The 123933-nt window shown below is 56.7% G+C and overlaps 2 protein-coding genes and 1 pseudogene across 11 annotated transcripts; 1 reads left to right on the top strand and 2 right to left on the bottom strand.

Moving 5' to 3' along the window:
• Positions 1-5325: 5325 nt before the first annotated feature.
• Positions 5326-82960, bottom strand: ARHGAP23 (Rho GTPase activating protein 23). 6 transcript variants are annotated; one of them, XM_045835990.1, is made up of 24 exons: positions 82852-82960; positions 49453-49614; positions 46676-46703; positions 45455-45550; positions 45175-45253; positions 44959-45013; positions 40714-41878; positions 39088-39243; positions 38765-38879; positions 38528-38585; positions 37108-37251; positions 32154-32468; positions 30837-30898; positions 30456-30586; positions 29721-29842; positions 29197-29352; positions 26007-26085; positions 22229-22302; positions 21867-21956; positions 21135-21260; positions 14172-14213; positions 13519-13615; positions 11374-11405; positions 5326-8075 (listed from the first exon to the last, which is right to left on the bottom strand). In XM_045835990.1, the coding sequence occupies exons 1-24, from the start codon at positions 82858-82860 to the stop codon at positions 7038-7040; spliced, it is 4431 nt and encodes a 1476-aa protein (XP_045691946.1). In that variant the 5' UTR covers positions 82861-82960; the 3' UTR covers positions 5326-7037. The 6 variants fall into 6 exon arrangements, with proteins under 6 accessions (XP_045691946.1, XP_045691945.1, XP_045691947.1 ...); XM_045835989.1 differs by lacking the exon at positions 82852-82960 and adding an exon at positions 74540-74643; XM_045835991.1 differs by lacking the exon at positions 82852-82960 and adding an exon at positions 53086-53638 and having other exon boundaries at positions 32154-32222.
• On the top strand, positions 24739-25175 carry LOC123816796 (annotated as a pseudogene).
• A 9175-nt stretch (positions 82961-92135) lies between the features above and the next one.
• SOCS7 (suppressor of cytokine signaling 7) lies at positions 92136-123409 on the bottom strand. Of its 5 annotated transcripts, none has more exons than XM_045837384.1 (12): positions 122262-123409; positions 115621-115685; positions 113211-113315; positions 112649-112750; positions 111647-111777; positions 110959-111127; positions 107596-107724; positions 101280-101415; positions 100717-100866; positions 97505-97865; positions 93468-94879; positions 92136-93333 (listed from the first exon to the last, which is right to left on the bottom strand). In XM_045837384.1, exons 1-9 carry the CDS (start codon positions 123221-123223, stop codon positions 100746-100748), a joined length of 1920 nt encoding a protein of 639 aa, XP_045693340.1. In that variant the 5' UTR covers positions 123224-123409; the 3' UTR covers positions 92136-93333; positions 93468-94879; positions 97505-97865; positions 100717-100745. The 5 variants fall into 5 exon arrangements, with proteins under 5 accessions (XP_045693340.1, XP_045693341.1, XP_045693339.1 ...); XM_045837385.1 differs by having other exon boundaries at positions 94675-94879; XM_045837383.1 differs by having other exon boundaries at positions 92136-94879.
• Between the last annotated feature and the right edge of the window lie 524 nt (positions 123410-123933).

The following is a 123933-nucleotide window of genomic DNA, read 5'->3' as shown; positions in this document are numbered from 1 at the left end:
ATCCCCGGGGAGCAGGGTTCCTGTTTGGAGCACAAAGCGGGGTAAGCACAGGGGAGGGGCTGGGGTTCCTCTCCCTTAGTAAGCACAGAAAGAAGGAGCCACGGAAGGGGCGGCGCCTCCTAGACCCCGGGACCTAGTGGGAAGGCCCTCTCTTCTCTTCGGGAGAGCCCGGGGGAGCTGTGGAGGGTTGGGGGAGGGAGGGAAAATTGGGTTGTGTTTCTTCATTTCTCTCTTCTTTTTGTTTTGTTTTGCTTTTGTTGGTTCATCCTTGTTTTCTAGCTTTGAATCATTTTTGTACAAAGGCAAGTAAGCCTTTTTGAAAAAGAACAAAAGAAGAGGAAAAAAAATCCCTCCTGAAAAAAAAAATACCCTGGAAAACAGAAAAAAAAAAAAAAAGGACCTCATAAATGATGCAATTACTTCTAATTGCAGGCAACTCTTTACATTTAAGTGAAGTGTCTTAACATTTTATATTGTTTTAAAAATATATTTACATATTATATATATAATATACGTAATATAAATATATATAAATATTTAAAAAAGAAAAAAAAAGAAAACCACTCTCTCCCTGGCCGCTGTTTTGGCGGGGGAGGGGGGCTGGAGGGCGGGCACACCGGCCTGGCTTCTGTGGTCCAGTGACAAGGTTTGGTTTGATTCGGCTGTACAGAGACCCTCTGACTTGGGAGGGGAGGGGGGAGTGGTGCCCCCTCCTCCCTCCACTCCATTCCTCTCTGCTTGCTACTCTCACTTGCTCCCGCCCTCAGCCCTGTGACCTGAATGTGTGTCCCACCGTCATTGTCTTGAGTTGAATGTCCCTTTGTGGGGGGAGAGGGAAGCGGGGGGAGTGCCCATCCGCGAGGGGGCAGACGGAGGGAACCCTGGGCCCACCCCACCTGCTCACGTGGAGCCCGGTGGGATTCGCAGAACCTTCTTTCACTTTGGCTCCTGCACATTACGGGTTGAGAGGCGTTTGTGTGGAACTGTGTGCAGCCTGTGAGTGTGTGTGTGTGTGTGTGTGTGTGTGTGCTCGTGCGCGCGCGCGGGCGCACCGGCACAAGTCCGCTCACCCACGTGCGGGGAGAAGCATGTGTCTGCATGGGTGTGACCTTCCGCAGTCGTGCTCAGGGAGGGGTGTGCACGTCGGTGTGTGTAACCCGCGTGGGCATCAGCACGTGCCCACCTGCACATTGGCTTTGCGTGTGAGAACGCATGGAATGTGCGTATGCAGATGTGTGTCGCTTCGGGAGACTTGAGTGTGTGGGCCACATACGTGTGGACGTAGGGGTGCCTGTGACCTGCGCATGAGTGTGCAAATGCGTGTAGACCCAGGTGTGTGGACATGCCTCTGGGTGTGTTCCATCGTCCCTGCACCACTTACTCCGGCCGCCCTCCCGAGCCCCCGTCCCCACGGCCCTCGCAAAGCCCGCAGCACGTCAATGCCCCCCCAGCTGCATGCGCCTCGCTGCTCTGTCCATCAGTGTGTGCTTGACCAAGAGAAAGCCGAACCGTCTGGGGGGCCCCTTGTACCTGGTCCCCCCAGCCCCCGCCCACTGTGCTGTGTAACTCGCATGGGGCTTTCTTTCCTGCCCCTTCCACAATATGCTGTTTCCCCAGGAGCCTTAGGCTCTGAGAGGGGTCCCAGGCGGGGCCCCCCGGGGCGAGCCCTGGCTCCACACCCCGCCCGGTCCACCCCGTAGGGCCCGTGTTGGTGTAGCAGTGATGGCTTCTGTGGATATTCTGTGACCTCTGTCAGTGTAATTTGACAATTTCTAAATGGAAAAGGGTTGCTGTGTTTTCTCTGTCTCTCTCTTTTTTAATGTCCTTTTTCTTCTCCCCACTTCCCTGCTCTCTTTCCTTTTTGGTTTTTCTAGCCAAGTGTTTGGGGCTTAAATAAAACTTGTTTCTTTTTCCTCTCCTGGATCTCTTTCCTCTAGTCTGCTGTCTCATTATTTCTCAGCTGCACCTTGGAAGGTGCTGGGATGGATGGGGCAGGGGATGGGGGTCCTAGGCAGCCAACTGCCCGGCAGCTTACCAGGCAAGGCTCGGGGCAGGAGGGGCAGAAACCCCCATGGGGCCTCTGCTGCCCCCAAGGGCCCTGCAAACCAACATCATCAGGATGCTGGAGAGGAACCTCACTAACTGGTGACCCCCATGAGTGAGGTCGCTACTGGGCATTACTTAACGCCTGCGAGGGACAAAGCCAAAGACCTTAGGTGTGTGGCTCAGAGCCACACAAGCAGGACGAGGCAGTCAGCTCTGGCTGGCCCCAACCCCAGTGCTTCCCCCCCAAACCAAGTAGGGTCTGATGACCTCCGGGAATCCGCAGGGTTGGGTCTCCACCTCCCGCCCTTTGGGGGGGATGACCCTCTGTGGTGTCTGTTCATCCTTTCAAGGGCAGCAGCTGTCAAGCCTTTTTACAAAAACTGGAGCTCATGGTAAAAAATGCATTTGTTCATCTCAACAGCTTCGACCTGTGCACACATAAACACCCACATATGTAGTGAAACAGCGTTTCTGCAGTGCCCTCTGGTTTTCTCTCTTAAATTCTAAACACGTGAGTCACACCCCGCTACACTGATTTCGTGACTTTCCAGTGGGTCAACACCCGCAGTTTGGGACGTACTGTCTGCGGGTCTAGTTCCGGCCCCCACCATGTTGCATTGCTGCTCTCTCCTCCTCCGGGGCCTCCTGGCTCCACTGACCCCATGGTCTCCTCCGAAACTGAAAGACCCCTGGAGGAGATTTCTACTTGGTTCCGATTGGGCAGGGCCCTGGGCCCTGACCCTGCAGCCAGCAAGCTGCCCGAACCCTTCCAGGTCACCACATCAGCGTCCAGCCTGCCCCACCACTGAGTGGGCCGGATGTCCTGATGGGGCTTTTTAGGCTTTCCTGGAATTCTGAAGGCTCTGTCATTGTTCCAGCATGTTCTAACGGTCCCTGAGGCTGCCTTTCTAGGTGCTCTCTTGCTTGGCTGAGGCCTGGGGTGCTACTGGGTTTCCTCCACCTTCGCCCCAAACACCAGCCCTTCTATCCTGGGAGGTGATGGCAGGGACCTGAGTCTGCCACAGGCAAGGGGGCCTACAGCCACTGTGGTCGTGAGTAGGGGAGACCGTCTCCAAGAGGGCGACCAAGCCCTGGGGTCACATGTGAGTGGAGACTTGAAGAATAAGCGTCTACATGGAAGCTGGTGGCTGAGTGTCCCAAGCAGAAGGGCCCTCAGTGAAAAGTCATTTGTGGCCTCTGGGAAATGAGTGAAACCCGGGGAGAACGTTGGGGGAAAGAGGGCACACCCCGAGCTCAGAGTGGTGGGTGGAAGCCCTGTCGCGGGAGGTGTTGTGGAGTGGGGAGGGGTGGGGGCATTCAGTAAGAAAGGTGGGTTTCGTGGAGCTGTGGGAAGCATTTGGAAGGTTTCAAGTAGAAGAATGACACGGTCTGACACTGTTTCAGAAGTTAGCTCTGGGCACCGTGGAGAAGAGATGAGCCAGGGTGAGGCGTGAACGCAGACCCAGCCTTTGAGGGCCGGTCACCGGTCGCCGCCCAACTCAAAGCGAACGAGAGAGCTTTGTTTGTGGACACTTGCAACACTTATCACCAGCACTCGCTGAGCCTTTGTTTGGTCCTCACCACACGGCTGTAGGTGTGATCACCTTCGTTTTACTGATGGGGAAGGTGGACTGAGCAAAGTCGGGGTCTGACTGACCTCAGGCAGGCCCCGGAGCTGGACCCTGAATGATGGCAGGAAAGGGAGAGGCTTTACTGCCGGACCCCTGGGAGACCCCCGGCCTCTCTCCTGCACGGTCTGCACATCTCACCACAATGCCTTGTAAGCCTGTCAACATGGTTTTGTAATTACCACTTTATGCAGTTGCCTTTTAAAGACAAAAAAAGAAGGGAATTACAAATAAAAATGTTTACACTGCCTTTCACACTCCCTATGTAGTGCTTCTTACTGGTGTTCTTTCTTTCTCCGTGTGGATCCAAGTTGCCGCCTCGTGTACATTCATTTCAGCTCGTTGCCTCCCTTTCGTATTTCTTTGTTTTTAAGATTTTATTTATTTTAGAGAGATGGGGAAGGGAGAAAGAGAGGGGGTGAAACATCAGTGTGTGGTTGCCTCTAGCACACTCCATGCTGGAGATATGCCCTGCCAACCAGGCGTGGGCTCTGGCTGGGAATCAAACCGGCAATGCTTTGGTTCACAGGCCTGTGCTCAATCCACTGAGCCACACCAGCCAGGGCCTTTCGTATTTCTTACAGGGCAGGTCTACTGACAACAAATTCTGTTTTTCTTTATTGGAGACGTCTTCATTTCACCTTTATTTTTGAAGGAGAGTGGAAGGGGAGCACGGGGTTTTGATTCATTCTCTCATCCAAAGCCTAGCACGGCCCACGGAAGGTGGCCCCTTGGGCGGGTATGTCTTGTCTCCGGGCTTGGATTGGTCCTGCCCCCACCCCTCAGTAACTGTGTGACCCCGGACAAGCAGTGTCACCTCTCTGTGCCTTAGTCTCCTTACATGTAAAACGGAGATGACAGTGGTGTGGGATTCCAGAATGCTGGAAGAGGACTCACCACCTGGCAAGCCCTCGGGGCGGAGGTGCGCCCCCGGCAACACTAGCTCCTAATTAGCGCACCTGCCAACAAAAACCACCTTGGGGGCCCAGGTGGGGGAAGGAGGGGCGTTCAGCAGGTGACTCTCGTCCCAGCTCCTGGGCCCCTCCTTGGTTTTCTTCGATGACTGACACCTGCTTTTCCTGTAGACGGATACGAGGCTCATCAAGGGTGGCCTGGAAGCTGGCGGGCGAAACCACAGCGCCGAGATGGGGGAGACCTGTCCCGTGTTGCACATTTGTGCACATGAATAAGAACAGGCAAACCCTCTAATGTCCTCTGGGGACACGGTCAGGGCCCAGGGTGCTTATGACGACAGCCGGCTAGAGTGGGTCAGTGGCCAGGCCTCGCCCACGCCTCCTGTCTTCTGGCCAGCACCCCTGGACCGTGCTGAAGGTCCAGGCAGGCCTGGGAAGGACAGTGCCAGTGGACCTGCCTGGCCCCTGTGGGAATACGGAGCAAGTGCATGGAAGCTTTCCGTGCAACGGGGGTCGCCTGCCCTCCCATCCTGTGTCTTCTTGTGCCCACGTCACTGCCCATACCAGTCTCCCAGGGCAGGACCCCTGTGACAGTACCAGGAGGGAGAGCTTTGCCTCCCCCCGGTCCAGCCCCAGCTGCCCTCCTTTCGTGGGCCAGAGACCTCATGCCTCCCCCGCCTCAACCCCACCCTGGCCCTCTCCTCCCTCCAGAACAAGTGAGACATCTGACTCGTGCCTCAAGGAAGACCATTTATTTCCAAGATATAGACTATACTTTTAAGACAGGACTTTTCAGAAGCAGGGTATCTTAGTCGTCGCCTAGAGAGGTGTGCCCAAGACACAGTGGAAGGAGACATGCTGACGTGGGGTCGGAGGCTTTTGCAACACTGTTACAACACTTTAAATGAGCAAAACATCTTTAAAAATCCTTATAAATTCTTTATAATATGTTACACATTTAGAGACAATATTTACAATAAAAGGGAGGGGAAAGGAGAAATCTACTTTACAGCAAATCTTTGCATAAATCAAGAGGACCGACAGACGTGGCAGGAGGACTCACAGCCCTGCGTGGGCGTCCCTGGAATGAGTGAGGGCGAGCGTGGGAGGCCTGGAGACAGGTCTATTTACAATGGGGGGAGGCGAGGGGCCGGGTTTTGCCCTTCCTGAAGGAATAGCCCAGCTCAGACCCCATAAATCAGTGTGTGTGTGTGTGTGTGAGAGAGAGAGAGAGGGGCAGGCTGAGACCAAGGATGCTTTCCTGCTCCCCCCTTACCCACAGAGCACAGAAGGTGTGTGTGTGGGGGGGCGGTGTGCCTGAGTTGTGGAAGAAGCCGGCACACCTGCAAGAACAAAGAGTGTGAAGGGAGGTCTAGTTGGGGGGCGGGGACACTGGACCCTCCCTAAACTGTCGGGGGGATGGGCAGCTCCCGTAGTCAAAGCGCAGCGGGGAGGGAGGGTGATTTAGAGCAGGGGTCTCCAACCCCTGGACCGCCTGGTACTGGAGCCGGTCCGTGGCCTGTTAGGCACGGGACCGGGACCGCAGAACAGGAGGTTCTGAGGTTCTGAGCGGCGGGCAAGCTAGCCAAGTTTTTGGTTACCCCCTGAGCTCCGCCTCCTGTCTCCTCCCCTGCACCGCCCCGCCAACCCGATCGGTGGAAAAATTTTCTTCCATGAAACCGGTCCCTTGTGCCAAAAAGGTTGGGGACCGCTGATTTCGAGTTTGCCAAAAGGTTGATAGGGGAGGGAACCTGGTGAAAGGCTCAGCCCCGCCTCTGTGGAGTGGCCCCAACCCCCACTCTCTGGCTTTGAAAATCAGCAGGAGGGAAGGATCCCTGTGTGCGCCACAGGCCCGGAGCCCTGGTGGGCGCGGTGGGGGGGGGGGTGGAGAGACAAAGGAAGCAGGGGTGGCAGAGGTTGCTACTGGAAACACATTTGCACAGTGACTACACACACTTGCATACACAGCCCCCCTCCCGCGGACACCACCACTCTACCTCCTCTCCCTAGACATACAAACGAAATCCCCACACCCGTTAGCTAGGAGCGAGGCGCTAATGGGGGTGGGGGCAGAGGAAGGAAGCGAAGAACCAGCATCACGCAGTGTCTTTCCTTTAGTCTGAGACTAGGGGGTTCCCTATCCACACCCCATAGCCAACAGGGTCTTTAAGTGCAGACACAGAAGGGCCCAGGAGGGCCCACTCGGTCATCTACCCAGGGGACACAGACCCCCAGCAGCCTCTCCCCTCTCCTTACCACTAGTCCCCTCCCTCCCATTCACATTCTGCCCACCCCCTATCAATTCCAGCACATAAACTGGAGACATGGCCTCGGCGCCCAACGCGCCAGGAGCAGCAGGCGAGGGGGTGCAAGCCAGAGGAGATGGCTGTTTCCCAAGGGACTCTGAGTGGGAGGCGAGTGGCGCGAGGAGGGGAAGGAAAGGGGCTGGTCACAGACACTGATGGAGGCGGGAGGCTGCAGAGCGACGCGGGGGCTGGCTCTGCAGGGCCCCGGGGTCCCCGGGCGCAGGCGGCAGTGAGGCTGCAGAAGACGGAGCCCGCGCCTTGGTGGACTCCAGGCTGCTGAGACCAGAGTCCTTGTTGTCACTGTGCTGCGCCCGAGGGCCCGGCGGATCCGGGGTGCTCCCTCCGCTCAGCTCCTTCCACTCGTTGAAGTTGAGGTCGGTCAGAGGGCTCTGTACCACCACAGTGTGGCGGCGCCAGCTGCTCCGGCGCCGCCGCGTCTCGGGTGACAGCGGCCGACGAAGCCGTACTGCCAGCATGTCGTCTGCGGTGCCGCGCAGGCGCAGCCGCAGAGCCTCGAGGCGCGAGGGCCGTGCGCCCAGCGCTGCCACCGCCGGGGCCACTGGGGGGCGCAGCGACTCCTGGCTGCTGGACGAGGCCGAGCCGGAGGGCTCCGCGGCGGCGCGGGGACCGCCGCGCCCCGCGCCCTCGCCGTCCTGGCGGTTCCGGGCCAGGCGGCGCCGCGCTAGTGTGTCGCAGGGTATCAGGTGGTGCGAGGTGAAGGAGGGCCGGCGCGCCAGGCGCCCCCCGGGCCCCGCGCCTCCCTCCGTGTCCGTCTCCACGTGGCTCAGCTCACTGCGCTCGTCGTCTGCCTCGTCCCCAGCGCCCGCCCGCCTGCTGCCGGCGCCAGAGCACACACTGCGGTCCATGGTGGACAGCGTGGAGTAGCCCGAGACGATGGAGCGCGTGTCCGCGGCCGGCCGCTCCTCCCGCGCCGGGGGGCTGAGACGCCCGGAGGCTTCTGGGGCGGGGGCGCCCGGCAGCTGCCCCTCTGGCTGGTCCTGGGAACCCGGCACCGTTGTCACCGCTCCGGGCTTGTGTGCCTCCTGCTCCGAGTCGTCGTCCGTGCTGCTGCCCAGCCCCCGGGCCTCCCGCCGCTTCTTCCTCTTGCGGTTGACAGCCGAGATGAAGGAGATCGCCAGCATCTCCCGGGTGTACGGCTCTTTCTTGGGGGCGCACGTGCCCTGGGCAGAGACAGGTCAGTATTCAGGAGGCGTCCAGACTAGCGCCAGCGCTGCCCACTCACCCAGCCCCAGTCAGGAGGGCCTGAACGCCCTCCACATGCCCACCCGGACCCCCCACACTGTGGCACCCAGTCTCAACAGGTCCCAGCCCAGCCCCAGCGCCGCTACCAGCATCATAAACCGTTTCTCCCGGACCGCTGTCCAAGCTGGAGTGTCACTGTACCTCCAGAGACTAACCCTGCTGCCTTCCTCCCTGCCCTGGAGCGTCCTCCGCAGCCCTTCCGGCCTTAATCCAGACTCTCAGCTCTTTCCTGCGAGCCAAGGGCTGGTCTAGCACCTCTGCGCCTCTCCAGGCCTCTGCCCCCTCTCTTCTCTCTCTCTCTATGGTGCCTGGGAAACAACACTTCCTGAACATCCTGCTTCCGGCCGCCCCACCTCACCCCAACTCTGTTTGAGCTCCAGAACTTTTTCCAACTTAGAATCAGTGTCTACCACGGTGTCTGCAGGGACCCGAAACTCACCTATCTGGAACCACATACGCTCCCTACCCTGATCCAAACCACTTCCTTAAAGTGATCTCTGAGCCCTCCCTCTCCCCTTCTCTCCATTCTCCTGAAATGACTCCCAAAGCCAGCTCATCCTCATCATCCTCCACTGAGGCTCTTGCTCCGACTTTTCGAAGTCTTTCCTCTCTTAATAGGATCCCTGCCTCCACCCCAGGCACCCCAGTCCCTCCTCCTCTGGAGCCATCAATCCTTCTACGGGAAGGCTGGACTCCCCGAACCCCACCCCCACCACGGCGGGGGCTCAGGGCCCTTCACAACCCATTCCCAGTTTGCCCAGCCTAGTGCTCTCCCTGTCCTGACCCTGACCCTGACCCAAACCAACCTTCGCTCTGGCAGTGCTGACCTACCGACCCTTCCCTCAACGGGACTTGCACTTTAACACTGGCAGACAGTTCCCCTCCCTGCTCCCCTCACAGCTACCCTGTTTGCTAGCTAGATGAGTTCTTACTCCTCCTACCCGGCCCAGCTCAAACACGGCACCCTCTGTGCAGCAACCTCTCGAGGGTGCAGCAACCTCGCAGCCTTTCCTTTGGCTGAGCTGGTAAATCACTTCTCTGTCCCATAGCCCTTTGAAGACGCATTTACACCAGCTCGTCTCCCATCAGAAGAGCTTTGCTTCCACATTGTCTATATCAAACTCTGAATTCTCTGAGAGCAAGTAAGGTCTGTGGCTTGTGTGTGCGTCCATGACTCCTAGCACATAGTAAGTGCTCAATAAACATTTGGTGAATGAACAAATGGGTGAGTGGAGTTCCCTCAACATAGGAAGCCCTGTAGAGGCAGATGCTGGGACTGGCCCCCCTGCTGGGCTGGAATGACCTGCCCTTGGACACCTCCTCACGGGCCACCTCCTGTTTCAGCCACAGTTTAAGGACAAATGGAGACACACAGGTCCCTGCTGTGGCCACTGCATCCCGTGCACTCTCTCTCACATCAGTTAGTTCTAAGGAAGCCAGAGCACATCAGGACTTCAGGATTCACAGGCACGTGGTCCTAGGTCATGGCTGCCCACACTGTATGACTCCAGAAGGCACCCCTGGACTTCTGCGACATGGCAGCACTGCTGTGACCAGTCTGAAGCTCGTGGTGGCTAGTGCTGCCTTCTGTCCTGGCCACGCTCTCTGAGAGCCTTGAGAGGCCCTAACGACCATCTGACCAAATGACCCTCTCATCCCAACTAGTTACAGAAGTAATAGGTCAGAATGGCCACTTCCAGTGAATGCAGAGGTCAGTAGGTTCACACAAAGGCCAAGGGGCCAGTGCAGCAGAGGCTTTGGGAAATGGGGGGGCTAACAGGTGCAGTGGGCAGAAGGCACGAAGAACTAGATTCAGGTCACTGTAATGAACTTGCTCCCTGCCACAGAAGTCTTGTGATGGAGTGAGCTCCCCATCACCACAGGTATGCAGGCAGAGGCTTTATGGAGAAGTTACGGGGGACCTGTGCTGATTAGGGCAGGCTCCCTTCTCTCCAGGGCATTCATCAGGCACAGCGGGCTCGCTGGGACCTGGCCAAGGCTTAGAGACCCAGGCAGAAATGAGCACACTTTAAGCAGCAATATTTAAATGATTTCGCTGACCACTATAGACAGAATTGTGCCCCGTCCCTCAAATCCATATATTAAAGCCCTAACCCCCAATGTAATTACCGTATTTTCCGGACTATAAGATGCAGCCCCCCCCCCCCCAATTTGGGAGGAATAATGGTTGTTAATGCTGCTGTTGAGTTCTGTTTACATTTACATTGGTGAAATATTATGTTATTTATGTTATTAAATATTTTATCACATTTTTTACTTCAAAATTTTTTTCCTATTTTCCTCCTCTAAAATCTAGGTGCGTCATATGGTCCGGAAAATATGGGATTTAGAAGAGGCCACGAGGGTGGGGACCTTATGGTGCTATCAGTAAGGAAAGACATCGCAGAGCCCTCCCCCCCGCCCCCCTGGGCCATCTGAGGACATGGGGAGAAGGCAGCCATCCAGAGAGGCTCTCGCCAGGCACTGACCATGCCGACCCCTCCATCTGGGATCCAGCCTCCAGAGCCGTGAGAAAACAGAGTTCTGTTGCCTAAGCCGCCCGGTCTGCGGTATTTTGTAATGTAGCCCGAGCGGAGGCACGCCCCTGCCCACGGCGGGCGTGCTCGCCCGACAGGTTCTGGCTCGGAGGGCAGGCGGGCGCGGGCGAGAGGCTGGCTGTGAGATCCGGCTCGAAGAACCAGCTTTGGTTTTTATTGATTTTTCTCAATTGTTTTCAGTTGCATTGATTTCTGCTCTTATCTTGATTATTTCCTTCCTTCTACTGGCTTTGGGCTCTCCGAAGCCCTTAAACAGTTCTGTGGGACACAAGTCCTGTTCACTCCATGTGTGGGGATAAGTACTGGCCACCACTTACAGATGAGGCAGCTGAGGGCCAGAAAGAGGTTGAGTAACTTGCCCAGTGCCCCAGAGCTACCAAGTGGCGGAGCCAGAACTCAGACCCAGGACCATCTTTGCTTCTGACCGGTGAGCAACACTGCCTCCCAAGCTGGTCCACCCTTCACTGCACCGGAGGCCTCACTGCCAAGGCCAGCGCCCCCTCAGTTTATCGTGGACGTCAGTGTGTCCTGCCCTCCTTCCCCGTGACCATGAACCCTCCTCAGGGTCCAGCTGCAATTCGGCCAATCCCCTTGGCCAGCAAGTGAAGTGAGCTGGCTCCTACGGGGATAAAGCCTTCAGCATTGCCTTGGGGCTTACCTTGGACTTGGTTGAACTACAGGTCGTGGAATCTGTTGGTGAAAACAGAAAGGCAAATGAAAGCTGGATGGGGCAAGAGCAGGCTGAGACTTGTGAACACATTCCCCTCTCCTCCGAGGCTCCAGAGGCCAGGGAGTTCGGAAACCCGAGGTCTCCCTGGGCCCTGGGGGCACCGTGGGCCTCTGAGGACATTTCCTGTGGGACGGGGAGGGGCCAGAGAATGATGTCAGCCACCACTTCCGTGGGAGGCAGGAAGTGACGTCAGGCAGCCAGCCGCCGAACCCTCATTTGCCCAGAGATACGGGCAAGGGGGGCTTTTGGGGGGGGCCTAGTTCCTCTCCCCCCTCCTGTCCCTGTTAACTCTGGGCACTAGATAAAACGGCCAGTATCGGGTGCAGTCCACAAACCACAACAGTGAGACACGGCAAATCACAGATGCTCTGGAGAAATGGAGACCACAGTGCATAGACGGGGGCGGGGGAGGGGTCCCACCACATTCACCCTCACCCCCCACTGTCAGGGCGGGAGGAGGAAGAGGGCCACGTGGATGGATGAGTGATGGAGTGCGGGGCAGGCATGGAGTAGGCGGACACAGGAGGGGCCTGAGGACTGGAGCCTTAACAGGTTCCGCCTCCAGACTTGAGGTCCGTCCACCCGTGTGGGGCGAGGCCCTAGTCCATAACCAGAGGTATGAAGGAGAGTAAAACCGTTATCACCTCAGCTGGACTTGGGTCCCACTCCCTTCATGTCACTGAGGTGGGAAAGGAACCAGAAACAAGTCCTGCCAGTGTCTTCTCCAGACCTGGGGGTCCGAGGACCTCCCGGGTCCACGGGGCAGTGGGCAGGTGCGGTTAATCCACACTCGCTGGCAAGCAAGTTAGATGTCTCAGTCCCAGCCCGCCCCGCACGGTGAGAAGAGCAGACGTGCTGACCACACGGCGACACATCACTACAGGGGCAGGGGGCGGCGGCGGGTGATTAGAAGAGACAGGGGGGCTCCCCTCTGCCATTCCCGCCCCGCACCCTCCGGGCCCCTCCCCGGCCTGCCTCTGCCACGAGGGGCGCTGTGATGTGCCTCCATCAGAGACAGGACCCGTCAAACTACTAAGAGCAGGTCACCCACGGGGTGGGAGGAGTTAGTGGCCTGAGCCAAGAAGGGACCGGGCGTTTCTTGGTCTCTGGGTTACTCTGCTATGAGAAGGCCAGAGGCCTGGACATAGGCTGATTGGCTGGGGGATCTGGTTTCAGAAGCAGAAAGAGCCAGTCTTCAAAGGTAACTGAGGTGGGAGCTACAGCTACAGCAGCTCCTGAAAAGTGATGTCACTGGTGCCCAGAAAGGCTGGGTCCTGCTACCGGCCGAGCCTCCCCGTGCCCGGAGAGTCGGAACCAGCTGGCTCTGCACAGAGAGAAGGCTGCAGGGGCGGACCTGCAGGAGGGCAGCCATGCAGTGCCCAACCTTCTCGGCAAGGGGACAGGGTCTGGCCCTGGCCAGTCGCCTCCTTCCTCCAGAGAAGGGGCTCTCCGATGGGATGGGGTGGGGGAGGTGCTAACAGTCTTGGGCAGCTGGCATGCCAGGGAGAGGCCCTCACAGCACAGACGTCTCTGCTTGCCCCACACGCCTGCCCAGGCCTCTTCTAACCACCCGCCACGGTTAGTGACCGAGGACGCGACGCCACACTGTACCCTTTAAATCTCCAACAGGTCCGCTGGAGGAGCGGGAGGGGAGGGGGAGAGAAGGAGCAGGGTCCAGGGCCAGGGGGGAGAGCACAGGGAGAAGAGGGAGGAGGGGTGGAGGGGTGCGAGGAGAAAAGGAAGACAAATTAAAAAGAGGAACATGCCCAGAAGGACACAGCCCATGAGAAATAAAAAAGCTCAGGGAAGAAACCAGGAGGGCGAACAAGCTTCTACCCAGCCCTGGGGCGGGGGCAGCTGAGCAGATGGGAATGTGGGCACAGGCAAGCTGGACCCGCCCAGAGGGGGAGAAGGCCCGGCCACAGCCCCTTCTCCATGGTGGGGCAGGGAAAGGCCCCCCTGGGGCGGGCGGAGGCGCAGGGAAGCTGGGCATCTGGCCCGGCATCTGGGACCCTCAGGAGTGCAGAGCCCACCCATACGTACCCCCACCCCTTCCCAGGACCCTGCACTCACCTGAGCCCGGGTCGCCAGGGGGCACTGTCCTGCCAATGTTGGGCAGGAGATACTCAATGTTGGGCACGGACTGAGGCTCCTTGTCATCCACGGGGGTCTGCAAACAGAGCGGGGGTCAGCCGGCGTGCCCTCGGACGGCTGGACTATGATGGAGCCTGCAGAATGGGGCGCCCAGAAGACAGGGCACGTGTCTCCTCCCTCATGGGGCCCGGGGCTCACGGGGCGGTGACTGCTGCCCTTGTCAGTTGGGCACGTTTGGGGGCAGGTGCTCTGTGTCTCTCTTGCACCTTCCCGACTCCTTGATCGAACCCCCAAGTCCCGAGCTGCTCCCACAGCTGAAGGCCAGAGCTGTGTCCCCCAGCAGACCACACCTTCCTGAAGCCCATGTCCTCCACAGGACGGGACAGTGGGGGCTGCCTTTGCTGCTGGGCTCCACTGCCTGAGAGGAGGCCTCGGTCTCCCTGCGTAGACCGGGAACCATGAAGGATGCGTCTCCGTCAGCGTGGAGGCTCCTGAGGGGAGGGGCTCTCCTTCCTCCATCAGACTGGAGGTGTACCTTCCCCTGCTTGAGTCTTGCTTCTCCACGCCCCCCAACTTGGGGTGAGGGCCCCCCTCAGACCAGACCCCGCCCGCCTGCCCTCTGCACCACTTACTCGCTCTCCCTTGTCCTCGTCATCACTGAAGAACCAGTCTGACTGCAGAGGAGACAAAAGGAAGTGATGACGTCAGTGTGGGAAGGGGCCGAGGGGAGACAGGGAGGCACGTGGTCCCACCTGCTCAGTCCAGAGGACCACGCAGGCGCCGGCTGGAATGGAACGGGAGGGGTGCCAAGGGACCAGGCCCCCCCCCCGCCTTCCTGACAAGCCCCAGGCTGGCCTAGGTGCCCAGAGGTCTCAGAGGGAGGTTGATGGACCCTGGAACCCGACCCCACGGACGACAAGAAACCCTCGAGGAAAGAAGAGACTGTGCCCCAGTATGGGAGGGAGACGCAGCCGCCAGAGCTGCACGCACGCCACACCGGCCCGGGCTCCATGCCTGCACCAGGGGCGGCACACTCCGCCCAGAAAAGGGAAGCGCCTGGGAGGGGGTGTTAGGACAAGGCACAGGCAGGCCAGAGGTTTCTCATGAATGCCAAACAGGATAGAAATTAAGAGTCAAAAACGCCACTCTTAAATATATTTTGTGAACTTTGAGAATCTTGAAGAGAAAACTAAAAGTTTTCTAAAAAACAAAAACAGACTGCTTACGAACGAACAAGCACCAGCTACAACTAGAACTTTCAGCAGCAACAGACCCGATAAGAGGAGGGAGTGATTACTTCAACATATTGCTGGACCACAAATGCAGGAATTTTGAACCTAGAATTTTATACCCTGTTAAACTCTCATTAAAGTTTGAGTGTGAAATAGAGCTGTTCTGAGATATCTGAAGGCACTGCACAAAGACTCTCTTAACTGAGCACACGAGCAAGTAAAGAAATGAATCCAGGGCCGAGCAATAAGCTTCGAGAAGGATGGATGGGAGAGCGGAATGGTCCATTGTTATCAACCAAGAACGGCGCATACACACCCGCACAGGGCAGCCACGACGACCCGGAACTCACACTCAGAGGGAGAAACCAGGGCCAGGCGAGAGGACACTGAGGCGCTGGGCCTTAGGTGTGCTGGGAAGATGTGGATGCTAGTAAGCTTCAGAAACTGATAGTGAAAACGAAACATAAGCACGGGTTTTATAATTGTATAATTATACATAAGTCTGGGTTTTATAAATGGTATGATTTTCATGTTAAAAAAAATAAAAATCAGTACAGCCAAAGCCAGGTAAGACAGACCAAAATAAACGAATGAAATGAAACGGCCCCGGCCAGTGTCGCTCGGTTGGTTGGGCATCATCCTGCAAACTGAAAGGTCGCCTGTTGGATTCCCGGTCAGGGCACGTGCCTGGGTTGCAGGTTTGGTGCCTGGTCAAGGAGTGTTTGGAAGGCAATCGATGGATGTTTTTCTCTCTCTCTCTGTCTCTCTCCCCTTTCCCCTCTCTCTAAAATAAAAATTAATAAATAAATAATAATAATAAAATGAAACAAAAATGTGGTAAATATTAAAAGAAAAGACATGACATTTAGGGTAACAGAAATAAGTCCTAAAAATACAAAATTTACAATAAAGTATATGAGCTAAGCTCATTGACTGAAAGTTAAAACACACAGAGACTATTACATACCATTAAGGATACGCATCTACTTAAAAATAAGTACAGGAGGTGGGCTGGAAGGACACACACTAACCTGTAGAGTTAATACATACGGGAGGGGAGGCCGGTGGGCTCAGGAATGAAGGCGGAAAACATTCTGACCACGTGCCACGAACCTCAGTTATTATTAATCGTAGCCAGGCATTGACTTACTCAAACAAGAGGCACAGAAGAAAAACAAGAGGGAGACAAGAGCAGGAAGAGAGAGAGAGGTTAAGAAAGACCTGGAGTCGGTCATCTTGGGCTCAACTTCATCTCAGGAGAGTGACCTCTCTGAAACTGTTTACCTCATCTGTAAAATGGGCGCAATAATAGCAGCGTCTACACCTAGAACTGTGGTGAGAACGAAAATGGAATACCGTGTGGCTGTTACCAAAAACATAAGAAAGAACAAGTGTTGGTGAGGACGCAGAGAACAGGGAACCCTTGTGCCTCGCTGGCAGGGATGCAAATTGGGGAGACCACTATGGAAAACAGCACGGAGGTTCCTCAAGCAATTAAAAATAGGACCACCGTGTGGCCCAGCCATTCCACTTCTGGGTATTTGAAGAAAACAAAAACACTAACTCAAAGCGATAGGTGCACCCCCGTGTTCCCTGTGGCGTTACTCACAATAGCCTAGGCGCCTGTAGGTGGGGGAATCGGTGAAGAAAATGAAACAGAACACGGGGCCCAGCACAAATAACGCCCCTTCTTTATTACACAATCATAAGCGTGTAATTCCGTAACGTAATGATATCACACTCAAGCACACCATATGCATTTCAGGTGAAATGTTCAAATTAAAACTGTAAATTATTGCACCCATATTATCACCCTGCCAACCACACTCAAACGGGCCTCAGTTCTGCCCGACCCTGTCCTGTCCAGCCATCAAAAAGAAGGAAACCTTGCCACCTGGGACAACAGATTTGAGAGCATCATGCCAAGTGAAATAAGTCAGAGAAAGGCAAATACTGGATGATCACACTTAAGTGTGGAATAAAAATCATGGCAAAAAAACCCAAACCCGAGTTCATAGACACGGAGAACGCACCGCTGGTAGCCGAGGGAGAAGGGACCGGCGGGGGGTGCGACAGGCGGAGGCAGTCCGAGGGAACAACCCTGCAGTTGTAAACTGGTCCCAGGAACGGGACGCACAGCACGGCAGCTACAGTGACAACACCGCATTGTGTGCTTGAGAGCCGCTTAGAGATTACACATGGAAGTCCGCATTGCAAGAAAACGAGCGTGCAGGAGCGTGCGGGAGTGTTCGGCGCGGACCTCAGCTGGGCTCCCTGTGCCGATCGCTGCACGTTATACGCGAGTACTCAATCATTGTGCTGGAGACCCACCACAGCTCGATTTTTTTAAAAAGTGACCCAAAAATGAAATACTGTATGCAAAATGCATTGTTAGTGCACAATAAATAGCTATTATTAAATATAATATGTAAATTATTATAAATATGTAAAGACATAAAAGTCATTAAAAAGAACAGCTGTTATTATTAAAAGTGCTGTCCCGAGATAGAGGCTGACCAGAGGGAGCCCTAGAAAGCCAGCCTTTGACCGGGGTTGAGCGTACCCGAACCCGCTCCGGGGACCCGGAAGTCTACAGAGGCTTCCAGGCGGCCCACGTTTCTCTGCAGGAGCTCACGCTCACGCTCGTGCGTGCCGCCCCGCTTCTGCACCTGCAGTTCCCTCTGCCCGGGGCGGGGGGCACTCTCTCCCCCTTCTCTGCCTGGCTAAAGGCCTCATGGACTGTTAAGACCTTTCGAGAACTCCCTGGCTGCCAACGCAGCCCTGTGCCCAGGCCCTTACTCATGCGGGGCTTCCCTGGGCGCAGCCCAGAGCATGAAGAAGGGACGTGGCTTCAGAGCTGGTGAGTTCCATCCATCTCAGTGTCCCCAGGACCTGCACGTCTCAGGTATGGAATGATGACAGTGGTGACAGCTAACTTTCACATAACCCGCACGAGCTGCCAGGCACCACTTTAAGTGCTTTACAGATACTAACTCACGCAGCCCTCACCACAACCCTGAGAGGCAGGTACTGTTGTCATTATCTCCACTTTACAGATGAGGAAACCGAGGAATGAAGACAGTCATACCTCGCCCGAGGCCACACAGAATATACGGAGCAGAGCTGGGGCTCAACCTCAGGCAGGCTGACTTCGCAGCCAGTGCCCTCACCTGATTCACCAGTGGTGTGCGACCGGGGTAGGGGAGGGGTGGGATTTGGTCCCCCTACGGGGCATGTGGCAAAGTGTGGAAATGTTTTCCATAGTTGCAAACTGGAGGAACACCCCACCACCTAGTCAGAGATGCTGCTAAACCCACTATGTCAGACAGGGCAGCTGTCTACGGCGAGGAATGATCTGACCCCAAAGGTCACCAGTGCCAAGGCTGAAAAATGCCCGTGTACACAGAGTAGGTATCGCCGTGTTTGCTGAGTAACTGAACAGATGCCCTGGCAAGGTCTTTGAGCCCCAGTTGGCTTAGTAAACACGTAGGAGCTGGTTGGTGACTGGCCACCAAGAGCCGAACGCCTGGGTTTGCTCATCTCTGCTCTGATGCCGTCTTGCTGTGGGACCCTGGGCAAGGGGCTGTGCTCTCCACATCCCGGTGTCCGCCCTCTTTGCTGGGTGAGGGCAGGTCTGCTGCCTTAAGGCCACTTCCAGCTCTGTTGTCCCCGTGTTCCTCACATGACAGGAGTCCCAGGTGGGACCGGCCGGCCGGGTGATGGCCATGTCTAGAACTCCCAGCAGGAGGTCATGTCACCCACTCCCATGTCACCTAACTCCAACCGTCCTCTGACTGGCCAGGCCTCAGAGCCGGAGCAGCTCTGCACAGGGGCAACCCCAGCCTGGACCCAGGACTACACGGATCCTGACTACATGGACCCTGACTACACAGACCCAGGACTACACAGACCCAGGACTACACAGACCCCTGACTACATGGACCATGACTACATGGACCATGACTACATGGACCAGGACTACATGGGCCCCTGACTACATGGACCATGACTACATGGACCAGGATTACATGGACCCATGACTACATGGACCAGGACTACATGGACCAGGACTACATGGGCCCCTGACTACATGGACCATGACTACATGGACCATGACTACATGTACCCATGACTACATGGACCAGGACTACACAGACCCCTGACTACATGGACCATGACTACATGGACCAGGATTACATGGACCCATGACTACATGGACCATGACAACATGGACCCAGGACTACATGGACCATGACTACATGGACCCAGGACTACATGGACCATGACTACATGGGCCCAGAACTACACGGACCCAGGACTACATGGGCCAGGTCTACATGGACCCAGGACTACATGGACCATGACTACATGGGCCCAGAACTACACGGACCCAGGACTACACGGGCCAGGTCTACACAGACCCCCAGCTATACAGTCTTGGGCTGGACGGAGCCCTGTACACCTGTGGGGGCTGGGCGGCCACAGGCCTGCAGAAGGGGCAGCTCATTCCCTCAACAACCATCCAGGGCTGATCATGTCCAAGTGCCAAGGAGGCAGAAACTGAAGGGTCATCAGCTTGGCTTCCAGGAATGGGCCCCTGGGTGGAAACACCCAGACGGGCGTAGCCTCAGTAGCAATTCATCAGCCCGCCCACCCACTCATCCGGCAGACACTGAGCACTCACCATGCGCCCGGCACTAGGCTCAGTGTGGGGAGTGCGCCTGTGAAGGGGACAGACATGCCCACCCCCCCACCCTGCCCGGAGGAGGGGCTGCCGTTGGCTGGGGACTCCCCTCGGGGCTCTGGGGGAGAGTAAGTAGACACACTTCAGGCTGCCTTTCTCCCTGGAAGCTGTTGGTTCCGACACCCCAGCTGACCACAGGCCTCTAGTTTCTAGGCACTTCTCCGGGAGAGTTTCTTTCCATGGAACCAGTCTCCCCCGCATCCCTACCACTGCCCCACCTGCCCACCCAGCACACACGATGGAGGCTCCGGGGGCCTCCCTGCTGGGTTGGAGGACTGAATCTTCCCAACGGAGATACGCTTCCCCGGATCAAGGCCTCATCAGGATCCCTGACACTGCCTGGTGGCCCGGCCTCCCTGACAGCTCTGGAATGGGTGTCCGGGCTTGTCGTCCCAATTTTAATGTGAGAACGGGCCACGCCGCTCCCTCTTATGGGTCAGAGTCCTCACTGCGCAGTGAAGGAAAGTCACAAACAGGCGAGGCAAGTCAGCAAGACCAAAGTGGGCCCCCCGGCCCTGCTTCACTGACCCCGGCCAGCCTCCCTCGCTCCAGGACAGACCTAGGAATCTGCCCTCCCGGGAGGTGGGGAGGGAGGCACAGGCTCTGGTCGGACAGATCCAGGTTCAAGTCCTGGGGCTGCCATTCATTGGCTGTGTGGCCTTGGGCGAGTCACCTTGCTCTCCCAGCCCTGTCTGCCTTTTGCCTGGCCAGCAGAGTTCAGTCCAGTGTCCTCATCTGTAAGGTGATCTAGTTTCCCTCCCCTAAAGTCCGTATGAGGTGGGGGAGGCTGAGGCCCCTTCCCTTCCTCTGACTGGCTGCCCATGGTATTTCTCCTGGCAGGAGGGGATCTGGTTCCGCCCTCTGTGGGCTGCACCACAGGCCACACCAACCTTTGGAAATAGGTTAAGTCCTCATTAAAATAATAATAATAATAATAATAATAATAATAATAATAATTTAAAAATCCTTGAGCCCCCAGAAGGGGGCACTACTGCCCTGGGTTTGGCTCTGGAAGACAAAGGCCTCCTGCGCCCTCTGTTGGCCACCCTCCGTTCTCATTCCTTCACGCACAAGAAGAATCCTCAGCAACACAGGCCTCCGCTGCCTCCAAGCAGCCAAGAGAAGGGAGGTGACCAGCCCACGATACACTGAGCACAGTGCAGGATCCTGTCGCAGACCATGTCTTTCCCTGCCCCATCCGCTTCTGCCCTACCCCGGGCATCACCACGTCCTCCCTGAAGCCTCAGTGGGCCCGCTCCCTAGGGCAGAGGCTCCGCCCTCGCACCTGTCTGCCGGGTTCTGCCAGGACGCCTCTCCCAGGGGCCCCTGCACTCATGCCTCGGCTCTGCAGCCCAGCAGCACCTCCCCGACCTTCCTCCTCCCTCTAACTCTCACACACGGTCCGTGGAAGCTCAGAGGCCTCCAGTCTCTCCTACTGGGGACTCAGGGAATCCCGGAATAGCGGGGATTCTAGGATCCATTCCTGGTCGGCCTTGAAGGGCAGTCACCATCCCAGTGGCATTTTCTTGAGCCGCCTCACCCTTCCCTGTGCACACCCACCCAGGCGAGCAGGAGCGAGGTGCCCGGGGGGACACCACCCAGCCCGGGCAGCTACTCACATGCTGGATCAGCGTCTCCACGATCTTGTACCGGTCAGGCATGTGGGTCACCATGTCCGCCATGTTGTCCTCAGAGGTCCTCACCAGCGTCGGCCCAAAGACCAGGGCCAGGTTCCGGGGCTCCATCTGGGCAGCGAGGGGAGCGGGCCAGTGTCAGTGACCATGTGAGCCTGACTCCAGGCCCCCCAGGTCTCCCTCACTCTGGGCCCCTGGGGCCCCTGTCCCGACCTCATCCTGAGCCGTCCCTGGCTTAGGGGCTGAACACCTCCTTGCATGGGCACGGAGACACCAGGTGAGTAGAGCAGAAGCCAGATTTCAGCCCCACTCACCCCCAGGCCCGACAGCCGTGGGAAGTGCCCAGCCTGCACGCACCTTCTGTGCTAGTGATGGGAGGTTCTGGGGTCGGGGCCACCGGAAGTTCTGAGGGTGTTTCAGGACAGGGAGAAACCCTACAGCTCCCCTCATTTTCCCCACTGCAAAACCAGAAGATGTGAGAAGTCTGATGTGGGAAATGCAGTGCAAGAAATTCCATGTAAATTGGAGGATAGATTTTCAGGAGCCACAGGGGAGCCGTGGCTCTGGGCCCCTGGAAGACCCTCAGAAACGTAAGAGACGGCTTCCAGGGAGAAGCGCCGCCCAGGAGAGTGTCTGACCCAGAGGAGCTCAGAACATCCTGGGGAGGACCCAGGCATGCTTCCTTCGCCCCCACGCCACGCTGGAGCCCTCACCCACCTTGTTTTTCTCCGAGTGGTCAGCGATGGTCTTCAGATGGCTCACGAGGAACTTCAGGGTTTCATAGTAGTGTCCCGGGAGGTCCCGGATCTGGGCAGGGGAGAGAAGGGGCATGGGGCCGGGCTGTCATGGCTTCCCCTGTCCCTCCTGCCCCAGAGGGGCTCTCACTGCCATATCTAAGGGGCTCTGGAATCTGCCCTCCAACTGCCCCCCTTGTAGAGATGGAGAAGCTGAGGCCTGCAGTGGGGGAGGGCTTCCCAAGGTCACAGAGGGGACTGGTGGCGCTGGACCCTGGGCCCCCAGGGATAGAGGGGCTCTCCCCACCCAGTCCGGCTTCTGCCTGACAGCACCCCCTCCCTCACCAGCTTCCGCAGCGTCTTCATTCGCTCCCTCGAGTCTTCAATGCGATTGGCTTCGATGAAGTCGTTGTATTTATCTGAAACATACCAAAGAACCTTCAGGGAAGTGGGAGGCAGTCCCTTCTTCCACCCTTGGGCTGAGCAGTTCTGGGCTGGAGGTCAAGGAGGCCTACGCTGTTCCAGTTTTGAAGGGCTCCGTGGTCTTGCATTCATGGGACCAAACCCACCCGAGTTGCACTCGGGTGTGTGTGCACCTCACCTGGGGCAGCCAAGGTGCACACACGTGGGAAGAAAGGAGGCCTGAGCTGCACGTGAATACTGGAAAAGGGGGTCCCTACACCTGTCTCCAGGACAAGGACTCCACAGGGTCAGACGAGAAAGTTACTTAGAAAGAGGGAAGGGCCTTCTGGTCTCCATACAACGTGCCCCACCTGGGTGGGATGCCCCCAACTCCCTGCAGAAGTCCATGGGGGACTTTTACAATGGAACATGGTCAGTTTGCTCTGAGACCCATCTGGAGGAGTGAAGGCACAAGGGCAGCCAACGGTACGTGTTTTAGGGAGAATGGCGGGGGAGGGTTCGCCCTGCCCGGCACAGAAACACACAGCGGCAGCGCAGCCACAGCAGGGGGGCTGGCGGGGAAGGCTGAACAAGGACGGGGACAGAAAGGAGGGGCCAGAAAGGAGGGGACGGGCCACGGGGATCTGTACTGTGTGACAGGGCAGTCCTTCAAAACAGCTCAGAGGGGTGGTGGCGTCGATAAATGTCCCTGGGACAATTAGCTACCTTAATGGGGACAGATCTATATCTAGCTCACATAACGCACATTTAACTGCATTACAGAGTCACACATAAAAGTTATTAAAGCATTGGAAAATTAGAAAATGGTTTCATCATCGTCATCAAGCCTTCTTAACCATGAGAGGCGGAACCTGTGAAAGATGAACAGCTTCGACGACACTTAAAGTAATTGTTTTCAGTTTCTCTACTGAAAAGTTCAAAGGCAAATGGCAGGCCAGAGCAAATATTTGAAAAAACCAACAAAAGATTGACATCTGTAATATACAAGAGCTCGTCTTCTACAAATCAGTGTGGGAAAAGGCGGACAGCCCAACCCGACAGAAAAACGGGCGCATAGTCTGAACAGGCAAGTACGGGGGAAATAGAACGGACCAATAAACAAATGAAAAGATAGTTCATCTCTCCCTAGTAGTGAGGGAAATGAAAATGAAAACAATAAAGAGATGCCATTTCCCCTACCCAATTAGTAAACGTTTAAAATATTAATAACATCCAGAGTTGATGGTGGGGGGCCGTGCACAAGGGCCCACTTCTCGCAGTGCCACCTGACATTAGCCTTCAGAAATGTTTGCCAGGGAAGGGATTGCGATGTGCAAATTGCCAGTTATAAAAGCAGGCACGGGGTGTAAATTATAGCACAGGGAATATAGTCAATAATGTTGTGAAACTAGGTATGGTGTCAGCTGGGCACTAGACTTTGGAGGGTGATCATTTCCTAAGTTATATAGGTGTCTAATCACTATGTTGTACAGCAGAAAGTAATATAATCTTGAAGTCAACTGTAATTAAAAATAAAAAACTATTTTTAAAAATGTTTATCAGGACTTTGACCTAGCAAGTCTACATCTAGAAATCTCCCTCGAGGACACTGATCCACATGTGCGGGGGTACCCGCAAGCAGAGTCATTGCGACACATTTTGTACAGCAAAACTGTAAAGGCAACCTACATATCCACCAATAGCAGAGTGATCAGACAAATTATAGTCTATACAGACTACAAAATACTATGTGGTTGATTTAAAAGAATGGGCCCTGGCTGGTGTGGCTCAGTGGACTGAGCACCAGCCTGAAAACCAAAGGGTCACTGGTTGGATTCCCAGTCAGGGCATATGCCTAGGTTGTGGGCCAGGTCCCCAGTAAGGGGCACTTGAGAGGCAACCACATAGTAATGTTTCCCTCTCTTTCTCCCTCCCTTCCCCTCTCTAAAAATAAATAAAATCTTTGAGGAAGAAGGAGAAGGAGACGAATGGGCCCTGGCTGGTGTGGCTGAGTGACAGCCTACAAACCAAAGGGTCACGAGTTCGATTCTTGGTTGGGGCACATGCCTGGGTTGTAAGTCAAGTCCCCAGTAGGGGGCATGCAAGAGACAACCACACAGTAATGTTTCCCTCTCTTTCTCCCTCCCTTCCCCTCTCTCTGAAAATAAATAAATAAATAAATATCTTTAAAAAATATATTTAGCCCTGGCTGGTATGGCTCAGTGGACTGAGCGCCAGCCTATGAACCAAGGGGTCACCAGTTCGATTCCCAGTCAGGGCACATGCCTGGGTTGCGGGCCATATCCCCAGTAGGGGGCACACGAGAAGCAACCACACAGTGACGTTTCTCTCCCTCTCTTTCTCCATCCTTTCCTCCTCTCTAAAAATAAATAAATAAAATATTTTTAAAAATTATCTAAAAGAAGAGTGGTTCTTTCCCCGCCACCGTGGAGATGTTCGGAGGCTTGGGTGCATTCAAGATTCAGCTGCACCCATCACCCGCCGCCGTGACTGAGGGAGGCATTGCTGCTGGAAGCGTCATGGACATTAACACTGTTTTACCAGAGGTGAGGAAGACCACTCCCACCCACAACGGGCTCATGCACAGAGTTCGGGAAGCTACCAAAGCCTCAGACAAGCACCGAGCCCTCCTTCATGTGCTTGCATCCAACTGTGATGAGGGTCAAGTTGGTGGAGGCCCTGAGCTCCAAACCGACCTAAGTAAGGCGACAACAGCCAGAAATGAAGGGACTGGCTGGGCCTCTGTAACATCGACAGGAAAGGAAAACCCTGTAAAGTGATTGGTTGCAGTTGTGTGGTGGTGAAGGACTATGGCGAAAAGTCTCAGGCCAAGGATGTCATCGAGGAGGACTTCCAATGTAAGAAATGAACAAAATAAACTTGGCTTTTGTTTTTATGAATGAATGAATGAATGAATGAATGAATGAGGCGGAGGTGGAGCTCTTTGTACTGACACGAATGAATCTCAAAACGACAAGCTTCCTTTTGCGCAGAACTGCCCAGCCCGCGGCGTGCAGCACCGCGATCGCGCTGGCTCCTGAGAGCCGGCTGGGTACGTCTCCTCCCAGCTCCACGTTGCTGGCAGTGTCTCGGAAGCTTGCCATCCGCCACGGTGGGAGTGTTTATACCACGGAAATTAGGAAACACGACAGGTCAAGACTCTTTTTTTTTCCAGAGAGCCGGAGTTTAAACATCCGCCAGCACAGCACTGACTGCGCATGCGTCTCTTCTGTGTGCGTCAGCGGGTCTGGGAGGAAACCTGCTGACGAGCAGCCCCGCAAAAGGTCACAGCTGGGCTCCGGAGCCAGCTACCTGGGGCCCAGTCTGGGCTCCGGCGCTCACCACCTGTAAGACCTTGGGCGAGTCCTTTAACCTGTCTGCGTTTCGCTTTCCCCATTTGCGAAGTGGAGATCGCAGTACCCACCTCCTGGAGTTGGAGGGAGGAGTGGTGCTTGGCACATAGGAAATGCGCCAAGAGTGTGAGAGTGTTAGCATAACCTTGGGAGATGGACTAGGAGAATGGCAGGGATCTTTGTGTTTATTTGTATCTGTACTATCCAAGAGTTTTACAAGCATGTGTTTCCTTTGTATTAAAACAAAACAAACAAACAAAAAAACAAAATAAAACCAACACACCCAGCTTAAAAAGTGGTCAGGATGTCCCTCCTCCTCCCATCCTCCACGTCCACCCCCTACTCACCATCGGTGAAAAGAGGTTCAGGTAGCTTTCGGAAGAAGGACTTGAGCAGGCTGCTGATCACATTGAGGTCTTGCCAGCGCTGGAGAGGGTGCAAAGATGTCAGGCCACAGGGAGGCCCAGCCCAGGTGCCGAAACCCCCGTGCCTCCAGGTCCAGGGCCAGCCCAGCCCGGCCCAGCCCGGCCCAGCCCGGGGGCCCATGCCTCCGTGCTAGTCCAGCCCTAGAGCCCAGCCCAGGCCCTCCCTGGGACCCACTCACACCCAGCTCTGCCCAGGGATCTCTGAGCTAAGAAGACTCAGCAGGGGCAGCGGAACAGAGTCCCCAGCTAGGTCCTAGCCCCCTGCCCACCTGGCCCCAGTCCCTCCCTGCTCCAGCCAGCCCACTGAGCTCCAACGTTTGTCCACCCACAGAAAGTGCCAGGTGCCTTCTCTGGTACCTGCGAGGGTCAGAAGTGAGCAAAACCCACCCCCTCACGAGCCTGCCCACTGGACCACCTTTATGTGGACTCAGGGCCAGCTCCTGCTTCCCAGTGCTCCCCACTGAGCAAAGAGTTGTCCTTGACACCTCTCTCCTTATTTCTGACACATAAAAAGTCTAAGTCAGTAGTTCTCCATCAGGGCGTTTCTGCCCCCCAGGGACATTGGGCCTCTGGAACCATTTCGTTTTTCACAACTAGGGGGGGTGCTACTGGCATCTGGCGGATAGAGGCCAAGGATGTTGTTAATGTTCCTCCAATTACCAGGACAACCTCCTACAACAAAGAATTATTCTGTCCAAGGTGCCACAGTTGAGAAAACCCTGGTCTAAATCAAGGGGTGCTGAATACTTGAACAATAGGGTCATTTCCCGTTCTTTCCACCAGGGGGCACCATCACCCAGCACAAAGGCTAGAGAAACAACCCTGATGAGAACTCAGAGGAACTCAGAGAATAAGACACACAACCTGACGATTTACACAGCACAAAGACACACAGCACAATAATATACAAAATGATTACAATGAATCGACAGCTTAATGCCCAACCACCCCGCAAGTACTAAGCTCCCACAGCCTGAAGAGGAGTTTGATTCACCCCACACACAAAGCTTAACTTCTGGCACTTATACCATGCCCCCCCCCCAACAAATGACACCACTGACATCTAAGGCAAAACCACACACCCAAAACGCCCCACACGCCACCACTGCTAGGCCCTCTTCCCCCTGGCCAAGGCCCCGCTGATGTGCGTCAGCGCATGCCCACCTCTACCCAGTGCGGTGCTGCCCACCTGCCCCTGTTGCCTCCTGGCCCTGATGCGTGAGCCTTCTCACGTTCCAGCCGCCAAACCCAAGGCCTTGCTCTTGTTTCTTGACTCCTCCTGTGTGCAAGGATCGACCCCTCTGCCCCGGTCTCACCGGCACTCCCTCTGCTTCTGCCCACGAGGAGCCTGGCCCTTGCACTCCTGGAATCCACCTTCCCCCCAGATGGCAGCTCCCTCCAGCATCTCACCGCCAAGCCCAGCACGGCCCATGCCCACGGTCAGTCCACTCTTGGTCTGGTATTGCATTGCGCCATCCGCCCTCTATGGGTGACTCATCGTCACCGCAAATCCAGTGGGGCCACTACCTGCCACAGCCTCCCTCTCCTGTCCTACTTCCCAGGAACAGATACTGCCAGCCCTCAACGCAAACTTTTGACTCTCCTCATCCCTCCTCTTCCCTCCCATGCAGCCAACTCACCCATCCTCCTTATTCTAGGACTACTGAGTCCACTTCCAACAGGCCAGCAATTTCCTCCCTAGACGCCCTGCTCTGGGCCTTCCCCATCCACGTCCAGTGGGTGTGAGCTAAAGCAGTGCTCGTCCTCAAACCCCACTTGCATTTACGCCCCCCCCCCCATCCCGCTGAAGATCCATCAAAGGCTCCCACCGTCCGTTGGATTGGGCCCAAGGCTCCAGGGAAGCCATCCAAAGCCCTCTGTCCCCTGCCCTGGTCTCACCCTCCCCACTGCAAAGCCCAGGAAGGGAGGGAGGGTCCATTCTCTGTCCCGACACTCAGACCCTTCTCTGGGATTTTAGAAAATGCCATCCTGCCCTGCCTGGACTGCCTTCCGGTCCACCCGCCGCCACCCCATTCGCCCCGCGAATATTCAAACACTGAAGCCCACCATCTGCGGCCGCCCTCAGCGTCCTCTCCTTCCTCATCACGCAGTCTGGCCCTTGCTGTGAGATCAGCCCTTTCTCGTGCCCACAGTCTCACACTCGCTGGTGTGGTCTCCCCATTCCCCCCCGCCCAAGGGCAGGAAGACTGCCATGCATCACATGAGGCTACGTGGTGTGTGACTCATGGGATTCCACCGCCCAGATGCATGGCTTCCCAGAACCTTTCTCAGCAGAGCCTCTTTGGTCAAACAGAATCATATCAGGAAACCTGATTGTACACAAAAACCGAATACATCAGGGTTGTCCTAGTTCAAGCACGGATCGGGGGCCCTGAGCCAGCCCTGGCCTCCCAGAGCACCTCTAAGGAAATGCAAGATTCTGGAAAGCAATCTGAGAACCACTGGTCCTGCTGAAAACTCGAGTGTAGGCTGTCATATTTGTGAGCTGGTCTCGTCTCCTGTGACGAGCCTCTTCTCTCCCCACCCTGCAGCCCCCACAACGCTGGCCGCTCCAGAGGACACCACAGACCTCCCTTCTTCTGAGCCGGCGGTCCGCAAACCGCAGCCCCTAGGCCAGACCCACCCAGCAGCCAGTGTTTTCGGAGTCCCTGAGCTAAGAGTGGATTTTACGTTCTTAAAGGACTGTAAAAAGAGAAGAGGAGGAAGGTCTGCAACAGAGGCTATAAGTGACAAAGCCCAAAGTATTCACTGCCTGGCCCTTTACAGAGAAGGCACAGTGTGGTGACTGGTAGCGAACCGGAGATCACGCCTCTGCCCGGGGCCGCTGCCTCGGCCCGGAACACCCTGACCTGGCTGTCTCTGGCCTTCAGGGAACTCTGCTCATCGTTAAGGGGCAGAACCCTGTTGCCAGCGAGCCTCTGTCTTAGGGTTTCCTAGGCCCTGACTGCAACCATCTGTTCAAGTTCAGCTGGGGCGATGCCCATCCCCAGGGCTGGCCTGCAAGGGCAAGTCCCGTCTTGCCCATCCCGGTGCCCAGGGCGCGATGCACGCCAGCCTGGCCCCTCTCCCACAGCCCCCCCGCCACGCCCACCTCGTCCTGCAGGTTGATGTCACTGGGCCCGCGGTTCAGCTGCTCCTGCAGGCTGCACACCACCGCGTTGTTGCCCGGCACTCGGTAAATGCCTGTGGACTCCAGCCCTCGCGCCTCCACGATGCGACAGCATGCGGCCACGATCAGGGGGACGTGCTGGGGAAACGGGCAGGGCGGGGTGTCAGGGACGGCGAGAGCGGCCTTCTCCCCCGGTGGGCCGGGGAAGGTGGGGAGGCCAGGACGGGGGGCCGCACAAGCCCCAGCTGCTGCCAGGGGCCCTCTAGCAGGACACGGGGCCCTTGCCGCCTCCAGTCTATGAGGTGGGAAGAACGCCTAGGGCTCCCCCAGGCCTGAGAAGGGGCCCTGGCCAGGGGTCAGGGACTCTGGGCTCTGCCCAGTTCTGCTGCTCCCTCCCTGGGCTCCCCCAGCTGTGTCTGTAAGATGAGGGGGCAGCTGCTTCCACAGCCCCGTGCAGCTCTGTCTCCCCGTCCCCGTGCCTGCTCTGCAGTGTGGCCCAGACCCACCTGGTTCTCCGTGGCCGGCTGGCACTCCTCCAACCGGACCCCAAACGCCCTGGGGGCCGCCTTCTTGTTCTTCTTGATGATGTTAATGCCCCAGGGACTTTTGGGGGCAGCACCACTGTCATCTGTGGGGGCGGGGCAGAAAACGCCGGGATGAACTGAGCCCGGGGGAGGGCCAGCAACCACATTCACCCACCATGTTTGCACACGTTTGGACACGTGGGGACTCTGCAGAGGAGCCCCTGAGATGCTGGGGGCTGATGGAAAATTATACACCAGTTGTGAAGGCCAACGGGGTAGGGGTGTTTACCCTGGAGAAGAGAGAGCCTCTGAATTATGTGAGGACTTCTGTGAGGCCTCCAGGGCTAACACAGTGAGGTGGGAGCCATGGATGCTGGCACAGCCAAAGGAAGAACTTTCTAACAGCCAAAAGTGTATGGAGATGGGAAAGGCTGCTTCCTGACAGGACGAGCTTTCTGTCCCTGAAGGGACACAGCAGAGGGCATCTAGCAGGGAAGTCTTCGAAGGAAATCAGGCTCCAGACCCTTCTAGCCCTGAGACTCTGAGAGCCCCAGACTCTCACAGGCGTACACACACGGGCAGATACGCTGGGATGATCCTGGCACACACCCACAGACACACACGCACGCTCACGAGCCCTCTGCCCCCTCACGGACCCAGAGCTGACCGCCACCTCCCACCCGCATGCACACCACCCCCTCAGCAGCCATGTCCTACCCTTGCCCCCTGCGGGCTGGTCCTGCGTCCTGATGCCACGGGCCGCACTCGGTTTGAGGAACTCAGACTTAAGCCCCCCCAGGCCTCGAGAGCCTTTTGGGGAGGAGTCAGCTTTGGGCCCAGAGCTATGGCTGCATAGAAAAAGGGGGAAAGAAGGGGTCTTCATCTGGGCGACTCAGCAGGTCCCCTGCCCTGCCCTCCTGCCACTTTGGATCTCCCCGCCCCCACCCCTGAGGTGAACCCTTCATGCCCTTCTGGGGGGTCCCACCCTCCCTCCCCTCCCCCCCCCCCCCGCAGAGGGCAACTCAAGGCCCGGAGGTGAGCCCGGAGGAGTGCTCCCCCACCCCACAGCCAGGACCGCTCCATGAGCGAGGTGCTCACCTCACTTTTCGGTAATCATTAAGCTTCTTGCTGATCAGAGCTTGGTTGGCACAGCCGGGGTCCTGGAGGAGGAGGAAGAGAGAGCAAATGCGGTCAGGCCCGCAGCCAGTCCACGCCAGGACTCACCCCTGGCCCCTGCTTCCCCTCGCCCCCATCTGCCAGCTGGAGGGCACGGACCCTCGGACCCTCGAGCGAGAAAGACCAGGGCTGGGTTCCTGAGCGACCCCCCGCCAGCCGCGCGGCCTCGGATAATGCACGTCAACACTCTGAGCCTCAGTCTCCTCAGCAGTGACTCGGGAGGGATAACACAGCAACCGCAGGGTGTGGGTGCGGAATGAGGCGCCCAGCACCCACCGCAGCCCTGCCTGGGAGTGAGAGAGGCACTCCCTGAGGAGCAGCGATCGGGATGATGAAGGCGACTCGGGACCCCTGACCACGCCCTGCTGGGGACCACCCAGCCAGGCCTCCCTGAGCAGAGACCCAGATGCTTTCCTCCTCGCAGCGAGGAAAGACGCAGTCCCGGGGGGTGGGGGGCAGACCCGGTGCAGTGAGAGGGTGTGTCCTCAGCTGGAGGGTCCGCAGCCCTCTCCCCGCAGTCAGAGCAGGGGCCCTGCAACACGCTGTGCAGGCGTATCAAGATACTGCCATGCGGGCGCTTGGCCGAGGAGGGGGCCCGTCCAGGTGGAAACCTTGGCCCAGGCCCCGGGTGTGCAGCCGCCTAGGAAGGGGCGCCATTTTTTCGATTCTCCCGAAGTCCCTGCCAAGGCCTTGGCTCAGTCCCTGCTGCCTGCTGCCAAAGGCCAAGCCTCTTGGCCTCCTCCCAAGGTCAATGTGTTCATGTCCCTGCAGACAGGCCAGCCCTGTCAGAAGGGCCAGCCCCAGTCCTGGCACAGGGGCACCTCGTGCCGTGACACACACCATAGGAAACACACGCACCGGCGAGAGCCTGCAGCCAGGAGCTGAGGCTGGCCTGGAGCTGACCTCGCCATGCCCGAGCCTTCAATTGTATAATAATAATAATAATAATAATAATAATAATAATAATAATAATAATAATAATAATATAATTACTATCATTCCCACAGCCACAGTTATTTTTGTTACTGCCAGTCAGGGCACCCTAAAGATGCCAGGTACTCTGCCAGACACTGTGCCTTCTCTCTACACCAAACCCGAGGTGGGTACAGTTGCCGACCCATTTCACGGAAGAGGAAACTGAGGCTCAGAGTGATGCAAGGAGGCCCGCGGCAGGTGGGAGGCGGCCCTGGGTTTCGCCCTGGCCTCCCTGGCCCGGTGGGGGCGGGGCGGGGCCCTCACCTCGCCCTCGGCCCTGCTGTGCTCTCGGATAGCTCTGATCCAGCCCAGCATGTCATCCCGGTCCTCAGCCTGAAAGAGATATTCACAGAAGTCAGCGGTGGTCAGCCGGAACACGTGCCTCCTCTTGGTCTCGCTGTAGGAGATGTCCACCAGGCAGGAGCCGATGCAGACGGGCGCCGCCTCGTCCTCACCTGCGACGGCCGCCGCCCCCGCCGCTGCCGGCCCGGGCTCCCGCCGCTCCTTGCTCAGCGAGAGGGAGCGCGCCCGCAGCACGGCGTACACCCGCTTCCACTGGCGCAGGCCGCCGCCCACTTTCTGCAGGGAGACAGGAGGAGGAGGGGGGAGAGACAGGAGGAGGAGGGTGTGAGAGGCCAGGCCCGCCTCCCCGCCCCAGAGCCCAGGGCGGGGCCCGGTAGGAAGCTGTAGACACTGGACACCTCGTTGCCCACGGGGAGGCGCCCTGCTTCACTCCGGTGCGAACCTGAGGCAGCCCCCTGCCCACAGTTTTCCAAATCTCAGCCTCTCGCCTGCAAGGATACGCCTGCCCATCGTTCTCAGTCCCCCCACGCGCCCCAGAGAGTCCAGAACCTTCTCTTTAAAGACCAGCGTCCACACTCGCCGCCTTGGCAATGCCCCAGAGAACCACCAGGGGCTCTGGGAAGGCAGTGGGCCCTGCCCAGCAGGAGCCACCTTACCTCCAACCCTGACAAGGCCACTCCTGGTCCACACACGCTCCCTTCACAGTGAAACTGGCCCAGGGTGTCAGCCACGCCTGCTCTCCTCGCTTCTTTGCCTCTCACTCTGAACTCCACGCAGCACCCCTTCCCGGGAAGCCACCTTCGGGCCCCGCTGTGCCGTTTCCTTAGCCTCTCCGAAGCCTTTGGCCGTGCCTTCAAACCCTCTTCAAACCTTCTCGCAGCACCTGGGACCCCACGGCCCCTGGTTTCCTTCCTAATTCCACGGGCCCCTTCTCAAGTCTCCTCCACTGGTCACCTCCTCTGCACCGTGGTTCTCAACAGTAGCATGTCGCCCCCAGGGGGCACTTGTCTGGAGACATTTTCGGTGGTCACCCCTGGGGCAGTGCTATGGCATCCGGTGGGTGCAGGCTAAGGATGCTGCTGAACTGCCCCCCATGCTCAGGACGCCCCACCACACCGAATCATCTGGCCCCGGGCGTCAACAGAGAAGAGACTGGGACGCCGCCCTGGAGGATGGGAGCTGCGGAACTCTGTGCTGGGCTCACGCCTCCCTGCGTGCCTCCCCCATGGCACCGCCTGTCTGCTCGTGGTGCTGCCCAGGGTACCCCAAGCCCCCAGCCCCTGTTCTCCGTGCAGCATCTCCACTGGCACAGCCCACAGGCCCTGCTCAGTGTGGAGCTCTTAACCCACCGGGTCCCCAGAAACCTGAAGTTTGCCCTTGCCTCCTCCCTTTTCCTCACTTTGATATCCAGTGTCTGTCAGTCACTTTAGCTTCCCAAACATCACCTGCTACCGCCTTGTCCACGCCATCAACCTCTGTTGCCTGGACAACTGCACAAACCGGCCCTGTCTCCACTCCTGCCTCCTACAAGCCGTTCTTCGCCCAGCAGCGGCAGCCACGATTTTAAAATGTAGCCGAGATCATGTCTCTCCCCGGCTTAGCACCTCTCATGGGTTCCCCCCATCCTGGAATCAAATCCAAGGACGTGGTTATCTGGTCCTCCCTCTCCAAACCCACCTGCTCCCCCTCCTTCCTCCCCATGTCAAGCCACAGGGTCATGAACAAGCCACGCCCACCCTTTCGAGGCCTTTGCAGTACATGGTCCTTCTGCCTGGAGCCCCTTCTCTCCCTTCCTGTGGCTGCTCCCTCCTCGCCCTTCAGGTCTGAGCTCAAATGTCATCAGCATCCACTCTTCGGTGAGGCCCTCTCTGACCATTTTCCCCAGAGGGAACCCTCCCTCCGACTTAAAGGCAACCCCATTCCCCGGGTGCTTACTGCCATCCCAGGTGACGCAGGTGATGGAGTTCCCCGCTTAGACTAAGATCCTGAGGGCGGGAAGCTTAACTCTGCTCTCAGTCCGCACCCCAGGTCCTGGAGCCACAGTGAGTGCTCGTCAGTGTTTCCTGCACAAGTGGCTGTGTCAGCCCCGGGGCACCCTGAGCGCAGGGGCTCCGTCTCAACCCGAGAGCTCCCTCCCCCTGGCAGGCGGCCCGCCTGCTGCTCCGCACTCAGCACACACCTCCGCCCTCAGAGCAGACCAGGTGGACACAGCAAGCCTGCCTACCGCCGCAGACCTGGGGCTCTGGTCAGGGGACAGCAGGGCCCTCCAGGAGAACTTTAATGTCAGAGTGAGGTGGTAGCAAGGGTGCCCCTTTGAGGCTGAACCAGCTGGGTGACCTTGGGCACGTCCAGCCCCCTGGCCTGGCATCGGGGTCCCCTGCTGCTAAAACAAGAGGTGAGCTAGCTGGTTTCCGAGGTCGCATCCAGCTCAAGCACTGGGTCTGTGGCTGCAGGGACCTGTCACATCCTCCCTCCCCTCTCTCATAGTCAATGTCTCTGAAAGAGACTGAGGGATGAGCCAGGAGAGGCTGGACTCGTGGGGACAGACAGAGCCTGGCCGGCAATCGGGACCCCGATCAGACCAGGGGCTCCAAGCTGACCTCCTTGAGGACCCCTCTCCTGACTCCCAGGCCATGGCACCGAGGGGGCGAGTGAAATCGGACTCTGGCCGAGACGGGAGTGCAGCCCCTGTCCACCAGAGCTGGGCAGTGAGCAGGAAGGGACCGGGTCCAGTCCCTGCCCCGGACACACTGTGGCTGAGCTGCCAGGGACCGCCTGGAGCTGGGGCGCGGGCCGCCTGGCGGGCAGGAGGAGCTGTTCTCAAAGGCCCTTCAAGGGACCCAAATGTTGGGCCGAAAGGGTTTGTCGGCACCTGGCTCCCCTGCCTGAGCCTCCTAGGTCACACCTCCCGGCCACCTGCCCTCTTGCTGGCTCTCCTCGTTGGCCGCCATACTCCAACCCTTCCTTTCAAGGCGCAGCCTGTGTCTGGCCCTCTCCTTCCTCGCGCCCGCACCCTGGCTGCCCTCACGCACCCTGATGAACGAATGCGCTCCGTGGGGGGCCTCCATCCTGAGTGCTGTATCCTCAGCACCTCAGTCTCCAGGACACCCCCACCCTCGGGCTCCACAAGGGCCCAAGGGAACCTCTTGGCTTCCTTTCCCCAAACCTGTCCCTCCAGAGCCTGTGGCTCAGGGGACCCACCACCTCACAGCCCACGCAGGGACCCCAGGGACCAGTGTTTTCTCCCCCATCCCCCTCACCCCCCGGCCATCAGCAAGCCCAGGCCTTTCTTCCCCTCGAATCTCTCTAAGCTGTCCCTTCTCCTCAGCCCCACGCCACCGTCCTGGTCAGGGCCTGCACCCTTGCGCACCTGGACAACAGCGGTGGCATTGTCTCTTCCTGTCACAGGCGCCACACTTGCCTCCTGGGCCCACCCCCCCTCACTCCCACTTAAAGCCCTCACCCCGAGTGAAAAAAGCCCCCTGTGGGGGCGCCCACGTCCCCGCCTTGGCTCCCACCTCTTGGCCCGGCTCCCAGCGACCCAGCACTCCCTCCCCACCCTTCTCCAGGCGCTCAGGAGGGCAACTCTGTCCCCACCTACTGGGTGCCATTGCCCAGGGCGCCGCCATCACAGCAGCCAGGCACTAGAAACTGTTACGCAACTGAGCTTCTTCTGCTCGTCAGGAGCCCCAGCAGGACAGGACTGGCCTGGCTCCCCCGTCACGAAATCCCCAGAACCTCAGCTGAGAACCAGGACAGGCTGCGCCCTCAGTCGTTACCCACAGACTGGGTGAGGGCGCGGAGGAGCCAGCCCTGCCCTGACAGCCACCTCGCTTCCCACTCAGTCCCTGGTGCAGAATGACATCGTCCCCATCCTACAGATCGGAGAGGTGGGCGCTCAGGAGCTAAGAGACCTTATGCCCAGAGCCTACGCTTGAGAAGTGGCTGGGCAGGAATTCCAAGTCTGTCTGACCTCGAAGCTTAGGATCTTTCCAGGTGCAAGACCCCCAGAAGGCAGGCTGGAACAGTCGGGTAAAAGCAGGAAGCAGAATAGCGGCTGCCCCATGCCAGGCACCGAGTAAACCCATCTCATCCAATCTCCAACAACGGACGTGCGAGCGAGGGACTATTGTCCGTTCCATTCACAGATGAGGAAGCCGAGTCCTGGGCAGGCGAGTCGCCCAGGCTTCCCCCGCAATTCGTGTTGCAGCCAGGAGGCAAGTCCAGGTCACGAGAACCGCTTGGCTCGGCTCCGCCCGCGCTGCTCAGAGGCACGGCGCGGGGCAGCCACCGCGCTGGCCCGCAACGGAGGTTCAGTCGCCCAGACCAGGGGCCTCACTGGCTGCCTTCCGGGCCCTCCAGCCCCAGCCCCCAGCCCCCTCCGTCTCTCACCTGGATCTGTGCGGCAGCTCTCACCCGGTCCTCCTCTCGCCTCCGCTCTGGCTCTAGTGCACTCCCCGGGAAGCCGCAGGAAATAGGCCCCAGGGCTTTCCGTTGCTCTCAGGTTAAAGACTAAAACATTTGCTGGCTTCGAAAAGGCTGACCTCTGCTTTCTTTGGGGGCCTCAGCCCTGCTGAGAGAATCACCCTGGCCTTGCTCCCTCATTTTCCATGAACCCTAGTGGCCATTTTTGGGGGGTGACCTGCCAACCAAGGGCTGGTTTTGTCAGAATTCCAAGCACGACTTGACCAGATCCATTCCGCAGAACAGACCTCTTTTTCACGCGTGCTTTAGGTTCCCCAGAAGCTCTTCCTGGCATCCGACTTCTACCCATCCTGCTACCCAACTTCTACCCTACAGGGGCTACAGCCCCAGCGGCTTCTCTTTGGCTGCAGAGACTGCAGCGTAAGAAGCTGGAGAGCTCTTCTGGATTCAGCTTCCATCCACCTTCACCTCGTCCCACCAGCTGTCTTACCTTGCCCTTCTTGGTGAGGACCTGCTTATAGGACAACCAGCCTTCCCTCCTGATGTCGCTGAAGGTTGCGTCCGAGAGGTCAGAGGTGGAGTGTCGCTTAGAAGCAGCGTCAGCATCCTCGGAAGTGCCCCAGCTGTCCAAGGACTGCGACGAGACCACAGAGGGCAACTTGAGGCGGTTCCTCAAGTGCCAGCGTCTCAGGAGCCCCAGGGAGCCCTCACGGCCACCGGCGCCTGGCCTATGCCTGCGCCGTGCTCCGCTGTGCGGTGTGGCCTCGTGGCCTCGCTTGCCCTCCCTGGACCTCTGGGTCGAGGTCATGAGACAGAGGCACTGGAGAAGCCAGGAAGGAGGAAGAAGAGCTCTGATCTGCAGACCATGGGCCTCGCCACTCCAGAAAAGCTCATCGAGAGCCTCGCTTAATTTTGTAGACTTGGAGGGAAATAAGGAAACAGAGGAAGTGACTGTCTTCACACCGAGTTAAACAAACAGAGGAAGTTGGAACATCAACAAGGAGTGAATTGGTGGAGCAGGTAGTCATGTCCACAAAGGGTTAAACGGAGGAAGTGACCGTGTCAGCAGGACTCCAGCCACAGAGGTGACACGTCCAGGGAGAGTTAAGTCAGCAAGAGGAAGTTAGAAGGAGTAAACAAGGTGACAATATCATCGAAGTGTCAAACAAACCGAAGACACTGGGAGTGTGAAATCAAGACGGCTCTTCCTGCCCATCCGTAATCAAGGAGGTGAGGCCCCCAAAGAACTGACCCGCTGTTTCCCCAGGTCCTGAGGCCGGAAGCTCTAGCCTCCTCATCACCTTCAACCCTGTGTCCCCCCACTCCTTCGCAATGGCCCTGGCCCCTGGAGGCACCACCCCAACACTGGCCAAGGGCCTCCGCAGTGCAGGCACAGTCCCAGGCACCCACAGAGATCTGGCAGCGACCAAACGGGATGAAACCCCTGTCCGCATGGAGCTCACGTTCCAGCCGGGAGACAGGCAGGAAAGGAGGCGGATGCGTGAATTACGGAAGGTGAGGAGCACTCAGGAGAAACACAAAGCGGTGAAGGGAGGCATGAAGTGTGTGTGGGGGGCGAGGCTGAAATTTCATGGGAGGCCTAGGTCGGGGGGCGGGGTCTGTGGGCGGGGCATTCCAGTGAGCGGGCTGTGGGTGCAAAGGCCTTGGCTGGGGCGGGGGGGTGGGGGGGGTGCAAGAAGTCTGCAGTGAAGACAGAGCTCACGGAGGAGGGTGGGTCACGTGGCTGACCCCGGGGCGAGTGGGTGCGGGGAGAAAGGAGAGGGCAGGGGCCGAAGGAGCCCATTTCCGATGACAGAGGTCACAGGCCTAGACCCCGCACCAAGGCCCCGGCCAGCACTCCGACACCCTCGCCCGCCCCCACCCCCAACACACATACACACGCCACTCACCCCATCGGTGAAGAAGCTGCGAAGCATCCGCAAGCTGGGCACTCGGTTGGGCAGACGCCTGGGGAGCGAGGACCGAGAGTGAGGCGCACGGAAAGCCGCGCTCGGGCCTGAGCCGCCACCCTCCCCGAGCCCCCGGGCTCGCAGGCCTTCTAGGGAGGAGGCTCTCTGCCGGGGGGCGTGTGGAGGGAGGACCCCAGGGCTGGGAGCCGGCGGCGCGGGACCCGACCGCGTCCTCACCGAAGCGCCTTGCCCTCGTCCCGGAAGGCGTTGAGCCCGTCGTCGCAGGACTTGGAGCGCTCCGTGGTGATGGCCAACAGGTAGGAGGAGCGCCGGCGGCTGGCCTTGATGCTGCCTGAGAAACCACCGCAAGGGGCGCAGGGTCAGTGGGGCCGCGGGCCAGGGGCCGCCCCGGAGCCCCCGGGGCTGGGCAGGGCAGGGCAGGAAGGAGCTGCAGCCAGCCAGAAGGGGTCAGACATCAGGTAGCAGACCCAACAGAGACCGTGGGGCCCAGACAGCAAGGGGAAGGGAGGGGCGGGGGTGAGGGTGTGGGGAGCACTCACTGCAGTCCCGGGAGTAATGGCGGCCCAGGGCGAAGGTGAAGGTTGGGGAGGATGGGCTGGTGCCCAGGACAGGAGCCGAGTTCATGGCACTGGAGACCACAGCGGAGGCAGGGACGTGCTTGGCTTGGAGGTCAATGCTGGGGCTCGTGGGCTCATCTGTGAGGATGGAGGGGATGGCGGGTGAAGGTGGCAGACAGCTGAGCTTGCTTGTCCCTCACCCCCAGACTTGCCTCCGGGCCCCGCCCACATCCCCAGAGCTCCTCAACTCTCCAGCGTTCTGCTGGCAACATACCTACGCCCAAGGGTATCCCACCACCCAGACTGAGGTCATGGAGGCGTGGCCCCCGCCTCCCCCATCACACCAGGGGCACCAGGCGAGGTGTCCAGCCAGCCTACCTAGACTGGGCTCCTGAGAGCAGGGACTGTGTCTCCCCCCACAGACTGGGAGCCTCTGAGGATAAAGACCGTCTCCTGTGTTAGCCTGGAGGCTCCTTGAGGGCAGGAGCTGTGTTCCCCCTCAGACGGGGAGTGCTTTGAAATGAAAGGCTTTACCTCCCCGTCAGACTAGAAGCTTACTGAGACGGTGCCTGCCCGCTCACCCTGAGGCACTGGAGGCCGGCTGCGGGCAGCCAGGGCCGGTTCTCCCCTCCCACGGCTGCACTACAGTGAGCTCACCACCCGAGGTTCCAGCGACCATTTCTCATCCCCTGGCCGCCAGCCCCATGACCTTTCACCCCGTCCTTCTCCCAAGCCCCCCAGCCCCAGCCCAACCCACCCTGCTCCCGCATGGGTGCCTCATATTCAGCAAAGCTAAACCTTTTCCTGCCCCACTCGCTCCCCTTCCCAAATGCAGGTGAGGCAAGAAACCTGGGACTCACCCAGCCTCTCCGCTCCCTTCCCTTTCCCTTATCCAACATCCAATCCAGAGGCAGCAAGCTTTCAGTTTTCCGTCTGCTCTCAGGGTCAAGTACAAACTCCCTCGAGTCCGGGGAGTCCCTTCCAGACCCATTCTGATGACCTGGAAAGGCCTCCTGCCTTGTATTGCTTCAGTTCTTGCACATTCCAGTCGCTCTCCCCGAACTCTCTCCCCTAGCTAACTCCTTCTCACCCTTCAAGGCTTAGCCAAAGTCTCCTTTCTCCAAGGTTCTCTCCTTGGCCACCATGCCCCGGTCTAGGCTACGTGGTCCTTCTCTGTCTCCCAGAGTTCCCCGTCCGCCCATCACACACCCACCGCTCGGGACTGCTCTTGCCTGACCCTATGACCCTCTGGTGGGCCACACGCCCCAGGAGAGCACGGGGCCTGGCCCCGTGCCCGACACAAACACTCGGATGGATGGAAGGTTGGAGGGCGGATGGAAAGAACAAAGAGTGGAAGGAACAAAGGAAGGATAGAAGGATGGAAAGACTGATGGAAAAATGCAAAGGGAGAAAGAACTGAACAAAGGAAGGAGGGAAGAAGGAAAAGAAGGAAGGAAAAGTGGATGGATGGATGGATGGATGGATGGAGAGAGAAGCAGTTTGATCCCATCAGCACTGAGCCCGAAGTTTTGCCCAGGGTGGCAGGCGGGTGGGGTACAACAGGGCACAACCAGGTCTCCCAAGGCAGCCTCCTGCACCGTCACTCACCAATGAAGGGGATGGAAGCCAGGGAGTCTTCTGTCGTGGCCAGAGGGGCCATCTTCCTGCCCAGGCGTTCCCCTCGCCCACCGGTCTCTGGGTCTGAGGACTCGTCACCGAACCCGCGGTTCATTTGCTTTGCGGCGGGCAGCGGGACCTTGCGGCCTGTCGGGGGCTTCTGCCTCAGGACCACCTCGTCTCGACGGTCCTCGGCGGGAGGCTCCAGGGCCCGGGAGCTGGGTTCTGGCTGGATAACCCTGGGTGGCTCGGAGGCCTCTGGTAGGAACGGTGCGGAGGACTGGGCCAAGTTGAAGGTGGGGAGCCCCCCAAAGGGCGAGTCCCGGTAGGAGAGTGCATGCAGGAGGCCAGTCCGGCGCTGGAATGATGGGCTGTAGCTCCGGTACCCGATGTACCCCATGTCGTCCAGGCCCTGCAGACCAGGCAGGGGCGGGGCCTGGGGTCCGGGCGGGTCCCTGGATGGGCAGGCGGGGGTGCGGGCAGATGGATGCTGGGAAGCCCAGCCGCAGCGCTCAAAGTGAGGTGACACCAGTGCCCCCGGCCCCAGTGCCTCGGCTGAGTGGGTGGCCCGGCTCAGGTAGTCGTCTGAGCGAGCCCGGTGCCAGCCCTCCTGGCCCAGCTGGCTCAAGGCACCCTGGGAGGTGGAGCAGGGCCATGGGTGGTGGGTAGTCATGTCCTCCAGCCGGTCCTGGGAGGCACTGCGGGCCCGAGGGGGCATGGCGGGGCACCGTCTCTCCCCCGCCCTGCGGGGGACCTGGTTCGACAGCCAGTGCGACAAGGCCTGCTGGCACTCCAGTCTGCTGGGGGGTACCCGGCTGCCAGGCTCCGGGAAGGCACGAGGTGTTCGGGGCTCCGAGGGAAGGCGGGGGAAGGCACCAGGGCTGGGGCGGGGCTGGCTCATCCCCGAGGGAGGGTTGTCCGAATGGGCGCGGGCAGCGGACGGGATGCGGGTTCCTGGGTCGCTCCAGGCAGCGGGGCTCCGAGGGTCACTGGGCAGTGCTGAGAGGGGATCAGACACCATCGCGGCCCAGGCAGAGACCCGGGCTGGCGGGGCGTAGGTCTTCCGAGGGTAGCAGATTGGGGGCGGCTCTGGGATGCTCCGGGCCTCTCCGGAATACGGCTCGTTCCCCTTCAAGTAGGCGTCCTGGGAGTAGGCCTGGCGGGGGGGGGGTGGGGGGGACAGAGGCAAGTGAGTGGGGCTGGGCAGACCCCCCAGGGCAGGGCTACGGCAGCCTCGGGAGCTCAGGGTGACAGAGACGGGGGTTAAGAGGAGAGGACCGAGCAGGGGGAGTCCTGAGTAGTGAGAGTAGGAGGGTAGGCTCCAACGAGGGTGGGGTAGGGACAGAAATAAGAATCACTCTCTCTCTCTCTCTCACACACACACACACACACACACACACACACACACACTGGAGAAAGGGCCAGGATTCCTCTAGGACTCATGACAAGGACTGCCTGTAGCCACAAACATTCCAACATCTGCTTTCCGGGGTCCTCCCCCCACGCCGGCCTCAGCTGCCTCCCTGCTTCCTCGTGTCCAGCAGTACCCACAGCCCCTCAGACCGAGCTGGGAACTCCCACCAGAGCCAGGTCAAGGTGGCGGATGACAGAAAGGGAAGCCGGCTGAGGGGTGTGTCTGAGGGGGGGCTGGAATGCCCAGCTGTCCCACCATTCCCTGGATGGGGTTGGGGGTGGGGGGGCCGAGAGGGGGGCTGGCTCTTGGGCCCCTGGAGTGAGGAGGAACCTGCTCACCTCCTGCTTCCTCGGGGTCAGGTTGGGGGAGGGGCTGGGCTGGCTGAGGGGCCTTGGGCCACCTTCTGCCACCACCGGAGGCCTGGAATTTGGCTCTGGGAGCTGAGGCTGACGCTGCATTGCTGAGGAGTGACAGGGCCAGTGCCCGGGCCAGCCAAAAAAGGAGGCAGCCCCCAGGGACAGCAGCCTGGTGGCCCTGCCCTAGCCTGGCCCTTGATGGGGTGCCTGGGGGTCTATCTCAGGGTGAAGTACTAGCGGGTGGGAGAGTGAAACCAAACACACACACACACACCCCACAGGGGACACAGGAAAATACACACCCAGAGACACACACACACACACACAGCGAAACACAATGAGACACACACACACACACACAAATAACTACACCTCCAGTCCCGGGCACACACATCATGTGATGAAAATGAGCTAAACCACACCCCCGCACACTCAGCCCCCTTCGGGCCGACATAGCCGGCCGGCGGGACGCACATACCTCTCCTTCCTGCCATCCCGCCGGCTCCCGGGCTCCCGGCAGTCACACCCGCGGCGGCAGCATCCCGCCGGCCTCCACCCTCCCCCGCCCCGCTGACCCCTCTGACCACGGCGCCAGCCCTGGCCTCCGTGGCCCCCCACCCCCAGTCTGCCCTCCCTGCGGCTGGCTGCCTCTGGCCCCCGCCAGCCAGCGCTTTGGGCCGGCGGGAGGAGGAGGGAGGAAAGGATGGGTGTGGAGGGCCCTCGCAGCGTCGGCGGTGGCGTCAGCGGCTGCCTCGGCCCCATTGGCCTCCAGCCTTGGCTCCCAACCACAGGAATGCCTGGGCCCCACCCTCTAGCCGGCAGGGATGGGGGTGCCCGCGGAGGCCCCCAAATGCTGACATCTGGGCCTGCCCCCCCCCCCCAGCCTGGGCAGCAGAGTTCCAGGCCACCTCCTTCCCCATTTCTCGCCCCCCTTCAGCTGAGGAGGGAGTGGGAGGACAAGCCCCAGGCCCTGCCCTCTCACCCTGTCCCTTAGCCTGCCTCAGCCTGGGGGTGTGTGGGCAGGGCCTTTGAGACTCTGGGGGAGCCGTGCACCTCTCTGGACCCTCATCCTTGCCTCCCCCTTGCTAGGAAGGGCAAGGGGGCAGTTGAGGTCAGGGGGCGGAGGTTCCCCGAGGAGCAGGGTGCCAAGCAGGGCACTATGATTACAGTGATTACGAGATCACGTCCAGGGCAGAAGCCAGCACAGCGGCTCTCGGGGCCTCCTGGACCTGGCACTCGGCCTTCCCTGGGGGGGCAGTGGCCTTGGGGGCGAGTACGCTGGCATCTGGCTGTGACCCGAGACAGGGGACTGGGCACCAGACAGAGAGAACTGCCTCGGGCTCTGGGTCAGGGCTGGGGCGGGGGGGCGCGGAGAGAGACAGCGTGTGTGTGTGTGTTTTGTGTGTGTGTGTGTGTGTGTGTGTGTGTGCGCGCGTGCGCACAGCGTGTGGGGGGTAGACAGGTACACGTGTGATGCACTCGACGTCCATGGCGTGTGCTGGGCCTGATGCTGAGCGCCAGGTGGGCTGAGGGCCTGTGGGGGAGGCGAGTGCACACGGCCCAACGTGGTTGTGGGCGCTCCGGTCACTGCGTGTCGGGGGGGGGGGCGCTGGCACCGGTGTTGGGCTGGAGCTGTGGTGTTTGGGGGCGCGCCCGTTGTGAGGACAGCGAGCGAGGCGACATCAGCGAGCGTTCTCGGGTGGCGGTGAGCAGCTCGAGGACCTGCGTTGTGGTGCACGGGACATGCGCTGTGCTGCGCTCTGCTGCGCCGCGGGGACGGAGACCCCGGGGGCTGCGCGGGGCGGGGTGGCGTTTGCGGTGCACCGGGGTACCTGAGGTGTTTGCGTGGTCGTGGTGCCCGTGCGTGGCGCTGAGCGGTTGTGTGTGTGGAGGCGTGTGCCTGCTGTGGTGCGTCTGCGTGTCACGTACCGCCCGCCGTTCAGGGCGTGCGACGTGAGAGCGTGCAGAGGGGTTACGCCGTGTGGCTGTGTGGCTGGCGCGTTCTGCTGGTGTATGAGTGGTGAATGGTGAGTCGTGTGAACTAGAGCACACGGCAGCAGGGTGGGGTGTGCTGTGTGTGTGGACACTGCTACAGGAGACACACTCACTTGGGGCCGGGGGCAGGTGTGGGTACCAGGCTTCTCACGGGAGCCGACAAGAACGTGCCAGTCTGGCAGGGCCCGCTGGGTCAGCCTCCTTCCAGGCGCCCTGGCAGGAATCCTGTCTGCCAAGGCTGGTGCCTGCCCCTCCCCCAACACGCCAGCCCTGAATGAAGCAACAACCAGTCCCAGCCCAGGGATGGGCCTGGCACCCCTGGTTGGGCAATGCCAGGCTGGTGCTGCCCCCTCACTCTCTTCTCTACCTCCCAGAGGGGCAGACGCAGGAGGGAGGCCCAAGGGGGGAAGGCTCTATCCTGTCCCCCAGGCCCCAGGGGCCCCCCACTTCAGAGCACAGGGCAGGACTCACCAGCTGGAGGATGTCCTCGTCCTTGGGCATGATGGAGAGCTCCAGAGTATCATCGCTGCAGAGACAGGGCAGGGGGTCAGGCCCGGCTGAGGCAACAGGGTCTGGGGGGGACAGGGATCCTGGTCTCCAGGGCACCCCCAGGGCCAAGGGGGAGGGTGTGCAGGGGCTCAATGACGGCAGGAGCTGTTATGGGCGTGGGAGGCAGGGGGCGCTCACCTGTTCTGGATCAGAGCTATGACCTGAGAGTAGGTCTTCCCGATGACGCTCTCCCCGTTCACCTTCACCAGCCGGTCTCCTGGGGACAGGGGGCAGGGCCAAGTGTGAGCAGGCCAAGGCACATCAACGGACCCAGCCAAGAACCGCGGTACCCAGAATGGGTGATATCAGGCGACAGCAGCCTCCCAACACCTGGGTCCAGAATCCCATCCTAACCAGAGGGTAGGGAGAAGAGGCTCAGAGGCGTGCAGCAGCGCGCTTGGTAACTGGGACAGCTCACCTGTGCGAAGCCCCGCCCTGTGGGCGGGGCCCTCATCCTTCACATTCTTGACGAAGATGGTGTCCATGGGCTCCAGGCGGTGCCGGGGGGAGGGTCCTGGTGGGCATCGGCCGGGTTAGCTGCGGGGGGACCTGCTGAAGGTCACACCCATGCACAGCTACACACACTCAGAGAATAACCACACTCACACAGACACAGACAGAGCCCTGCGTCATCAAAGGGGCACAGGTGCACGGGACGAGAGACAGGGAGACATGCTCCCGGGAGCAGGCAAACCCACGCAGGTGCAGAGTTGCTCCCTGCGCACCCCAGCGTGGTGCTGGGAAGCAGACTAAAAAGGGCAGAGAGACGTGGTTCTTCCCCTTCTCAGCTCCTTGTATAGTGGGACACACTCACACTCACACTCACACACACATGTCACGAGGCAGAGGCAAGGGTGACACAAAAGAGGCCGTATGGAGGATTGCAGATACGCCAGCAGGGAGAGACACTCCCACACACGGGGCACGTCCACACCCACGGACCCGGGGAGGCTGCAGGAAGGCCCTGGAGCGCACAGACACCCGCTCCCCCACCTCTGACAGCACACTGGACCCAGCGACACTCCTCTGCTCCCGTCTCCCTCAGGGAAATGGGCCCGTCCTAGGCAGCGGGCTGCCCCCTCACCACAGGCCTCGGTGACAAGGACACACAAAGACAGTGTCCCTGTGGCCTCCCAGCAGGAACCCCAGGGGCAGAGAAGGGAGAAGGTTGCCTGTGCAAGGAGCTCAGCCTTGAACTCCCTGGGGAGCCTGGGTGCAAGTCAGGGGTCCTTTGAAATAGCGAGGGCGACAGCCAGGGGCCACAAGGACGGCCCTGGAGGGGCTGCACCCACCGCAGCCCCCGGGCCCTGCAGCCCCTGGGTGCCTCAGTCCAGGCTGGGAGGAACTCTGGGGCGAGGGCCAGGTCTCAGAAACCCATCTGCTCCCCAGGGTGCCACCTCTAGAGTGAAACAGAAAGGCCCAGAGGGAGACCAATGGGAGGGAAGAGAGGGAAGGTAGACAGAGCATGGGCAGATGTCCGGAGTGGCCACCCAGAGGACAGCAAGGACAGGGACAGCAGATGAGGCTGAGGGGCACAGCGAAGTCCAGGCTGGCTTGGGGGAGAGGGCGAGAAGCAGAAGCTGGAGCATGAACCCCAGCCCGGCCCCACCCCTGGGGCCCGCCCCTCGCCACCCCTTACCTCCTCCTCGGCCTCCATTCTCTTCCTCCTGCAGGGGACAGAGAGATGGGTGTTGGCCCTCAGTCCAGCCCCCAGCACCACGGAGGGAGGCCCGGCCCCGCCTGGGCGGGCCCCTTCAATCTCCCTCACCCAACGGCCTACCGCCTTATCGTCTCCAAATAGCCCTGCGCCTGGAGGGGGCAGGAGGGGGGATCTGTGGGGACATCGAGTCCCAGGAAGGATTTCCCAAGGACGTGAGCTCTCTCTCATGCCGATCCCACCACATCAACATCGCAGCCGTCTGAAAGCCCCCGATCCTGGGGGGGACCCATGACCCCTTCCCTTGGGGAGCCCGAAACAAACATACTAACAGAGAGAGAGAGAGAGAGAGTGAGAGAGAGAGAGTGAGAGAGAGAGAGAGCCCAGACGGACAGAGATAAGCAGGCCTGACAAGTGCAAACAGGGGCTATCGGCTCTCAGAGAACGAGAGGGGACGGCCTGATTAGTGTCCCTCTGGGGGAGGGGCCTCTAGAAGGCTGGGAGGAGGCCTTCTGGGGGAGGGGAGGGGGGTGTGCAGGACCTCAGTGTCAGGGATAAGAGAAGACAGGTAGGGCGGCATCAGCGGAGGTGGAGAAGAAGGGAAGTCAACACCAGCAGGCCACAGAAGTCAGACTGAAGCGTTCGAGTTTGCAATGAGAGAGAGGGAAAGCCAGTGACGGTTCTTGAGCGGGAGCGGGCGGTTGTGAAAATACCAGTTGGAGGAGAGGCGTCGAGGTGCAGGGCTAAGCAGTTGAGTGAAGGGGACCCATTAGGGAGGCCTCTGGGGTCACCCTGGCCAGGGGGAAGGGCACTGGCCGTGGGGAGGAAACAGAAGTGAAAGCGGAAGGTCAGAGAGACAGAAGGGGCCCCGCGGCATGTGGCACTTCAGGGCAGGGTCCGACCTTCAGTAGCATCGCGTCCAACCCTCTCCACAGGTCACCCGTGTCACATAACAGAGGACCTGTCCAGGGCCACTCAGAGACTCAGCGGCAGAGACATGGCTGGAAGCCAAGCCTCTGGCACACCAGCCAGGACAGGGAGGCCTCTGGGCGCTGCTGGAGAGTCGCTCTGCCCCGGTCCTCCCGAGAGGGGTGCGTGCCCGCTGATAGGAGCTGATGGGGCAGGGAGCAGGGGGCAGAGGCCGACAGATGCGCTCAGAGGGCTGAGCTCCCTGCGGGCTCCCAGGCCTGGGCAGGTTCTGGGAAGGGAATGGAGCCTGTCCCTGGCTCACTCTGCCCTGGGGTCTGCCAGCGCCCCATGTGAGCTGGGTCTCTCGGAGACAGGCCTGCCGCCCAGCCTGGGCCACTCAGACTGCTTTCGCCCTTGTCACCCCTCCGCAGGGACCCCTGAGAGAAGTTGGCAGCAGCCAGGAAGGAGGGACATTCTGGAAAAGGAGGGAAGAAAGGACCGAAGGCTCCAGGGAACTGGGGCGTGGTGTCCTTGGGCATCAAGGGGCGGGGCAGTGCCCCCCAACACCATCAGTCCCCACTTACACTCAGAAGCATAGCTGCGGCCTGTGAAATAGCGTGTGCAGCCCCCTCGCCCTGGACTCAGACATGGAGAGGAGCGTTGCACAGCCATGTACACTGATGTGTATTCACAGGCACCAATATGCACATGTGTGTGTACATGACAGGCACACACATGTGCCCACAAAGAGCTGTGCAAGTGCACAGACACAGGCAGTGAAAGCCAATGCCTCGGTTCTCCGGCAGGTAGGACCAAGTCCTCCAAGGGGAGACCCCAACAGCTGCTCAGGCTGGTTGGTGCCAGCCCCGGGGGAAGGGGAGAAATGGGCTCATTGACTCCAAAATAAATTTTTCTCCCCCTGGCTGGTGTGGCCCAGTGGATGGAGCACCAGCCTGCAAACCAAAGTGTTGCCGGTTCCATTCCCAGTCAGGGCACATGCCTGGGTTGCAGGCCAGGTCCCCAGGTGAGGCAACCACACACTGATGTTTCTCTCCCTCTCTTTCTCCCTCCCTTCCCCTCTCTCTAAAAATAAATAAATAAAATATTTTAAAAATATATATACAAAACAAATCTTTCTCCCCTGCTGGGAGACTTGGGGAAGGGAGCAGGGCTCTCCTGGGGAACCCCAATTCTTGCCTAGGGACCCCCACGTCTTCCTGCAGAACTGCTTCACGTTCAGGACCCCCTCCTCCCAAGCTGACTCCGTGGGTTGGGCTGAGCCGCCCTGGTTCCTGGACTGAGAGAACTTGACATGTATATGACGGCTGGAAGGGCCCTTGGGGGTCAAGGAGAGAAACGCCCGCAGGTCACGGCAGGACAAACGAAGCCCAGGGACCACAGGGAGTGGGGAGTTGTACCAGGGCTAGAACCATCCCAGCCCAGAGCTGTTTCCAGCACCCAGAGCAAGGGCGGCAGGGGCCTGGGTGCTCCGGGAGGGGTTCCCAGGGTGTGTTAGCACAGACCTTCGGAGAGCTCAGGCTGAGAGCGAGCGATGAACCCGCTCAGAAGTGGCCAGTGGACACGGGGTCCCGGGACTGCGTCTCTCCAGCAGGTTGTTCCCGTTCCAGGGGCCTCAAGTCTGAGGTGTGAGCTGGCATTCCGGCCCCCACCTCCAGGTCTCCTGCGCTGAACCGACCACCCCCGGCCCCGCCGCCTTCCCCTGAGAACCTGAAAATGACCCGGGCCACGGAAAAAGAACTGCGAGGAAGGGGACCGTACAAAGCAATCTCCTCTCCCCGGTCGAGGTGTCCTCAGGATGGGCCGGGCCGCGGGGACCTGGGTGTGCGTACCTTCAGGCCGCAGTGCACGGCGGACTCGGGCGGGTACACGATGAAGTGGCGCAGGGTGAAGCCAAAGCCGTCCTGGGGGCTCTTGTGCAGCAGCAGCGTCCGGGCCCCCTGCCAGGGGAGGGGGCGCCCGGGAGCGCACCCATCTCTCGGGCCCAGCGGCAGCTGTGGAAGCACAGGGAGGCGGTGAGTGGCCACGCGGCCCAGGGTCCCAAGTCTGCAGGCTCCCTCCCGCCTGCAGCCCAGAGGACCTGAGAGGGTGGGGTCCTTGGGGATCCGGGCACCCTCCGCTGCCTTTCCTTCCTCTCTCGCCCTCACCAGCCCCAAAGCTGCTTCCTTCTCTCCTTCCTCTCAATTCCCTCCTGACACCTTTGCCTCCGAGAACACAACGCAACGCCGTGGGCCAGGTGTTGGCTCGGCTCCGTCCACCAAACGTTCGCCGAGCACCTGCCATGTGCCGGGCACTGGACACGGGGGCCGGCTGCTGTCTGGGCTCATTCCCGCCGCTGCACACTCTCACGCACGCACACACGCACACAGACAGATGCACGCGCAGGCAGATGCAGACACACCCACACACACTCGTGCACACACAACAGACAAGACCCAGACGAGCACACTCCTGTGCAAGACGCACACACACAGATGGGTTCACACGTGCACTCTTATGTGGACACGCAGACATGGGTGCACACAGTTGCACATAATCAGTCTCACACACAGCACATGCCACACAGACAGACACACATAGGCACGGACAGACTGGTCCACATGCGTGTCCTTCAGGAGCCACAGCTGGAACAAGTGGAGGACCCAGAGCCACGAGGGAGTCGACAGGACATCACACGACCGAAGAGACTTCCTGCGGCTCAGGAGCCCAGCCCAGGGCCCGGCCGGCTCACGGTGACTAAGGGACAACCCGGGTGGGGGCGGGGGGCACTTTGCTGCCCCCCGGCCGGTCCGCTGGGATACTTGGGATTGCCCGGGATGGCGTGGCAGAGGGTGTCTGAAGACAAGGGTTTGGGGACACACAGGACTTTCTGGGGCCTGAGGGAGAAGAGCATGGACAGTGTCTGAGGGGAGGCTCCCTGCCCGGACACAGAGAGGGAGAGCGAGTGGCGGGGGGGTCGGAGAGGTGTGCTCGTCGGGAGGCGGCGGGCGGGTTGGAGAAGATGGGGGCCCGGGTGGCATGCCTGGTGCGAAGCCAGGCGGGCTCCCCTGGGGGCTCTCCAACCCCCGCTCCGGGCAGCCTAACCTGACAACCCTCGGAGGACAAGAAGCTCCCTCCTCTCCCCCCTCAACAGCCCTCACCCCCTTCGTTCCTCCTCGGCACTGGAAGGAAAGGCGAGGCTGGGTGCAGAAGAGACTGCTGGCTCTGGGGTGAGGACCTCCCCCGCTCCTCCCCACCTAATAACTGGAGAAAGCTCGAATTCGCCACTAGAATGTGCCGATACAAGAAGTTCCATCATATTTCCATGCAGCCTCCTGTTCGTGCATCTGGTGGAGGGAAACCTGCCCGGTGCCCAGCGCATGCTAGGGAATCCGACACGGGGCTGGGAAGAGTCAAGGGGAATGTGGCAGGGGCAGCAGCCTCGCTGCAGGGGCCGCAGCCGGGTGGGCGACCAGGGCGCGCAGCTCGGGGCCGAGGTGACTCCGTGTCAGCCCGCAGGTCTGGCAGACTGCCCAGAGGCGGTTGTGGGCTCTTTGTCCTTGCAAGGGTTCAAGCGAGAGAGGCACGCCCCCCCAGTCCAGCAGGGCTGGGCTGGGATTCTGGCACGGGGTCCGAGGCCCGGCAATGCCCCCCAGCTCCTTCCACCTGTAGGGACAGCCCGGACTCTCCCACTTCGACCCGCAGTCCCACGGGAGCCCAGGGAGAAAACTCTCTGGGGATTCTGCTGAGGGCTGACATCCCCTGGATTTCCTATCCCTGCTGACCTGGCAATGAACTGACCAGGGAGAAGAGAGGGCCTCGGGAGACCCTCCTCTGCCCACTCCTCCCAGAAGCCCCTGCTCCTCTCCAGGGGGGGCAGCCACCCCTGCGCACCCTCCACCCAGGCTCCGAGCTGAGGCTGTTTGCAGGGACCATTGTTTTGCTGGTGTCCTGGATTAAGGTTTAAGCCACCAGCTGCCCCAGTGACGAGAAGTGGCTGAGACAGGTCCCCGCATGCCCCCCACTCCTCCCCCAGCACACATCCTGCCTGGAGTTGCCAGCTGCCTGGGGGGTGCCACCTTCTGGGGGTGCCCGCCTATAACCCGGGGCGGCAGGCATGCCTTTTCTCAGGCCCCCTCCTCACCTGGGCACTGCTGGCGCCCCCAACCTTATCTCAGTCTCTCCTTTTTCCTTCTTTCCAGTTTCCCTTCCCCCATCCTTTCCCACTAGGCTGTTGAGGATGTCTGTGTGGCGATCCCCCAGCCAAAGCTACCACACTCTTGCCTCAAGTGGGGACACCAGAGCCCCCATCAACAGCCCACCCTGGCGGCCCCGCTGCAGGAAGCTCCCTTCCTTAGGTTTGGCCTCAATCCCTCTATGCTGTTGTACGCGCTTGTCCCCTCTTCTCCCCTCCATCTGACCAGGGACCATGCTGGGTCGTGCTCTTATTTTGCTGGGGGATGAGGTGACAGAGGCAGAAACAGAGGAGCCAGCAATGAGCACTAGAAAGGTGACTAGACTGGGAAGGGGTGCAGCCCGCGCATCCCCAACCCTGCTCCCTGCGGTTGGAACAGAGACAAGGGGGTGCAGAAGGAGAGGCTCGGGGGACACAGGGACACACCTGATGAATGCTGTCGGGCCCAGATCTAGTTCCAAAAGCTCCCACCCTCGTGTCAGGAAAGAAAGGGACATCCAGGAACACCAGCGGATTCGAGGGGAAGGGCAGTGGCCCCGGGGCCACAGGTTAGACACAGCCAGGCACGCGGTGCACCGGCAACACCGGGAACGGGACCCCGGGAGTCCCGCTCCTCCCCCGGGAGCAGAAAGAGGCCAGCGCAGGGAGCACAACGTTCACGCTGGGCAGGGTGCCCACTGTGACTCACGCCCTGCCCGCCCGGTCGGTCCCCAGCATCAGTAGCACCGTCCCCGCCTCCCCATGCCTGCCCTGCTCGCTAGTTCTCACCCACAGGTCGCTCACTGCCCGCTGCGGCCCGTGCTGCCACCTCAAGTCTCCTTCGCCCACCAGAAAATCCTCGAGTGCCAAGGGCCCCCGGCCACTACCCAGGGGAGGGCAGAGTGGAGCCCACCACTCCATTTAGTGGTGCTCCCGCCTGCCTCTGGCTCCAGGTCCCCGCCGGCCCGAACTCCCCAGGATTCCAGATGCCCAGCATCTCTTCAAATAACCCAGGTCTCCTCCATGCTGCCTCTGTTTGTGAACTAGCAGGCTTGAGCCCCCTGGAGGCCCTCGCCCAGACTAGGGTTTGTCATCCAGCACCCCTGGGAAAGCTCTCAGCCACAGTCCTACCACCCTCCCCTGCAGTTCTCCAGCTCCTCACTCACTCCCCACTCTGGGGCACTGGTCCCAGAATGCAGGGCATACACGGCTCAAAGATCCCAGGGAGTTGGTGGTCCAGTACCTGCGTCCCCACCTCCCCACGAGGCCTGCCCAGCCCCCTGCCCGCGGCCCCCACTCCCTCAGCGCTCACCCTGGTCCATCGCGACCCGGGCGCGTGGCGGTCGCTGTGACTGAGGTAGGGCAGCCAGAGGCAGCGCGGCTCCGGGGCGCTGCAGTCCACACCGACGGCGCGCTCCCAGCGCCAGTCCCGGGCCCCCGCGCGATCCAAGCGCCACATAGCGCTGCCCACCAGCGCCGCCGCAGGTGGGGGCCCCCGGCCCCGCCGGCTGTCCCGGCCCCATCGCGCCGCCGGGGGCCCGGCTTCCGGAGCAGGGCGCGCGGCGCGGGGGACCACGGCCACTCCTCGGCGCCCCGCGGGCGGCGTCCTCGGCCTTCCTGGTGGCAGACGGGCCCCAGGGGTCCCCGCCCGCCCCCCAGAGCCGCGGGCCCGGGGCCCGGGGACCCCAAAGGGACGGCCGGCCCGCGCAGAGGACGGCAGGACGGCTGGAGCGTCTCCGCGCCTCCTGCTCCACTCGGCTGAAGGCGCGGCGGAGCCCGGACACGCCGGCGAGTCGCGCAGAGCAGACGCCTCCCCCTCCGGGGCGGCCCCTGTCCAGGGCGGCCCAGCCCCCACACTCACACACACACTCACACACACTCACACACACGCACACACAGCGCCCTTGCACAGGCACACACGTACAGAGCCCCTTCGCCCTCCCACCCACACAAAAACTCACCCCCCAGGGGCCCTGCACGCACCGCACCCAGCTTCCTGCGCCCAGAGAAACACACACTCACATGTGTACACATGTCCTTCACATGGACGCATACACATAAACACACCCTACCCACCCCGTACACACCTACACCACACACACATTCCCACACCCCACACCCTGCCAGCCACACATACTCGCTCACTCACTCTCCCTCTTCCGCGTACCCCACAGAAACACACACAGCAGCACACCATCCCCCTCACACGCACACCGTGTATGGACTCCATGCCGTACGCACACGCACTCTGGACACCTCCCATACGTGCATGGCCCACATGTCCTGTGGAGACACATGTGCATGGGTACCCACGATGGCCTGAAAGCCCGCCAGACACCCCCCACATCACCATCCACCCCCCCACACACCCCGCAGAGGACTCACAGCCCGCACAAGGGCAGGCAGACGACATGCCCACGCCGCCCAGCACCCCCACTGCACACGCGCACACCCTGCCCGGCGCGGAAATCGGCGCTCTCCTGACACCCACCCCAGAGGTGCCCGAAGGCTACAGGTGCAGCCCCCACCGTCACTGTGGGGAGTGTGACTGCCCCTTCCCCAGGACCCACCGTCCCTTCACTCTGCCCAGAGGGGCCAACGCGGCGCTGACAATGGGCTCTGAGCCGGCCCCCGCCCCATGCCCAGCCTGTGAGTCAGGCAGGAAGCCCAAGTGGACGGCAGACCCTGCTCCCCACCTCCCTTCCTGGCCATCCCCCTCCCCGGGCCCCTTCCCCGGTGGGGCCGGCAGAGGTCTGGGCTGGTAGGTGGGTGCTCGTCAGCACCACCATTTCTGCCCCACTCGACTGTTCGCAAGCAGTGTGTTTCCCGCCACGGCCCCTCGCTGTGGCCTGGGGCCACCGCTGGGATCCGGTTTTCCGACGAGGAAGCTGAGGTCCCAGAGCACCCGGCTTGTCATGGCATCACTGGGACTCCAAGCCCAGAACCCCTCACTCCAACCTTGGATCTTATTCCCAGGTCCCAGCCAGCAGTCAGGAAAGGGAGGCCGGGACTGGGGTGGTGGAGGCAGCTCCAGCCAAACCCTGCTCCCAGACCTGGGAGTTTTGGGGGACAGAACCCCAGCACTGGGCCCTCACTGGCAGCTGCCCAAGGGGACAGCCCAGCAGAAGGCTTGGCCCCCTCATCCCATCCGAGGAAGGACAGCGCTGTGGGCGGCAGGGGAGTGACGTGGAGGGGCTCAGAGAGGAGAGGGGTCCTGGCAGCAGAGGGAGGAGGGGAGAGGACCCTAGGGGGGCAGCAGGAGGGAGGGAGGGAGGAGGAAAGGAGGAGGAAGGGTGAGGGTGAGGCATGTGGGGGCCAGGGAGCGGTTTTGTTCTCCTGTTTCCTGTTTGCTGCTTGCAGGGCCCCCTGTGCAGGAGCTGGACCCCCACCCCCACCCTGCCGGAAGCCGGACGGGAAGAGGGAGGCTGCCACCAGCGCTGAGTCAGGAGGGCCTAGGAGCAGAGCGGGAAAGGACCGCGGTCAAGGGAGCAGCACTCATGACGTCTCCGTCAGCACCCTCCGCTGCTCCTCGGTCACTGGAAGACCAGAGGCTGGGGGCCGGCCCCCTCCTGCCGGAAGCACCGAGATGTTCTCAGCCATGTCAGACTCCGTGGCCCCAAGCAGAGGGCAATGGCCGCAGGGATGGCCTCTGTCAGAGTCTGGCCTGCTCACCCAGCAAGCAGTCTGTAAGTCCTTCCAGATACCTAACTTCCTTTCCTCTTGCTGTAAGTCCAGGCCATGGTTTTCAGGAAACAGAGTGACTCTCCCCACTCATGCCCCAGGGAGCCTCTCAAGGCCAACAGGTGCTGCTGTGTGTCTGGCTCAACCCCTGGGGGTTCTGTGTCCAGGGACGCACATACCTGGGAGGTGATGAGCCATGGATGATGTCTATTTCCTGCCCTTTCACCGGGCAGAGGCAGCAGGCCGGGCAAAGAAGGTAACAGCCTGGCCCAGCACAAACCCACACCTTCCCCACCCCTCCCCCTGAGCCCCAGCTGCTTCTACAGGGATATCGGGGCAGGGGGGTGTACACGGTAGGGCCCAAGGTTGCACATAGTTTGAATAAATGATCCTCCAGGCCTGGGGAGCCTCTCAGCCCCCTCCCCCATTTCCTCTGGGAAAGGAATGTGGGGTGGGCCCCCAAGGGTGGAGGGGAGGGGGCCAAGGGCTGGGAAATACCAGGCGTAGCTGAGATTCTATTCCAAGCCTTCCTGTCCAGTGTGAGTCCTCCTTCCCTACACCCTCCCCAGCTTCCTCCCCCCACATCAGGAATTACCCAGCTGAGCAGTCCCTCCCGTCATCCTCTCGTTTGCCCAGCTTGCAAAATCCATTCACCCTTATCTTCCAGGGGTTCTCGGGACAGGTCACGGGAGCGGCACCCTCCAGGGGAGGGCGTCCAGTTTTCTTCGCTCCAAACCTCATAACCATCCTTCACTACTTCAAAGCACTTTCACCTCCTCTCGTCTGACCCTTACCCTAGGAACTGGATGTCCAGGGATTATTTTTATACCCATTTTTCAGATGTAGAAACAGGGGCTCAAAGAGGACAAGGGACTGGTTCAAAGCCTCACTTTTACGAAGTTGGGACCAGATCCCAGGGTTTTAAAGCCTAAAACAGATCTTTTTCCCACTTTCCTCTTGTTTATTCTTTCAACAACCACTTCTTGAGTGTCTGCTGCGGGCCAGGCACTGTGCGAGGGCCTGGGGCACCTCGGAGAACAAGACCAGTGCCGACCTCGTCCTCAGGACACTTCGAGTGCTGTGAGCACGCCCGGTCCCGAAACCCTTAGGGGTCTCCGGGTTCCAGATTCAAGCCCGAGCCTGCTCCTTTCGCCCAGGACAAACGGAGACTCTCTCATACCAAGAGGCCCTGTTGTCAGGGGGTCGAGCCTCTTCTCCCCAGGAGGAAAGAGCTTGTTCGAGGGTGGGGCCAGAGCCCTTGAACCAGAGGGTGGCCCAGGCTGGAGGAGCAGAGGCCACAGGCGCCAGCCGGACAGCCAGGAGCCGGTAGCCCGGGCAGAGGGCAGTCCTGGGGCCCGAGGGCCTGGGGGCGGGAGGAGGAGGAACGCCGCTGTCTCCGAAGGGTGAGCGGTTTGGGAAGTGAGAGAGAGGGACTTGGGGTCAACTCTCTGCTTTTCCTTCTTCTGGCTTTCCTCCCAGAAAGTAGGCCCCAAACCACAAGAACTAGGCCCCTCACCCCAAGAGAATGAATGACCTGGCATTTAGGAAGCTTCAGCTGGGCCCACCCATCCACCCATCCCTGCACACCACCAAACGCAGACCCACAACGACCCCACAGCCTCCCCCGCAGACGCAGCACATGCACCGCCAGCCCTGTCCATCCCAGGCATGCGGGCAATGCGATACCCAAGGCATCTCACCCGCCCGCGCCCGGGCCTCTGACCCCTGCCCCAGTCTCCTCATTCAAGGGCAGCTGCCCCCTCGGTCCTCCTCCACCCTTTTGCCCCATTCAGATGCCTGGTTCCCAGCACCAGTTGTGTACAGTGCTGACGTGCCCCAACACGCCAAGCTGGTGAGCCGGCCCAGCAAGCTTGCATTTCCCCAACACCCTCCACATGCAGATAACCCCTAGTCACTGGGAGCCTGGGGACCCCGCGCTGGGTATGGGCCCGTGGCAGGGTGTGGTTCAAGAGTCGCTCCAGACTCATGCTTCCCCTCCCCCCTTCCCGTCCAGGCCCAACCTTGCTCTGAGTGGAGGTGGCTGTGATGTTCCCCTCCCACCCTTAAACAGGGCCAGAGCCAGGGACGGCTGGGGGAAGGGAGGAGAAAGCACTTGCAATGCCGGAAATCCCAGAGTCATCTCCAGGAGGGACCAGCGTGATCCCAAGTAGCATAGAAACCCCTCATTCTTCCGCGGCAGCACGGCCCACGGGTGAGCTCACCACGGGCTCCGGAGTCCCTGCCGCTTTCTGGCTGTGAGACCGAGCCTAGCCAATTAGTCTCTCTGAGCCTTGGTTCCTCACCAGTACAATGAGAACAGCACTAACTTCCACCTCATTGGCTGTTGGGAGAATTAAGTAAAGAAAGTCCTTAGAGCAGGCCCTAGGCACATAGTAGGGATTCAATAAATGCAAGAGAGTTTTTTGTTGTTCTTTTTCTTTTCCTTAAAAAATCTTTTATTGAGGTTTAATTAACATACAACATCATGTTAGTTTCAGATGTACAACATAGTAATTCCAGATGCGTGCATCTCAGAATGAGCACCGCAGCGATCTGGTTAACATCCGTCATCAGCCATAGTTACAGAATTTTTTTGTTGTTGTTGTGATGAAAACTTCTAAGATCTACTCTCTTAGCAATTTCAGATATGCAATACTGTATTATTAACTATAGTCTCCAAGCTGTACATTACATCCCAAGACTTCTTTTAGAACTAGAAGTTTGGAACGATCGACATTTGGCCACACCCCCAACACCCCCCACCCGACCCCCATTCACCCCCTTACCCACCTCAACCCCCTTCCTCACCTCTGGCAATGACCAATCTGTCCCCTATGAGTTTGGCAGGGTTTGGGTCTAGGTTTGTTTGCTTGTTTGTTTTTTAGGATTCCACATATAAGCGAGGTCATACGGTCTTTGTCTTTTTCTGTCTGACTTATTTCACTTCACATAATGCCCTCAAGGTTGATGCAAGCTGTTTTGACTGCCTTTTGGATTTTCACACTTTCACAGGCCTAGCCACACTCACAATGAGACATGCGAACAGCTCAGCCATGTGTGCACAAAGACACAGTGACACACGCGGACACTTGGGGGGGGTCTACGCAGGGCCAGACACACCCGCTGACGTGGGGGTCACCACCTCCCTGTGCCAGCCCCCCACAGGCTCCTGCACACCCCAGCTGCCCCCAAGCAGGGAGGAATCTTCAGGAGCACCCTTTCCATAGCGGGACTTGGACAGGCCCGGAGCCTCGTCCTGTAGGTTCTTCGGGATGGGGAGGGGGTGGGAGACGTGAGACCCTGGGATGTGCGGCCTGCTCCTGGCAGGCGAGGAACTTGGCAAAAGTGCCAGGCTGGCAGGACCTTTCCCAGCAGGAGAGCCATTCCCTCCTGGGGGAGGGGAGGCGAAAGATGAGCATCTTTCCTCCTGGTGGGAAATGAGCACTTGCAGAAAAGGGTGAGTCCGGAGCCAGCCGCAAAGTAAACAGTGGGGCTGTCGTCCAGACAACTGCAGGCCGTGTGGGACGGGGCCCACCACAAGCCCTCTCCAACCCCCTGATTTACTCTGCTCAGCAGCCCCTTGATGTCTCAATGCGAGCCCTCCACATACCCCTTCTGGTCTCCGGGCCTGTCTGGGGCTCCCCAGAAGGAAGGGCCTGTGCCTCCTCCATCAGAATGGGAGCTCCCTGACAGCGGGGTTCATTTTTCGTTTGTGTGTTTCTTTGTTTCTGCCCCATATCGATCCAGGGTCTCCCAGAGGCGACGGCCTGTGTCTTTCCCCTTAGATGGGAGACTGATCGAGGGCATGACCTGAGTCTCCCCCATCAGACTGAGAGCCTCACAAGGATAACTGCTACTGAGGTTTCCGAAATAGATTTGTGCTCCTGGAGTGCTTGGTACGTAGTAAGCTCTCAACAACTATTTGTGAATGACGAGAACGTGGAGGAATTGGATCCCTTGTGCATGGCTGGTGGGAATGCAAAAATAATGCCCTTGCTATGAAAAGCAGTACGGCAGGTCCTCAGGAAATGAAACATAGCAATTCCACTGCTGGCTGTGTACCCAAAAGGTGGGAAAGCAGGCACTCGAAAAGATACGTGTACACCCGTGGTCACAGCAGCATTATTCACAAGCCAAAAGGTGCAAACAACCCAAACGTCCCTCACCAGATGAATGGGTGAACAAAAGGCGGTATCCACACACGACGGAACTTGACTCAGTCTTAAAAAGGAAGGGAATTTGACACATGCTGCGGCCGAGTTGAAACTTGAGGACATTATGCTAGGTGAAATAAGCCAGACACGAGAGGACAAACATTGTACAATTCTACTTAAGTGAGATAACTAGATTCAGAGAGATGAAAAAAAAAAAATAGAGCGGTGGCTGCCGAGGGCTGGGGCACTGGGAAACGTAAGGTATTGTTTAATGGGTGCAGAGTTTCAGCTTGGGAAGACGAAAACGTTCTGGAGATGGGTGGTGGGGGTGGTTGCACCACTGTGTGAATGCATTCAGTGCCACTGAACTGTACGCTTAAAAAACAGTGCATTTTGCCCTGGCCGGTGAGGCTCACTCGGTTGGAGCATCATCCCATAACCGAAAGGTTGTGGGTTCAATCCCTGGTCCAGGCGCATACCAAGAGGCAACCAATTGGTGCTTCTCTCTTGTATCGGTGTTTCTCTCTCTCCCTTCCTCTCTCTCTAAAATCCATGAAAAAGTGTCCTCAGGTGAAGATTTTTAAAATGTTTTTTAAACAGTACATTTTATGTTATGTATATTTTACTGCAATAAAAAACATGGCAAGATCAGAATTCAAATGGAAAAAAGTGTTGTTGAAAGAAGATGAAACAAATGAACAGGTAGGTCTCCCCCAGGGGCCCAGAGGTAGGCCCGCCCACAGAGATTGTCCAGGACAGCTGGCCACCTCCTGCCTGGAGGACCTTCCCCCGCTCATCCCTCCACTGCGCCTTCTCAGACCCCCTATTGCCATCTTTGGGGGCCCCAGTAGTCCCTGCACAGGGTGAGCTTTCAGGCTGCCGGAGACGCAGTGAACCTTGACGCAGTAGGCCCTTGGCATTGATGGGGACCTGCCGCCTGGCAGAGGCTGAACTGGTAGAGGCACGAACTCGGGGCATGCCATATCCCACGGTGTTGGGACCTCGGAAGAGTTTTCCAGCAAAAGCTGGGCTAAGTGTGGGGCTCCCTCCTCCCGAGGCTGACTCCAAACAGAACACACATCTGTTCCAAGCCTACGAAACACCCTTAACATACACACATACAAGGGTATGCACATGGAGGCAAGGTTCTATTCTCACATGCTCTCCCGTGCACACACTGCAAGAAAAACAGGCCTAAACACTGAAGGATGCACAGTCTTGTCCGAGATGCAGGCGGGTCCTGTGTGCAGGAGAGCCCCCTGCTGGCCGAGTTCTAGCACACTTATGGCTCTCATGGCCCAGAGAGGGCAGGGTGCCCTCATTCCTTCCACCTTGCCTTTGCCCGCCGCACTCTCCAGGCCCCTCTGGCCCCAGTCACACTCCAGGATTACTCCTCCCCACCTCCTACAAGGGAGCAGAGTCCCCTGCAGAAAGACAGAGTGACTATGGAGCCTTAGGAAGGTTCTCCCTTGGGTCTAGCAGTACTGGAGAGAGGCTAGAGCCTCTCACATCATGTTCAGGGCAGTCATTCCTGGGGGCAGAAGAATGCCCACAATGGCTCCTCTTCAAAGCCGTCATATCCATTCTTTGACTCTGCACTGGGAAGCTCATTTCGGAGGAGACAGTGGGCGAGGGGGGTAGAGAACTCCAGGGGGTGGCTCTGTCTATGAAGTGCTCCCTATTGTCTGGCCACCTGGGCAAAAACAACAGGTGCACCCTCTGTTTTTTGTGTGTTTTTGTATTTTTTCCAAGGAAGAGCTCAGTCCCAGTCAAGCTGAGACCACATCTCCCAGGGCAGGCCTCAGCAGATTCCGGAAACCTTCCCCAGGGCACATGGGGTTCCCTGTGCAGAGAGGCTCTCAGCCCCACCCCTGAAACCACCCGCCCCCTCACCCAGGCCCTGCCCAACCTGCCCAGGTCATCCCTTCACCCCACCTAGGAGCTGAACCTCTCCCTAATCCAGCCCATGATGCCCCAGGGGCAGCTGAAAGGGTGGAGGGAATGGTGGCTCTGCAGGGACAAACAACCTCCCCTGGCTCCTGCCCAGGAGGGCGCTAAGATGGTTGGTTTCTGGGCTGGGCTCTGTGGTCAGAAGAGGACAGATGGCACTGCCTGCGGCCCCAGACCCTACCCCTCCTCAGTGTGCCTAGCCGCATGTTATTATCTGTTGAGCCCTTATCATCTGCAAGCATACTGCACATGCATCACCTCATTTAAGAGCAGAGCAGCCCTGGCTGGTGTGGCTCAATGTGCAGGCCTGCGAACCAAAGGATCGCCGGTTCGATTCCCAGTCAGGGCCCATGCCTGGGTCGAGGGCTAAGTTCTCGGTCAGGCATGCATGAGCGGCAACACACATGGATGTTTCTCTCCCTCTCCTTCTCCCTCCCTTCCCCTCTCTCTAAAAATAAATAAATAAAATCTCTTAAAAAAAAAAAAGAGCAGAGCAGCCTCTTGGGATAAGTGTGACACACACACCTGCCACCTTGGCCCCTCCCCCAACCGCCAGTCTGGTGCTGTGCTGGGCTCACAGAAGCACTGGGGGGTGGGGAGGAGGGGTAGTAGGCTAGTGAGAAAGATCACTGTCCCTGAATCAAGAAGGCTGATATGGAGAAAGAGTCACATTTGCCAAGGGCTGCCATTGGTAGCCCTTTTCTGGCTATGTGACCTCAAGGTCACACATGTTTCTTATTTCTTCAGCTACAAAACAAAGCTAGGGACAGCAGCCTGACAAAGTCGCTGGGAAGGCACTCTGGGGACTAACACATGGGAGGTGTCATGGCCCCAGCCCTACTACATTCCTCCCATTGAGAGTGAACTCTGTTTTCCAAATGTCTAAGTCGACCCACTTCACCACGGCCACTCCTCTGCTCCAAGCTGCCATCCCTCCTCTGGCCCCTGACCGCCCAGACCAATTATTTTAATATTAGAACCACCGGACTCTGCGGGACATGCCTCCAGGACATGCCTTTAGGCTCCGTGCCCACCACACCCCCTTCCTCTGTGCTCCAGTTATCCTGGCCTCCTCCAGCTTCTTTGAGGACCAGGCATCCACCCACCCTTCTAGCCTCAGGTCCTTTGCACATGCTGTTTCTGGAATGCTGGTCATCTTCCCCAGCTCCCTCCCTGCCTTACCAACCCATACCCTAATTAACTCCTACTCACCCTATAGTTCTCAGAAAAAAATGTCACAGCCCCAGAGTCACTTCCTCTGGGCCCCAGACCAGGTCAGGTCCCTCTGCACCCTCTCACAGCACTCATGAGTTGGTGTCTATATACTTACGAGGTTATTTTGGCCAACAAATCCCTCCCCACCCCCCACCAGGGCTATGAGTTCTGGAAGGCTGGGACCTTCTGCTCTGCTGGCTGTCAGATCCCCAGCTCCTGTTACGAGGCGGGTACTGGGCATCCTATTTCTGAATGGGAAGGAATGACTCCTCAGAGACAGTCCTTGGTGGGGAGGTCTACCTGGAGTAGGTGCTGCTTCAGACCTTCTATCTTTTTGCATCCTACCCCTTCCTCAATGGGAACCAGATTCAGAAAGCGGGGGGAGGGGGTGCTGGAATAAGGCTGTAAGAGGTGGGGAGAAAAGGGAAACTGCTTCGATCCCCTTTGCAGTGTCCTCGGTCCCCTCGCTGTAGCTGGCCAAGCCCTTGTCCACTCAGGGCTGGCCCACCACATCCGCAGATCCCTCTCCCAGGAATATAACACTTGCCTCTCTCCTTCCCTCATCTTCCTGTAGCTGATCCCCTATCCTCCACGTCTTAGCTTGACTGCTCCTGAAAAGCTTCCCGCACTGTGAGTTACAGAACTTGCTAGGGTCCCAGAAGTAGTGGCATCTCTGATTCAGGCCCAGGTCTGCCTGCCGACAGAGCACAGAGCCCAGGCTCTTGGCCACCGCATTGCCCAACTCCTTACTACTAGTTTCTCGGTGGAGGCTGTGCCCAAAGGCACGCCCCTTCTCTAAGCCTCAGTTTCCTCCTGCCAGCTCAGCCACCTCAAGATGTCAAGAAGATTGGCTAAGAGAATGAAGGTAGGGGGAAGGCAATGGGAGGACAGGATAAGAGAGGAGAGGAGGGAGGGAGGAGCGTGAATGGGGTGGCAGCTTTGGGCCAGCCAGACGTGAGAAACGCCAAGTATGCGAACTACGCCAGCCCCTGAGCTATGAATAGTGCAGCCAGGCTGGCAGCCCAGGTCGGCCCTTCCCAGCACTGCAGCCCCCCACCCCGGCCCTCCCACGCCAGCCCTGCGCAGGGGGCCAGAAATGGGGCGGAGGCTGAAGAGGCAGGCTTGGGAGCACAGCCTGAGTGGCTGGAGCCAAGGGGTGTGGTCATGCAAATAGAGAGCAGCGGACACATCTGATTGGCGGGTCTCTGCGGGTCTGGGAACTTGCACCCAATAGGCAATCAGCCAGTCTCTGAGCGCCAGTCATCTGCACCGAACAAGGCCCCTTCCCTCGGCCGCATCCCTGGCGGCTGCGGTTCCCAAGCCTGGAGTCACCCTGTGACTCAAATTCCACTGATACTGTGCACTGGAGGCCTCTCACCCTCTTCTGTCAAGGCCCTGCAAAGCTATGACCTTCAGACGCCGTCCCTGCCCACCCCAGAGCCAGGTCAACCTCTCCTGCTCCGAGCTCCTGTGTCTGACAGCTGGGTACTTGGGAAATTGCACTGGCCAGTCCCTGCCCTGCCTCTGGACCCCGTTTCCTCATCAGTGACCGCAATGGGGAGCACACTGAGCTAGCGACCAAAGACCCAGTCCCCAGCCCAGTCCTGCCCTCTGTGTGCCCTCAAACAAGTCAGTAACCTCAGAGTCCCTTTTTTCTTTCATGCCAGGACTATTGGCTGGGTGTCACTGAGGGCCTAGCAACTGGGCTGGGCCCAGTGACACTGGGGAAAGAGGCGTCAAAAAGGCCTCAGTTTAGGCCTTGGCTGTGGGACCCAAGTCACGTCTCTTCCCTCTCCAAGCTTCAGTCTCCTGAGCTGTAAGTGGCACCCTCAAGAGGACTCGGTGTGAAGTCCCTGGAACCCAGGAGATGTTGAACAAGTCTTAGTTTGGTAGTCCACAAGGATTTTTTAAAATTAATAAAACAGTCCCTGACTTTATAAAGAGATAGACATGCACCAAATAAAGACGCGTAGTGTTTAAAAGTTCTGAAACAGAGAGGACTTGGGGGTTTAGATCCCAGCTTGGTCCCACTTCCTAACTGTGCGTCCTCAAACTAATCATTAACCTCTCTGAGCTTCCGTTTCTGCGTTTACGAAACAGAGATCATCTGTTCCTTGCGGGACCGTTGTGCAGATTGAAGAGACGGCGTGTGAAGTGCTCAGCACCGCAGGGTCTGGCACTGAGACCCTCAACAAATGGTAGCTGCAACCAGTCCTCCTATGGCCGGTATCGTGTGCTTCCCACAGTGCCATGCTAAGTGCTACGGGACATGTGGTTCATGAGTCAGCAACATCCAGTCAATGTGGCCTGGGCTAGAAGTTGGGGACAGAACAACGAACAGGACAAAGTCTCTGTGCTTGCGGGGCTTACGGCCTAGTGCGAAGAGGAATAAGTCCTGCTATGTTTGAGGACGTTGTGTGTGGGGGCGTGCTGTACAGAGAAGGATATTCCCTATGGGCATTGAGGGGTCAATAGGAGTTTGAGAAATGGCGAAGGCAGGGGAGGCGCTGCAGAGAAGCGGAGGAGGTGGTGTGGCAAGTTCCTGGCAAGGGGAGGATGGAGGGGGCTTCTACCCTGTCCTCTCCATCCCCAGCTGCAGTGTCAGCCCTCGTCATCCAGTCTGCCGCCTCCACTGCCAGGGTCCTGTCCAGGGCTTCCCAGTGTCTACGGGAGCAAGTCACACCGGGTCTGGAACGTCCATCTCTCCCTTCTATGCCTACCACCCCTCTATGGTCCCAGCAGGCATCTTTCTTTTTTAGGGAAGGAGAAAGAGAGGGGGAGAAACATCAGATGTGTGGTTGCCTCTCACGAGTCCCCTACTGGGGACCTGGCCCGCAACCCAGGCATGTGTCCTCACTGGGAATCGAACTGGGAATCCAACTGGTGATCTTCCGGGCCCCAGGCCAGCACTCAATCCACTGAGCCACACCAGCCAGGGCCAGCAGACATCTTCCAAGCCTGGACCAGCCTCACCTCTTCAGCGAAGCCTTCTTCCCCTCAGAGCTGGAGCATCTTTAGAAGGAGGAGGGGTTCAGTCCGTGTTTGTTGACGGAGCCCTGGGATGCTCCACACCACTCAAGGGCAAACCCAGACTCTGGGCAGGCACAAGAAGAACCCCGTGCACAGCAGAGTCGTGGAGAAGCAGAATACGATCGTGCATCGGCATCCTCCTTCATCATGTAGACCCTACCTGGCTGTCACGGCTCAGCTCGGGGCACGGGGGAGTGTCTGCCTCCCCAGGGCCGGAGGGTGTTCTCCCAGGCTCTTCTTTGTCAGGGAAGGTAGCAGCGACACAGGGTAGGCTTAGGATTCAGAAAACCCAGATTTAAATTCAGATGCTGGGCAGCCTTTGGTGGGGTTATTAACCTTCTCAGGGTCTCGGGTCTTGTATCAGTAAATATACAATCACTTTGTTATGGCCCTTGAAAATTCATCAAAGAAAGTTTCACTGAAGAATCCTCAGTGGCCCCCAGCTGGTGTGGTTCAGTGGATTGAGCGCTGGCCTGGGAACCAAAAGGTCGCCGGTTCGATTCCCAGACAGGGCACATGCCTGGGTCGTGGGCCAGGTCCCCAGTTGGGGGCATGCATCTGATCAATGTATCTCTCACACATCAATGTTTCTTTCCCTCTCTTTCTGCCTTCCTTCCTCTCTCTCTCTCTCTATATATATATATTTTTTTTTAATTTTTTTTTTATTTTTTTTTTAAGAATCCTCGGTGGTAGGTTTGGAAACAGGAAATGAGAGCAAGGAGATGAATCATGCTGCCAACCAGTTTTCAACCAGTGCCTATAGCGACTCTACCCAGCAACACTGTTTCCATCTTTAAACCGCTGTTACCACATTCACACTCACATGATGTCACAGTGAAGACACTCGCCAGTGTCTGCTTCGGGTCTGTCTCCCCAGTTATGCCAGATCATTTTAATCTTAACGTTTTTGGCGGAGGATGTTAAGGGGTGATCTGGACCGGCAGACAGTGGAGATGCAAATCTCAGAACCCGTGGTTATACAGTCTTCGTGGAGCCTTCAGGTGGTAGGAAAAACAGACCAGAAACCCCTTGAGGGCAGGATTGTATCTTTTTTCTCCCGGTCCCAAGAGCCGCAGAGAGAGCCGGAACACAGGAAATGAGAGGGCGCGCAGGAGTGATCGCCAGACGAACACAGGCCAGGCGGCATTGTGATCTGGCTGCTGCCTGGTTTTCCCAGGACGGACGCCCCAGTTTCTGGAGTCGGGTCCTTCTCCTGCCCCAGGCTGAAATTAGGGAGAGGGCAAGATAGCACTCTGCGCGAGCCGGGCCTGGGAATGTCCTCGATGCCCTAGTCTCTCAGATAACCTAACACCGTGAGACTAAGCATCCAGGGCCCACTGCACAAGGCAACGTCCCAGCAGTGAAGGATAGAGGGTTGTGGGCCTCTTTCTCAGTCCTGTCGGCAGCCCCAGCCTCGTTGCGTGGCCCCCCTTTCCTGACTCCCACTGTCCCCTCTTACGGGCATCCCGTCCCCCTCCTGGGCTCTGGGCTCAGTCTCAGCTGCCCCCTCTCCCAACAGGTGCTGCAGGGCTGAGGTGGGGCCTAGTTCCAAGGCTTCATTAGAGCTAATGAGGGCTCAGCTCTGCAGATGCCAGCGCGAGATACAGGAGAGCACAGGAACTGCCTGCAGCCCCCCAGCGCGACCTGGGACTCTTGACTCCCTCCCGCCCCTCTCTCGAAGAGGAGCCAAGGGGGGTCACGCCCTCAGACACGGTAAGGGAGATTTAGAAGAATCCTCCCAAGTACAGAGAATGTCACAATGCCACCAGAGACGGGGACGGTGGGGGCACGAACCAGAAAGCAGCGTCAGGGCAGGGTTCTTGCCTGGGCTGCCGGAGGTTCCGTGTCCACCGTTCAATCCAAAAACAAGCAAGCGAACAAAACACAGCAGAAACTGATTCCCTGACTTCCTCCTTTCACGGAACCCCAGCAGGTCAGCGGAAGGGCCCAGGGGCTCTTCCCCACCCTCCCACCGGAACTCAGCCACCTGAGCTCCCTCCTCGCCTGGCTTCCCTCCTGCCTCTTCCTCCCCCTTTTCCCTCTCCCTTGCCTCCCGCCTCTGTCTCCTTGTCCTCGTCCTGTTCTGGGCCTCAGCATCCTCACCAGTCACATGGAGAGGCAGGGGCGGAGGGGTGGCCTCTAAGAGCCCTCCAGCAAAAATTTTGGAGATGTTCCCGTTCAGCCCTGGCTGGCGTATCTCAGTGGATTGAGCGAGGGCTGCGAACCAAAGCATTGCAGGTTCGATTCCCAGTCAGGGCACATGCCTGGGTTGCAGGCTGTGGCCCCCAGCAACCACACATTGATATTTCCCTCTCTCTCTTTCTCCCTCCCTTTCCTCTCTAAAATAAATAAATAAATAAAATATTTTTAAAAAATGTTCCCGTTCAGGGGTCTCTCTCTCTCTCTCTCCCCCTCTAATTTGAAGCAAATACAGATTTTTCTTCACACTGAGAAGACGGGAAGCTCTGTGGTGGCAGGGGGAGGGTCTCTACTTTAGTCTCCCCTTTTTAGCCTTTTGGGGGTCCTCGGGAGCAGGTGAAGCTCTGACGGCCAGATCTCCACCCTGCCCTCTACCGAGGGCTCTAAGGCCAGCGTCCACCCTGGATTCTCTCTAAGGGACTCTCACACCCTTTGGGGACATTAAAAAGGAGAAAGAACCGGTGGATTTAGGAGCCCAGAGTCAGACAGAAATCAGGCTGGGAATGATAGAAGCCAGGCGGGGGGGGGCAAAATGAACTCTGCCCTTCCTTGTATCGACCCCCACCCAGATGCCGAGGGCCCAGAGCGGTTGTCCTCCCACACGGCTCCTACATGCGCCCCCCTCGCCCGGCGACATTCCTCCAGCCCACACGCCTCCCGCCCGCCCGCCCAGAGGCGCTGGGTCTGCTCCCATCCTTGGCTCGCAGGTCGCAGTCATCCTGACACCCCGCCCCAAGCTGTCTCTCCACCCAGGGGTACAGGCTGAGCTTTGAAAGGGTCACTTCAAAGAGGACCTGCCTCTGAGAACCCAGCCAGACCCAGGGCCGGCTCCTCGGCCAGATTCCCGGCGGCTGGGGACAAAGGCTCCACTGTTCCTCCGACCCCCGGACGCCCCCAAATGCGCTGGGCATAAGAAGTCTTTCTTTCCCTAGTTCCGCTCCGTACAGGCCCCTGCTCTTTGCCGCTGGGAGTAGCCATGGCCCCTCCTCCAGGAGAGGCTGGGAGTGGGGGCCACAGGGAGCTACCAGTTCCCCCATTGCCGCTACCACCATACAGCCACCCCCTTGGGCAGCCGGAATGCGGAGGCTGCCTCGGGGATGACTCCAGGACTCGCGTCCCAGGGCCCCAGTGCCCCGTAAGCACCGAGTCCTTCCCAGGCCCGCCAGGGCCTCCCACCGGTCAGAACCACACCTACCCTTCCAGGGCCCCCTCCTTCAGGCAGCCTCCCAGGACTCCCTGTTCTTGGAGGAGCCTCGCAGCACAGCCTAAACCACAGCAGCCGACTTCTCGCTCCTGCCCCCGCCACCCCTAAGAGCAGGAACCAAGTCCACCTGCTCCTGTAACTTCCTGGCGCTGGGGCCGATCCCTCCGCAGAGCCCTAGAGGTTTCCTGTGGCAGTCTCGCACGCAAGGCCTGGAGTCGCTCTGGTCCAGCCTGTGCTTGCTCACCTCCTCTGATAGGGAACCTCATCAGCTCCAGGGCCAGCTCATTTCCTCCCCGGGTCACCCAGCCACACGGGGTTCTCCTTATCGAGCTGGAAGTGGGTTGTTCTCATTTCCATCCATCGATTATGGTTTTTTTAACAACAGTCGCTACTAGACTCGAGATTAGCGCACGTCAGCCGCTTTACCTGTATTACCTCATTTAATCCAATGTAATCCAAAAACCATTTTGAGGGATTATTTCAGGGCTAAGCAAATGGAGGCGGAAAAACACTTAAGTAACTTGGCCAAGGTCACACAGGGAATGAGGGGCAGGGCTGAAATTTGAACCTGAGGCCCCTGACACCCAACCCGCCTCCCCAGGTGCGGGGGGGGGGGGCCTGCCAGGGCAGACGTCACCCCCACGCTAAGTCCTCTTTTTCCTACCCGGCTCCCCACCAGCCTTGGTCGGTGCATGAAGCGCATGCGGCCTGCGATGCAGACGGACGTTAATTCGGACGGCGCACGGGGAACAGAGGGAGCCGGAGGGGAAGTAGTCGCTTGCCCGGCGTGGGGGAGGGGCACACAGGTTTGAGGGAGTGGAGGAGATGACCCCGGGCATCTCAGGGTTCAGGACTGGAGATGACTAGAAATCCAGTCACCCTTCCTGCGAGAGAGAGCGTGGATAGCTCTGACAGGCCCTAACTAAACACTCTGCGTACCCTCCACCTGCAGACATGCAGAGTCTCCCATCAAGGGGATGCACTGCGCTGAACACCTCAGGGCCAGAGAGATGAGAAAGGAACCGGCCTCTAATCCAACCTGTAGTCTTCCCCGACGTGCCCACTGCTCAGCTCTGTCCCCTTGGAACGCCGGGAGAAGAAGGGAGGGAGAGAGGGCAAGAGAGAAGTCAGTAGCCAGCGGCCCCTGTGAGGTGGTGGAGGACAGTCGTGACAGGGTGTGGGAGAGCTTTCCTTTCCTCGCTAGGTCTGGCTCAGGTGCTCCCGGCACAGGTAACACAGCAAAGCACCTGTGGGCTGCCTTCCCAAGACGCCAACCCCAGCGACTTCCACAGGGCGAGATTACAGAATTCTGTGGTTTTCCCACGCACTGTCGGTCGGCCGACACACAGGGGCTATGCGCTAGGCTCTGTGGACACCAAGACAAATGTGACAGTTCGGGGCCTGGCTGGAATGAGGCCAAGAGCAAGGTCAACTCCTCAGCTCTGCCACTAGCGGGGTGACCTTAGGAAGCCGTGTATTCTTCTTGTGCCAGTTTCCTCGTCTGTCAAACGGGACGATGATAATGTCCCTCCCTAGAGTGGAGGGCACTTTGGAAGTAGTTGCCAATACTGTTTTTCTTGTCCGCAAATGATGCCAGGCTGGGAGGGGAGAGGGCTGTGTGGATCGACTCTCACAATGCCAGGGTCAGAGCTGGCCACGGTGCACCCTGGGAAGCCAGGGGAGGGGCTGCTCCCTGGCCTGCACTTCGCAAACATTTATGGAGGGTCACTCTGCGCCAGGCACTGTGCTGGCCACTGGGGACACAGAGATGAACGGGACACATTGTCCACTCGTCCTGGCTCCTCCCCGCCCCCCTCTTCCTCCTGGGCCCAGTCCCAGAACTCGGTGCACCGAGGGGGGCACCAAGGACAGGATCACGTGTGGGAAGGCACGGCCTGGGGGCCGGGCAGTCAGAACACCTGGGTTCACGTCCACCACTCACAGGCTGCCTGGCCGCAGACACCCTCCGACCTCAGTTTCCCCACTGTCGCATAGCGAGTTGGACAAGATGACCCTCCTGGTCCTGCCCCACACTGACAGGTGATGAATATGCCCCACCCCCCAGGGCTTTAAACTTGCCCTGAAGTCCAGTCCCAAGGTCATCCCAGCCTGCGTCCCACTGAGGCCTGCCTGGTACTGGCTAGCACTGCCCTGCCGGGGAGCTGGCACAGTTTCACGTGGAACGGGGGCCTAGATCTAAGGGCGGGTGTTTGGAGGGGGCGGGGCGCTAGGGGAAAGGCAGAGCCAGCTCCTGCAGGCCCTATTCATGGCTCTCTCCGGGGAGGGAAAGAGAGCAGGATAATTAAAACCAAGCTTTGTCCAAATCTTTGACCGTGCCAAAATCTCACCTTTGAACCTCTGCAGAAAACAGAGCAGGGCTCCTGCCCCTTTGGAAGGAAAACACCGATGAACTGAACCACAGCCAGGTGTTACAGGCTAGCATGGGGGGGGGTGTGGGGGTCAAGGGGTAAATGAGCTGCTTCTCCCACCCACCAACCACGGACACCTGAGGCCTTACCACCATAAGGCCCCTTGTTCCCATCCCTGTCCCAACTGAAAGAAAAGCAACCAAGCTGCAATCTAGCGAGAGGTTGACCTTGATCTTGGGCTGTGTCCAAGATGGACCCGGATTCAAGGTGGGAATGATGGCAGGTCGAGGCAGGTCCTGGCAAGAGGGATGGCAAGGTGAGAGCACAGACTCCGACCGGGTTGCTGGGACCCCACCCTGACTCTGCCACTTGTGAGCGATGTGACTTTGCTCATGCCGTTAGCTCTCCGTGCCCTCGACCGTAAGATGGGGTGCCGGTGCTGCCCACTTCACGGTTGTGTCGTGAGGGTTAAGGAGGGAATTTGTATAAATCCTGGCCCAGAGAAATTGCTATCTATGTCTCAGCTATCAACTGTACCATTAAAGCAACTCCCTCTCCTTACGACACTTTCTTGAGGCGCTAATGTATACGCTCATTTGACTCTATCTGCATCCCCTGTGGATTTCTGTACTGGAATCCAGCGTCACAGGAATCTACCCAACCCACTGTGCTGGAGGAACTTCCCTGCACGGTGCTCCAGGCTAGCCTGCGATGCGGCAGCTCACAGGCCTCTCCCTGGAAGTTCTCCCAAAGACCTAATACAATAATCCCTCATGCTGTAACTTATTCCATTCTCCTCCCTTGTAGTCTCTCTCTCTCTTTTTAAATCCTCACCCAAGGATGTGTGTTGATTTTAAAGAGAGAGGAAGGGAAAAAGAAAGAGAGAGAGAAAGAGAGAGAGAGAAACATCGATCCGTTGCCTCCTGCACATGCCCCGACCTGGGATCAAACCCGAAATCTGGGTGTTTCTCTGACCAGGAATCGAACCCACAACCTTCTGGTGCATAGGATGACGCTCTCATCAGCTGAACCACACGGCCAGGGCTACTCTGTCTCTTAACCATACACATCATGGAATCCTTCTAAGTATCCCTGCAATGAAGGATGAAGCAATAAATACCTCTGCCCACTCCTACGTGGCCCTGGGAGGAACCAGCGCCCTCCTTTGCCCCCGCTGCCATCCATGCCAAAAACGCTGCACCCCTGGGGGGCCAGACTGGTCTCCTGCTCCCTTCCCCCATGAGCTCAGGGTCAGGCTGAGGAGGGGGCACAGAAGTCCCCATCCAGGCTGCCTGGCCACAGGTCTATTCGCCAGGACAAGTTCCTCTCGACGTGCCCCATTCGAAAAGCCGGCCCCATTCCCCATGGCGTCCCAAAGCCGCCTTCCTAGTAATGCTCCCTTCTGAGAAGTTTTCATCCTGTGACTCTCATCAGGAGACGGGGGCGTGGGGTCCTGGGTGCAGCAATGGGGAACTCCTAGCTCCCTGGGTGTGGGGCTCAACCACCTTGCGAGCAAGTGGAAGAGGCTGAGGCTGGGGGCCTTCGAGTTGCATCTGGAGGTGAGACGACTGGTGACGTAATCAAGATTCGAATCACTCGCCAAGGAGCACGGCATCTCAGTGAGAGTGGCCACCTTGGGGATGGAACTGTTGCCCCCGCGGAGGGGGAGGGCCACCCATGATCACAGGGTAGGGGCAGGGGTGGAGATGCTGGAGGGATTGAAATGTGTGTGTTGATGTGCGGGGGTGGGGGGGGGAGTCCAAGGGATTCAGGTTTAATGACCTCCACTCCCACCCCCGGTCCATCCTGAATTTCAAGTTTATAATTAGGAACACTGTGGCTGAAAGGCAGAGGGGGAGTCGGGGAGAGGGAGAGAGAGATGCAGACTGAGGGAGAACTGAGCATCCATCCCTCCCTCCGGCTCCTGGAAAGCACACCCGTCTCAAAGTTTGCAAAGTGCCAGCCCCGGCTTCAGCTCTCGGGGCAAGGCTGAGGAAGAGCATCCCTGAGTCCTTCAGCCCTGTCCAAAGCGGAAGAGGCCTCAGCCCAGACGGTGACCCCAATCTAGACCCCCGGAGAATTTCTTTTCCAAGCTCAGGGAACGACTGGCTTGACAATGTTCAGCCCTTCAACTTGGGAAGGGGTGGAGTGTGTGCTCGGGTGCCGCAGCGGGACTGGGCAGCCAGGCTCCTTCGTAGGGGGCTGGCCCGGATAGGGCCCGGAGGCCCCTGCTGGCCCCTCCCGAGCCTCAGCAGCTGGCAGATGAAAGAATCCAAGCAAAGCAGCCTAGCGCTGAGTAATCCCCTGGCACCCTGCGACCAGACCCACCCACAGCCCGCCCGAGGGGGCAGAGGGAGCAGCCGTGCCGGCAGGACCAGGGGTCCCGAACCTGTTTCTCTCCTTCAGGACCCAGGGGAGCGGGGGATCGCGCCAGGCAGCTCGTCGCGCGGCCGGGTCTGGCCCGGCAGGGGGCGAGTGTGGCGCGGGGAGGGGGGTGTCCGGCCGCGGTGGTCAAGGACATCTCGCTCCGGGAGCCCCCTCCCCCACTCCCTCTCCCTCCAGCTGTGCCGGGGCCTCGCCAACGGAAAACGAAAACTCGGGCAGAGGAAACGGCGGCAGGCGCCCCGCCTGAAAAACCCGGACAAAAGGCGCGGACCTCCGTCCCCGTTGGCTGGCCGCCGGGGTCCTGGCACTGCCGCCCTGGTCTGTGCCCCTGCCCTGGCAGCCCGGAGAGTCCCAGCCCCCTGCCCCCCTGCCTCCTTGCCTCTCCTCGGCCCGGGTCAGCTCTCGCTCCGGCCCCCTCCCGGGCCTGCCACCAGCCCATATTCCTTGCAGTTGTGCCCGCGGTGCCCGTGTCGTGCGCCCCAGGTTGTGCCTCACGAACAGGGGCGCGGCGACCCCCGCCCTACGTCCGGCTCCCCGGCAGTGCCTGGACCCACCCCCTCCCCTGGCCCAGAGCCTCACCTGCGGGGGCCGGGGCTCCGGGCGGGGCGGGATCCCGACCAGGCAAAAGGCGACTCCATTCATCGGGCGGCAGCGGCGGCTCTGTGGCCGGGGCACTGTTGGGGGCGCGGGCAGGGACCCGGGAGGGGCGGGGCCCGCTCCTTCGCTCCTCCCCCTGAGCTCCGACGGGGCGCACGCACCGCCTCTCCTTAGGGTACCAGCCTGGTAAAGGCAGCTGAGGAAGGGGTTTGCGCTGGCCCCAAAACTAGAGGGCAGAACACAGCCTGGGGAAGAGAGTTGGTCGGTCTCAAGGAGACAATCTAGGCCAGCTTCCAGGGGGCCGCCCAAACAGACCGTGATGGGGCCAGCCAAGGAAAGTGGACAAGGGCACCCAACCCAGAGCCAGTGCAAGGAGAGAGGGGCGGGAGGAGGCAGGACCGAAAAGGGAAGCAAAGAGAAACACAGCCAGGCAGACAGGTCAGAGACGGAGAGACATGGGGCACAAGAGGCAGAGACGAGACAGAGACCGAGAGAGAGGCAGAGGAAGGCAGAGCAGGAGACGGAAGACCTGGGGCGGATGAGGGGGAAAGACAGAAGAAAGCTTGGGGAGCTTCCCTTCCGTCCGGAGACTCATGGAAGTTGAGGCGAAGGCAGAGATGGCGGTATCAGGCAGTGTGGGTGGGGTTCGGGAGGAGGGCGACCTTCAGGGGCGCCCCTCCGTCTAGCCCCCCTGGCCCAGTCAGGGTCTGAGCCCACAGGCCTTACAGAGGCAGGGGAAGGGAGGCCGGGAGACCGGGCTGGCAGGGGCCCCAGGCTTTCGGACTCCCGCTCAGCCAGTCCGTGCCTCGGGCCTCTGCATACACCTGCTCCCCGGTGGGCAGCAGAGGGCGCAGAGACCCCTCAGGCCCCCCAGCCACAGGCAGCCCGTGACCTCTCTTCCCCACTTCACTTGGAGTCGGGCTCAAAGAGCCACTGGGGTCCCAATCCAGTTCCTCGGTTCTCTGCCCCCAAGCAGGACGCCCCCCCTCCCCCGCCCAGCCAGTCCAGGAAGGGACAGTCCCTCAGTCCCTCGTTTCTGATGGGCAGTTCTTTCTGCTGTCTAACCAATGTCCTTCCTGCCTCCTCTTTCCTGCAGCCTGTGCTCACCCCTTTCCCACGCCTTCCCGCAGTTTCACAGGTCGAGAAGCAAGGAAGGCAGAGGCCACAGATAAATGGGAATATGGTTTGGATAAGGCAGGCAGGGGAGGCAGGAAGGCTGACTCTGTCCACTCTGGAATCGCCTACGTTCTCCAGGGCCAGGAGACCTGCCAACCAGCGCCCTGCCTCCTGAGAGCAGAGGAGTCAGAGCCCTCCACCCCCTCCTCTAAGGTCATGTCAGGGAACCAGGCCCTGGAGGGCGGGTGGCTCAGGCACCAGCTAGGCCATCCCTACTCCTGGGAACCTGAGGAAGGACATCCTGACTTGTTTTTGAATCTTACATGTAATTGCCCATGCTAGTGTGGCTCAGTGGATTCCGCACTGGCCTGTGAACCAAAGGGTTCCTGGTTCAATTCCCAGGCAGGGCACATGCCTGGGTTGTGGGCCAGGTTCCCCAGTGGGGGGTTGTGTGAGAGGCAACCACACATTGATGTTTCCCTCCCCTTCTTCCTCCCTACCCCTCTGTCTAAACATAAATAAATAAAATCTTTTAAACAACAATAAACAAGTAAATCTTATATTTAATTTAATTATTTAAATCCCCTGGAAGTCGATGGGAGTGGATGCTTTTATAATGACAGGCAGTGCATGACTCCTCTTCCTTCCCCATCTCTCTCCGTGAAGGTCATGCGCACCCAGCGTCATCCCCCACTCCTGAGAAGTCCTTCCTGCTGTCTAACTGTCATCCGTCACGCTGTATTTTCTCGCTCAGTCTTCAACCAGATTCCTGTTTCTGACACTTTCTGCCCTGCAGCTCCAGTGGCCCAAAGCTTGCGGCCACCCTGCCTCAGGGGTCCTGTCCTCTCATGACAAACGGGTTGTCCCTGTAAAGGGGGAAGCTAGGGCATCTGAGATCCAGACCAAACTGGGGCCAGGGGAAGGGAGGGAGAGAGGTGGCCCCTGGGGGCCCCCTGGCTCACTTTTTCCAGAGCCTGATGCCCTCAGATACTGCGGGAGGCGGGAGGCGGTGAGAGGAAATGAGCTCACACTGGCCGGCAGGCCATTCCTCCCTCCACAATGCGCTGCACTCACCTCCCCCACTTCCCAGAAAGTGTGCTCTGTCCCCACCCTCCTGCCCTTCCCGCCTCCTCCTGCACCTTGACCCGCAACCCCACCCTGCCCCTGCCCTTCCTCGCCCATCTTCTCTAGAACCTCTGCCTCCAGTCCTTCCTCTCCCCCTGGGCTCCCCAGCTCCTGCCTCCCTCCCTTCCACTCCCTGCATCCCACCATCCACCCCCAAATCTGCTCCCTCCCTGGCCTACACTTTCTCTGGGGTTTCAGGCAGTGAAGCCCCACACAGGGTGGAGGGCATCCCTCACTGGGAATCTAAACTCCCCTCCCAGCCCAGTCACCTTCCTTCATCCATGAACCCTTATCGAGAACCCTAACATATGAGGGGGCGGAAAAGCGGAGGTGGCCCCTGGGGATCGAGAGAGAAGGCCTAGCTCCTTCCCTTGGGGGGTCTGGGGTCTTACCAACCCTGACTCCAGTGTGAGGTCCCAGAAAAAGAACAATGCAAGGCTGGAGAAGCAGAGGAAAGCTTCCAGAGGGAGATGGCCTTGAACTTTTGGGGGCTTTGTGGATGGGATGGGGTCAGGGTGGCAGAAAAAGCACTGGGGGGAAAGGACCACGGTGGACAAAGGCAGAGCGGCAGGAGGGAGCAACTAGGGGGCGGGAGCGGCGGGAGCCAGGCGGAGCGTGCGTGCACAGGAAGCGTGGAGGGATGAGGAAGGAAACGCGGGTGGGGATGTGACCCTGGAGTGACTGGGACTGAGGCACTTGGAGTTTACCCTGTGGCTGGATGCTGCGACCAGTGCTGGTGCCGGTGTGGGGTGGGGGGGGGCACTTCCAAAGGGCAGGGCATTGCACCAGGCATGGAACAATGAACAGCACAGTCCCTGGGACTTGGTGACCCACGGAGCGTTGGGGGAAAGAAACAGAAGAGTCTAGAACAACTCCAAGGTTTCTGTCTCAAATGTTCTCAGGGAGAGGGGACATAGCCTCATGCTCAGTGTTTTGTGTGTATCATTCCAATGGAGCCCGACAAAACGGTTGTGAAATAGTGCACTCCTCATTTTGTGCACAGGGACACTGAGGCCCAGAGAGCTTGAATATCTCACCCAAGGCCACTCAGGACTTGAACCCAGGCATCTGGGCCCAGAGTCCACAGGTGTAGCTCTCAGGCTGTGTGAAGCAGTGATCAGCAGTGTAAGCCTGGGGTCCATTCCCCTGGAGGGGGGCCGGAGCTAGAGACCTGGCTTTGGTGCCATGGGTGGTCCAGGAGTGTGGTTCAGATTCTCCAGAGACGGTGCAGAGAGGAGGCCAGATGCGGGACAGGCCCCGAGGAGCACCCACCGTCAGTGGCACATGAGGGAGGAAGAGGCAGCAAGGAAGACCGAGAGGAAGCTGGTGGCTGGGGGAAGTGGCACTGCGCTGGGCAGGGAGGGCCCTTCCAGGTGGGGTGGGGGTGGAGTCCAGACCAGGCTTCGAGGAGCAGCATGGGGGTAAGGTCCTGAAATCGCACCTGCTAAGAGAATTAGCAGGAAGGGACAGGGAGGCGGCAGCACACAGGTGAGCCGTGGCTGAGGCACTGGTCCATTTGGGTCGGGGAGACGAGAGCAGGCCTTCTGGTTGAGGAGCAGGTGCCCGGGGAGGGAGAGCCTGAGGGGGTGATGAGTGGAAGAAAAAGAACCCGTCTTCCCAAGGCCAGGTCGGGCCAGGAGGGGGGCATAGGGGAAGGTCCAGGGGCCCCCGGAGCAGACCATCCAAGGTCAGGATCAAGCTGGCCCGGAAGCTAGCAAGGCATTGTTTGATGTCCTTAGGGAGCATTGAACCGAGAGTCCCAAGACCTGGGTTCAGGTTCCCATCCTGCCCACCTAGTAGCTATATATCTTTGAGGAAAAGAACATTCTCCGAGCCTCAGTTTCACCCTCTGTAAGCTGAGAACAATAAGGCCTCGGATTTGAGCACGTATTCAAAGCAGGCTGTGAGCTGGACAGAAAAGACAATGGGGGGAAGACGTGTTGGAGGACAGGTGGCCGTAAACCGGGCCACAGCTTTGGCTCTTCCACCGAAGGTAGAAGAGCACCCCCTGGTGGAGGAAGGCACAAGGGCAGGGGGAGAGGGGAATGCTGAGGAGAGATCTGACTTCTCGTGCCTCTGGCTTTCAGCCTCCAAGTCCTCTGCTTCTCCCGGCAAAGCAACCCACCGTCCCTCAAATTCTCATCTCCAAAGCAGGTGAGTGCCCAGTTCATTCAAGTCAAAAGACATTTATTGAGCACCAACTACATGCAAACTGCTGTGTGGAATGGCGGGGGGCCGTTCGATGACCCACTGGCTATGCCTGCCTGCAAGGAGCTCCTGTTCCGGGAAGGGCAACAGACACAGGAGAGGATGGCCGGGCCGGTGCGGCGGTGGTGGTGCGAGCAGAAAACCGAGCACAGCAAGCGGGGGCCTCCGGAATGAGGGAAGGAAGGCAGGGGCGTGGGAGACAGTCTTTGCCCTAGACCGCGAAGGCTCTCATCTGGCGAGTGGCAGGGGAAGGGGGCCTGAAGCCCCCTGAGAGCTGGGTGGCGGGTGGGGTCCAGGCCCTGGCAGAAGCTCCGGGCAGCCCGCAGAGCGAACCTCACTGAGCATCTGCAATGGCATAGGGCGGGGCGACCGTCCACTCCAGAGGATGCCAGTCCCCACCCTCACCCTTGTTTCCGGGTCCCTGAGGAATCTGGGTAAGAGGGCTCCCATTTGAACATCCCTCAGACGGGGGAGGTTACAGACCCCTGGCCAGGGTGGGGCTGAGGGACACTGCAAACCAGCCCAACAGCTGGGGTCCCAGCTCAGCAACCTCTGGACAGCAGGCTTGGGGCGGGAGCGAGAGACTTCAGCTTCTCTGGGCTGGCAGCAGGGCAAGCCAGCCGCACCCAGAGAAGCCCTGGTGTCAGGGCAGAGGGTAGATGACCGATGCCCCTGAGCTGCCACTGCTAGCTGGCAGCCCCTCGGAGAAACCATGCGTGGGGAACCTGGGAGAAGGAGTGGCCTTGGGCTGCAGGGCTGGGGTCGCAGCCCTGAAGCCTTTCAGCTTGGTGACAACTGAAGACACAGTGGCCTGGGCTGTTTGGGCGTGACATCGCCTAGCGGGAGCTTGAGAACACCAAGATGCAGAGGAGAGGAACTGAAATGTGTTGAGCACCCAATATGTGCCAGGTTCTTTACAGACATGATTCCAGGTACCGTCCATGACAGCTCTGTGAGGTGGGCACTGTTGCCCCCACTATACAAGGGAGAGAACAGGCTCAGGGAGGGCGAGTTACTTACTGAAGGCCTATGGTAAGCTCTTGCTCTTTCTACAAAGCATGACCCCCACCCCGGGAGAGGCCAGGCCAGGTGGCCCCTTCCAGCTCCCAGATGCTAAATTCCATCATTGTTTGTGCGGCCTTTTCCATTCTTCTAGCAACCGACCTGCAAGTCTGCCTTCTACACAGGCCCCTAGACCCCACCCAGCCACACCTGGGTCCTGCACACCACTGTGCACAGGACAGGCCTGACCCACCCTCTTCCCTGTCTCCGGCGGGGAAGGAGGGAAGAAGCGAGGAGGAGAGAGAGGAGGGGGATGTAGAGGAAGGGAAGAGAAGAAGGGACAGGGACAGAGGGGAGGGGCCAAAGGAGGAGGGGAGGGTGGCTCCCACCTCCCCCTGGAAGCTCTGGAAATCCCCGCAGCTGCTCCCCTCGCCTCTGCCTGGCCCTGAGCCAGCCCCGGGTGAGAGTGAGGGGCGTTAGATGGAGAAGAAAGCGGGGCAGGGCACTGACCGCAGTGGGGCAAGCCCAGCCTCCACCCCACACGCCACCGGGCGATTCCAGCCCCTGTGCGAGATTCCAGGCATGCTCCCCTTTAAGGAAGCCCGACATGCCAAAATCCACACATACCAAACAGACACATCAGGGTGGTTCTTGCACTATAAAAGGATTCTTTGCTTTACAAGAGGCCTCGGCACATGGGAAACTTAAAATAGGAGCTTCCCCTGGTGCCGTGAAAGAAGCTCTGATTTCAGAAGCACCCCCCACACACAATGCTTCCGGCGCATCCAGAAAGCTGGCAATACCCACGGGGCTGGTGGGGCTGGGGCTGCCTTAAGGCGCTGCCATCGGCCTGGGCACCTCCACGGCCCACGGTTGTGCATTGTGCTGATCATCAGAGTCCCCACAGGGCGGAGGTGTTGGCAGTCTGGGGCACAGGCTGGCTGCTGTGCTCCTCCGCTGCAGAGGTATCCCAGGACACCTCAGCAGGACCTGGGGAGCCACCACGCATCACAGCTGGCAGGAATCACGGCAGCCCAGAGAGAGGACAGAAGTCCACAGCCACCAAGTGTCTCTTCGATGGGGTCAGGGCAGGAGTCCAACATCCTGACCTTCCGTCCCGCTCTCCCTGCCCTTCCATAATGCCAGACCCGGGGAGGCCCGCTCTGTCCTCCGGAAAAGAGGAAGCAGCCGACCCCCTGGAAGGAGAGGAGGCTGATGCAGGCAACCACGGGGCTGCCTGGGGGAGCAACTCGGGCCAAGTCGCACATCCGGCGAGATGCATTTGGGGTGATGTAGGCAGACAGTAGTGGGGGGCCCCTAGCCCTGCCCCTCCTTATTTATTGAGGTGAAATTCACATAACATGAAATTAACTATTTTAAATTGAGCGATTCAGCGGCATTTAGTACTTCCCCCTTCTCCTTCGCCCCCGCCCCCAGAGTGGAGTTGAGGATAAAGTCCGCAATGACAACAACAGCAGATCATGATGAATTGAGTCCCCTTCCCCCTGCCAGGCCTGGTGCTCCAGGGAGCTGCCACTGGCCATTTAAATTAACAACCAAGATGCCAAACAGGCCTGGAGAAGACCAGCCCACAATCCCACCCCAAACATCACGCGGAGCGCAGAGTGCACGCCCCGGGGCACTCCACCCTCCCGGCGGCCCTCTCCGACCCCAGGACTAAGGACCAGCCCAGCCCCTGGCTCCACCGCGCCGGCCCCTCCTCACCACCATCACGGGCAGCCCGGGAACCCCTCCGCCACAGAGGCCCGGGGCTGGCTCCGGCCGGAAGAGGGGGTTTCAGAGCCCGGGACCCCAAGCCACTGCTTCAGGTGGAGCAGCCCCAAGGCGCCTGGGAGTATGCCCAGCGCAGCACTCAAAGGCACCCTCCGGAAGAGAAAACCCCGCCACGCCAGCCCCACCCCAAGACCTCGCTAGCACGAAGTCGGCATGGGGAAGGGAGCCAGGCAGCCCCGGGAGCAGCCTCGCGCTCTGGCAGGGGCCAGGCCGCTGCACCTCTCGGAGCGAGGGGGGCGCAAGTCAGGATGGAGCCCTCCCCGCACTTGAGGAAACCGGCCGCTCACCCAGGATTTGCTGAGCTCTGTGGGGAGCGCGCGGAGCTCTGACCTCGGGGACCACTTGCCCCTGGCCGGTTCGGATGGAGCCCGTGTGAAAAGACAGCCGCCCCCCTCAACCTGGCTGGGGCGCAAGTCTCTATTTGGAGGGGTGCAGGGAGAGGCTGCCCAGCCCACCCCGTCTTCTCACCGCCGTGTGAAGATGTCAGCAGCTGCTGCGGCTGTAACTGGGAGAGGAGGGGGAGCCCGGCTGGGAGAAACCCTGGACGCGCAGGGGGCAAAGGGGACCGTTGTATCCTAAGGTCCCACTAGGGCGGGCAGGTCAGCCTGGTGGCTGTTCGGCCTGAGAGAGTCACCCCCACCTTCTGTCACGCTTTCACTCGGCACAGTCTGCAGCCCCCCTTAGGCCTAGGATCCTAGCGGGGCTCGGGACCTTATCGAGTGGGGAGGGGGCTTCTAAACGCGGTGCTCTCCTTCTGGAGGGGGGTGGGGTGAGGAGAGAGGCAGCGTGTGCTCCCTCCGCGCCCATCTCCCTGTGTGTCGGTGGTGGGGGTACTCGCGAGCGCGCGCGAGTGTGTGTGTGTGTGTGTGTGTCTGTACACACCGTGCCAGCCCCATTCCTCCCCCAGAGCCTGGGCCCCGCCCGCGCGGGGATCCAAACCCTCCCGCGGCGGCCGGTCCCCCTCTCCCGCGGCTTGCCCACCCACACCTTGTTCTTAACGCCCCCAGTCCCTGCCCTCCCCTCCCAGACACGCGCCCGCGCCCACTGACCTGCTCCATACTACTGCCAGCTATGCCGTTTTCGCCGCGCCAGCGCCGGGGGGCGCTGGGGGTGGTCGCCCCTCCATGCGCCGCGGTCGTGCAGCACTACCGAGCCCAAGCAGCGCCTGGTGTCAGCCGCCCAGACCCCCGCCCCGCCCTGCCCCGCAGGCCCCGCCCCCTCCCCTCCCCTGTTCTCTACACACGCGGGTGGAGACACCGCGCGCGCACACACACGCACATACACTCTCTCAATCACACGCACACACAATGCACACACACTCCTCATGCATCCAAGGGCTCACCCCTGCCAGCACCCTCTCTTCTGCCTGTCCTGGGGGGCCCTGTTAATCCAGAGAAGATCCCTTCCGGGGAAGCCCCTCTCCTCATTCTCCAGGTTTATGAGAATTAGATGACCCCACCCTCATTTTACGGGGGCCACAGAGGGGCTGGCCCAAGGCCACACAGCAGCTTGATGACAGAGCTGACCCCATGGTCCAGAACACTGTCTCCCAGGCTGAGGCCCCACCCCCAGGGTTCCCTGCAAGCGGGCCTGAGACGCCCACGGAGCCTGGCACACGAGGACACACTGCTCCGCCCCGGCCTGCGTGTGCAGGGGTCTAGACCTTGTGACCCTGCAAAGACAGGACCTGGTTGGGAAGGGCCACTCTGTGTGGCCGAGGCTCAGCCTCTATTCAAATGTGTTGTGAGACCCTGGGCGGGGCGTGGGGAACAGCATGGAGATTCCTGCCGCCCACTGTGCGCATGCCCCAGGCACGTGCCAAGCAGGAGGGTGGCCACACTGTCCACCACTGGGGAAGGGTCGTCGGAAGCCCCAGATACCATCTGAGAACCTGGCTTGTGGGTTGTGGGGCCACCAGCTCTACTGAAGACCAGGGAGGTAGCAAAAAGACTGCCTCCTCCGCTCATCCCCAACCCCCATCGGCCCGGCTCCTGCCTGCCCACGGCTCCTCTGCCCAGCCCCTGACAGGGCAGGGCCACACTGAGGGGGGGCATCACATGAGCAGGCATGTGAGAGGCCGGCTGCTTCCCGGGGCTGGAGGGTGGAGTCCCAAGTGGACAGGGGTGGGAATTCCTCTGCCCTGAGATAGGTAGTGCGTGGGGGCATCCGTATTCAGGGGCCGACTGCCCAACCCCCCCAGGCCAGCACCCACTGAAGGGGGTCTCACCACTTCTTGCTGTACCCTGGCCTCTTCGTTAGGCACCAGAGGGTGAGGGGGCAGGGGGCAGGAAGCTGAGATGGGAGAGTTAAGATCCTCAGTGGGCCTGGACAAAGGGGGCTTTATGGGCTGGGTGTGGGGGACATGCTGGGGGCAGGAAGGCAGGAATGCAGGCCAGAGAGGCCCTGAGCTCCCAGGCAGCCCCGTTTGGGGCTGAGGTTGGGCTCCCCCAGCCCTCCCATGCTCGGGCCCTGCGCCTTATTTGCTGCTTTGCTCCTGGGACTGCAGCCAGGAGGACTGGCAGCCCTGCGCCCCTGGCCGCCCCTCCTTGCGGGGATCTGGTGGGCACTGCCCATGCGCTCCCAGTCTTCCCAGCCCAGCTGGCTGCAGCCTCTCTTGGCTTCCCTGCCGTGCCCTCTCTGCGGCCTCATGGCCCCTGTCTGCTCCCCGAGTGAGTGCCCTGCTGGCTGCCCGGGGAGGGGAGGGCAGACTTGGGTGGGGTCACAAGGCTATAGGGTCAATGAGGCCCTTTGTCCCTTCAGACGGAGTCTGTCCTGGGCTAAAGAGACAGGAGACAGAGAAGAGTGCCAGCCAGCAAGCACGTCTCTCCGACCATGGTGGCTGTGGAAGGCAGGCTCCATTCTTCCCAGTTGGTTTCCCTCTGGTTTTCTTTCAGAGCTGAAGCAGCCACTGGGAAATGAAAACAAGAGGGAGGAGGCAGCCTAGGTGGCAGCAGCTGCCCATGCTGGGCTTCTGAAGCAGCTGCCGCCTGGCCGGACCTAAGGTCCGGAGCTGGGCTTTGCAAGGCTGAGAATCGTCAGCCCCCAGAGATGTTGAGCTGGCCCCGTGGACTAGACTCCTGCCGGCCAAAGTCATGGTGGCTGGGCTGCCAAAGCCCAGAGCTGTTTTCGCAGCACACCCTCTGCTGCAGGAACTCCCCAAGCAGAGAGTCCCTGTGAAAGGAAGGGACGGTACTGTCCACGGTCTCTGCCCCAGCCTGCGGGGTCTTCGAGTGCAGCCCACTGGACTCCCCTGGCGGTCTGGATCGCCCGCAAGCTCCTGCTCTTTGTTTCCTTTTTGTGCACCCACCGAGGCCAGAACCTTCAGCCACAGCAGCGCCTCAGAGGGGCAGCAGGAGGGCGTGGGGGCAGGGCTCAGCCCAGGCCATTTGATATGTATCTTATTTCCTTCATAAGCGTAAGAGGACAGTCTTGTCTCTCTTGCTCTCTCTGTGCCTCTCTCTTTAAATTTCTTTTCCTCACCCGAGGATGTGTTTTGACTGATTTGAGAGAGAGAGGAAAGGAGGGAGGAAAAGAGGGAGGGAGAGAGAAACACTGATCAGATAGAGGGAATCAGTGGCCTCCCTCCAGTATGTGCCCCACCTGGGGATCGAACCCCAACCCCAGGGATGTGCCCACCGGGGGATGGAACCCGCAACCCCTCAGGTGCACAGAGACAACGCTCCAACCAACTGAACCACCCGGCCAGGGTGGGCAGTCTTGTCTCTTGATGAGTATCTTTGGGCAAAAACCTTCTTTTAGGGGGTAAAAAAAAAATATCCCAGACTGGTCAGCATTGTTTGAGAGACTTCGAGTCACGCCGGAGGGAGACAAGCCCAGATTCAAACCTCGGGTCTGCCACTGAGTAGACAGGTGGTGCGGTCCCTTCCCTGAGCCCCAGCGTCCTCACACATAACCAAGGTGATGATGGCCCCCGCCCACAGGGCTGGTGAAAGATCGAATGAGGTGTGAGTAGGAGATAAATGCTTGGTCCTCGGACCACACACATAAATACTCAATAGAAGCACTTTCCACAGAGAGCTGAATTAATTCATCTTTTGTCGATTAGTATTATCTGTAGTTTAGCGGGCAACAATTTCTGATCTTGCTGTCCCCCAATTCTGGGGGCCACAATTCTGGCTACAATCAGGCGTCCCTTTTGGGGGCGGGACCTGCCTTTCCGCCGAGTGGGGAGCAGAGGTGAGGAAGGGCAGTTTTTCGCCTGGTGTGGACCCCAGCCCCTAGCTTCCTTCCCTTTGCCTCTGTGACCTGTGCCCTCTGGGGCTCCCTGGGGGGCGGGGGAAGGTGGGAAGGGAGCTGACAGCCTTGAGGTAAGACAGACAATTCCTGGGTGCCATGGGCTTGAGAGAGGAGAGAGGAGGGGGATGGACCGGGAGGGAGTGGAAGGGGAGGAGGGGGAAGGAGAGTGGCAGGCAGCGGGCCCTGCCCCTCCACCTGCTGCTCTGCACACAAAGCCAAGAATGATGCAATCCTGGCCTGGCGCGGCTGGGGGCCTAGAGGAAACGTGGGCATCCAGGGTGGGAGGGCGGTGGGCAGCGGGGCAGACACCGGGGGCCTGTGGATGCCTGACCCCGAATACCCAGCCCAGTATGTGGCTCCTGGCCTGCTCCTGAGGGACTGGGGCCAGACCCCCTCCCCAAAAGGAAAAGTCACAGCTGGAGTCAGACATGATGCAACCAGGACATCACTCCAGGCAGCCGCCCCAGGGGGAAGGGCACCGCCCCACAGGGGAGGGGGACAACCGGAGACCCAGACGCCAAGTTGACTCAGAGGCCCCAGCTGGGCCCTTCAGCCCCAAACCTTGGGCTGCACTTCTCTGTCCCATCTTCCTCTCCTCCCAAAGATGAAGAGCGAAATCCTCTGGGGAAGGTGGGAGGGGAAGGCTCAGGACAACCGTAACCCAGGGCCTGTGCAAGATATTAAGTATTTATAGAATTACGTAAAACCCAGGGCAGGCATGGAGACAGGTCTGGGCTCCCAGTGCCAGGAGACCCTGGCATCTCTCTGGGGCAAGAATATCATTAATAGCCCTGGTCGATGTGGCTCAGTTGCTTGACATGTTGTCCCATAAACAGAAAGGTCACAGGTTCGATTCCCAGTCAGGGCACACGCCTAGGTTGTGAGTTCAGTCCCCAGGTGGGTTACCACGTATGAGAGGCAACTGATCGATATTTCTCTCTCACACTGATGTTTCTCTCCCTTCTCCTCTCTCTAGAACCATTAAGCATATCTTCACGTGAGGATTAAAAAATAAAAAAGAATAACCATTAGTAGTCATCAAGCCAGTGGGGTTGAGGGTAGACCCGAGGTAGCCTCCAATAGCTCTTGGGGTGTCTGCCTTAGCTCCCCACTCTGCCTGGGAGCTAAGAGGAAAAAAGCCTCCCTCTGCCAGGAGAAAGGGGACTTGTCCTCCCCACTAGGGTCATGTGGAGGATGTGCCATGGGCCAGGGTCCCCAAAGGGACACGGCATTGAAGGGGGACTGCAGAAGAGGACTAGAGATACTGTGGAATGTTTGAGACCAGCGTCTCCCCATCACCACCAGGCCAGAGGGGACAGTGGGGTGGCCTATCCCGGAGGAGACCACTAGGTGGCAGAAAAAGCCCAACAATGCACCCCGCCCCGTCTCTTCCCACCCGCCGGGCAGCCCTGCCCTGAGCCACCTCTTTTTCCCTCCCTTCCCTCCAGCCCACCCACCTCTGCAGCCTGAAAAGCTTCGAAGGTTTTTCATTTTTCCTCTGCCTCTGGGAAGGCAAAAGCTCCCAGTTCTTTGCCTGCAAATGCTGCTGATAATGGTAATAAGCCGTGTTCATGGCGGACAGTACCGAGTGCTTGAAGAAGTGCCGGGTATTTCATTCACACACGAGGTAAATAAAAATGCTGCCCCTCTTTTCACGAGGAGACAGACGGAGAAAGCGTTAATATTAATAGAGTGCCCAAGATCACACCACTTGCCAGGGGTGGAGCCAGTGCTCAAACCCGGACCTGCAAATGCCGGGTGGGGTCTCCTTCCCTCGGAGTGTTAACAGTGGGTGTAGGGCGGGCAGGAGACGAAGGACCCATCAGACGCATCTGAGTGTTGTCCGCCACCCTCTCCACTCCCACTGTTACCCCAGTCCTGGAGAGGTAGGAGGGCGTCTTAGTCTAGGGGTGAGTGCGAGGTTTGAAAAGATTGTTCCTGTGCTTCAGGCTCACGAAACCCCTGTCCTGGCTGAGACCACCGCACCCTTCCCTGCTGCCTCCCTTCCAGACTCCACGTGGCGTTCGGGTCATCCCCTCACCAGTACTACTTCCTGTTAGAAGGAGGGGAGGGATGAGAGTTCCTATGCCATATGGTTGCCCCCCAGTTCAGGGCCAAAGGTTATTCCACCCACAGGACCCTCCCCTACTGCCGCCTTCCTCCCTAGCCCGCACACCGCCCCCCCCGTCTTTGACCTGCCCCACTGTATCCAGCAAACGCAGGCACATCTCTTGGTGTGCTGGCCCAGTGCCGGGTTGTGGGATGGGGGCCAGAGCAGGGGAGGAACGAGACCCAGAGCCCACTCTCCAGGTGCAGTAAGGGTTTAACACGTCCCAAGCTGGGCCCGCAGTCACTTCTACGTATGGTGTCCCATTCAAAGACATATGTCTGCCCTGGCCAGTGTGGCTCAGTTGATTGGAGCATCGTCCCATAAACAGAAAGGTTGCAGGTTTGATTCCCCGTCAGGGCACGTGCCCAGGTTGTGATTCGGTCCCCAGTCAGGCTGGATGAGAATTAAAACGTTAGTTAATTTTTTAAAAACACATATGCCCATGTCCAGAAGAATGAGATATCAATCTCTGTTGTCGTTTCCTGCACCAACACCAGGGCGAGGAGGAGGGTGGCAGCTGCGGGGAAGGGGTGCCAGGAGGTAACACCCAATGCACAGAGAAAGTCCCAGAATTTTTTTTAAAGATTTTATTTATTTATTTTTAGAGACGGAAGGGAGGGAGAAAGAGAGAGAGAGAGAAACATCAATGCGCGGTTGCTGGGGGCTGTGGCCTGCAACCCAGGCATGTGCCCTGATTGGGAATCGAACCTGCGACACTTTGGTTCGCAGCCCGCGCTCAATCCACTGAGCTATGCCACACAGAGCTAGAATTTTTTTTTTTTAATCTACACCTGAAGACATGTTTTCATTGATTGTTTTTTTGAGAGACAATGGGGGAGAGAGAAACATCAGTGTAAAACAGAAATGTCGACTGGCTGCCTCCCGTCCGTGGCTCTGGCCAACTGAGCCCCGTGGCCAGGGCCCTGAAACCTTCATTAACTCTACCAACTCCTCACACAGGACAGCAGCTGCTAGATTCTCCTGTCCCACTCCAAGACTGCCGACCCACCCCGAGCTCAGCCATCACCTTCCAACCCATATTCTTCTCTCCCAGTATAAGCCCAGCTAGCCTCTCTTGTTCCCCTGCCTGTCCCGTCACCCCTTGATCTGCAGAGAAAAGGCCCAGAAACAAAGCCAAGTTTCTCAGGCATGGGGGCAAAGCCAGGCCTTGACCTCCCGCCGAGGGATGAGAAGAGATGAGAAGCTCAGGATGTGAAGAAGGGTGGGGTTTGGGTGTGACCTCTGGTCACCGGACAAAGCTTGCTGATCCTATAGCAGCAGCACCTTCCACCCAAAGGACAATGACAGCAATGTCATTCTCCCTGGTGCCCTTGGCACCAAGAGGAAGTGGTCCATGGCACCACCAACCACCAAAACATCACTCCAACCACCAAAACGTCGCTCCAACCACCAAAACGTCAATCCCTTGAAAGAATTCTGCAGACTGACATCCAGTGGCTCCGCCCCATACCATCATGTCGTCCTGGGTGAAAGGTGAAAATCCAGGTTCAAGGCTGGCTGACTGGAGACCAAGGAAGCCCAGCAGCACTCCTAGGAAAGGGGGTGATCTCATATCTCTTCACCCACCATCTTGGCGCATCTATTCAACGATGCCAGGTCTGGGGCCGGGAGGGAGCTGACCGGGACATGGGCACGGTCCCTCGTAGTCGAGCCAGCAGCTTGACGTGTGTCTGGATAGAGGGAAGAGCATCTGTTGGGCTGGGAGTGACGGGTGAACATCCCGGAGGTGACCTGGGAGCAGAACCTTGAAGAACGGGCAGGAGGTTCGCAGGTAAAGAGGGCAACAGGTGGAGGGGCTGGTGTCAAGGGATGGTGGAGTGGCAGGAGAAGGGGGTGTCACCATCTGAGTACTCGGGGTCAGGCGACGTGACTGGAGTGCAGTTTGTGTGGTCGGGGAGGAGAAACAGCCTTGAATGCCAGGTTGAAGAGTCAAGATTTCCTGTTCTAGGTTGGAAGGCACTGAAGATAGTAAGCTAAGGAAGTGACCTGAGCACACCATTGCTTGGGAGGGACTGGAGGGGAACTGGGAAGACCAGCTGGGAAACTGTCAGGATGAAGAGGGGAGACCGCCCAAACTAGGACGCGGCCGTCGGGGAGGGGCACGCGGTGAAACCACAGCTTCAGTGGGGTTGGTGTGTGGGATAACGGGGCGGTCCAAATTCCTCTTGAAAGCGTCTTGGGAAGGGGCCTCATTAGGGAACCGTTCAGCTAGTGCCTCATCGGGGCTAGAACCAACTCCTGTGCCTTTGGCGGAGCATGTGGGGGCGGGCGCGGGGGGGGAGTGGCTGGCCTTCAGAACCTGAGCAGCACAAATAGTACTGGGGCATCCTTATGCACTTGACGTTCACACCGGGAGGGGCTGGAAGGAACCGAGAGAGACAAAATTCACTTCCTCCCTCTCATCTCCTCCTCCCTCAGGGGGACACACAAAGGAATGGGAAAGGGAACTATCTGCCAAGTGCTTTTTAAAATGTCATTTTTTAGAGAGGGGAAGAAATATCAACTTGTTGTTCCACCTATTTGTTTTCAATCAGTTGATTCTTGTATGCACCCTGACCGGGGATCGAACCCACAACATCGGTGTATGGGAACAGCGCTCTAACCAACTGAGCTACCTGGCCAGGACTGTCTGCCATGTGTTGATAATAGGATTCAAGAAAGTGAGGCACAACGAGCAAGCACTGAGATGGAGCAGCCTCTGGGAGAATTCAAGTGGCGGTTGAGGGGAGAACACAGGCGATGACGCAGGTGGTTTCAGGTTTGGGGAGGGAAGAGCGGGGAGGTGGTGGTTTAATGTGGGGCTGTCTCCAAAAGAATGCCTTTCCTTCCATGGCTCTATGACCCAGGTCAGAGGGGACTAGCACCTCTCTTTCCAAACCAACCAACCCTCACTAACACGACGCCAATGTGAAGTAATGAAAACCTCGGTCTCCGCTTTCAAAGGGATGCACGCTGACACCCGTGACTGACAGCCTGGGCAAGGTGTCCCTGTGGCTGCCAGACTGTGTCTTGGCGGTCACTAGAGCATCTCAGTCACTGGTTCTGAGGTGAGCATTTTCCCTTGTAATGCTGTTCACAATTCATGGCTCGGAGCACCTTTTCTTGCAAAAGGGAAGAAAACTTGACCCAGGAGTTAATGCTGTCATGCGGATAAACAACTGCTTCACCCTGCTGCAGGCCTGGGACTCCAGAACGAGCTGACTGGGGACCAGGAACTCCCAGACCCCCCCCCCCATCTCCCGTGAGCACTTCCGGTGGGTCCCTGGGAGATGCAACTCCTGAGGACTCTGGTTTGACTAGACCCGGCATGCTCCCCACACTGAGGATGCACAGAACGTGAAAATCAAAACGAGACCCACAATGGGCTGGCGTGGTGTACGGGCCCTCTTAGCGGGGACCCTGGGAAAGGACTGGGTGGCAAGGGGAAGAGGGAGTGCGTGAGTGCTCCACGTACAGGCAGTTGTCAGAGAAACATGCTTGGCCTTTCCCTCTCCAGGAGCACACAGCTCGAGAGGGAATGGGCTGGAAGGGCAGAGGGATGCAGGCTGGACTCACGAAAGCCTGGGTGCCTGCTTCGGCCAACGCTAGGGATGACTGTTCTGAGATAAGTAAGCCCTCCCTCCCCCCCGTAAGCAGAGCCCCGGGCCACCGCTTCACCAAGGCCCACAGGCTCAGGCGCTGGGTCCCAGAGAGCTCTCCGGGACCCCCGCCCCCCCCACTCGCCCCCGCCCCCCACACTCGGCACTTCCTAAGGAAGAAGAAGGTAGCTTTGGGCGGCGGCCAGCAGACTCGGGAGTGTTTCCGCACCTCTGGCTGTGCTGATGACACAGGACACAGGGGTCCCCAGTGCCTAGGAGCGGGGTCACCTGGCCCAAGGGGTGTGGTGTGAGGAGTCCTACGAAAAGGGGGGAAGGGACCAGAAAACACACACTAGAGAACGTGAAGTAATTTCTAAACATTTTTATTTCAAATCTCTTTTCACCCCTCCCCAAAAAGACATGAGTCAGTACAGCGATCATAAAAAGGAGATACAAACACAAGGGCCAAAGGTCTCCCGCACGGACACTTACAAAAACCGGGACTGGCACGGGGGTTCCGAACGGGACCTGTGGCGGCCACGAGTGCCCCTCTGCACGAGTCAAACATGCCTATGGATACAATATGTACAGACACCCCGCTCTGGAACTAGTCTACAGGGACCTCCCAATGCCCGCCCCGCTAGCCCCAGAAAAATACCAAAACACACCCAAAGTGCATCTGTTTTGTTTATATCAAAACATCTTTCCCCACCCCACCCTCAGGCCCTCCCACCCCATTTAAGATTGGCCTGCAAGTCTATTTTAACCATTTAGTAATTTTTTATAGTTTATGAAAATAAATTATACAGTAACTATTTTAATAAATTAAGCACAAAAAGGGAGGGGAGAGGAGGAAAACTAAATGGGAAGGTAAAAGCCAGGCCACGCTTTGGCTTGGAGGGCGGTGGGGAGGGGGGGCCTGAAGGACAGAAGTGGTTGCCGGGGGTGTGGCTCCCCTCTGGGCAGCCACCTGAGCCCAGAGCGACACCCCTCTCGTGTGTCTGAAAAACAACCAAGAAATGTACAGCAGTGGCTGTGCCACGGGCAGCACCGGCACGGGCGCTCCAGTGCCCGGCCCACCCAGAGTGGTGCCTGGGTTATGCTTGTCCCTTGCAAGAGGTCCCGGGCCTAACTGAGGGGCAGGTCCCTGTTCAGGGGAGCACCAGGGTCAGTCAGGCCAGCCATCCCACTCGACCTGAGCTGGGCAGGGGGCTTAGGACGCAGTTCCGAGCAGAGCTGTGCGGTATGTGAGTATCCTGGGTCCGGTCGAGAGTGTCCTGAGCTCGCCTTGCACTCTGTCCCCAGGAGCAACTACGATCGCAGTCCAGCTGCAACCAGACATTCGTGTCCTCCCACTGTGGCTGGCTGCTTGTCGCCTGCCCCTTGATGCCTCCTGGCATGGTGGGGGAGCAGTTCCAGGTACCCTCTAAGTGAGATGAAGCGGGTGAGAAGGCGCGTGGCGGACTCGGCATGCAGGACTGGCTTTCCGGGAGGTAGATGGGACTGCGAAGGGGTGGAGAAGGGGCAGCAAGGACGGGAAGGGAACAGCAAGAAACCGACAGCACCTACCAGGAAGGTCAGGAAGGGGTGAAAAGGGCAAAGACAACGTGAATCTGCATGTAAAGACAGATCTTTCCCTGGCAGATTAGAGCCAATATTTGAAATACAATTAACTATTCTATTTTCCTAACTGCAGCACCTGAGCCCCCAGTGTCTCCGTCTCCGCGGTCCAGCCCGCCGCACTCCTCCCCGGCTTTGCTCTGCGCCTCCTCCAGGCCTCCCGTCATCCTGCGCCAAGCCAGAAGGCTCCCACGCCGAACCGGGACAGACGTGGAGACTGGCGGACTTGTCTCTGCCTTCTTGAGCTTTGCGGCCCAATAATCCCATAGCGATCATGGGGGGAAGGGGGGGTCACACTTTTATTTTTTTTCTTTTTCTTTTTTAATAAAAAAGGTTTTACTCCCCAGGAGTAAATAAATCATTTTGAACTACTGATAAACACTGCTGCAGTGAAAAGAAAGATGGCTACATGTATGCAATAGCACAAATTCAGTGTGAGAACAGCTGTGTTGACAATTAAGAGATAAAAATCATTTATCCGCCCCCCCTTTCCCACAGACACAACCAAGAGGATTCCCATAGGGAAAATGTCTAACTCAACAGCTCCTCCCTTAGGGACAGGGGGCATGTCATTCTTCTAAAAGTGGAAAACAAATGGCAAGTGTCCCCCAGTGGAGATGCTCTCCACACCCAACTGGCGGTAAGACTTCAGCGAGCGAAGACGCGTGCACAGGGGCGCACACGACTCCCGCCCGCCCTCCAGCAGCCACGGCGCTCCACCCGGGCGGCCAGGCCCCCGACCTACCTCAGGGCCCTCGGCCACAGGAGAAGCGGCAGGGCCGGGACAGAAGGAACCCACGGTGAAAGTTCCCCCCACCCCCACCCCCTGCTGAGCCCTGAGGGCTCCTAGCAGGCCTTGCTTTCCTTGGGGCTCTGGGGTGAGGCCTGAAGGGGCTGGCCCCCAGGGCATCCAGCTGCACTCGTCTCTCACACCCGGATCTGGGCCCACTAACCACCCTCCCTGTTCCCTGGTTCTTCTTGGGTGTGCACTGTAGGGGGCCTGTAGCTCTCTCAACATCATCTCCAACTTTAATAGGGACCACACAACCAGCTACGTGAAAAGGGGGAAAGGAGGTGGAGGCCTATCGACCGGGCAGAGAGCTCCCCGGCATGCCAGTCTTCACAGGAGGCCGGTGGCTGCAGGCCCCGGATCACGTTTCGGTGACTGTGCATTCACCACCTCGAGGCACAGGCTGTCCACGAGCCCAGGTCACGGCCCATGGCCCCGAACTCCCGGCTGTCCCCCATTTACCCGGCCCCTATGTCAAAGCTCCTCCCCTCCTTACTCCTGTGCTCCTCCACAAGTTCAAGTAACGGCCAGTGGTAGTAGTAGTCGTCACCAGCTGACAGGGGTTCACACCGTCCCGAGGGAAGTTACAGCAGCTCATCCACAGCCAAGCGAGGGCCACGCAGGCAAGGACGGAGGGCACCAACTTCATCCGCCCGCAGCTCAGAAGTCAGTGAGGGGTGAGGACCCTTTCCAGTGCGTGACTTTAAAACATAATCCAGAAGGAGTAAGTACCCTACGTAGACTGCAGCCCAATGAGCAGAGCACAGCACAGAACTGGCAGCAGAGAGGGTGGGCCCAGCCAGGGGAGATGAAGGGCAGTGCTGACCACAGGCTACCTGCTCCGGCTCCGTTTCTTCTGTGACCAGGCTGGCACCTCCGCCACAGCCCCCGAGGGGCCTGTCTCCCCCTGCACAACTCTGTCCTGCAGCCCACGCTGCTGAGAAAAACCAGGCTGCAGCCCAGGCTGTGACTGAAGCATGGAGAAATCACGGACACAGGTAGCCACCACCCTTCCCAGGAGACACAAGGAGGACAGGGGTGCGGTTGGGCCACCTCAGTGGGTTTGGATTAGTACCGAGTGCAGGACTTTTCCCATGGAAACCTGGTACCACCGGGGCCCGGGGCTCTGCCTCGCTCACCCAGGCTGCACTGGGAGCAGTGAGGTCCTCGGCCATGGGCAGGACCAGGCTGACTTCTGGCTTCGGACTCCACTTCACCATCATAAGCCCTCAGCATTCAGATGTGCCCAGTGACTCAGAAGTTTCAGCCTCGGCCCCCGCACTGAAAATGGATTCTAAGTGCTTCTGCTCCAACTCGGGGGTGTGCACTCTAAGTATATACCGTGCGGATTCCTGCCTGAAAGCTTCTGCTTCGTGTGTTCCTCAACTCATGGCCCTGCCCTTGCCTACAACCCAAAGCCGCCCCGCCTCAGAGCTGTCCTGCACCGTCTGGCCCACCCTGACCTCGCCCACTCTGCACTTCTGCCCAGGCGGCCCGGCTCCCTGCCGCACGGAGTCGTCCCCCTGAGGCTTCACGTGCGGCCGTCACCTCCACGCCTCTGAAGGCCAGACGCCACGTCCTCTGCTTCTAGCATTTCCATAATGTCTACCCCAGAGCCAGGCAAACACACACTAAAAATATTTTTTAAATTCTGGGTAGCAAAAATGGTTAAAAAATAAAAATGCCAGGTACCCACACATCAGCCACTCAAAGGATCCCAACGGATTCCAGCTTCAGGCTCTACCACGGCGGGGCGGGGCGGGGTGGGGCGGGGGTGGCGCTTTCTGCAGAGTGGCAAGTTAATCTGCTCCCTCAAGAGGCAAGACTCACAGGTTAAGCCAATTTCTGGGATCAAAATCTGAAATGGTGGTCATGCCATGGAAGCCAAAGACAGAAGAGGTGCCTCCTGGCAAACCAGAGGCGGGCTGTGTTTACGGCGTACAGCTCACTTTGTGGACCACCTGCTCCGAGGCCAGTGACAGTGCCAGCTCCTCCCTGGTCAGCTGCGAGGAGGAAGACTGGCCGCCCCACGCAGGCTGTGAGGCAGAAGGCCGATGATGCCCGACGTGGCAGTCCTGTAAGTTCACAAGACACCAAGGCCTCACCCCAGCCATCAGGAAGCCGCAAGCCTGACAGTATTATTTATCTTACGAGATGAGGCAGATATAAACATAAGAGAAGAGGCAGTCTAGTGGGACACTTACTGCAAAAGAGTAATAAAGACCAAACGGCTCAATTTTCACATCTTAATAGCAAACCTTTCCCCAGAGTAATTCTACAGAAAAGCAAACTCATAATCTCATATGATTTGACAATGGCCTGCTTCAGGAAAAATTAAAGGCCATTGAAAAGCACTGGGGCTTTCCTTCCTCCTCCTCACTTCCATCTGCACAACAGGCGACTCTGAACTCAGCATCTGACACAATTCCAGTGAAAGGAGGGCAAACAGGACCTGACTCAGGAAAATGTCTGGGCTGCCAGGAAGAACACAGAAAATTCAGAAGCCCTTGCTAGCTGCCCTTCCAGCAGTGGGGTGACAGTGACACACGACACACGTAACAGGAGAAGCGATCCCTCCTCCACTCTGACCTAAGGACAACTCACGAAGGCGGGGACGCCAGAGAGCCCCCTCTGGGAGGGGCACAACCACACAGCTTCGTCTCACACCTTCTGCCCACTCCCTCCCCAGCTCACAGACACTGGAGGTAAGCAGCACTGACTCCTAAGTCACGGGTATGCTGTGCCATTAGAATCTGGGGACACATTCCACTGACTTTGCCAGCCCAAGGTAGGAGTGCCACTGCTCAGGTGACGAGAAAAACTGCCACCCCGACAGCTGGCGGGAGCAACGCTACCATGGCCAGAGCAAAACGGACAGTTACCCTCGGTAACAGGTTGAGGGTGGGGGAAGAATGGGACTAACTTGAGGTCACAGAGCTTAAAAATTAAATGAAACAAACTAAGTCCAGCTTCTATGAGAGGTGATTCTGAAATCGGATTCCTAAGTCTTAAAAGGAAAGGATGCGAGGAGTCGCTGCTTCCCCCAGCAGAGGCCATCTGCCAGCTTCTGTCCAGTAGTCTGAGGCCACCCACCTCTTCTCCTTCCCGCTCCTACTGAAGCTACCCATGCTTACAGAGAAGCAGATTCTCGTCCCTCAGAAACTTCTCACTTAATTTGCACTTCTGACCCCTTCCCTTCCCTTCTTCAAGGTCAACGGTGAAACCTGCACCCTGCCTTTGGCACCAGCTGCGGGACCGGCTAGGCACTGGCGATGCCCCACCCGCCCCCCACACCCCAGCCCATCACCTCCTCTGGACCTGCTCACCCTTCACACCACTTCCAATCCAGGGGGCATAAACCCCAGCTGCCTTGGCGAGTTTTCCACACCGAGAAATGTAAATATCCAAAACAAAACTTGTGAAAAGGGAACAGTGTTGAGACTTCTTCCAGTGTTCCGGGAGCTCGCCCAGTTCCGGGACACCAGAGGTGCCGGCTGGGAAAGGTGGGGCCCCCGCTCACTCGGAGAGGACGGTCGTGTGCTTCTTCCCAGCCCGGGGTGGCCAGGGGAACCCAAGTCTCTGCGCAGAGGGTCCCAGCCCTTCCCATTTCCTCTTGTTTTTTTCTCACTTCTCTTTTCACGGCACCTTCATCTGGTTCTTTAAAACCGGAGCTTGGCAACCACATGCCTAGGGGAGAAAAATCAGAGTGGCTCAACAGAGTGGAACCAAAATAGAGTGAAAGCACAGCCCAGCCTCTAGGGTGCAGCTCAAAAGGAGAATGGAGTCTGGCTGGCCAATCGCTTCCACGAACACTGTAGCAGCAGCCTTTGTCGGGAGGCCTGAGCAGGCCACAACCCGGACACCAAGAAAAGGTTCTAAAATAACTGTACCCTGCCACACTGCCTAACTCCTCTTCCCACTCCCCTTACCCCTTAACTTTCCACCTCTCCTCCCCACCCCACTTCTCCCCGAGGCTCACCTGCTCTAGGGATTAAAAACGGAGCTGAGGCCCTGGAGTGACCCCTTGAGAACACGGCTAGAAGGAGCTGTAGGTCTCTGCAGCTGCTGGCTATTGAAGAGGGTTGATATGTAACCACAAAGGCCTGTGCGGCTTCTACCTTCTGATTGAAGCTGTTACACCCCAAACACCCTGGCATGAATTGTCTAGGTAACAGACCAAGCGGTCCACTCAGAACTCCCAAATTCAAGTCGGTCTGACCAACGAGAAGTCATAATGACCACATTTTACCCGTTAAAGATCTTTCCCTTGCGAAGCGTTACTTCCCTTTCCCAACAGGTCCTAGGGCCTACGCCAGGAGCGAGGATGAGCACAGCATGATGCTCCTTCTTTGACACAGGCAACAAGGCCAGGGCCACAGTGAGAAGAGACCCTGGGAGTTCAGTTCAGTCCTTTGCCAACACGTGGCTAAGCCCAGCCTGTCCCTGACCGTGTCGTGCTCCTTCCCACCGCGGGGCCTCTACACTTAGAGGAGCTTTACCCAGAATGCTCTGCTCCCAGGTCCTTTCACGGCTGACTCCAGGATCTTTAGTCGGCTGCACTGTTACCACCTCCTCACAGGAGCCTTCCCTGGTCATCTAAACTAGAGTGGCATCCCACCACTGATCACTAAGCTTCACTTAGTTTTACTTTCCTCATGACACGGACAGGCGACTGAAACTGACCTGTGCCCTAGTCACGTGTTCGCCGGCTGTCTCTCCCGTGAGAAGGGCGGCTCAGTGGGACGGGGCTTGGGCGACCAGCTCAGCCCTCCGTTCCCAGTGCACGCCCACACTCTACACAGAGACACCTATCTGCTGCACGAACTTAGAAATGGCGAGCTCACCAATTCCTGTGGAAAACCCATTCCGCTTTTGGGCCTCTCTGTTAGAAAGGTCCTGCTAAAGCTGAACTAAAATCTAAATCCTTATAACTCACACCCACTGTGGACCCCCTCCCACCCCACCGGGCCCACACCGAATGCGTTCACACTCGTCCTTGGAAAACCCATCACGTCTGTCTCTGAGCCATCGGGCCCCTCCCGCCCTCAGACTTCCCCGGTCACACCATTTGTTCCCGAGTGAGGAAGTCTGGAACCCTCCACCAGCCCGGGCCTTTCTCTGAAGGTGCTCCCAGCCATACGTAACACCCCCCCCAAACCCCGGCGCAGCACCTGCAGGAACAGGCTCTCACCAAAGGGCCCCAATTATTCCTCAAGGGTGCGGTCGGGCAGGTGGGCCTCCTGTTTCTCTTCTGCCTTCCCACCCCCACCTCAACCACAAAGCCACCAAGCGGAGAAATGCTACTACACATTCAGGCTTTTAGATGTTCTAGGAGACACTTCTGAGGACATACAATTTGCATATCATTGAAGATCTAAGATACTGTACATCCAACCCAGGATCCTTTAAGCCAAAACCCCACAGCCTTCCAGAGTTACCATTTGCTGATCTCTCCTTTTCATTCCTTCTCCCTTGGCTAACCGTTACTAGTGCACTCCCCTCCTGTGCCTTCTGCCAACACAGGGCTGAAGGCTTCCGGAGTCAGGGGGAGACACAAGAGCGGGTTCACCTTAGCCGTGCCCCTGGGACATGTACGCCAACTGTCACTGTCCTTGCGGAGAGAGCAGAGAGGGTGGAGCTACTGAAGCCTCTCTAAGGTGGCTGCACTTGTGGTTTTTTCTCCTTGTTTTTTATGGGGATTGGGACTAGGGAAGAGAGGTCGGAAGTATTCAGGGCTTAATGAGGAAACTCCACACCGAGGAAAGATGGGGCGGGCGCCACTGCACCCACGCACCTGAATGCGAGGTCTGCACACCGACCCGCACTCCTGAAGTCACTGCTCTGTGGCAATCCTGTTCCTCACTCGCCTCCACTTTCCAGTGTTCACGTTAATGAAATTTAAAAGACTAATTACAATCCATCTGCACAAATCAGTATTCCACAAGATTTTATGGGAAAGTAAATAAATAGACTCAGTGTGGCAACGGGAAGATAGCCTCTCAGATAAATGAATTCCTTAGTTAATTCACTTATTCTATTGAACAACTGACTTCAGAGCCCCAATGGGACTCCAAAGGGAAGAGTGAGCTGTTTTCCGCATCCCCCATTCCAGCCACGGGGCACAGTGGAGCTCTCGCCGAAGTGCCTGCCTACTGCAGTTAAGGCCCGTTTGTGCTTCCTTTGAGGAAGTTTCCTTCCACTCCGGTTGCTGGCTTTGCGTGTCACTTGTGCAACATCAGGGGGACCAGCCAAAGTATGAGAGAAGGCCACACACACTCAGCGACTACGTGTGTGTGTCCTCCTTCGTCATATTCAGTGGTTAGCCTGCACGTTGCTTCACAAATACTCTTTAAGCCTCCCTTGTCTCTCTGCTCTTCTCCAACTGGGGTGCCCCTTGGGGACTCCATCATCAGATGTGGTAACTGTGGACAGATGCTTGGGTCAGGGGCATACACATGGGGTGGCGGGACAAGGCCCATGCACGATAACAACCGCGCAGGAAGAGGCATGGCTGAGCAGAGAGGCAGAAAGTTCATACCCTTGATGGTGACCAGCAGGGGCCCCTCGCTACGTGGACGGTTCCACCTCTTGCTTCTGTTTGGAAATGAGCTGCGCTTCCTTTAGAGACAGGTACACCTCTTCCTGAGGATCGTAGTAGTAGAACTTTCGAATATAGGAGATCAGAGGTCTGTAAAAAACACAAGAGGGATACGCACACAGTGTCATTCACATAGATTATAAAAGACCATCTTCGTTCAATCTTCCTTCTTCTCAGTCCCTATGTGATTGAGACTACACCAAAGACTCTGCTGCCCTAACAAAATTCCCATTTTCTCACTTGTTACATAGTCTGTCACCTCCCCTCCATCCGTTGTAGAGACTGCAGAAGGGAGGCTGACACACGCGCACACACACACACACACCTGCTTCCCTTCTGGCTGCAATGTGACAGTTGTAGAGGTAGGTGCCAAGACACAGGAGAAGGGAAAGGAGGATGCCTGTGAACACTGCCAGGCTCTGCCTGTGCAACTGGCTTGCAAGCCTCACCGACATCTGTAACCAACCCTCCCGCCTGCCCCCACCTTGAAGACCGCATCGTACTTGGGCAGTGGGAGATCCGGGATGTGATCTATCCGGACGAGCTGTCGGATTCGGAATCTGCAAAGGTGCTGGAGGGATTTGACGTTGCTGAATCGGGACACGGGATAGAGCAGCTGGACTGGAGTTGGTGGCAGTCCTTCAAGAATGAGAGAAACATTCAGAGGGAACAATGTAGCTAACTACAACTTCCCTTAGGAAGAGAGTCCAGGCAAAGGAAATGGGCTTCTTTACAGTTCATCCACGGGTTCTGTGCAAGCGCTTTCTTCCCCAAAGGACTGCTGACTTCCACCTGCAGATGCAGCACGGCCACATTTCACTCAAGAGAATCTATTCTTCCCGGCCAAGGGCCTCCCTGGCATCGTGCTTTTTAAAAAAAAAGATTTTATTTATTTATTTTTTGGAAAGAGGGAAAGGGAGAGAGAAAGACGGGGAGAGAAACATCGATGTGCGACAGAAACATCAGTCGGCTGCTTCCTTTCTGCATACCCCATCCGACTGGGGACCTGGCCTGCAACCCAAGCATGCACCCTGACTGGGAATTGAACTGGCAATGTCATCAGGTTTGCAGGAGGATGCCCGACCCTCTGAGCCACACCAGTCAGGGCCTAACATCACTATTAACAGCTGAGAGCCTTGCTATTCCGAACAGTCCAAAGAAAAATGCCAAGCTACAGACTTCGCTGGGAGCCAAGTGGCCAAACGCAGGCCTGAGGCTCTCAGGGAAGGGTGAGAATAGAAGGCGCCCCTGCCAGGAATGGGAATACTTGCTTGGCCCACGCAGCAGTATCCTGAAGGCGAGGACTCGGAAAGGCTGTTCAGAGGGGTTCCCACCAACTTCCAACTGAGAGGCTCATAAGGAGAAGGCAACAGCCGGGACCCAAGTTTCCAGGCCCATCACTCCTGCCATGTACTTCCAGCCGGGACAAGCAGGTCTAGCCACTTCTTATTGCTCACCCCCAACCCCCCTTCCTGCTTCTGAAATTTTAGACTGGGTGCGAGAACCGAGACGAGGATGATGCTATTGAAAGGAAAGCAACTACAGTAGCCTGGGCAAGCCAGAATTAGTGCTGCTCGGTGCACGAGGGCCTGCGGCCTGATGCCAGCCGGGCCCAGTGGGAGCCCCACACCCTGATGTTTCATCGATATCAGCAGCAGGCTCTGGGCTGGGAAATTCCAGCCCCCGCAGAACGGCAGGGACCCTGACACAGGTTCAAAGGAACAAAGAGCACCCTGGTCTCAATACACAAAGGGGTTATGGAAAGTAAATAAGCAAACTGCTCTCCGAAAGAATCTGAGTTGCAAAATCTTTGAAAAAAATTTTTCCTCAGCCATTGTTCTAGCAAAAGAAATCCTGTAGACACAATTTGTTGAAAAATAAAACACCTATTATTTTTTAAGTTTGATTTCAAAGTTTTAAAATTTTGTTTCAAAGCATGAGAAGAAACAAATTAGAGCTTGCAGAGTGCCTCCCAAAGCCTCTTCATGATGGTTGACAACTATCTAAAAAAAAAAATTGAAATACATATTACACTGCTACTAAGCAAACAGGCTTACCTGAAAAACATTTAATTCATTTAGTCTTCAAATCTATACTTTTGAGACAAATATCACCATCATCCTCCATTTCACAGAGGCAGAAACTGAGGCCCACTGGGCTCAGAGAACGTGCTGACAGCACAGACCCAACGAGGCTGTCCTGCCTCCAACACCTGCTGTCCGAGGGAGAGTTTATTTAGCCTGGGAACCTCCCAGGGGTCTTCTGCAGGACACCCACCGCACCTCGACTCCTGGCCGGCCTCTCCGGCCCTCCAGTTCTCCCCTGCTCACTCCGCCCTTTCAAACCGAAGGCTTACATTTGCAGCGCGGCAGCCCCACTCCACCCGTGTGATCAGCCCTCTCCTCACACAGCATTTAAAAGACAAGAATTCAAACATGGATTTCTCTTTTAAATATATTTAAACTGCCCTGGCTGGTGTGGCTCAGTGGACTGAGCGTCGGCCTATGAACCAGAGTGTACTGCAGGGAACCGGTCTGTGTGGCAATGGCACGTGTGGCTCAGCCCTGCGTCGGAAACCGGCAGGAGCGAAGTGGCGGGCAGGAGCCAGACCCTCGGACTGGTTTCCCCGTGGGAACCAGGCCCAGAAAGTGCATCCAGACTGTTATGGCTTGCTCTTGCTAAAACTCCCTCACCCTGGTCTGAAACAGTAGATGTTTACTGCCTATCTTCAAGGTAATTTCCAAAGCCTGTGTGAATTTTCCCAAGGACAGAGCTAATCAGCTCGCCACCTTTCCCAATAACATTTGTTATTTTCGTTCCCTTGCTTGTGCCTAAAATGTAGACAACAACATCTATGTAATAGATAATAAATCCTTCTTTGATGTAAGACCCGAGAGAAACAATAAAAAAGCCTGTCCAGGCAAGGGTCGGGGCGCTCTGCCCTTGAGAGTGTGGCCACAGGACTCTCATGTTAAGAGAATGCCTGTACCGCGTCCCTTTTTCTCCACAGGACTGCTGTGGTCTGTGCATTTGTTCTCCTCTTCAGCCACAAACCACGCAGACTCTGCGGGATGGAGTCTGCAACACCAAAGGGTCGCTGGTTCGATTCCCAGTCAGGGCACATGCCTGGGTTGTGGGCCAGGTCCCCAGTAGAGGGTATATGAGTGGCAACCACACATTGATGTTTCTCTCCCTCTCTTTCTCCTTCCCTTTCCCCCTCTCTGAAAATAAATAAAATTTAATATATATATATATAAAATTTCATCATATATTTCAAAATATATATATATATATATTTTTTTTAAACTCAAGTGGCTTCAAAAACTATTTTGGGTCCAAATGCCTCTTTGAATTACTCTTTTGCTCATATGTTTTAAAAATATTCTTTAGTGAGTAAACCTATGGCCAACAGAAAGCTTTTGGGGATTGGCTGTAATATTGCTAAATTCAACATGATGCTTCAGAGATAAAAGTAATTTATGGATCTAATTATTTATTCTCAAAGATGCAGTACTACAGGACTTGTGCCTAAAGAGATCAGAATAAGCAGCATACAATTATCTGATTGCCTACTTGAATTTTAATGACTATACATTCTTGCCTCTTTTATGGTGTTACTTTCAGCCTTAGGTACACAAATAGCAGTTTGAAACCTGTTAATTCTCTGATGTTCCCTGGTGTCGGCCTGACCATTTACTGTTTGCCCCCTAATGCGGCAAACGGCTGGAGCTCTCCCATCCACAGCCTGTTAACAGAAGGGGTGAAAATGGAAACAAAGCCAAGGTTAGACACCAGCGCAGCTAAAAGGGAAAGGGCGAGGGGAACAGGGATCATCGGGAACTTTCCTCTGGTCCTCATGCCAGGGGTGCTGGGCACAAATCCAGTTACCAGCTTCTTCATTATTTTTCCTTCCCCCAACACGGACCAGGGTAGAGGTGAGAAATCTCTTCCGGGTCTAAGACAGGAAGACGTAGGTCTTTCTGCCACACCAACTGTTCCCTGAAGCCCAGGATTATCTAGCCCAAAATGTCAATGGTGCTGAACTGAGAAACTGTGGGGTACAAGGAAGGTGTACCACTGAGCAAACAAGTATAACCTCAATGATGACAAAAAGGAAGTGACTGGTTTCCTCCGAGCTGATTCAAAGTGTGATTAAAAAAACAAAGTATTTTATCTTCATGCACTCCACAGATGGTAAAGACTCTCCCAACTAAGGGCATGCTCCCTAACGTGCTAAGCCGATCGCATCCTCTTTTTGAGACTGCTGCCTGGTGTGAGGGGCTTAGGTTACCACTGTGAAACGGACCAGAATGAAATGTAATCGGTGACCGCAAACTTGTTATGACCACATTCTGGTGCTATGATGACAAGAGGTAAAGAGAAACCAGCTTCAGGAGCCATCACTTTTACCAAGGGTCCCTTCCTCAGATGCTAATTATTCTACTTGTTCTAATTAATTCCTTCTTCTGCTCCTTATTTGTCACCATCCAGAACTTTCCCAATGGGCCTAGCTTTGTGACTCCTATCACCCCTGGTGTCCCTTTAACACGAGTCTGGATGCCCTGCCAGTGTATCCGACTCTGGATTTGAGCCAGAGAAAACCGGACTTTGACTCCTAGCTCTGCAACAAACTGCACCTCAGTTTTCCAATCTGTTGAAAGAGAGAGTGAGACTGTAGTATGCTTTCAAGGATTCTGTACGGGTTAGATGAAACGATACCTGGCCCCATATGGGCACTCAGTTATCATCATCCCAATGTGAACAGAGTCTCCTTTTCAAATCGGCTAAGTTGAAACCCCTCGTACAGGATGGCAGAGCTCAACCTAAATGCTGCGACTCCCTCTCCCCACACCAATTCTTGCCTCTGATTGCCTCACCGAATGCCTAGACCTTTATGACCAGCAAAGGAGGGCAGCCAGCAATGGTAAAGGAGAACCCTGGCTTTGCCTTCTCTGTCCCATTCCTTCAAAGAGAGGTCACTTTGGGTCCAGGGACAAATACTCACTGTCCTGCCTTCTCAACTCGATTACACTTTTAAGTGCAAACAGATATCTTACTTGCAGCCTTCACCACAGAAAGACACCTTCCACTAACAAACACAACCCTGTCTTCTTTATGTGTCTCTGCGAACTCTAGTGCTCCCATTTGCTTACTGCTCCTTCCTCCCACAGCAGACCGGCGGTAAACAAAGCACAGGATCTGCAGTTGGCTGGGGCTGAACCCGGCTTCAGCACCGATCAGCTAAGTGACTGTTAGAGTAACTTCACTTTTGAGTGTCAGCCTCAGTTTACTCACTGGCAATATGGAAATAGTCTTATCCATAAATAACAGACCAACCTGTCAGCTAAAGAACCTAGAGAGATGTCAATGAAGAACCTGACAAAGTAGCCGGCACATGGCGATTATTACAATCTCTAGCCATTAACAATGTTAAGAATCTTAGTTAAAATTCCTGCAGACAGGGCACACTTTTGGAATCAAATGAGCCATACTCGAGGGGTCCAATACTCCACGAATCAATACTCTACAAGGAGATACATCCCCAGACTCCAGGACCCTTGGAGAGGGTCTCCCTGGCTCGCCCACGGGGCACTGGCCTGCCCGTGCTGGTCACTGCCATGCCTCGTATTGACTTAACCTGTGCTACTGCCTTTATCTTCCCGCCTGTTTCCCCTTTGAGGCAATGAGCTTTCTGAAGGCAGAAATGTGGCTTACTTTCAATACTGAGATACAAAGTAAATGTTTGTTAAATAAATACTCCCCAAAGCTACAAACTTTAAAAATTGCTAAGCAAAGTCAATTCCTATAAGAAAGGGATTCTAACTTTTCCCTCTAACCAAGTCAACTGCATTAGACCCAACTGTGTTGACAGCACTGAGGCAAATACTAAATGAGGTGAGAATTAACACAGTTCGCACCCCGTCAAGCCTTATTTAAATCTCGAGATTATAAAACACATTCCTGTAACCTGGCTCAATCCTGATGTTCTGCCTGAGGCTCCCTGCAACTTCTTTTTAGAGCAATTCCTTGGCACTCTGTTTGTTTAAAAATGTTAATTTGATTCAATGGGAAAGCATGGCCTTCTCATTTTAAGTTCTATTTGTATTTTACAGATGCCTCAATTTACATGCTTTTCATTATACTTTTCCCAATACTTTAAAGCACATTCCTCCACACCACCCCTACCCCCACTTCAGTAGCTATTACACAGACACCTCCCTACTCAGTGGGCAGGAAGACTGTATAACCACACCAGCCAGGATGAGAACTGCCCAGCGTAGTTCTCCCAAGTGGAGAAGAGTTTTTGTATTCAACACCGGTAGGGATATGGCTGCTCTTTAACAAAACGTTTAGTAAGACACGGACAAAACCCAGAGCAGACTGCCAATGAATTCAGCATCCCTGACCCTTACCAGTGCCCTTCTGGTGAACACTCTCTTTACCTCCCTGGTTCTGTGGAAATGACACAACTGCTCTCACCTCTGTTTCACATGTGGGTGTAAGACGCCTGGACCAGGGACAAGGAGACATCTCTGGGTGCAAATATTCACATGACGCCTGGACTTCAGAGGAAGGGTCAGTTTCCTCGTTCATGTGGTCAAAGAAGCAGATTCCTCCTCAACAGGTTAAGGGATCAATGTATAAGCGTAGGGGATTAACCACTGGACTTTAGAAAGAGCACTGCTATAAAAGCCAGGATAAAAGGCTTTAAGTAAGTGTGGCTTTTTTTTCGGGGGCGGGGGGGGGGCGTTGCATTTTGATACTACACTGGGCCATACCCAAGTAAGTTAAATAATCTTATAATCACTACAGCCTTACCTGGAACCCTGGATCTCAAGAAGTAGAGAAATTTCCCATTCTTAGAATGCATGATGGCTCTCTTAATGAACTCCACCACTGACTGGCAGCGATCCTCAAACTTGGGATGACACCACAGGCTGAACGTTCCTGCCATGGAAAATTAAGAGGAGGTGAAAATGTAGAACATTTTTAAAAGATCTGGGAGGCTGGTGTGCACATTTTCATGATTCTCACTGTTCGGAGGGCGAGATTTCATGGGGAAGCTGAGTCGGACAAAGGTCCCTGAAGCCAGCTGGTTCACCTGTTACTGCTCGTCCTATCATTAGTGAAAAGAAAGATATTGCCTTTGATAAGGCATACATTAAGTCTTACAAGGCTTTTGTTAAAGTAAAAAATAAATTTAAGTAAAAAAAGATATAAAAATACTTGTTGAATTTCTTTTAGCAATATTTTTTCTGATATACCTCCTTGGGCAAGGAAAACAGAAGGAAAAACAAATGGGACTACCTCAAGCTAAAAAGTTTTGGCCCAGAAAAGGAAACCATCAACAAAACGAAAAGACAGCCTACTGAGTGGGGGAAGATATCCACCAATGATACATCTGATACAGGATTAATATCAGAAACTGATAAAGAACTCATACACCTCGACACCAAAAAAGCAAACAACCCAATTAAAAGGGGGCAGGGAGCAAAATAGACACTTCTCCAAAGAGGAAATATAGATGGCCCAAAAGACATATGAAAAGATGCTCAATGTAACTAATCATCAGAGAAATACGAATCCACACCACACTGAGATACCACCTCACACCTGTGAGAATGGCCATCGTCAACAAATCAACAAACGACAAGTGTAGGCGAGGATGTGCAGAAAAGGGAACCCTGCGCACTGTCAGTGGGAATACGGATTGGTGCAGACGCTGTGGAAAACGGCATGGAGGTTCTTCAAAAAATTAAAAACAGAACTGCCTATGATCCAATGATTTCACTTCTGGGTATATACCAAAAAAAAACCCAAAACCCAAAACACTACTTTGAGAGAATATATGCACCCTTATGTACACTGCAGTGTTATTTACAACAGTCAAGATGCGGAAGCAGCCCGAGCGTCCATCCGCAGACGAGTGGACGGAAAAGCTGTGGTGCACGTGCACGAGGGAATGTTCCTCGGCCATAAAAAGGAAGGAAACGGTAACCATCCGTGACGGCATACAGGGCGAAGAGGGTCTTCTGCCAAATGAAATAACTCAGAGACAAGTACCGTATGATTTTACTTACACGTGGAATCTAAAGAACAAAACAGAAACAGACTCATAGACACAGAGAACAGACTGACGGTTGCCAGAGGGGAGGGGAGTTGGGAGGCTGGGTGAAAAGGTAACGGGATTAAGAAGTACAGACTGGCAGTTAACAAAACAGTCACGGGATGTACAGTCCAGTCCAGAGAATACAGTAAAAAACACTGTAACGCTATGTACGGTGTCGGCAGGTACTAGACTCACCACGGAGCATCACTGTGTAAGTTATGTAAATGTGTGATCACTATGCTGTCCACCTGAAACTAACACTGAATGTCAACTGTAACTGAAAAATATTTCTAAAAGACTGCCATAGCAAAGCAAGTTTAAATGGCATCACCCTCAGGAAGATCTAAGTCTTCAAGTACTCATAGGACAGTCGAAGAAAGACAAGAAGAGTTTTGTGGGTATGACCCATTCATGTATATGTTGGGCACAAAAAAATTCTAAGTCTTTTCTTTAACTTCTAAAATTCCACACCCCACACGTTACAAAGATCACCCCAAACTTCAGAATCCCACAGGTGAAAGGGAATTTGAACTCCTGTGGCTTGAAAAACTCCCCAGACTAAAGCTCTTAATCCAAAGACTCACCCACAAAGGGGGCACTGAACCCCTCAGGAGAACTGCAGGTCTAAGTCTCTCTAGCTGCTCTGACAGTATCACTTAGAAAGATGAAGACAAATGCTCCATTGCAAACCGGCAACTAAAAGGCCCACAAGGCTCCTATTAAAATCTCCACTTGTTCGAGGAAGAAAAGTCCCTTTGAACAAAAAGTAACTGGAGAACCATTTGAAAGCTCTCTCTCATTCCTGGCATCTCACCTATCAGGAACCCAGAGGTCAAGCATTTATTCATCATTCCCATCGCCTAGTCATTTAACATTTTAATAGGTTTATAAAAATACTTCACTCTGAAATGCTTTGTTTTCCATTTGTTTGTTTGTTTGTCTGTTTGATTTTTGCTTTTAGGAACAGCAGGGAAATAGATAACCATAGGGTAGACAGCTGCCTAACTAACTCTCAGGTCTTCAGACTAAAGTTCCTTTCTCTTCATGCATCTCTAAGGTGGAAGTGGGAGCAGAGGACCATGGACAAAGCTATGCTGACCTTAACAGCCACTTCCTGCCTCATGAGAGAAGCAAATCAAATAAATTCAGCAGAGCATGGCTGAGAGCAAGAAAGACATGGTGGTGCCTCAGGAGAGCGTGAAAGGGACTATCACTTGAGATGAATGTCCAATACAGCACATTTAAGGCGATCATATGTGAGAAGAGTGTACAGGATGGGAGAGGCAAGTCCCCCAAATCCTCAAAGTTCTCTATACCTTTACAATTTATAGCATGTGCAGGTATTTCAACAAATGATATATCACCCAGCCCCACGGCCAAGGCCCATCACAAGTGTCTGGCCCGTGTCACGTAGAGGATGCCCTGCTGTGAAGTGTGTGTTTAACAAGCCGTGTCCTAGATACTATGGCAGCCCTGAGCACAACGTGACCACAGAGGAGGAGGTGCCACCCGCGAGGCCGACAGGCAGTCTAAAGCATGTCGATTCCACAAACTCTCTGAGTTCTAATGACCATTTCCTAAGAGACGACAAAGCTGACCAAGAAAGGAATTATCATCATCGTGCGGACTGGCAGAAAAGCTAATGTGACTGTCAGGCAAAGAACTCAGAACAGAACAGTACAGAATCAACACTAAATTCTCCTCTTCGTATATGATTTAATAGAAAGTATCTCTAGATGCTAATTATGAATAAAGCTTGGGAGAACTTGTCTAGGTTATTTTTTCCTTCTATAGAGTTTTACTGGCTTTGTTCTGTTCTTCAGCAGTCTTGTTCAGGCCCTTCTGTTTGGGAAATAAGATGCTGAGAATAAATTTTAAAAGGAACCCTGACTCTCTTCCCTACCCCTGCCAACTGTTCTTCTAGTGGCTGAAACCAGTGCTCGTATTAGCATTCAAGTAAGTCTATGAGATTTTTTCCCCTACTCACACTTCCATTTCTATGAATTCTTCCCATGAAAAAGTCAAATAGCAAAGGCAGAGAAAGGCCTCCTTCCAACACCAGCACCTCTTACCTCTGTAGTGCTCCATTCTAGTATGGTGGGTGATTCCCTGGGATCGAAAACTGAGGCTCAGGATGTAACGAGGATCAGAGCTGTCTCGTACCAGGAAAGAACCGTCTGGCTTCCCTTTCAGCTTCATCTCTGCATCTTCCCAATTCATTGGTCCCCAATACCAACCACACTATCAAAGATAAAAAGGGGTCAAGTGGTTAACAGAACAGAGGAAAGTCAGAAGGTTCAACACAGTCCATCTTACTGCAGGAGAACCCTTCACTTCCAAAGCATTTCAGTGGGGAAAAGCTATCAGAGTGTCTTAACCACCGGCAATAAACGTCAGGTTCATTATACTTTTAGCCCTCCAAAGTTACAGAAGACTAAGTCTACAATTCCATTACCAAGGCCCTTCTACAAAGAAGAGAAGAGGGGCCTCTGTCAGTTCATCTGCCACAATCGGCTTCGACTATGCAAACACTTCCCTACAGCCCTTCCTTATCACATTCAGTTCCACCCCCTCCCACCCAAGACTTAATTTGATAATGTAATCTATGGAACCGATAAGAGTAGCATATTGTTTTGTCACTATAAATATAGAGACCAGGAAACTATTCTTCCTCTAAAAGCAATAGAAGGGGAGCCAGGCATAGAACAGGGGAGGGGGGAGGGGGGAGAAGGCGAGTTCCTGTGCTCAGGCGCCACCTACCTTCTCTAACTCTCGAAGGCTGGCTGCAAAGCTGCTCGCGTCAGGCCGGTAGAGGGGACACTGGAGGTGTTGGGGGGGCTGGCTGTGCAGGGACTCAGCTGCTCGGATGGGGGCGATCCGGGGAAATGCATCTGCAGAGCAGGAGAGTGGTGGTCACTCGTTTGCCCTCAGTGCTCCCAACCAGAAGTACACCCTCCCCCCAAAACGAAGATGCTAACTGAAGAGGGGCAAGGTGTTAGAAGCTAAGCTGGAAAGGGTGAAGCCAAAGCAGTGGGGAAAAGCTGGATGGGCTGGAACAAAAAGCTGTGTGGGCTCGTGTAAGCTGTGAAGGATGGGTGGGGGCACTGAACCCCGGGAAGGGGTGGGGAGCTGCTCACTAACCTGACTAAGGTGACTACTTCAGGGCCTTCACCAGCCTAGAGCGATTCCAACTTCTCCCACCTCGAGGTGAAGTGCCGGTAAAGCAGCCTTGGAAATAGTGACTCGCTTACTTGCCCAGGAAGTGTAACGATTTTGCCAAGCAAGTAGAAAAGAATGCCGATTCCACTCAGTTTATTCCTTGGGTACTGGAGGCCGGCAAAGCGGGTGTGGGCTACTAAACGCTTGGTACTTATTTACAAGGCTGCAGTCAGTAGTAAAAGTTTAGAAAAAACACAGAACTTTGAAAACCAGCAACATATTAAACCTGCTCGCTATCCTGAAATTAAGGCAGTTTCCTCAGTGACGTCTACTCAAGGATTAAAAAAGTCTCAGCAGCAAAAAGACAAAAAAATTAAATAGTCTTTTATTTCTAACAAAAATCAGATTCAACTCCATAAATAAAACGGGTTAGAAAAATCAGTTCTTGGCCTCATTTCCAAGGAGTTCTGGTCTAGCCAAGGGGATAAAATTTAAGCTTTCCCTAAGTTCTGTTATTTCCATAAATAGATTTCTCCCATCCTTCAAAAGTTTATTACTTTGTGCTCCCGACTCTTGCAAGTCTTGCCTCTCAGCTAAGCTAACCTGGGGCATGGGGTGGAGGAGGCGGAGGTAGGGGGAAAGACTGCAGGGAAGACCCCATCGGAGCCACAAGGACAGATGTAGGCAGCGTCCCACTGATATCATCTAGAAGAGAGAACAAAAGCAAAAGGTTCAGAAATATGAGCACAGAATGAGCAAGGTGGAGCAGAGGAGAGGGAGAAGGATCACCAGGCTGCCCTCTGGGGCAAGATGGCCCAACCTTCACCCTGTCTTTTTGCACAAAGGGCAACAATCATCTTAACCTGCTTTCCTCTGCTTGAAAGCAGGAAAGTAAGGATATTCCTAAAGCAGCCCACTAGCTGTAGATTAAGGGCAAGATAAATCCAGATCTAATGAACACATGGATAGTAAAGGCTGTAATAAATAGCATGCAGGTGAGAGACCTATTCAACTGCTTAGGGGGATGACAGGGTGCTGAGAAAGGGAAGGAAATAATAGGTTCATCATTAGAAACCCAGGAGCGCGTCTGGCTCCTAGCAAAGAACAACAGGTCGCAGAGTTCCCCCCACACGAGGGCAAGAGGGCCGAGGGGAGGAGACTGTACCTAGGAGGCTGAGGCTTCTTCTTGGAGGAGGAGGGGGAGTTGGAGGGTGCGGAGAGGTCAGGCCCCGCTGAGAGATGTCCACGTCCACAAGCGACACTGTTTCACCTGAGGGATTCACGGAGCAGGCATGTTAGAGAGCACCTTGCCCAGAGCCGAGGCCAGACCGCAGAGAAGCAAAGGGCAAGCAAGCAAGTCAGAGGTCCATGGGTCTCAAAACACTCAAGACCTAATGCTCCCAGGGCTGGAATCCCCTCTAAAATCTAGGAAGTCAATTTTCAACTTTACCATTTCCTTGCCCAGTTAACGATCAAGGATTCTTTAGGACAAAAACACAGCTTGACAGTGGAAAGGTCAACTAATTGTACTAATTGTGGTTTTGCCACTGACAATATAACCTTAACCGAGAGGTCTTATTCATTCAAATGGGAACCACACCATTTATTTTTCAGACGTGTACACCAGTGTCTGCCTTCAGGGACAAGGCAAGCAGCTTGTAACAAGCCAAATGGACATGGGGAAGACAGAGTGCCAGAAAAATGTAAGAACTGTAGGGTACACTGAATGCAAATGAAGGTCCCAGTGTTAGCCCCAACTTCGTCCTAAATGTTCAGTCACAAGAGAACCAATTTCAGATATCAACCAGTTCCTAACAGCTAAGGCTCCAGAGGTTGAAAAGTGCATTCACAACCCTAACAATTAACGACTTCCACAGTCGGCCTAGCCAGGAAAGCTTAGAGGAAGCTTCTTGGTAGGAACCTGATGGGGGAGCGGAGGGGAATGGCACGTGGTTTCTCTTTGGTTCCCAGACTGTCATACAGTTCTGTCCTCTGCCACGAATGTTTCTTCTTGTCTCCCAGCCCCAACCACCCCCTCTCCACAGAGTCACCTGAGGATGAAGGGTAGTTTATTAGTTACAATCGACAGCCTAAAATAGATTTGTTTTGGAAGGTCTGATCCACAGGTGAAAACTCAGGATTTCTCTAATTGGAGGGTGTTATTTCCAACACCTTTTATTCAGGAGGCTAATTTGAATTAGCCCCTCAGCTAGATTTTATTATTATAAATAGAAACCAATGTCTCTAAAAGGTCTGGAGCTGGGCTTTCAGAATCTAATAAACATTTTTTTAAAAAGTTCTTGAACACTCATTAAGATAAGCAGAAAAGCTCTTCCCAAAGTCATCAGTGGAAGTTCTAGGAAGCTGCACTCATCACACAGTTCTGTAACTGAGAGCCCAGCGCTGCAGACCGACGCCATGAGCCCAGACAAGCGTGGCTCCTGAAGGGCCAGCGAGGCCTGGCCTGCAGGTGCGGCACCTCCCCAAAAACCTGCAATTCAAAAGGGCTAAGGCCGCCTGAAACAGTAACACCAAGCCCAACACTACAAATGTGGGCGTTCCTTACTTTAGAAAGGAAACAATTATTCACGAGAAAGACATATTGCCAGAGGATCAGATTCCTTAATTCTGGGCTTGAGCCAAGAACAGAGACCTCCGTCCCCACCCGTGCCCATCACAAGCCCTGCCTCACTTGTTCTGATGGCTCAGCGCCACCTCTGCAGTAATGGGGGTCCCACCAGCCGACTTCACAGCTTCTGAAAACGTCTATTCCCTAATCATAATTCTTGCAACCATCTTTTTGAGGGACACAATACCAAAAGAGTTTGAAACTGAGATTTTTTTTCAGAGGCTTCTCGGCCACAACCAGTGAGCACTCAGCTGTGAGACTCCGGCGGTGCGCTGATGACCCTCTTTCCTACAGCTCATTCGCAAGGGAGCTTCACGTCCGACTGACGTAACAAAAGGTCTCCGTTTCTGAAAGAGTTCCTCATTAAAGAGGAGGCAGTTGCCCAAACGACATTCAACCACTTTCCTACTTTAGTAACTTGTGTTCCTCCTTGCTGCGAGAGAGACTTAAATTAGATATAATGAAGAACTCAAACAGCTGCAAGAACTGCCAGCCCCTAAAATGGGTAAGACAAGAGTTCATGTAATCCCCTTTGCCCAAAGTCTTTAAAAATAGACCGGATAACCACGGGTCAGGTTTATTAGACAATGCATGAACTCCCGTGGAAGCAGGGACAGGCACTGAATGTCCTCCATGCACTGCGAACCTATAAATTTGTAATTCCTCCTCTTAATTTATATGTGATGACCCTGAACTGAGCACTGCATAACTGCCAGGGCCACCTAATTACCGGCAAGCCGTCACTACTCAAAACTATAAAGCATCCGAAGTCAAGAACACATTCCACGCCGTAAAAATAGCCTCCCTCCAAACCCAGCAGGCACGGAACGAAGAAAATAACTGCGGACAGGCCTGAAGCTCCCTCTGAGGTGCATCTGTCAGCGTTTCCTGACAGGTCTCAGGACAGCGCTGCTTTTACACACTAGAAAAAAGCCATCACCCTTACCTGTGAACAGGGGGCTGAAGGAGACCGGAGAAAAGGCACTTTGAGTTCTCGTCAACCTGGGTTTCCTAGGGGGTGACAAAGCACACATTGAAATCACTACAATATTCAATTCCAGATGCACTGAGAAACCAAGCAAACCGTAGTCATTGTCAGCAACATTTTTGTAATAAAATCTAAAATTTCAAGGGGGAGAGTAAAATAATTAAGGCCATTCCTTAAACAAGTCTGATTACAGAATTCAGCAGGCTGCAAAGCAATGAGAAATCCCTTTGGATGGCTCCACACCCAGCACGCTAAAAGAGTCAAGCACCTCGAGTGGCAAGCAGCGAGTCCATTTCTAGAGGAAGGAAGTCAGCTGCACAGTGGGTTTTCACATGTCAGAGCAACCGCTTTCCCTCCGGGCCTGCCCCTTGGGACAGGAGGCCCCAAAGGGAGCCAAGGGGCATGTTTGGACTCGAGACCAGCACTACAGGATGCACATGTCATCTTCAACCACTAAGACCTCTGATTTCTGCACAAATGTCCCCAAGCCGTGGGTTACAACCACCAGCTACCAAGGTGCCCGCTCAGGTCAGGGGCCCCGCCTGGCACCGGAACGAGGTGGCCTCTTCCCCTTTCCGAACTGCCAGTCACACGGCTCCCCCCACGACTTCTGCCTGATGCTGCTCCAGCGAACCAGCTGAAAACCCAGGTCTCCCGTGAAAAGATACACAAAAGGTAACTTTACTTTGTACCAATTTCAAACATCTTTTCAGAGAGAAATGAAAGAAACCTAAAGACTGTGAAGAAGACTTTCAGGCTAAAAATGTGCTAAGCTCAAAAATTCCATCTCAAGATGGCTGAATTGACTATAAGGGAAGGCAAGACTTGTGGAGGAGGCAGGGATGTGCTGAATCTTGACTGTGGTAGAGGTCATGATGAATATATATCTTTATCAACATTTATAGACCTAGACACCTTAAACAGGGGAGTTTCAGGTGGTATATAAATCATTCCTCAATAAACCAGACTTTAAAAAAAAACCTCCCACCACCGACATCAGTGCCTGACTCCAGACCTTATAGCTGGCTCCCTTTCTCAAATTACTCTCAGCCAAAGGACTAAGCGAAACTTCACCTGCGCCAGAGGAGGGGGAGGAGGAAGCAAAGAAAATCCTATTTAGATTTATTTGATTTTAGAAGATCTTTATGCATTTATGTTTTAACACATGTATCTGAGGTTCTCAGAACACACTTCAAACAAAATTTGAAAACCATTATGTAAAGATCTTAGAAATAGCCAGGGTGTTGGATTTGCTCTCCTGGCCCGTCTCGCACTCCCCCTGCGACCCCCCGCACGCCGAGGCTTAAGAAGTCTAATGACGGCAGCCCCGGGAGAGGCACTGCATCCCAACAAGACACAAGCACACACGGTCCCTCTGTTGTGAAAGTTGCTCGTGACAGTCTGCAGCTTCGTTCCAACACTCCAGAGGGCTGAAATGGAAAGTTAATTCCCCTGGACATGAACTTTAAGACTGAAGAACTTCCAAACCGATTTTTATTTGATAACTGTGGGTACAACATTAAACTCAGAAAGTAGAAACCTAAAGCACTGGCCTTTCAGAGGGTTCACACCTCAGCCACTTGGCCGTTTGCCTCTTTTCAAAGGAAGCTGCATTACTCTGCCATCTGCCCATGCTGGGGACGAATCTCTCCGGTGCCAAGCACTGAAGAACGGCAGTACCCAAACGCACACAGCTTGCAGGGGCCTTCTCACTCCACTTCATCTTCTCCCCCGCCCCCAGCATTCTGAAGAAGAAAATCATAGTTTCTAGGATCTGGAAAAAGAAATACATATGAATCTAAATCCAGGCAGAGCCATTTAAGAGCCCTGGGATTTTTTTTCCTGGCAAATAAGGGAGCCTCAGAGCAGGAAGCTTGGAGAGGGAGAAGGTCTAAGAGGCTGAAAGGCTAATAATAAATGAGTGCTTCCTTCTCTCTTCGGGGAGATGCTAACTGAAAATCCAAAGCAGTTTCTGTCTCAAGGATCCTGAGAGCATTCTAATGGCAGTCACTCGAAAAGACCAATCTAGCCGACTGTAAAAAAACAAAGCAAGGGAATGATTAACATAACACTGAGGATGGCGGTTATGGTAGCTGTGGAGATGTAATCAGGAAGCAACACACAGGGGTCTTCAAAGGTAACTCATAGCGTTACTCATATCTGCTAAGCTCAGAGATGTATACCTGGGTACGCATTTGATTATTATTATGTTGCACACACTATATACACATCCTTTTGTATATATGAAACATTGAAAATGATAGAAGCCCAATCTCGGCTGGAAGTGCTGTTTTTCGGAGAGCATCACGAAACATATGGATAACATTTTTAACTAACCTTTCTATACCACACTCCCATTTATTTTATTCCTCCTCAGGTCACCCTGATGAGCATTAGGGTGCAAAGTTAAGCTATGTGTATCCTAGGAAGCTGTGTAAAAGCTAAGAAGCAGAAAGACTTGGAGGTAGGGTGGAGCAGGATTTGGTAGTCTGTGCCTCAGGTGGCAGAACAGGACAGGGGTGGCAGAAGACCTCAGGCAAAGGTCTTCATGGAGGCTAAGCAGTCCTTTATGTCAGCTGTGCATTGCTTGTGCTTCCTGTAACAAAGAGACAGAATGCCTCTGTCCATTTCCACTCTGCAAATTGCTAATTGTATGGCAACAGATCTGTGGGATAAAACTTAAAAGCATTCAACTAGATAGGCTGATGACACACTCATAAAATCATTAGCCACTTTGCAAATTCCTCGAAACCTAAAATATAAACAATGAAAGAGTAAGGCCCTCCCTTCTTGTCCATTAATCTCTTCTATTAATGTCCGAAGACTTACACATGCTCTTTTCAAAAGTGACTCCCAAACGAGAATGTCCAATTATCAGACTTTACAGCCACACTTTACCTCTGCCCCTGCTGAGCACACAGTGCCAAGTCGGCCAGCCTGTGCCATTTTCAACACGTCATCAGCCAGTGTCTGCTCGTGTGCTACAGGCACAAAAACCATGTGTTCATTTCAGTTCCAACACACAGACATCTGTGCAGCAAGGTCAAATCCAAAACTCCATCATAAGCCAACTAAAGAACCTATGAAGGGAACTTCCAGGGAAAAGCCAGGTGGTGTAGTCCAAGGACTAAATTGTCAGGAATGATGTTAGCAGGGAAAACATTCAGGAGCAAAGACACAAGGCTCAAATGGATAGAGATTTCTGGAACCAGGCTGCTCACTCCAAATGAGAGCCGCCAACCTCAACCACTGCGTGGAAAGCAGCCGCAAAGATCAGTGGAGCACAGACCCAACACCCAAATGCAGGGTCAGGACTTCCTTCCCGCACCGCAAATCACTTTGCTCTTGGTGTGTCATGTTATTTCTTAGAAATACCCCATTCGGACCTGAAGACCCACGGAAACAGAGAAGAGGGTCTCTCATTTCTGCCAAGTCTGTCCATGGCAGCAGGGCCTCAAACTGATGCCAAGGCAGCTAGCTGCCTCTTTCCAGAACTGTATCTTTTTTGCCGCCCCCCCAAAATAGATAGGAAACCACCACAGAACTATTCTCTATTTTTCCACATCACAACTATGAAGATCCAAGGTAACAGCTCAACCATTAACTCAGGAAAAATAAAAACTTAAAAAACGAACAAGGTGCCCATTTCCAACCAAGTGTGTATGTATCATGTGATGATTCAAAAAAAATCAGATCAAATGCAATTTCTCACCAAATATAAAGGAAGACAATCAGCTCAACATATGTGAAACAGAAAGGGGAACTTTACTGGTTTTCCTGAAATAGCAATTCTGTATTACACTGAAGCCCACAGGCATCAAGCCCAGCTCTGTGAATTCCAACATATGTGTTAGAGGCCTAGCCCAGTTCTTCACAGCAGAAACCTGATTAGCTGGTGAGCCCATCTCTTCCTTGCTTCAAAAGAGTTCTCTAAGCCAACTCATTCTAGAATTAAGACTCAGAATATCCAGGTAGGTCCATTTAGCACACTCTAAAGCATCTGAAAGGAACTAAAGTTTTGTTTAATGTTAAAATATGCAAACTGTTAAGTCTTACGAAATGATTGCAGGAAGTACTTTCTAGCAATAGCCGCAGGCAAAATGTTAGGAAGAGCACAGAGAGCCATGCCCGGAGGTTCCTGCACAAGCCCCAAATTATACAGCAAGGCGTACAGAGACTCCAACCAACGATAAAGAGGAAGGCATACACACCTTCTGGCAAGAGACTAAGGTTGCTCACAGCTTCCAGGTTCTACCAGTTAAAACACGAGAACAAGCTAAAATTCCAAAGCCATCCTTGTTTCCAACAGGGCGGACTGACTTAGGAGGTGCAGAGCCACAGAAATCACAACCGCCACGGCCAGACTTAACCAAGTTTCTCACGGCTGCAAGGCTGCCAGCAAGACTGGCACATAGTAAGCTGTGTAAAAGCTAACAAGCAAATCTAACAGCACCAAATCCTAAGTATAAAAATAAAATCACCAGTTCAATCTTATTACTTCTCCAAAAGCACAAGATAGTCCACCTCCGTTTCCCTTGGCTTCACTCTATTCCTACAAGGACGGGTAAAAGACAGGAATCGTTCCCATTTTCCTGATGAATAAAAAGGGAGGAGCGTGAAGATGACAGAACTGGCCGGCATCCCACAGCTGATGCTGGGGTTCTAAATGGAATTAGATGTTCACAGCCTGTCCCACATGCTGCCTCCTAACCGCAGTCAACTGCACGTTCGTACACAAGCACCTCGCTCTTCCCCAATCCATCAGAGAAAGCCCTTGGACCAAAAAATGTAATTCTCCAGTGCCCTGAACTAAGCTTTTCAGAGCTACAGCCCAATTTGCTCTGCAGCAGAAATCTGTATTGTGCTTAGTGTGAAGGTTGGTGACAGAGCAGCCAATGACCATTAAATTCTGCTTCCAAAGGCAAAAAACCGTATAATGTTATATGCCTTTTCCACTTCCTAATCTATTAGACGGAGCAGCTAATTTCACGCCACACCTCCTATCTGGCGTGTCTGAAATCTTAGACCAGGTCCTGGTCAATATGGAACAAAGGCAAGACAAACCACAAGAAAATCAGCAATCTATCCTATGTCATTACCCACAGCTTCAGTCCTGCCCTCCCCCCGTTATGAGGAAAATTTCATCTACACCGGTTAAGTGGAGCATCAAATGCAGAGCCTACAACAAAAAAGCTGTTTCAGCAGCCACACACTTTTCCAGACCTGCGCATGAGTTCTCTGGGAGGCAAATGCAGAAACGTAGATCTACCGGAAGGGGGTAACGTGTACCAACTCCCTGGGGAGCTCGGGTTTGGTCTGATCCCCAAGATGAGACCCTGGCACAGCTGTTCGGAAAGGGCAGCAATGTCAAACTGACCCACACTCTCCTTTTGAAGTACCCAAGTTCCCACATATAGATGAGTGGTTCCCAGTCCAGGCGATACCTCAGGGCCAACCGGGGAGCTTTTTAAAAATTCAAATTCTTAGCCCTGGCGGGCGTAGCTCAGTGGATTGAGCGCAGGCTGCAAACCAGGCATCGCAGGTTCAATTCCCAGTCAGGGTACATGCCTGGGTTGCAGGCCATGACCCCCAACAACTGCACATTGATATCTCTCTCCCTCTCCCTCTCCCTCTCCCTCTCCCTCTCCCTCTCTCTCTCTCTCTCCCTTCCCTCTCTAAAAATAAATAAAGAAAATCTTTTTAAAAATTCAAATTCTTGGGCCCTAAGAGGTACTGACCTTTGCCCAAAGCTCCCCCAATGATTCTGGTGCACAAAGTTCTCAATTATTCGCCTCACCCCTTCAGCAGCACAAACCACGATGGCAGTTACCACAAGGTAAGTCTCATTTCATGGATACCAAAGTGGACAGCTTTCTAAACCAATACACAGATCTCACACTGGATGTCAGACAGCAGTTCCACCCTTCAGAAGTTCAGAAAAAAAACTCAAAGTCTAAGTTGAGAAGTTTCATCAGTTGACCTAGAACTCACGCACCAATGCCTATACCTCATACTTAGTTCTCACATGGGCTTGATAGCAAAGCTATTTTCTATTCTCACTGACAGTGGCCCACAGGCTTGAGATTCCAAGTACATCTAGGAGACCAACCAGGGAAACATGAAAACTTGCAATAGAGCTGCCCAACTGACCGTGGGCCTACAACTCTTCACATCATTTGTACGCATGAGTGTGAAGGGGGTGGGGTGCTGGCACACGGAAAGACTAATAAGCAAGGTGGTCAAAATGCAACACCAACATTCCCTCCCAAAGGTCCCAAAGGCCAAACGGGAGGTAACAGTATACAGACACCTTGGGAAAACTTGAAAAGCTGGGCCAGGGTAGGGGTGGGGGCACGGTTTCAAATCATCTCGGCGCTAGAGATGCTAACCAGCCGGGAAGTGTCAAGGGGAATGAACTCAGAGCGAAAGCCGTTTCCCATAATTAGCTCTGGCCTAATGAACGATGTCACCACTTTTAGCCCCAATTCTTTGCCTCCTTATGAAGGCCATGTCATCAGAATTGTCGGGATCTTGTTAGAATAAAAGGGAAATGAAACAAAAAAGGGAAGTTTGTCAGTCAGCACCCCCGCGGGTCTCACCTCCCTGCGTCCTGCTCCCGGCCGGCAGAGCCTCCCACGGCGGTCAGGCTCGCAGCTGAAGCAGCCAGCTCTCCAGAAGGCCTTTTGCCGGCCCCATACCCGCCACCGGAACCACCGCTGGAGCTCTTCGTGCGAAAGAGGCGACTGAGGCGGATTTTGAGAGAGCCCTTCAGAGAAGGGCCCGCGAGTGGCCGGAGGGGCCCAGGGGGAGGAGGGGGCGGGGGCGGCGGCTGCTGCTGCTGCTCCCCTCTACTCAAGCGCCCTGGAGGGACCAAGTCCTGCAGCGGGAAGGGCACCGGGGGTAATTCAGGGCCTGGGGGCTGCAACAGAAGCCGGCCGCCTCCTCCTCCGCGGCCCGGGCTGCTGAGCTCCTCTTCCGAGCAGCTGTTAGTCTCCAGGCTCTCGGCCTCCGACTCCAAGCCCTCCAAGACCAGCAGCGCGTCGCTCGTTTCCGTGGGGTCCTCCCCGGCCTGCGGGGCGGCAGCAGGCGGCTGGGGCTGCGGAGGGGGCGCCTGCGGGGGGCACGGGCAGCAACCCCCATTAACCGTCTTGACTCCCGGCCCCGCCGGCTGCCCGAGCCCCAGAGCTGCCAACTGCGCCTCTAGTCCAGCAGCCGGGCCCCAGGTCCGCTCGAGCGCCAACCCCGGGGGCAGGGCCTTGGGGTCCAGGGCACAGCGGTGCCGGGGACATAGCAGTTCCGAGGGTCCCGGCTCCGGGGCCGCCTCCGCGTCCTCCTCCTCCGGCGGCCGACCCACGTTGCGGAACACCATCAGCTGAGGCGGCCGGGAGCCCCGCGTACCGGGCCGTGCAAGGAAGGGTGGCGGCGGGGGGCCATGGCCCGGGGGCGGTGGCGGCGGGCCTGGCTCGGGGGCCGCCTCTCCATAGCCGAGCAGGCGGCTCAAGACGCGGTACGAAGCGGCCGCTGCCGCCGCCTCACCATCCCGGAGCTCGGCCCCCTGCATCGGGGAGAGGGAAGGAGGGCGGGAGGCAGGGAGCCGGGCTGGGGTGGGGACTAAGCCGGGCCCCGCCGGAGCCCCGCCCGCCGCGGGCCCCGGAGCGACAGCGCTAACGGCCGCGGCGGCCTCTGCCTCACAGAGGGGGCGGGGGGCGCGCGGAGCCCAGCGCGAGCGCAGGCCGCGCGCCGCCGCCGCGGAGGACCGCCCCCCGGATGGCATCATTTCCGGGAGGCTGTGGCCACGCCCCTGTCCCCAGGGTGTACTGCAGCCGGCCTCCAAGGAGCGTGACGTCACGCCGGCCTGGTTCGCTATTGGCCGTGAGCTGCTGCTCGCCTGGCTGTTGGTCACCCGCCTCGACCCTGGTTTTTCACTTCCCGGGCACTCAGGCCCAAGCCACCCATCCCGGGAAGGTGGAGCCGCTCTGGGAGTCCAGGTCTGCTCCTGGAAGAGAGCCGCTAGCCTTGCGAGAAACTGGTTCTCGCCCCGCCTGTGCCGCCTGCGATCTGTGACCGAGGCGGAGTCATTTCTTCATTGACAAACTGTATCACCCCTAGCATCCAGTAAATATTTATGTAATGACACATGAATAATATTCTAAGACTCAGAGGTGTGCTGATAAATGTTGAACAACTGATGCCCTGGGGGGAGAGGGGAATGTATGTAAATATAGGTGCATATACTAATGCACCTATACCCTAAATTTTACTAGTGTAAAA

Source organism: Phyllostomus hastatus, unplaced genomic scaffold (genome assembly GCF_019186645.2).
Source record: "Phyllostomus hastatus isolate PE091 unplaced genomic scaffold, TTU_PhHast_1.1 phas_contig_210, whole genome shotgun sequence".
Classification (NCBI taxonomy): Eukaryota; Metazoa; Chordata; class Mammalia; order Chiroptera; family Phyllostomidae; genus Phyllostomus; species Phyllostomus hastatus.
The sequence above is the reverse complement of the archived record's forward strand: the minus strand, read 5'-3'. Positions and strand labels throughout refer to the sequence as shown.

Bases quoted from the DNA above. Each gene is read 5' to 3' on its own strand.
- ARHGAP23 (XM_045835987.1), bottom strand. From the start codon at position 53,232: ATGTGGCGCTTGGATCGCGCGGGGGCCCGGGACTGGCGCTGGGAGCGC. The intron at 49,615-53,085 runs GTGAGCGCTGAG...GTGCTTCCACAG, and splicing joins CCGGGTCGCGATGGACCAGG to CTGCCGCTGGGCCCGAGAGA. The intron at 45,014-45,174 runs GTGAGCGCCCCC...CTGTCTCTGCAG, and splicing joins ATAGCTCTGATCCAGAACAG to CGATGATACTCTGGAGCTCT.
- SOCS7 (XM_045837383.1), bottom strand. From the start codon at position 123,223: ATGCAGGGGGCCGAGCTCCGGGATGGTGAGGCGGCGGCAGCGGCCGCT. The intron at 115,686-122,261 runs GTGAGACCCGCG...GTCACCCCCTAG, and splicing joins CGGGAGCAGGACGCAGGGAG to GAAACCCAGGTTGACGAGAA. The intron at 111,128-111,646 runs GTAGGTGGCGCC...TATCTTTGATAG, and splicing joins GCCTTCGAGAGTTAGAGAAG to TGTGGTTGGTATTGGGGACC.